Here is a 138,476-nt window from a genome sequence, read left to right as displayed (position 1 = left end):
TTACAGTACCTCGTCTTGTGAAGATGAAGCAAATTATTATGTGTACAGGGCTTGGAGCTATGCCTAGCATCTTGGAACTCAAAGATGTCCATTTGTAGTGTTATTGGTAACTATTAGTTCTAATGTATCTTTCTCAGCTCAGGGTGGAGGTCTGTCTTGTTCATCTCAGTATCACTGCTGCTTATCAAAAGTGCACAGAAGGCACGCTGTAGACGTCAAACAAGTGATGCAAAGATGAATGAAATGATGAAGTGAAGTCAGTGATTCGCCCAGCTAACATTTATCGAGCCCCTACTTCGTGCCAGGTTCCATTCAGGATGCTGAGAATAGAGATGAACAAGGCAGAATTTATCCCTGACTTCATGGAACTTGGGCTTAAAGAGGGAAGACAATATATTAGAAGGAGATAATATCAGAAGAAGATAATGTCAGATATTGTGAAGGAAATAAAAACAAGGTCAGTCCACGAGAAGAGGAATGGCTGTTACTTTAGCTTGGGTGGTCAAGGGCAAGCATCTCTGCGGAGATAACCTTAATGACTTTGGAGCCGGGCCCAACGACTGGAGGTGGCGGCCTAAGGGGACGGGCGGGTGGGCGGTGAGCACGCCTGCGGCAGCGGGCACCTAGGAGAGTAGCGGCCTCTGGGCGAGGCCTCGCCCGGAGCCCTGCACACCTGCCGCCACACCTGCCGCGGAGCCCGAGGCTCCGCCTCTCCTCCTGGCCGGAGTGGGCGGGGCTAGAGATGGGGCGGGACCGGAGGCCGAACGCGCGCAACCCAGAGCCCGCCCCCGGAGCGGGGCGGGGCGGGCGGAGGGAGGGGGGGGGCGTCTTCCCACCCGCCGTCGCCAAGGTGATGATGACGTCACCCAGGCCGCCGGGTTCGGGGCGTTCAGGCGGCCGCCGCCGTTGCCCGGAAACGCCGGGCAGGCGCGCAGCCAGAGGCCGGCTCCTCGCGGCAGACGCTGGACGCCAGGACGCGCCGTCCCGGCCGGCCCTCGCTCGGAGCCTCCCTCCGGGATTCCTGGCGGGTGCGGGTTCCGGTCCTCACCCAAGTCGCGGCCCCACCCGGGGTCGACCTGCGGGGCAGGGCGCCTCCTCCCTTCTCGTCACTGCCCTTCGCTGCCAGCACCCTGCCTTGGGCCACCTCATTCCCCCCTTTCCCGAGCCACTGCCGTAGTCTGCCAAGCGGTCTTCCTTGCTTCCCCCTGTCTGTCCTAACAATCTGTCATCCACCCGGCAGCCAAAATCTTGAGAGTTTACCAGATAGAGTCGCTTTCCTGTAAATACCCTCCAGTGGCTTCCCAGCTCATTCAGTCTTAAATCCAAGTCTTCTCTGCCTTTAGGACCAAAATGACTGTCTCTCTGTCTTCCTGTCCCAACTCCTTTACCCCCACTCTCCTCCTTACCCACAGCTCCCTAGTTACATGGGCCTTCTGGACCTTCACAGAATCCTTACAGAACGGATTCCTGCCTCAGGGCCTTTGCACTTGCTGCACCCTCTGCCTTGAAGTCTCTTCTTTCAGCTCTTTAGTGGCTGGGCTCCTTCTCACTCAGATCGCATTCAGATGTTTCTCCAGAAAGGCCTTCTTGATCTATCCCTCTCCTGCCCATTGCCCCTGCCCCGCCATCTAAAGAGGTCTTCCAAAAAGTTATCATGCTATTTTATGAAGACCTGTCGATATGAAATTATCTTGCTCACGTATTTGCTTACTGGCAGTGTTCTCAACACTATTCCTGCATAGCAAATCACCTCAACCTTAGTGGTTTAAACAACCATTTTGTAATACTCATGAATCGGACAGAACACAGTGCGGATGGCTTGTCTCTGTACCGTGACGTATGGGGCCTCAGTTGAGAAGACTCGAAGGCTGGGGTAATTTAATAGCGAGTGCCTGGAAACATCTGGAAACTCATCCACTCGTGTCTGGCCGTTGACGCTGGCCATCGGCTGGGATGTCAGCCGGAACACATATGCACGGCCTCTCCATGTGGCCTGGGCTTCCTCCTGGCATGGCAGTCTCGGGGTAATTGGACTTTCTACATTTCATCTCAAGGCTCCAGAGGCACGCTTCCCAACTCAACAAGGCAGAAGCTGCATCACCTTGTGTGACCCAGCTTTGCAAATCACACGAAATCAACTCTGCTACGTTTTGTTGGTTACAAATGAGTCTCAAGTCTGCTTAGACTGAATGCAAGGGGTATTAGATACCGCCTTTTAATGAGGAAGAGGCAAAGTTCTAGAAGAACTTGTGGCCATTTTTGGAAGGTGCTATTTCCACATGGAGTTTTCCCCCACTGGAATGTCATCTCCATGACAAACCACTTCTCATTTATTGTTGCAACCCCTGTGCCTGCCAGAATTGTACAAAAGCACTTCGTAGCTCCCCGATCCATGTTCCAGAGTGAATACATGAAGGTTTATCTTTCAAGGAGTCATTGGAGCCCAGATCCTCTTCCTGAAAGTGTATTTCCTGACCCAGCCCTTCATTTTGGCCTGGTCTGCTGTGGAGGAAGCCCACAGCAGTTTGCACTGGAAGATGGGAGTCAAGTACAGTTGTTTGTTTCTTTGTGTGTGTGGGGGGGGGCGGGTTATTGGAGATTGAGGAAGCCACATGAAGTTCTAGAAATGTTCTCCTGGAGAAGGTGTTGAAACCTCAATCTGATTTTTCTCACTGTAAACTCTGGAAATGCCCAGGTGAGGACTGCAGTTTGTCCTCTGGGCCACAGGGAGCAGGAAAGTGACCCAATGGAAATAGAGCTTTGGAGAGGTGCCTGGGGCAACAGAGAGGGGGCTGGAACACCTCCTAGGAGCGACTGCAGAGATCTGGGCCAGAGGTGACACTGAAGCCACCCACAAGCCTCTTATGGTATGCACATTTTCCCTGCTTTGTTATTGGTGAAGGACTTTCCTTCTGATCTTCCTGCAGTCCTGAGGCACGAACGGTTTCTCCTCTTTGTTTTCTTCTTTTACATGAGAATCAGCCCAGGCTTCTCCCTGCCCCACCCCCAAACATCAATCTGCTGGCTTCCCGGATCTCTCTTCTCCCGCCCTGCCATCTCCACTGTGGCTAAGACTTGGATGTCCTACTGCGGGAATAGCCAGCCCGGTGTCCTACCCAACTCCGCTGCCACCTCCAAACCCGAGTCCTCGAATCCAGCCCTGCCGTGGACTCCTCACCAGATCTCCCATAAAATTCACATTCCTTAAGGTCATTCAAGGCTCTTCGTGTACAGCTGCTACCTGTGTTTATACCCTTTCTCCATCCACTCCCCCACTGATATTCTATCCAGGCTGTGTCACACAGCCCTGGTTTGGCCAGAGGCAGCTTACCCAGTGCACACAGCAGGCAGGGGGTCTGGGGCCCACAATAACTTTTAGGGACCCGTGAAAATGTTTTCACTTCTAAAATCAGATGGGAAACAAAGGACCGTTTTTTTTCTCTTTTGTTTATTTTTATTTTATTTTCTAATGTTCTAATGTTCTTTTTTTTTTTTTTTTTTAGATTTTTTTTTTCCAACGTTTATTTATTTTGGGGACAGAGAGAGACAGAGCATGAACGGATGAACGGGGGAGGGGCAGAGAGAGAGGGAGACACAGAATCGGAAACAGGCTCCAGGCTCTGAGCCATCAGCCCAGAGCCTGACGCGGGGCTCGAACTCCCGGATCGCGAGATCGTGACCTGGCTGAAGTCGGACGCTTAACCGACTACGCCACCCAGGCGCCCCCTAATGTTCTTCTTTTTGAGAGAGACAATGCGAGTGGGTTAGGGGCAGAGAGAGGGAGACACAGAATCCTTAGCAGGCTCCAGGCTCTGAGCTGTCAGCACAGAGCGCGATGCGGGGGGGGGGGGGGGGGGGGGGGTGGCGGTTGGCTGGAACCCACAAACGGTGACATATGACCTGAGCCCAAGTCGGATGCTTAACCGACTGAGCCACCGAGGCGCCCCAGGGTAAAAAGGAATTTTTAAGTGGAAGAAATGATCTCAATACTTAACATCACCGGATTCGTCTTTATACCACCACGGTTGTAAAATCTATTTTTAAATACTTATTTTATGGAGGAAGACTCAGCTCTGAGGCCACCTCTTCAAGGAAGGAAAAGCCATCAAGAGTGTCCCTCTTTGACCTCTCAACCTTATGCAGTTTTGTAGCTTGGAAAACCCGAGTGTAGCCTTTTGGTTTAGTGCATCTGTCTTCCGTTGGCACCTGCAAGTCAATCGCCACCCCACCCCCGTCCTCCCCTCCTTGGTACCTGCTCCCCGCCTGTAGCGGACCTGACTCAGAGGCTCAGACTGGGAGCCCCCGGGAGTGGCGATCGGGGCTGGGCTCCGCGTCCGGGGGAGGGCGCGCGCGGGTGCCGGGCTGCCGGCCGCGGGGACGGGGGCGGGGACTCGGCCACACGCCCCTGCCAGCCCCGCCCGTCCCTGATCGGAAGAAGGAAGCTGCCTCCGCGGTTCCCTCTCTTCTTCCCCAAAAGCTCGGCGCTCCTCGTTCCGTCGCGCCCCCTTCCTCCCGCCCTCGCGCCTCCCCCGTTAGATTTCGTACGAAAAAGTGCTGCGGAGAATTCCCAGAAGGTCCCGGATGTGAAGTCACCGGCGTGAGGTCACCGAGCCCGGTTCCAGGAATCAGAAGCTTGGGGGCTGGGGCGGGAAGGAAGCGCAGAAAACCCGGGAGCGAGCGGAGCCGGGGGCGCCGTGGGCGGGGCGCCTGGCTCGGCGGGTCCCACGCCGGCCTGCAGCCGACCCCCGGGGAGGTGCCCCGGGAAAGAGTGCTTCGCTGCTCCCACGGGCGTAGGAATGCCGGCTAGACAGCAGTATCCCGGGGTGGCAAGCAAGAGCAGAAAGGCTGATACTGCTTGAGAGCAGAGCGGGTGGGGGAACAGGAGCGATACCCGCTGTTGGAGGAGGGGGCGGGGGAGGTGGGGTGTAGGTGGGGGGCGGGGCGCACGGGCACCGGCCGGGCCTTCCCGGTTGGGGAGCAACTCGACTAGATGAGCCGAACTTTATTTATTTTTTTATTTTTGTTTTTTTCAATATATGAAATGCATTGTCAAATGGGTCTCCAACGAGCAGAATTTTAAAGGGAGCAACCTTTAACGTAAGAATGGCACACGTAGGGATTGACTTGTCCTGCGGACTTGCATGCAGAGATAAATTCTGAAGGCGGCTTTGGCTGCACGGCTTGCTGAGAGACCCGACGCGCCTGGGAGAGTCAGGCGTACCCGCAACCTACAAGCTTGAAGTTCCCGTTTACCAGGGCGGGGGAGCCTGGGAGGAGCCAGGCTTTCGGTGAGCCTGGGGAGGGATCAATAGCCTGAGCTGCTTGTGTGGGTCAGGAGTTCAGGGATGATAGAACTCCCAGAAGTTACTTGGAATCTGTAGCAGAGATGTTTCCAGAGGGAAACAGCTGGAGCACTTGGAGGGAGAGATTTGAGGAGGGTTTAACAAAAGGGCCCTTTACAGGAGGGTAACAGAGTCAGGGGAAACCACCAGGACAAAGTACGAGACCCCTGGACGGGTACAATGGGGACTTGACCATCCGTAGGTATGAGGGAGAAATGGGGAGGGTTGCCGGTACCTGGAGACAGAGTTCAATGGAGGGGACAGTATCCAGACGTATGTGATTTCCTCCAAGGAAGGGGATTTATTTTGGGGATACTCGTTTGGAGGCTGCACCCTGCCAGGAGTGGAGAACTGCGGCGGAGGAGCGTAGGTAGTCCCTGGCAACGCTACACGGAAAACATACATCCTGACCTCACTCTCCTCCCTCTGAACTCATGTCTGCGTTGGCCAGTGGTCAAACCCCATGGAAAGCCAGACAGTTCATTCCCCGGGCGCAGAGCTGGGAGGAGAAGGGCGGAGAGAGGGTCTGGGGCAGCAAATGGGAAGCACAGAACCCGGCCCTGGGGTCCATGGTGAGCACCGCTGGGCAAGGCCATGGCTGGAGAAGGGGCTGCTTAGGGACAAAGGTTGCTGCCCCTGAGCCTTCTGACATGTACAGATTGAGAGAGAAAATAGAACAGGAAAGGGCCCTCCAAAGCTACATTGATTGAGACAGGGGAACCAAGAAGGCCATGCTCCTGGCCAAGTGACACCAGTGTGTCACCAGAAAGAGGAAGGGAGAGAGTCCAGGAGCTGGGACATGCTCCCCATGGGTCAAGTAGAATGAGGGGGTATATATGTGTGGGATGTGTGTGTGTGTGTGTGTGTGTGTGTGTGTGTGAATAATGTACACAGACTGCTTCTGAGAAAGACAAAAAGCCCTGTTAATAGTGCCTCTAGTAGAGACCCAAGGTAGGCAGAGACAATGAGGCCCAGCTTTTTATTTTCTTCCATTTTGGATATTTTTAACAAAGTACATGCATGGCTTCTATCAAAGGGAAGAAAATACAATTTTATTTTATGTTTTTAAAGAATCCCTCATGGCAGGAGAGAGATAATTTTACAGAAAGAGCAGATCCACAGTTTTCCAATAAACTGGAAGATAGTCTTGGGGTAGCCTTGGGATTTGAAGAGAACTGACCTGGCGTCTGGGAGGGTGTTATTGGAAGGATCCCCTCCCTGTCGGTCCAGCCACCACCTTTGGGAGCAGTGACCTCGGAAATGTGTTTGAACTGTGTTCTGTTTGTGCTGTCGTCCCCTCAGTTACTTGCCCTAACCCCGCTCTGCACAATCCAAGACTTCAGGAGAACTTAATCCTTCCCGTTCTAGTGTCTTTTTAATAATTGTACATGTCATGCTTTAAGTATTTTCAATCTTGTATGTTAAAAATAAACGAATAAATAAATAAATCCCCTGCCTTGGAAGGAACCACACGAGCTTGGATGTTGTCATCTTGGAACTGAGTGATGCCTCATCATTCTCTCTCTGCTGAAGCTGGGCTTGGATAAGGTAGTTCTTCCCGGCACAGCACAGAATCCTTGGGATTAGAAGCATCCCCTGCCCCCCCCAGCCCCAGTTCAGAATCAGCTCCGAGTGGATATTACTTCAGGATTGGGCACTGATTCTGAATCCCATCGCAGATCCTGAGGACAGGGACCCAGTTAAGGGTCCCAGTGGAACCAGCCCTGAAGAGCCTCAGGCCAACTTCAGGAAGCTTCTCCTAGCACTTGGAGGGGTGTCTATGGGAGGGGTGACTAGAATAGTGCCTGGCACATAGTTTGGTAAACAGCATGCATGACTGCCCAAATGGACTTTTCCACAGCTCTACCTACAAGAAGACTCCCCTGCCCATCGCTCACTACAATCTCTGTTATCTCAGAACATGGTTCCCGGTGTCGGCAGCCTCCAGTCAAGGTTGCTGCCCGACGTGTGCCCATCTCTTCCCAGCTTCGTGCGCAGTGCCAGTAGCTTGAAATCAGCCGTGGTGGGAGAATTTACACCATGAACGTTGGCAAACACTGCAAATCATGGTTCCTCCCCACCCCCAACTGATTGTCAAACATTAACCGGCACACTACTGCCTCCGGTCTCGTCTCTGCCACTTACCAGCTCTATGACTCAGACAAGTCACATAATCACTCTGAGCTTCAGTTTGCCACAGTGTGGAGATCCCATGGTATCTACCTAAGGAATCGTCTGGAGGATTAAATGCGATTATAATTCTGTAACGTGTTTAGCGCAATATTTGGCTTCTAGTAAAATACGCAGTACGCTTTAGTATAGTTCCAGTGTTCTATTGCTGCATAACAAACCACCCGCAAAATGTAGCGGCTTCATACACATTTATTTTGCTCATGAATCTGTAATATGGCCAGAACTTAGTAAAGATCACCCCTAACTGGAGAAGCGTAAAGGCTGGGATCATCAGAAGCCATGTTCACTCAGACACCTGCCATTTAAGCTGGCTGCCAGGGCCCTTAGCTGTGGCTCTTGATCAGAACACCCACGAATGACTTCTCCACGTAATCCAGGCTTCCTCACGGACCAGACGGTGGCTGGGTTTCGAGGGTGAATGTCCCAGGAAACAACCAGGGAGCAGCTCTATCACTTTTTCTAACTTAACCTTGGAAATCACCCAGTATCACTTCTTCCACATTGTATTCATGAGAAGCAAGTCACTAAGGCTGGCCCATATTTAAGGGGAGAGGAATGAGATTCCTCCTTTTGATAAGAAGAGCGTGAAAGAATTTATGGGCATGTTTTTACACCATCACGACTGTTACTATTGTGGCCCTTAGGATACTCTAGTTTCTTGTAAGTGAATTATCCCACTTCTTAGCCTATGAGCTCTCTGCAGGAGGACAGGGATCCTTTGCATTCATTAAGATCCCTCTCCCTCACTGCTCTCCAAGTGAACCTAGGGCCCTGTTGGCTGCAGAGTTCAGTGAATGTTATAGAAGTGAATTTCTTCTTACAGGAGCTGGCCCTGGACATTTGTACTTCACTGGATGACACCCTGTTGGTCCCATAGAAAACGAGGTGAGGGACTGGGCAGGGCACAGCCAGGAGGCCAGGACCACGACCCCAACAGCCTCTACTCATCCTGGGGCTGTGGATGACCATGAGGGTAAGTTCATGGCCTAAACAAACTCCCTTACAAGCCTGCCCTGAAGATGGGTTGGCAAATCACTGTCTGGGAGTCAGATCATGGGTTCATGATATAATTTCTGTCTTGGCCTTAGATGTCCCAGTCTGTCAGATGGAAATAGGAAAAGGTCTGTGGGCTGGGCATTTGGAATAGATGATCATATTATTTATAACGTTGGGCTAGAATCCAATTTCTTCTTCTGGAAATGGTTGACAAGGTTGCAAGCCTCTCTAAGAAAAAAAAAAAAAAGCCGAGAGAAATCTCTTCCCTTGTGCTAGGGACATGAATCCCATCTCATAGTGTCTTTGAAATCCACAAAGCTGGGATCCCAGAGAGAAGTAAGTGTGTGTGTGTGTGTGTGTGTGTGTGTGTGTGTGATATTTGGGGAGGACTTTTTCAGGAAAGACCCAGGAAAGAGAGACTCAGACGAACCTCCATTTCAACGGTGGGGGCAGACAACAAGCTGGGAGGGGACGTGGAGGTGCAGACCGGCCAGCCCCAGCCCCTCAGCTGCCCTTTCCCTTATCCCTCGAGGTCCCTGTGTGCCACGTCTGGGTCAGGAGTTCTGGTCAGACCTTCCAAGACAACCCCTAAGGACATCGGGGCCTCTTACTGGGACTGCCTCCAACACAGGGAATTGGGCTGCCTGTGACCATAGAATGACCGACTCTAGGCTCATCAGGTGCCCCAGCTCAGTCACTTGTAAAAGCAGCAGAGTCGTCTGGAGAAGACTTTCCTAAAGTGGGGTTCATGAATCTCATAGCCAGCAGGGATGATATTTCAGAGGGAAAAAAAAAAAAACTGCCTTGGGCCCATTTCCCCCAGAAGCAGACCCTGAGACAAAGATTTGAGTAGAAGTTTTTCACTTGGGAATGATCCCAGTGATCCTAGTGGAGAGGTGGAGAGAAGGGGAGGTGGGGAGGGGGAAGGAAACCGACACGGGGTGTGTTGATGAGTGTTTGCCCCGGCGGGCAAGTGTGGCTCAGTCCCCCTGGGGCCTCTGGGATGTTGTGTGCAAAAAACACGCCCCAGAGAGCCTCACCGTGGCCCGCTCTGCTTAAGGGCTGCATCTGGGGCACTGGCTCCCTGGCACCACCAGCCTACCCTGTGTGCCACTGTGTGCCAGCTGAGCGTGGTCCTGCGGCCGGAGAAACGCCCCAGGTTGACCATCAAGACACAAGCGGGGCATGGCAGGATCTGCCAGACACAGAAGCAATTCTGTTTATGTACATTTCATAAGGTACATAATGATTTCCATAGAGATCCATTACCTTGTGATCATTATCATGGTTTTGTAGGTACACTTGTGCCTCCAGAACTTAGTTGGCCAGTTCAGCTCAGCTCGTGTGTGGCAGAGAGAGGGGGCCATTAACTGTAGTTCAACTTGCTAAGATATTTTCAACTGCTCTCGTGTTATTGTTTCCATCTCCCCTATTTCCATTTTATTGTCACTATCGTGGGGTAGTGTGGCCCCCAGTCATAAAGATGGATCCATAGTTCAAAAGAGGTTCATTAAAGCAAAGTTGTGGTACTGAAAATGGTTACAAACATGCTACAATATAAAATGTGAGCATATATACCAGGGTAGGTGAGTGTGTAGAAGGAGATGATTTTACACAAGTAGAAAAAAAAAAAAGAGTGAATCAGAAAGACCGACGTGGGAATGGAGATCTGAAAATAGAATTTTGTTAGCTGATAATGCATTTCCTCCGGTCCCGGAGGCATCGTCTATTATGAAACTTTGTCAAATACTGGCCTGAGGCCCACTGAGACTTTTGCATCATCTTCACATCAGGCCCTGTAAGCTAGTTAGAAAACCAATCAAGCCTTTCCAGAATATGGGTAGAATAATCATGTGTGCGTGATAATTATGCATTTTGTCACCGAGGACAGAGAAAAGATCAAAACCAGAGAAGCGGGGCGCCTGGGTGGCGCAGTCGGTTAAGCGTCCGACTTCAGCCAGGTCACCATCTCGCGGTCCGTGAGTTCGAGCCCCGCGTCGGGCTCTGGGCTGATGGCTCAGAGCCTGGAGCCTGTTTCCGATTCTGTGTCTCCCTCTCTCTCTGCCCCTCCCCCATTCATGCTCTGTCTCTCTCTGTCCCAAAAAATAAATAAACGTTGAAAAAAAAATTAAAAAAAAAAAACAGAGAAGCACCGTTAAAGTTGTGTAATTTGCAGTGAAAACCAACACAATTCAAACCACGGCTTGCAAATGGAGTCATAGGCTACTGGGGGAAAGCAGAGCAAGCTCTTGGCAAAATTACTTGATCAAACAACACTTCCGGATGTCACATAAAATTATCAATAGCGCATAGTGTGAGAGAGCAATTTCTGTCCTGAGTGAGTGCTAGCAGACAATGGGCTTTATTGTTGACTGAAACCACTTGTGGTAAGGCTTGTTCATTGTTGATCCAGAATGTATTCCACCCCTACTTTCTTGATAGCAGATTCCTGACTTTGGTCCATGCACCAACGTCTCCAATCTCCAGCAATTAATTACAAGTAGTCTCACTCACTCACGGGCAGCCCATTTCCCACTTTCCCAGTCTCCCCAGCTGCTATAAGGGACCATGAAACACTGTCCTGGCCAGTGAAATATAATGGAAAGTGTGGTGAGGCTACATCTATGAAAGTTTTGTTTTGTTTGTTTGTTTTTGTTTGTTTGTTTTGAGGGTGAAGGGGCATTGAGAGAAGGAGAAAGAATCCCAAGCAGGCTCCATGCTGTTAACACAGAGCCCAACTCAGGACTCAGTCTCAGGAACCGTGAGAGCATGACCTGAGCCAAAATCAAGAGTAGGATGCTTAACCGACTGAGCCACCCTGGGGGCTGCAAAGGTTGTTTTGTTTTGTTTTGTTTTTTGTTTTTTAATAAAATGGGCATACGTGCTGGTACCCCTCTTCTCCCTCTTCCCAACTTTTTTTTTTTTTTGTTTATTCATTTTTGAGAGAGAGAGAGAGAGAGAGAGAGAGAGAGAGAGAATGAGCAGGGGAGGGGGAGAAAGAGAATACCAAGCAGGCTCTGTGCTGTCCATGCAGAGCCAGATGTGGGGCTCAATCTCATGGTTGGGTTCATGAGATCATGACCTGAGCCGAGATTCAGAGTCGAAATCCAGAGTGCCAGGTTTAACCGACTGAGCCGCCCAGGGGCCGCCCCCCCTTCCCAACTTAACCATGGTCATGATGCCTGGTGCTGGGGCAGCCATCTTGCACATATGAAGCACCCAGCACAAGGTAAAGGCTGAGAGAATTCTAGAGACATCAGCACTGACATTATTGAACGTCAGTGACTGCCTCCTTCCAGCCTTCTTGTAAACTCCTCTATGTTCAAAGCCATTGTGGCTTGGATTCTCTAGTCCTGGCCATTGAAGGCATTTCCGGTGGGTGTACCACTGAGGTGTGAGCTCTCCACAGAGTTTCAGAAAACACGTGAGGGAAACGTGTACCTGATGACTTTTTGCGCGATTTACCACAAAATCCCTTCGCCAGGTGAGCTGAATGCGCTTCTGGTTTCCAGGTGGGCTCAGCTTCCCCAGCAGGAAAAGGAGAGGCTAGAGAATGAGATCAAGGCATTGGGTCCCCTGGTTCCCTGCCTGCCTGTGAGTCTCCGGGCCTTAGATGTGCTCTTAGCCTGGGGGTGGGCCAGTTCTCTCAGTTCTCTCCTTCCTGGTGACCATCCCCCTTTCCCTTCGGGCCCCTGGGTGGTAACAGCTGCTCCCACCTGATTGCAACATCCCCTGAGGTGCTCCTACACCTACCTGTTGGTAAACAGTCCTTGTAAACAAGCTTTCCTAAAATCATCCTACTCCAGCCGTGCCTTTATCTGTCGGTAGGCCGGCTGATCTACCGGCATCAATCCACAGATTTGAAAGAAAACACGCGCACACGCGCGCACGCGCACACGCACACAACTTGAATCAGATCACCGGCCACAGACCACCGCATTCACAAAGGCCAGCTGTCGGGCAACAGGCTGGCTCCTGACCTCGGTATGTGTGAAAACAAGTAGCCGGAAGAGTCCAGGCACTCAATTCACGGCCTCTCTGACCGTGTCTCTTAAAATACTGCGCAGAGAAATGGGCGGCAAGTAAAAGACAGCGTCGGACAAAGTGTGCCGGCTTGTTGGGGAAAGATAGCCACGTGAGGTGCTGAAATAGGAGGGAACATACAGCATCGCTTTGTGGCACGGGCGGTTCCTGGCTGTCCGTGGCTAGCTCACGCAGCGACTCAGCCGCCTGTTCAGTATCTTGATTACCCTGAACCTTTGGCTTCAGGGCGAGACTACAACCATTTTTCATGTTGAGGATAAGATATCAAGAATTTGAAGACAGAACTGTGGTGCCAAGGCTCAGCCTTTGAGAATATGACCCTTTCCCTACATTTGAAGATTTTCCTTCTCTTGGCAGAGAAATAAATCAATAGAAAGGCAACCACTAGACAAATTAGAAACAGACTATAAACTTTCAAATCATCAGACGAAAGTACAAACGCATGGGCGCACACACATGCATATCAAAGAAAACAGAAAAACACATAGTAAAACAAAAAACAGAGGAAGCATTAAAGTAGAAAACATAACAGCGATAAGATGATAGAATTAAGACTAATATGTCAGTTACATCAACAGATGTAAATAGGATAAACCCATCCTTATAATAGGAAAAAGATTCTCACATCGAATCATAGAACAATCTCCCAATGTATGTTGTACAGAAGAGAGGCATCTGTACCAAAGTAACTTAGAAAACTTAAAAATGTAATATAAATTAAGTTATACAGGAAAATACTGAGCTGAGGCTTCAATGACCATCAGTCAGGGTTAAATTAAAAATGAAAACGTTAAATGAGACAAAAGGAGAGAGAGCAGTATCTAACATTAAGAGTCTAGTTTTTAGAATTCCCCATGTATCGAATAGCGTAGCGTCAAAATCAAGAATGAGATATGACAGTTAAGACTAACAATACACAGATAATGCAGGTATAAACTGAATGAAGCACAAGAAGACATTTTAATCGACCCCATCAGCTCATGAACTATCAAGAAAACAAATGGTGAGAAGGAATGTGGAGAATCTGAATAGTAATTAAACATGATTGAATTTGAGAGGCAAAAAAACCCTTAAAATCCTTGCAAATGCAAATCAGCTATATCTCATATGAATCATTCATCATATCCAAGTAAGTTGATCCTAGTAATGCAAATAGTTCAATAATATTAGGGAATCTGTAATGAAATAGACCATATTAATAGATCACAGGAGAACTATGTAATAATTCAATAGATGCCAAAAAGACATTTGACAGATATTCCACATCTATCCTTGCTTAAAACAAACAAAACCATAACTGACCAGTAAAATTACGTATAAACGGCATGACTGAAAATCACAGGGGCACCTGGGTGGCTCAGTCGGTTAAGCGTCAGACTTTGACTCAGGTAGTGATCTCACCGTTGGTGAGTTCAAGCCCCCCGTCGGGCTCTGTGCTGACAGCTCGGAGCCTGGAGCCTGCTTTGGATTCTGTGTCTCCCTCTCTCTCTGCTCCTTCCAGGCTCTCACACTGTCTCTGTCTCTCAAAAATAAATAAACATTAAAACATTTTTAAAAATAAATAGATAAATTCCAAATGGATAAAGGATTTATATCTTTAAGCTAGACCATAAAACTCTAGAGGAAAGAACAGGTGAATTTATAATATTAGGACAGGAAACACAATAGGATCCCTAATGTAAGTACTTAAGAAATTTGACTTTATAAAAATGTTACACTTCTCTATGGTAAAACATACTATAATCCAAGGTAGAAAACAAAGCAGGAATGAGTACATCACGAGTGACAGGCAAAAGGGCCCATCCCCTTAATCCTCAAAGACTTAACCGTATACGAAATACGTGATGAATATAAACCAGCAGTTTGGAGAGAAACACAAGTGGCTTATAAAAGTCTCAACTTCACTCATAACTAGAGAAATGCTAATTAAAACAGTAAGGCATCTTCTTTGTTTTCCCTATCAGATTGGCAGAGATCACTAAGTTTGATCACGCCCAGTGCCAGAGAGAGTGTTGGGAAACACGCTCACTCGGATACCCTTGAGAGTGAAATTGGGGCAACTTTGGGGGAGGGTGATTTGGTAATATCTGTCAAAATCCTTTGCCCCAGAATTCAGCCGCTCAGATTTTTTTTTTTTCAAAATGTTTTTCATATTTATTTATTTATTTTGAGGAGAGAGAGCATGAGCAGGGGAGGGGCAGAGAGAGGGAGAGAGAGAGGATCCCACGCGGGCTCTTGCGTGGAGCCCTACATAGGGCTCGATCCCACCAACCCAACTGACTGAGCCACCTGGGTGCCCCTCAACTGCTCAGGTTTTCAATCCGCAGATTTCCATTCAGAAACCTTCCAGTTTGGACAAACAAGTGCTCAAGACCTTACTTGCAAACCTTTCTTGGGTTTGCTTCCCAAGGCCTCAGCACAGTGGGTCCCAAATCCACTTTGTGCATCAGAATCCACTGGAGGGCTTGTGGGAGACAGGTTGCTGGGCCCCACTGCTATAGTTCCTGACCTAGCGGGTCTGGGGAGAACCCAAGAATCTGCATTTCTAACAAGTTTTGGGTGATGCTGATGCTGCTGGTCTGGGGGCCACCACCCCTTTAGCTTGTTGTGGGGACTCGGGTGGGTAGAGGGATGGGGACCTGGGGGGGGTGAGTTCCTTTGAGGGAAGGAGGATGAAGCAAGGTGGAGAAGAGCAGGACTCCCCAACCCAGGACTGCGTAGAGGAGGAAGTGATGGAGTGAGCTGCCCAGAGAGGGACGTTTGAGCCACCTAAGGAGATAGGACTTTAGTCCTTGTTCCCTGCCTCACAAAGACTTCTCCCATACCCCGCCCCAACTCAGCTATTCTCCATAAATCCATAGGGTAAGGAGCATGTTAGCTGTGAGCAGACAACAAGGATTGCGAATCAGAGAGCCAGGCCGCCCTGGACAGGGAAAGGCACCCCCATTCCTCACACAAGCCTTGGAGGTGGTGACGTTGGGGTGGCACACTGGAGGGTATCCCAGCCGAGGGAGGGAGGTAGAAAGTGCTCCTGGGGACTCAGCTGCTTTGATTTGATTTTGAAAAATAACATCTTTTCCAAATATGGTGCTGGGAAAACTGGATATTCACATGCAAAAGGGTGACATTAGACTCGGACCTCACACCATATATAAAAACTAACTCTAAGCGGATCAAAGCCCTAAACACAAGACCGAATACTATAAAACTCTTAGAAGCCAAACGACACGAAGCTCCTTGCACCTGAGAATCAAGGTAGAGGAAAATTCTTACCCGTCTAAGAAATCTAAACAGCTGAACCTGACCTGGGAGCCCCAGGTATCCCTCACTGGTCAGGAGGCAGACTGACTTCCTGGTGGAAGGCTGAGAACAAGGGCATCCTTTTCACAATCGTTGCACCCCACACCCTGCTTTTATCAAGATAAAACAGTGAAGTGAACAAATCTGAAGTGTAGAAGTTGAGTTTTTACATATGTATGCACCTGTCCAACCAGGGGCCAGATCAGGATACAGAACATCTCCAGCATCCTAGATGCCTCTCTCTTTTTTTTCAAAGTTTATTTATTTTAAAGAGAGAGAGAGAGAGCGAGAGAGCGAGACAGCATGAGCGCAAGTAGGGGAGGGGCAGAGAGAGAGACGGAGAGACAGAATCCCAAGCAGGCTCTGCACTGTCAGTATGGAGCCCGACGTGGGGCTTGAACCCATGAACTGTGAGATCGTGACCTGAGCCGAAGTCGACACTTAACCAACCGACTGAGCCAACCGACTGCGCCCCCGCAGAAGCCTCCCTTATGGCCCTTCCCCATCAATACCCTCTAAGGTAATGTTCTCTATCCCTGTTTAGTTCTACTGCTTAAACGTCATAGAAATAAATGGAATTATAGTTTTTGCTCTTTTGTGCTTGGCTTCTTTCAGTCAATATAATATTTGAAAGACCCACCCTGTCATCTCATGGGGTGAGCGTTTGTTCTTTTTCATTGCTGTGTAACATTCCATTGCAAGATAAATCACAGTTTGTTTCCATTCATCCATTGGACACCTGGGTTTGTTTCCAGTTCTAGGTTGTTGGGGATAAAGTTGCTGTACAATTTTTGTAAGCGTCTTTTGGTGGACATAAGCACTTTGTTTCCCTCCTGGGTATACACTGAGAAATGGAGTTGGAGGATTGTAGACCTTACCTATGCTCAGCCGATTTTCCTGCCTCAAGAGAGTTTCCAAAGTGATTGCATAAATTCACCCTCCCACCCCAAATGCATGATAGGTCTGCCTCATTCATGACGGATCTTGGCATTATTCTTTTTTTAATTTTTCTGATGGGACCATTCCTTTATAACTTTGAAAAATATTTATTTAAAACTAGTAATAATTGTTTTATTTACCTAAAATGGGTGGTCCAGGGATGCTGCATGTTTGAGAAAATTTTTGGACTCAATTGTTAAGTATTCAGAAATTCCCCGAGGATGTGTGGGTGTGTTTCTGCCTATGTATGTGCCACAGTCACAGACGATTTGCTCCAGACCCCACCCTCCTTGCCTTGGAACAGACCCTGCACTTCCCCGTGAACAGGAAGAGCTTAGTTGGGATCCCAGAGGGAGATGTTTCCCATCACCAACAACATCTGGGGAACATCTGGAGAGCCCATCCCAGGACAGGGAGACACTTTGCTGGAGAAAACACATCACTTATTGGATTATTTTTGTTTTCCTATATTTTCTCTTATTCTCTTCCTTTCCTCCCCCCCCCCCCCAAGCCCCATTACCCACTGGGTCCCCTGCTCTAAGTCTCCACTCCAGCCCTTGCCAACTCCCTGCCCTGGCCTCTGTCTCATCTGGTTTCCCCAATACACAGCCCAGCAGGATGCAAACCTGGGCAGCCTGAGAGACCCCCTATTAACTCCAGTGTTCAATCCTGCCCAGTTGATCAGCAGGCAGCGTCTTCTAGAAAATTAACTCAAGGAATGTTGAAGCTGGTGCAGTTCTCTGGTCCAATGCCTCCATTTTACAAGTTGGAAGACTGAAGTTAAGAGAGAGAGGGAGAGAGAGAGAGAAAGAGAGAGAGAGAGAACTAGAACTCCACTCCACTGTAGGTCATCATAGAAACCCCCTTTTCTCCTGGGGACCTGACCAAGGGAAGGGATTAGAGGCAGGAAGGAGGCGGCAATGGAAAAAAGGATTCTTTGGAACCAAAAAGGTCTGCAACCAGCAGCCACAGGGAGGACAGGGCTGACTGTCTGAGGGGGTGGTGGTGGGTGGGTGGCCACCTGCCATCATACCCTAAGGGCTGAGTCACCTCTAACAACTGACACCCAGCTCTGTAGCCTTTAAACTCCCTCCTGAGCTGTCTCAGCCACACCCATGGCTTCCTTACACTGCTGTATGCTCATGACCCTTCTGTCTCCACTTCCAGCCCAGCACTCCCCTAGAGCGCCAAGTGCACGTTTCCTAGGTAAACTTAATTTATTCAGCTGGTTCTTACCGAGCACTGAGGAGAGTGAGACACAGCCCCTGCCCTCCCACGACTCCTAGAAAACACAAGGAAACCCACAAGTAAAACACAACTGAGTGCAAGGTAAAGGGCAGGCTGGAGAGGAGCATCTTTGGAAGTCTGAATCAGGATGAGGAGGACACAGACCAAAAACTGATCACTGACAACCTGGGCTGGAGTGATTATCGAGAGTGTGGGTGGGAGCGCAGGGATAAGGCTGGGAGAAACTTAACGAGACTTAGGACAGAATACCTCCTGTGTAAATTAAAACTACACGCATCCGTACCAATATTAGGTGTAGAATGTGTAAAAGGCCACGTACACAGATTAGAGATGCTGAAATGGAGGAGCAGGGAAGGGAGTGGGGGGGTGGGACCATGAAGAGAGAGAGGCCAGGCTGCAAAGGTGGGCACGGGCCAGGTTATCTGGCCTTTGTAGGCCCCACAGAGTTGCGACTTCATCTTGAGGACACTGGGAAGCCACTGGAAGCTTGGTGCCAGCGGTCCAGATACCTAGCGCACACAGGCACACACTCAATGCATGCAGGAAGGACGAGGGCTGTAGGAAGCTTCCTTCAACCTGCTTTCCTCCCAGTTTTCTTCCCTGGAAAGGTACTGGGCAGGTAGACCCCTTCTGGCCCACTCTACATAAGCACCTGTGGCTCAAGAAGGGCCTTCGCCATCATCTCCACCCCAGAGCCGTCCAGGCAGGAGAGGTCACCCCCACCCCCCACCTGGAGGAAGGTAGAAAGGAATCCCGAGGGTTGGGCTAGTCATAGACAGCATTCATCTAGGACAGTCGGAGAAAAACCCAGAATGCAGCGGGAGCGGGACTGCAAAGGGGGAGGGTCAAGCTCCCACGAAGGCTCCCTGGAGGAGGCAGTGCAAGCCGAGACCTTAAAGGCGATGAGATTCCGGTAAGCGGCGGCGAGAAGGCAGAAAGGCATTCCAGGCGGGAGGAGCGCCCTGCAGCAAAGGTGTGAAGGTAGAAACGCTCAAGGGACACGGGTGGTGGGTAAGGTTTGATCTGAGGTTGGGAGGAAGGGTAGAAGATGGTCTCCCGGCCAGGACTCGCTGCGGGGGCATGCACACACTTTTCCCTGTGCAGTGATACAGGGAGAGTTGGCCCCTAGTCAGGGAAGGCCTTGGCGGGAGCAGAGAAGGCAGTGGGCCATGTTAAGTGGCTAGGGTCTGGCTCAGAAGAAATTCTTTTTTTTTTTTTTTTTAGGGAGGGATGGGATTGCGGGGCGCGGGGTGGGGGGCGAGGGAAGTTGTATCCAGGACCCCCCCCCCCCCCCCCCCCCCCCCCCCCCCCGGCTCAGTACTTCTGCAGGGTCTCTGGCCCCGGGGCCGAGGTGAAGGTCACGCCCACCGATTACCTCCTCCCCTCCCCCTCCCCCTCCCGGCCCAGGTTGGTCTCCAGTCACAGTTTACTTTTCCGGCGCATCTGGGGGGGGGGGGTGGTAAGGAGGGGGGCAGAGGAAGGACGTTTAGATTGGACGACAGCAACTGGCTCGGGCAGGGTTGGGGTCTAGGCCTGGAAGGAGGCCTCGGCTCCGCCGCCGTCGCCGGGCGGCCTCCCGGACGCTCCGCGCCGCTCCGGGCCTCAGTCTACCCATCCGCGAACGGGGGCCGCGTGGCGAGGTGGGGATCCTCGCGACCCGGCTCCGCCGGCCGGGCGCGTCGGCGACTTCGGGAAGCCGCGGGAGGGGGACGGGCGAGGGCGGCGGAGGGCCGCGGGCGCGGGGCGGTCGCGGCGGCCGCGCGGGGTCAGAGTCCGCAGGGAGGCCCCGCGGCCGCCGCGCCGGGCTCCGGGCGGGGGGGAGGCGGCGCCTCCGGGGCGGGGCTGCCGGGCGGCCTGGCGGGAGGCCGGGCGTGCGTCAGCGCTGCGAGCCCCGGAGTTTTCCACTGACGAGGAGGGCGGAGCGGCGGGCGGGGCCGGGCGCAGCCAGTCTCCCGCCGCCGCCACCGCCGCCGGACGCTCAGAGAGAGGGGCGGCTGGGCCGACTGCGGCTCGGCGGAGCGCGCACGGGGTCGCGGCACCGGGGGCGTCCCCGGCCGGGACGCGGGTCGCATCGGTGCCCTTGGCGAGCGTGCGGATCGCAGGTGAGCACCGAGCAGCTGCGGGCCCGGCTGTCCGGGACGTCGGGGAGGGGGCGTCCCGCGCGGGGCGGGGAGGGGGGGGCTGCGCCCCTCCGGTCCCTGCCACTTGTCCCCCCGCCTCCCCGAGCGGGCACCGGGGCGGGGGGACGGCCCGGCCCGGCCCCTGACTGCGCGCCCGGCCGGCGTCCGGGGCGAGGAGGCGGGGAGGCGAGAGTGGCAGGTTTTCCGCTCCCCTCCCCCGCGCCACCGAGGGTACCCCGAGAAGTCTCGGCGCCCCGAGCTCAGTGCGGGTGACGGCCGAGCCCAGGTTGGCCCGGGCGGCTGGGTGACGGGGTGCGCTCGTCCACGGGAGAGTTTCCTTTTGACCCAGTTGCCTGAGAACTTTTCAGAAGTTCCTCGCGTGGCCGGAGCAGGTGACATTTGTCGCCTTCCTCCTCGGGCTCCCCCCGGGGGCGGGCGCCAGGGCTGCGGCGCGTGCCGTGCCCGGCGCCCCCGGCCAGCAGGGGTCAGGGAGGGAGTGGAGGGAAGAGCCAGAAGGAGTGAGGCTCCGTGAGTCACGGACCCCGGAGGGTGGGAGGGCGGAGGGAGGGAGGGAGGGAGGGAGGAGGGATTGTGTCGTGCGCTCACCTGTTTGTCAGTCACCGTCACACGCGGAGGCCACCGCTGTGAGTCACGGGCGCAGCCCCGCCGGACACCCGCGGGCACACGTAGGCTCTCTCCCACGCACTTCTCGGCTCCCCTGCACGTACTTCCCCCAGGTCCTCAGTTTCCCCTCCCGGGGGGCCCCTCCGCAGGCACGCACCTCTGGATGCCCTGGCCACAGCAGCCGGCACACACTTAGGCACTCCTGCTCCCTGGCACAATCACACTCGTAGCCCCCACTCCTGACACCGGAGGGACCCTCCCCAGCTCCGCGGCCCGCGGCCCACCCCACACCTCCACGCCGATGGCTCACAGCCCTCTGGATGGGGCCTCTGCCGCTGGCCCCCCATCCTTGACATCACTGCCCTCTTCCACCTCCACATCCAGAGGTTACCGAGTCTATTCCCCTTTCTCCTGTGCCCTCCCTGTCCTGTCATCTCTCACCTAGCCCTGGCACCGGCCCAGCAGGTCACACCCCCTCCAGTCGGCGACTGAGCCATCTTTTTAAAATGCAAATCTGGTATATTGTCAACTCCCTCCTTAAACCCTGCTGAGGCTTCCAGTGCCCTGGGGCTAAAGCCTGTCCCGGCAGCCGGGGCTCCAGAAACCTGTCGCTGGATGCCCCCCCCCCCCGCTGTGCCCCCCTCTGGAGCTCTTTCTACTTCCTTTCCTCCCAGAGACTGTTTTTACCCTCAGCTTTGCCCCTCCTGCCCCACATGCCTCAGACCTGCGTTCCCAGCGCTCACCACCATTCTGTAACTACACACTCCTTGCCACTAAATTCAAAAGCTGGGAGAGTGCAGCCAGTGTAGGTCTTGCTGTCCCTGTGTGCCCGAGTGCCTGACACTGCGCCTGGCATCTTATAGGAGCTCAATAAATGTTTGTTGAATGAATGAATGAATGAATGAATGAATGAAGGAGAACGAAGGAGGCCCTGCTCAGGTGTCAGGTACAATTTCCCTTCTGCAGGAGCAGTTGCCTTCTGTAGCCAGCAAACATTTGGCACCTACCCAGTGCCAGGCTCTGGAGGCCAAGGCTGAGGAACCATGCCCTCCCCCCCCCCCCCCCCCCCCCGCCCGGATCACTTTCAGAGGGATGGTGGGGGAGGGGTGTGCTAAGGCTTCCCTTCTGCCCTCTTTGTGCTGCCCAGGTTGTTTTCCTAGCCAATCCCAGTGAGGGCCAGAGGGACTCAGGGGTGCCCTCCCCCTTGTCCCAGGAAGTGGCTCCTGAGAGTCTGGGGTCGTGTGCCCCCAGGTGTTGGGGGTACTGGCCTGACCAAGGCCTGGGGCTCTGAGGTTAAACGACATAATTCTTCAGATTCCCAGAGGAGGATAGGGCCAGCCCAAGGTGCCCTCTCCCCAGTAGCAGCTGTGGTCGGGGGTTGGGGCACTGGGACTAACGAGTGGCACAGAGAAGTTGATGAGACTTCCCAGAGGCCCTGAGATATCCCCCTGACCCCCAACGAGCCTTTGTTTGCCTGGTACCCAGGCTGAGGTGGCCTTCCCTGGGTTCACATAGTGTGGCCTGAATGTGGAGATAGTTGTGGGTAGTAGAGTGGGGAAGTCTCACCCCTTCGTCCTGAGCTGTCAACTCCTGTGTGTGGTGACAGGAGGGTGGCCTGATTCTCAGGGCCCAGGCAGATCCCGGAAGAAGCCTGGCTGTCTTTGATTCAGAGCCTGCCTCTGGGGCTCCTGGGGGTGTGGTATTTCTGTCTGAGCCAGCTCCTGGGAATCGCTTCTCCTTCCCCCGGGACCCTAGGATGGGGGCTGTGTTCACCCTGGGAACAGTGCCATGGTTGGGATCTTGATTCCTGGGTGGCTACTGAGGGCCCCTCCCCCCTCCTCTGACTCACTGTCTGACACTTTTCTTGGACTCTTTCACTATCTTTCATTCCTTTCTCTGACTTGGCCTGTCCTTGTCTCTGGCTGTCTTTTTGTCTCATCCCTTGCCTCTGGATTCCCAGGTGGGACAGGGAGGCACTGAGATCCAAGGGCCGTCCCCTCTCCCTCCACCCCAGGGGAGCGTCAGGGACTTTGCCGGTGTGCAGATCTTGGGGGGGGGGGAGGGTCACCCCTAGAATGGACAGTGTGGCGGGAGCTTATCTGTGTCCCTGTTTCCCTGTCTGCAGCCTTGGAGCCTCTAACCCCCTCACCTTGAGTTCCCATTCTGTAGACAAGCCTGAGGCAGAACCAGGGTGTCAGGCTTAAACCTGCTTCCTTGATATCTATTTGTTTACTTCTGGGGAACAGGGAGCCTCCTGAGATGTCTGTGTTGGCACCTGTCTGCAGCCAATACTTCTTAACTCCCAGAACCACTCCCTTCTGTGGCTCAAACCCTCCGGTGCAGGCTGGGGAGTGGGCATGGCACCCCCCGCCCCCCTCCCCGCCCCGACTGACTGTGACAGGACCAGGAGATCACTCTGAGCAGTCACCCCTCAGAGGTCCACCTCTGCTAGAGGTGCCTTCTCTATGCCAGGCTGTTCTAGGCATGGGCACAGTAATGGCCAGGCAGAGAGGCCGTCAGCCTCGTGTGAGGGAGGGGCAGTGAGACCGTGAGAGAAGGGCCCGAATAGGGGAATCCCAGGGCCCGTGGGAGCCCAGAGAGGCATATAGTCAGGAGTGAGGGGTGGAGGTTTCAGGGAGGCCCTCTTGGAAATGACTATTAAAGGAGAGCGAGGCTGGGTTCCAGCTTGTGCAAAGGCCAGGAGGCGGGCAGGTCATGGCAATTAGGGAAACTGCAAGTTCAGCTGGAATATAGTGAGGGGAGGGTGGGGAAGCAGGAGCCAAGCCTGCCTCAGCCTCTCGTGGAATTCTAGGCTTGATCCTAAGGGCCAGCTTTCCTCAGCATGGGGGTGGCAGGGAGCCATGTGGTTTAGGAAGACCACTCTGGCTGCAGGGGGGTGACAGGAGCAGAGGCAGGGGACATTGGGCAGTAGCAGTGGGGACAGAGGCATAAGGGTAATAAACTTTTAAAGGTGAAGGAGACATACATAAAATGCATAAAGCCTATGAATCCCACGTGTACAGTTAGGTGAATTTTTAGTTTTAGACATTCATGGGACCCCCAGCTAGGTCAGCACAGAATGTTTCGAGAGGATTCCACCCCCCTCCCCCCGGTGAGATTTCTGCTATCTCTCGACCCCCCCCCCCCCCGTTCTGACTTGTATCATCACTGATTGGGTTTGCCTTTCCTTGAACTTGATTCCCGTGTATTCTTGTGTCTGGCTCCTTTCATCCCACATGACATCATTGAGATTCACATGTGTGTATCGAGGAGCTCGTTTTTCTCACAGTTCGGAATGACATATCCACTAAGCACTTACTGCCGGTCTAAGAACTTGGCATGCATGGATTCAAGTAAACCTCCCAACCCTAGGAGGTTTGAAGGCCAAGAACCGGAGAAACGGAGAGCCTAAGGACCTTGACTGGGGTCACGCGATCAAGCAATAGCCAAGCCAGGGTTCAAATGCAGGCAGTCTGGTTCCGGAGCCAAGGTGCTTAACACTCTGCTGATGGCCCCCACAGTGCTGTGTCTGTGCCTAGCCTTGCGTGCGCGAAGTGAGCTAGCGTGCACTTGGAGGACTGGGTGCCTGGATGTGGCCGGAGGGAGCGGGAGGAAGGAGCGGAGTGAGGATGGCTGCAGGTTTCTGGCTTGAGTAACTGGGTGGGTGGCGGTGCCGTTACTAAGATAGGGAACACAGGAAGAGGAACAGATGGCATGGGGGGTGGGGAACAGAGACAAGGGGTTCGATTTGGGGCCTATGGAATTCTATGTTTCTAAGGGACAGCCAGGCACAGATAAAAAGCGGGCATTCGGTTTTGGCGGGGGTGGGCCTGGGGCTTGGGCATGGGATTAGGCATTCGGCACCCTGTGGACAGCATCTGGGGTTTGGGAAAGGATGGGGTCTCCCAGCGGGGCCGGTAGGGGCAGGCTGTGTGGGTATGCTCTGTCTGTGTGTGTTTCTGTGTGTGTCTGTGGGCTGCACGTGTATGTATGTGTGTGCCTGGCTCCAGGTCATGAGTTTCCCCATCTCCTGGGAGAGCCTGCAGGTCAGCTGGGAGCTGCGTTGTTTTTGTTTGTGGTTTTGCGGGGAGGGGGGGGGGCGCCTGGCCTGAGAAACTCCCCGCTGAGAAGCCCCCGGAAGCACCTGTGCGTTCTCTTCCCCTGGCCCAGTGTGAACGAAAGGTTAGCAAGGAGGGGGGTTTCTCTTGCTTGTCTCATGCCTGCGGGGAGAGGCTGTCCCGGGGACGAATTTTATCCGGTAAGTCAGCCGACCGCGGACCCCCTAGGTCTGGGATCCAGACACTTTGTGGTAGGCTCGCCAAAAGGGGACAGGGGCCTTTCGAAAGGACACCTGAGTAGGGGAGATCGGCAGCCTTCTGGTTGGTTTTTCCTGTTCTCATTTCCTGTGATGGCAGTGGGGGAGGGGCTCCCCAGCACTGGGGCCTCTGCATCGTTTCCCCTTCCTCCTGGTGACCTCCTGGGGCCCAGGCCTGAGCACTGTAGGACACAGACAAGGTACAAGGTAGCCCAGCCCTCAGGACTGAGTCCTTTGGGGACTGCCAAGGGTGGCCGAGGCATTTAGGGGAAGGAGCCCCAAGTCCAGTCCCCTTACCCGAGGCCAGCCAGGCTGTGGGAGGCTCTGTGGTTGAGACCCTCCAAAGGGGAAGACACAGTAAGCTCTGTGTCCTGACGTGGCCCATGTCACCAAGCTACAAACAGGAGAGAGTGGAACATCTTGACCGGTCAGTTTCACTAAGAGTTGTGTGTGTGGTTGGTTGGTGGGTTGGTTTGTTTGTTTGTTTTAGGGGGAAACAAACAATCTCCATAGGAAGTTAAGTCAAACAAACGGGGTTAGATATTGGAGGAGAGACACCATGTAGATGGGTTTTTAAAACCAAAACAGGAGTTGTTAGAGAAGCACGAAGCACGGCCAGGCCTGGAGGCAGGGGACTTCGGTGGGGCGGGGGTTTCTGAGGGAAAGTCTGAGCGGCTCTGTCACAGGAGAGGAGGGGCTCTGGAAAGTCCTGTGTCTGGGAATCGGGGCCAGTGTCAAAGCCAGCCTGTTTCCGGGAGTGCCCTGGTCAACCTGGCCCCGGAGAGGGAGAGGGAGAGGGAGTCTGTGTGTGTGTGCAGGGTGGTGTGTCGGTGGGTGTGCTGGGGCAGCCGGTGGTGGAGGAGGAGGAGGAGGAGGAGGAAGCAAAGCCACCATACAGGGCTGCGCGGGCTGTGGCAGACGGCCTCACACACACAAAGGCACACAGATGCGAGCCGTGTGTATCAGCCAGCCAGTGAGTCAGCCCCCAGGATTCCTGTCGGGGAATGAGCGAGGCCGGGCTGAGGGCTGCCGGTCCATCTGTCGGTCTGGTGTATGCATGTGTGTAGGTGGGTCGTGGGAGGTAGCGGGGAAGGTGCCTGGTGGTGTCCTGGGAAGGCGTTTGGGCAGCGGTGGTGGGAGTCTGCAAGTGCCAGGAGGAGGCCTTGGCCCTCAGCGCCTGCGCTGGCGGAAGGAAGCCTCCTGGAGCCGGGCCCCCCGGGCCCCCCCCCCCCCCCCCCCCCCCGCACACAGAGTCGAGGGGGCGGCCCGGGACACCTGGGAGGGCAGGGGGAGCGGGGGATCGAGGCCGGGCGCCCCACCGCCTGCCCTCAGGCCTGCCGCTGAGAGCGCTCTCCTTTCCGTTCCAGGCCGTCCGTGCCCAAAGCCCAGAGTACCCCCGGCGCCACCATGACTGGGCCGCTGAAGAGGAAGTTTGACCAGCTGGATGAGGACTCCTCCTCGCTCTGCTCCTCCTCCTCCTCCTTGTCCTCTGGCCGCCGTTCTGGCTCCCGCTCCCCGAGCTCTTCCGTCTCCCTGGCCTGGGACTCAGATGAGGAGGGCCCCTGGGATCAGACAGCCTTGCCTGACCGTGACTTCTGTGGCCCCCGGAGTTTCACCCGTGAGTCTTGCCCCGCCCCCCTCCCGGGAACCACCACACCCCTTCATCCTTCCTGAAGATGAAATTGGGAGGCCCACCTTGTCCCCCGACAGAGCCATTCTGGCCCCCGGAGGTCACGTCCCCGCGGCTTTGGCTCCCCACCTTGTCCACTTCCCATAATACAGTGGTTACTCAGGAATGCCCTCTGTCCAGAGGCACCGGGCCCGGCTAGATTCACCTTTGACCTTGGGACTCCCTGCTTAGAAGTCCTGCCGGGCAGGACGGAGCTGCTCACTGTGGCCCTCGGGCCCTCCGGCTGCAGCTCCTCCCTTCTGTTCCAGTTTCGTTTCTCCAGCTTGCACACCCTGTCCTACCTACGGAACCACCGGAGTCCCACGCCCCACACTTCTGCACCGCGGGGCCTGTCAGGCCGGTCCCTCTCCTGTCAGAATGCTGTTTGGCTTTGCCTGAACATAGTGGAAAGGTTTCTTTCCCCCAGTTATTTTTCAAGCTGGCATAATTTTGATTTCGAACTGACAAAGACAGCCCTAAAGTAGTATTCCTCAACCTTGTTTTCCATTATTATTGCCCCCAACCCTAAGGAGCCTTTTTAGACATATTTTTCTTTCTTTTTAAATTTCTTTTTGTTTTGTATATATTTTTTTTCATTTTATTTATTTATTTTATTTATTTATGTTTTTTCAGCGTTTATTTATTTTTGGGACAGAGAGAGACAGAGCATGAACGGGGGAGGGGCAGAGAGAGAGGGAGACACAGAATCGGAAACAGGCTCCAGGCTCCGAGCATCAGCCCAGAGCCTGACGCGGGGCTCGAACTCACGGACCGCGAGATCGTGACCTGGCTGAAGTCGGACGTTTAACCGACTGCGCCACCCAGGCACCCCTTATTTATTTTTTTAGAGAGAGAGAGAGAGAGCAGGGGAGAGGGACAGAGGGGGAGAGAGAGAACCTGAAGCAGGCTCCACGTTCCGCGAGGAGCCCGACGCGGAGCTCGATCTCATGACCATGAGATCATGACCTGAGCTGAAATCAAGAGTCAGACACTCAACCCACTGAGCCACCCAGGCACCCCGAGACATAGTTTTCCTAATTATGACATTCCTGCCATGACATTTTAATACCTCAGATATGGTGTCTTTGTTTATGTACTTGTTGTACATCTTTATATTATACTAGAAAAAGAGTATGATTTGTAGCACATAGAATCTAACAGTATGTTGACTAAACTCCTGTAGGTTTATTCTGGAAATACAAGAATGGCTTAATATTATAAATATCATAAAATATAAAATACTATAAAATCCGATTTTATACTTTTATAGTTTACTATAAAATATAGGAGCCACTGTAGATGTTGAAGGACATTTGATAAAAATGTCATGTTCCTTCTGGATAAGACCCTTGATAAAGTAGCAATAAATGGATGCTACCTTACATGATTAAAAAATATGTGTCTCGACCCAAAAAGCTGGCATTCTGATTAATGAGGAAATATTAGAAGCAGTCCAACTAAAGAAAGAGATGGGGACCCTGTCACCACTGGTAGTTAGCATTGTTCAGTAAGTACTCGCCAGTTAGCAGAGAGGATGAGAATTCTATATGTTGGATTGAGACAGACAAAATAACATACTGCGTGGAAATACATGAAATTGCCAGTATTCAACTGCTTTATGGTTCTGCCTATGGTTCAGCCTAATAAAAAGGAACGGTATACCAATATGTGTACAGAAGATACCAAATACATAGCTTACTACCCAGTATACAATCCATAATTTAGAAAGGTAATCCCAAATAATAGCCTAAATGTGTTCCAAAATGCAGAAGCTATAAAGGAAAAGATCAATATATTTTTAATTATGTAGCCTTAGAAGTTATTTTATAAAATGCCTTGGACAAAAATAAAAGACTAAAGGGGCGCGAGGGTGGCTCAGTCGGTCAAGCATCCCACTGCAGCTCAGGTCGTGATTCCCGGAGTCCGGCTCTGCGCTGATAGCTCAGAGCCTGGAGCTTGCTTCGGATTGTGTCGCCCTCTCTCTCTCTGTCTCTCTGCCCCTCCCCCGCTCATGCTCTGTTTCCCTCCGTCTCTCAAAATGAGTAAACATTTTATTTAAAAAATAAATAAATGAATAAATGAATAAATAAATATTAAAAGACTAAAATATTTGCACAGATAGGCTAGATGATTACTGTCTCTAATGTCATATATAAAGAGCTCCTGCAAATCAATACAAAACTACAGAAAACTGCATAAGGAACCTATAAATGGCTAATAAAGATGGGAAAGATGCTTAATGTCACCAAATGCTCTCATTTGGACTGGTAAATAACAGTAAGCCCATGGTGACCTAGGAGTGGCGTTCAAATGTACCAGCTCTCATCCCAGCCAGGCTGGCTCCATTTCTCCAGATCCGTTCGGATCCATTGCTTTCTTTGGGCTAGGAGATCGGAGGGGGAGTGTGAGGAGAGGCAGCTCGCCATCTTCCTGGAGGTTAAGCCGTCCCTCACGGAGAACTAATGCCCTGCCCCTTCCCTCCCTGCCTTCCCAGCCCTGTCCATCCTGAAGAGGGCGCCCCGGAAGCGCCCAGGCCGCGTTGCCTTCGATGGCATCACCGTCTTCTACTTTCCTCGGTGTCAGGGCTTCACCAGCGTGCCCAGCCGCGGTGGCTGCACTCTGGGTATGGCCCCCCGCCACAGCGCCTGCCGCCGCTTCTCCTTGGCCGAGTTTGCACAGGAGCAAGCCCGGGCTCGGCGGGAGAAGCTGCGCCTGCGCTTGAAGGAGGAGAAGCTAGAAGCCCTGGGATGGAAGGTAGGGAGACCCGCTGCCCCGCGCCAGCGCCTGGGCCAGCTTCTCAAGTCCTGGCCGTGAGGGGGCGGAGCCTCCGGGGTGGGAGCCCGGGTGCTCATTACGTATTTGGGGAAAGAGGCCCCTGGGGCCAGTGTTGCTCGGCCAGGGCCTGTCGCCTGCATTATCTGCAGAGTGGGGTGTGGGAGGGCCTGTTTGCTGCAGGGGTTGGGGGCACGGCGCCGGGAGCTGTCTGGGGGCGGGGGGTGCCAGGAGCATTGCAGGGAGGGCGGGAATCTGGAGTTGATGTGACCCTGGGGGTCACTGTGTCTGGCTGGTTGATGGTTGGGTGGGTTTGTCCATGGACTGGGGAATGACAGGAACGGGAAATCTCTGCAAATGCCCCGAAGGCAGTGTTCTTGGCCTCCCAGCTCACTGTGGTATCTATGGTGCCCGACCCAGAGCGCTTGTCGGGTGACCGATGGCCGTGGGTGGGGGCAGAGACCCCTTCTTCTGTCTCTCACATCCCTCCTCTCTCCCATTGGATACAGCTCACGGAGGCTGGCGTACCCGAGACGGAGGCCGGCCTGCCACTCACAGTGGACGCGATCGATGATGCCTCCGTGGAGGAGGACTTGGCTGTGGCCGTGGCCGGTGGCCGGTTGGAGGAAATGACCTTCCTACAGCCCTATCCGGCCCGGCGCCGGCGGGCTCTGCTGCGGGCTGCCGGAGTGCGGAGGATCGATCGCGAGGAGAAGCGGGAGCTGCAGGCCGTGCGCCAGTCCCGCGAGGACTGTGGCTGTCGCTGTGACCGGGTCTGTGACCCCGAGACCTGCAGCTGCAGCCTGGCGGGCATCAAGTGCCAGGTGTGGGCCGGGGAGGGAGGCCCGAGCGCGGGGGGTTGTCTGGGCTCGGCGGGACCCTCTCTCACGCTCTGCTCTCTCTGCAGATGGACCACACCGCGTTCCCCTGCGGCTGCTGCCGGGAGGGCTGTGCGAACCCCAAGGGCCGCGTGGAATTTAATCAGGCGCGGGTGCAGACCCATTTCATCCACACGCTCACCCGCCTGCAGCTGGAGCAGGGGGCCGAGAGCCTGGGGGAGCTGGAGGCTCCCGCTCAGGGCGGCCCGGCCGGCCCCGGTGAGCAGGCGCTGGCTCCCACTTTCCCGCCGGCCAAGCCCCCCGCGAGCAGCGAGCTGGGAGACGACAGCTGTAGCAGTGACATGACCGACTCCTCCACAGCTTCAGGCACGAGCGAGGCCCCCAGCGGCCCCACCCGCCCAGCCCTGCCCGGCCCCGGCTTCCAGCCTGACATGGATGATGACAGCCTGGCCCGGGTCCTGAGTTTCAGTGACTCGGACCTGGGAGGGGAGGAGGAGGAGGAGGAGGAAGGGGGAGTGGGGACCCTCGACAACCTCAGCTGCTTCCACCCAGCTGACATCTTTGGGACTGGTGACCCCGGTGGCCCAGCCAGCTGGACCCACGGCTATTCCAGCTCCAGCCTCACGTCAGGCATCCTGGATGAAAATGCCAACCTGGATGCCAGCTTCTTCCTAAACGGTGGCCTTGAAGGGTTGGGAGAAGGCAGCCTCCCGGGCACCTCGGTGCCGCCCGGCTCGGACGCTGGCCAGAGCAACTCCGTGGACCTCAGCTTGTCTTCCTGCGACTCCTTCGAGCTGCTCCAGGCCTTGCCAGACTACAGTCTGGGGCCTCACTACACCTCCCGGAAGGTGTCCGACAGCCTGGACAACCTCGAGGCACCCTACTTCCCCTTGCCTGCCTTCTCTCCGCCTGGGGACGCGGGCTCTTGCTTCCTGGAGTCCGTCATGGGCTTGCCTGACTCAGCCGCCGAGGCCCTGGCTCCCTTCATAGACAGCCAGTTGCTTGAGGACACCGCCCCGGCGTCTCTGGTGGAGCCTGTGCCCGTGTAAGGCCCCGGGGCACCTTGTCACGGCCCCAAGAGCCCTGTTGCTGCTTTGTTGTAATTTGGGGGCTCCCTGAGGCCTGTAGGTAAGGGTCTCCCGTTGGCCGGCTCGCCCGTGCGGGCACTCCTGATTTTTGTGCAACACTCTGGATTGATTTATTTATTTTTGTAAGTTTCTGTGCCGAAGAGAGGGCGGGGAGGGGGCCTTCCCTTTCCGCCACCCTGCTCCCCCGCCCCCCAAGCCCACACAGTCTCTCCTTCCACTTCCACGGTGTGCGTGCCAGGGACAGGAGGACGTAAGCCTTCCCTGGAGCTTCGCAGACCCCGTTTCGGTCTCAGATGATGTTCCTTAGCCCGAAGACAGCAAGACAGGGCAGCAATCAGCCACTTCTTACGGCTTCTCCTGCCATCCTGAGCCCCAGACCCATGGGTGGCTGCGTTCTCTGGACTGTAAAGACTATAATTTATTTCCATAATTTATTTGGAGACTAGGAGGTGTCGGCCTCTCCCCCCCGGCTGGCGGGCAATGCTGGGGTTGGGGTGGGACACAGACCCCCGTGAGTCCCTTTTGCCTTGTAGTCCTATATCCCTGCCCTTCCTGGGCTTTGGTATAAACCAGGTGTGGATTTGGGCCCTGTGGTCTGCTGTGGCAGCTGCCTGGCCCCGGGTGGCTGAGGACAGCGTCCAGGCAGGGGGCTGGGTGGGGCTGACCAACCGTGACCAAAACCTGCCCCACACGGCCTCCTCTTTTTCCTGTCCTCTGCCATATCTTCCTCCTCCCCAAAGGTCACAGCCTTCATTCTGGGCCCATCAGTGTAGAAGGGAAGCAGGAAGCCCCAGTGAGGGCAGGGGGCTAGCCTCAGGGCCCGCAGCACGCCCCTGACCACTATCTCAGGGCTTTCTGGGCACGCATGCCAGCCTGGGCCGCCTGCCCATGCCCTGAGGCCACCTGGCTGGGGTGAGGGGCGGCTCCTTGTGGCTTTTATGCCGTTCGTTTGCTGATGTTAAGTTTTGCATCCTAATTTCTATATCGTCCCTGAGTGTTAGAGCTATATAATTTATTCATCTTTCTCCATGTCTGTGCCAAGAAGCCCAGGCTGTGGGCCTGCCTTCTTGCCTAGGAGGCCTTACCAGCCCGCGTCCTTGTGGGAACACCTTGTACCTGAGCTTACAGGTACCAATAAAGAGGCTCTATTTTTAACACCGGTGGTTTGCGTTTGTGGGACCTGGAGATGGGGATGGGGGGGGGGGGTCTACCCTCAGGAGGTGCTGGGGAGGGAGGGGGAGGCGGGCCCTGCAGGGCAGCGTGGACACCGAGCCTCTGCTGGGGTAGGGGTGGAGACACCACATAGTGGGCCTCCTTCCGCGCAGGCCAGTCATGGCCAAGTGGGAGGCTGGCCAGGCAGGCCTTTGTGTAAACCCGTCTCTCCCCAGCGGTCACCTGGGGTGGTGGGAGCAGCAGGGCAGTCTTCTGAGACAGGGCCATCTGCCCGGGGTTTTTCCCACTCGGTCACGCGGAGCTGGGGCCTGGCTTCGAGGGTGAAGCACCCCCCCACACCCTCCCCCTTTAGGGGCAGACAGTGGGATGTAGCTGGTAGAGGCCTCCTGTGGGGCCCAGCGGCTGGGGTCCCTGGGGACTTGAGCCCCGGAAGCTGCGGGACCTCCTGGGACTTCCTCCTCCTGCACCAGCCCGACCCGTCTGACCTGTCCCCAGCAGGCGGTCTGACCTGTCCCCGGCCTAGGCCAGAGGAGCAGGCCTCGCCCTGCCCTGGGGAGTCCCAAGTGTGGGGCCTGAGGAGGAGCAAGGTCGACCTCCCCCTTAGGAATAATGGCTTATACGAGAGCTGGGAGGGAGGAGGACCAAACAAGGACAGATTTGGGTCTCCCTTTTCTCGCTCTAATCGTCTGCCTTTCGGCCTGGGCTGGGCTCCCCTTTATTTCATCTCTGTGGCTTATGGGGTAAGAGCATGGACCCTGAGTGCCAGGTTCAAATCCCAGCTCTGCTATTACCTAGCAAGGTGACCTATGCAAATCACTTCCTTTCTACGACTGCAGTGTCTTGCTGTCCCCAGTGCTGTGCAAATAATAACACTACTTGCCTCATAAAAGCTTTTCCAGTTCACGCATACACAGCACTTAGGAGAGTGCCAGGAGGGTGCAAGCCTTGTGTGCATGTTTGTGACTTCCGTTCTGTTTTCGTATTGCTGCCTCTATGTTTTACCCCTCTCTCTCTCTCTCTTTTTTTTTTTTTTGCCAGTTCTGTCACTCTTTGGGTATCTGTCTCTTGCCTCTGGACATGCATGGATGTGACCGTGTGGCCATATTGTCAGTGGCCGTGAGAGGACCCAGAGCTTGGAGCCTGGCCCGTGGTGCGCAGCTGTTCCTGTAACCAGCGTAGCCAGGGACAGCCGGGACTTAGGCTCCTCGGGGTGGAGTATCCCCACACGGTCAGCGATGCTGCCTCCCCTCTCACTGGTCCCTGGGAGCCCTTTTGCAGAGATTGTGTCAGCATGGATGCTTCAAAATCTGGGTCTCTCCAAGGGCTCTGAGGCCCTGCTCTGACGAGCCTGGGGTCCAGGTGGCAGGCTCCTGCAGCCCCCCCCCCGTCCCTGGCTGGAACCCCCACAGGTTCCTGCCCCATGGATACGGCCCATGGCTGGACTGGACCTGCCCACCTCCCCTCTAGGGCAACAGGATCACTTCCTGGCTTTCTCTTCTTTTCTTTCTTTCTTTCTTTTTTCTTTCTTTCTTTCTTTTTTCTTTCTTTCTTTCTTTCTTTCTTTTTAGGTAAATGAAGACAACTTAGGTTTTACAGCAACAAAAATGTGATTAATATACAATCCATGACAGCATCATTCTCCAGACGGGCAAACCTGTCTCTCAACAACCCACCCCCAAGAAACCGGATTATAACGCAGATGCCAGGAAAAGGGACTGGTTTCCCAAAGGAAGGATGCTAAGTAACCTGGGGAAAGCGTTCCAGGTCATTGACTCAGACCAAGAGGCCGTGCACCCGATCAGCAGGATGTTATAGAAGCAAGGTTCTGCTGTCACGAAGGATAACTGTCTGTTCTACAAGGGACCCCTACCGGTTCAGTTTCCAAGCTGAACGACAACTCATAAAAACTGTACCACAGCCGCGTCCTCGCACTCACGCTAAGTGCGTATTTCACTTTACATCAATTGTATCCACGTGCTTAAAAGTTAGAACCATTGTAACAGCACTCATGAGTTCACCAGTTCATCGTGTTTTCCTCTCATAGAGAATATATAATATGGAGGAATGATGTTTTAACACATAGTTATTCAACTTCAGCTGTCTGCTGTATATCATTGGCAGGGATTTGTATCATGGTTTGGGAACACAGATCTAGTCTAATTTCCTGCCACGGAGGGGAACACGGAGGCCCAAAGAGTAGAAACTCTTGGGAAGGTCACACTCCGGGCTTCCAGTTCAGAGGTCCTTCCCCTGAGGCCTGACTGGCCCATTCTTGCCGTCATGAAACACAGAAGAGAGGTGTTGGGAGCTCCAGCCAAAAGTGACCGCTGTCACCCTCTTGCCAGGTACAAGTAATACAAGTCATCTAACTAGAGACACTGCTTTTGTCCCCAGAGGTGGCGAACGGGTTTCTGGAGGATTAAGTTTGTTGGTCAGTGTCTTTTACAAAATCTTAAGTGAGAACTATTTTTTCCTGGGCTGTATTTCCCCGTACCAGGCATGGGGAATCACGTTTGTCCCAAACCAGAGAGGACCAGCCGAGGCCAGCCGAGGACTTGACGAGGAATCAGAATGTACGGACAGAGTGAGCCAATGAGCCTCAGAACCTGCAGGATGATGGCGTCCCTCGCACAGAACCTCAGCTACGGGGCCTTCTGAGCTGGCTCTCCTATCTGTGCCACTTCCGGGAAGGGTGTGCGGGCAGCAGGACAGGGGCGAGCAGTCACTTCTTGAGCTCGGGGGCTCTGGGGACCAGACGGGAGAGGGGAGGCACTGACCTAACCATATTAAAATCGCTGTGGGGATTTTTAAAAAAATCACCTCTTTGCTCCCTCACAGAGTCTGGAATAAAAACGGAGCCCAACAGAAGGTGCCCAATGAGCCTGGCATAAACTAGCTTGGTTGATGCCCTTTTTTCCTCTGAGCAAAACTGCTTCTTGTGCCTGAAAAACACAAAGCTTTGGGATGCCCCTTACATCAGACGAGGCACCATCCAAAGAAACCACACACCATACAGACACGGGAAGAATATGTCATTTTCGAATCTCCTCTCACTGACCCACTTCCGACCTCTACTTCTGTAGAAGTGAAATGTCTGTAGGTTGATGGCTTCTCCCCGCCCTGGCTCCCACTGACCACAGCTAGGGCCTCAGAGACCCTTGGGCCTTTTCCAAAATTTCTTCTCTGATTTGGGGGTAGTTAGGATGCTCTCTGAGGACCTGGGAACAGAGGGAGAAAGGGTGTGCGGCATCAGGCAGGGCCCTGTCACCAAGCCCCTTCACCCCTCCTCCTGGTGCCTCCCAGCCGCTGATGGTGGCTTACCGTGTGACAGACTTCAATGGCCTCCACAAATCTCTTATCCTTCAAGTAGTTGAAAGCGAGTTTGAAGCCTGTCCAGGGGCAGAGGAAACACACACGGTGGCACCTTGACCACCCAAGAGCCAGGGTGGTGGTCCTCCCGCCCAGCTTCCTCCTCACCCACATGGGCCCTGGCTGGTGGCCTTACCCACGGCCGGGCTGGCGTGATGACTGTACTTCCAGGCCAGCTCGTAGTTGGCGGCTGCGTCTTTGTAGGCCTGCTCCTTCTCCATGATGAAGCCCATGTACTCATAGGCCCTGAAGCAGGACTGCAGGGAAAGCCACACCCGATCCCAGCACAGGGTGGAACCAGCGGTGGGGGGAGGGGACACGGGGCGCGGGGCGGGGCAAGGGAGGGTGGGGAGCCGCATTAATGCCGACCTCTCACCGACTCCAGCAGCACCCCCCACCTTTGCTGGGGAGGGGTCACCTGTGCGCCCCTTCTAGGATACCCCTATGCTTGCATGGCCCCTTTCTCCACAGCGCTCTGCGCTGACCTGCAGGCCCCTGGACCTCATGAACCCTTCCCATCTCTCTTCACCATCCCGCATTCCCCTCTCCCGGCTCCCCGACTCTGCGCGCCTCCTCTCGCCTCGCCCCGGCCCTTGCATCTCCTCTGCCCCCACGCCCCGCGCGCCCCTCCCGGCCGCCTGGACGGGGCGTCCCCGCTTTCCCGACGGCAGCGCGCCCCCCCTGCCTTGTTGTATTGCACGCAGCGCCGCAGCAGCTCCGAGGCCAGGTCGAACTTGCCGCCCTGGCAGTAAATGTCAGCCAGTAGGAGCCAGCTCTTCTCCAGGTCCTCGGCCTCGTCCGGCGTCCACGGGGCCTTGGCCAGACGCTTCAGCTGCGTGCGGGCCTTGGGGACCTGCTTCAGCAGCGCGTGGGCCTGCGCCGTGGCCAGCAGGGCGGGGACGCTGTCCTTCTGCACACGGGTGGGAAGCGGGCGTCGGCGCGCTGGGCCCCCCCCCCCAGCCGGGCCCCCCGCGGCCCACCCAGCGAGCCGGCCCACCTCGGCCTGTGCCATCGCGATGAAGGTGCCCAGCGCCGCCTCCACGTTGGCCTTGTCCCTGGTGGCCAGCAGGCAGAGGCTCTCCAGCAGCCGCAGCTGGGTCTGGCCCCAGTCCGAGCGCGGGTAGAAATCACGCAGCAGCTTCTCGGCGGTGCGCACGGCGTGCTGCTCGAGGGCCTTCCTGTCGGAGGAGCTGCGGGCGTCCGACGTGAGAGTGGCAGGCTGGCAGGCCGCCTGCGGGCCCACGGCCCACGGGCCCTCATGTGGTCTCTACCCCGCCACGTGGCTATCCCCGCTTTTCCCAAGGGCCCGGCCCCTGCACCCCCCCTCCCCCCCCCCCCCTCCACCACGCCCGGAGGTCAGCGGGGCCCCTACTTGCTATCGGCCACCAGGTTCTTGAAAACCTCTCCGCCCACGACCTCGTTGTCCGGGTTCAGGCAGATCTGCACCATGTAGTAGGTGGCACTCTGGCCCCAAGTGCTGTCCTTGCGCGCCTTGTTTAGGAACTTCAGTGCTTTGTTGGGCTGCCCTATGCGCCTGTAGTGGAAATGAGACACAGATACCAAGAACCAGAGAGGGAAACTGAGGTCCGGGGAGTGCAGGGACACACGGGCGCCACTCCCGGAGTCTGCACGGAGCGGGGCTGGGTGGCCGGTCTCCCAAACGCCTGCCCCGCAAGTCAGTGGAATTTCTGCTTCCCCAGTGCTGAGCGGAAGCCCAGCTTGCCTGCCAGGAAGGGCCCCCTGCAGGGAACTGCCCCGAAGACGAAGACACCCCACTCCCCAGCTCACCAGCAGTAGATGCCTCTGCAGTAGTTGAAACCTGGCTCCAAAGGAACACGGCTGGACATCCTCTTGACCAACTCAAAGAAGACAGGGGCATCCTCAAGTCTGCCGCTTCTCCATAGCAGGTCAATTAGTTTATTCCATGCCAGAAAGTTGTCTACAATAGGAGAGAAGATGCCAGGCTGTGAAAACCAACGGCCAAGGCCGATTGGGCGCTGTGGCCTGGCATGGAGAAGTGAGGGGCCCAGCAGACACTGCCTATTTGGGCTGAGCGGGGACTTCCCAGCAGCTTCAGTGTCTCCCCTGGTCTCCAAAGCTGAGCAAAGGATAATCATCACACTGAAAAGTAGCAGCTAGAGCTTACACAGTACGTTAAGCATTAAGGGCTTTACCCACACACACCGAGGTAGCTATTTTTCCCTTTCCACTGAGACACAAAAGTTTTCGGCCAAAAGTCACACAGCTGGTAAGTGGAAGACCGTGAGTTAGACGTAGGCAGCCTGGCTCCAGGACCCCGCGCTCCTAAGGGCCGCAGTCTGCTGGGCCTCGGAGCAGAGTTGGCTGTGGGCCCGCAGGGGCTGTCGTCTGAGCCTCAGGTGTGGCGGGAATGTAGCTACCTAACAGGGAGGGTTTCTAGCCACCTCCAGGTGGCTGTCACCTCAGAAGGGGGCTATGTCCAGTCCAGTGGCCGTGATTTGGAGACAGACAGGCTGTCCTGGGTCCAGGGCCAAGCACTGCCCTGCCTGAGACCAGGAACTGGCCCCTCGGACTCGGGAAGGGCCAGCACGTTCCATCGGTGCTTTATCAGTTTCCTGTCTCTCTGGGAACAATCAGAGAGGAAGGGGCTTCCTCTGCCCAGTCAGGAAGGAGGGGAGGCGGCCCACCCTTGTGGGGGAGAGCAGCCCTTGCTTGGTGGGAACTGACGCAGGCCATCTCAGTGGGCAGTCTTGATGTGGGCAGTTCGCTACCTGGTGCTTTCTCCAGGACTTGGTGGTAGAGATTGACGGCAGCTTCGTATTTCTGTTTTCGAAACATCAGGTCAGCCATCATCTGTCAGAAAACACACAATGCTCCGGGACTCCTGACGGTTCGCCGGGCTGTGGTGGGGAGGCTGGGTGGGCGTGGGGGTAAGCAGAGAGGGTGGACAAGGACGTCCAAGGTCGCCTCTCTGGGCCCTGGGAGGAGCGGCCACAGGAGGAGCCCAGAAGACAGGGCCTGCTTGGGGTGGGAGGAGTGCGGGGGTGAGGTCACAGGTGGGAAGGTAAGCCCAGGGGTAGACACCAGTGGGTCCCTTTGACAGCCAGCAGAGCCGGACCCTCCACCCGTGTCCGAGAACTGCCAGCTACAGGCAGCGGAGGCAGAATGAGGTCTCCCCGCTCCTGTGGGGCGGCCCTGGCGGTGGTCTGGGTGTTAGGGAGAGAAGTCAGACTGGAGAGGCCTTTCCCACGTACTTCTTTAAACCCAGGAACCTGTCCACCCTTGCCTTCACCCACTGTGGGTGTGGTTTCCCCTGGAGCCCGTCAGCCTCCCCGCCTCCCCTTGGATTGGCCCCGGGAGGCTGATGTTGCCCCGGCTGCCTGCCGGCCGGCCCACCCCTACCACGTGAAGGGCATCAGGCCCAGTGCTCAGTCCCCTCTGCCTGGTGGCCCCTGGGGGTGGGTCAGCCAAGCATCGGAGTTATGGGGCCGGGAGGCAGCCCTCGCGCGGTGGCGGGGACCCTGGGGAGGGCCGGGGGGAGGTCCTGTGGCCCCATACCACTGAGGCCATCTCGTGGCTCTTCTCCGTCTGCAGGAGATCGGCACAGTGCTGCTCACACAAGTCCAGGTGGCCCTGCAGCAGGTAGAGGCGGGCCAGCTCCAGCAACACCTGGGACGAGGCCGGATGTGATCAACCAGGGAGCATCATGGGAAAACTCGGGCTGGTGTCTCACTCTCGCCTAGTCCATTTTTATTCGTTCCGCCTTCAACATATGTCCCCGGCTCCCCCTTCTCCCCCAATCATACCACGTGTTTTACCAACCAACCTCTGAAACTGGGGGCCTGGGCAACTCGTCCTCCTCCTTTGGCTTGGACCTAGCCCCCTCTGGGCAGCCCTCTGTGGTAGCCTCTGGGCCAGGCACCCGTCCTCTGAGTTCCCGCAGTGTGCAGACCCACATGCAGGCAATGGAACTAAAAATGTGCTCATCCGTCCCTCTGCCTGAGGCAGTCTGTGGGCAGGGACCCTGTCTTGCCCCCCGCGGCCCCCCGGGCCTAGCACCGTGCCTGGCGCGTATGATACGTCTCTTAAATGAGTGCGTGCTGAACGAATGAATGGCTGTCACTAAGCTCTTCATCGGTTCTCCTAGTGTGGACTCCAGCCACCACTGCCTCATCTGGGCCACGCCCCCCTCACGACTCTAAACCTCCTTGGAGGCTTAGTCTGGCTTCGTGCCCAAAGACCCCTGGCAGCCACGGCTGTCACTGTGCCCCCGCCTTCAAGGGGGACCTGAAAATGCCAGACTAACATGACTTTTGGGAGCATCTTCCCCGCTCTACCCCGCACAAGGAGCTGTCCGAAGTGAGGCCTCCCAGTCTTGGTCCAAGGGCTGATGGCTGAGGGCCCTGGGGTCAGCCAGAGCAGGCTCCCCACACCAGGGGTCCCGGGCCCCTTGACCTGCAGCTCCTCAGGGAGGCACAGGGAAGGACCCGGCGGCCTCTGCCCCTAGTCAGGGGACTCCGCAAGGCAGCAGGGCCCAAGAGAAGGAGCAGCCTCTGGCTTTGAGGACCCCACCTTATTGTCATCAGGCGAGTAGAAGAGGGCATCCTTGTAAGACCGTACTGCCTCGGCAAACTCCTTCTCTGCCAGGTGGTGCTCCCCAAACTGGACACAGATGGAGGCTGCCAGCTGTTTCTGGGCGGGGATCATTTCTGGTTGCTCCGGTGCAACACGCTTCAGGATCTGAGACTGGAGGTCCATGGCCTTGGGAAACCAGTAAACTCGGGATCAGAGTCCCGGGGCCTGATGTGCCAGATCTCAGGCCAATTCACAGAAAGAATCCCTACTCTCGTTTCTGTGTCAGCAGATGATCAGAAAGGGCATCTCAAGTGCCCTTGAGCAAACCTGGGTCACTCTGGGCAGGCAAGACCCCTGGCTGAGTACTCAGGAGGCAAGCTGGCTCTGCCCCTGGGGCAAGATGGGAAGCAAAGGCACTCAAACAAAACACTCTGTTGTGCCTGTACTTGTTGACCTGTTTCCATCACGCCTTGATACATACCGTGTCTAATTTGCTCTGGCCCTCCTACGGGCTAGAAGAAGCACACAGTAGGTGCGCAGGGCAGGCTGCGTTTTGATGGATGCATTTGCTCTGAATGCCGCCCTGCTGGGAACTTGGGGCAGCCTCCACAAATATCCACAACATAAAATGATCAAGTGGGTAACCAGGGAGCATCGGGACAAGAAGAATTGGTGATGCCGGGGTTAAGTCTTGGGAAGTGGGCACAAATCAGCACTCGGCTTTCTAAGGGCCAAACGGGAGTGGGAATCCAGAGGGAAACAAGGGAATAAATCGTCTCAAGCCGTCAGAGTGGGCTTTCCTGGTACAAGTGCAGAAGGCATCTCAGGAACAAGCAGCCAGCCACACCCTTGCGGAGAAAGATCGAGGGAGGTGGGATAGGAACGGCCAGGAACTGTCCCACTGGGGCAGCCCAGGGGAGAAAAGAGCTTAGGTTGGGACAGGCCAGACCTGGTTCAAATGTCAGCTCCCCCATTTACTGGCAGTCTGACTTCGGGCACATTTCTTAACCTCTTGGAGCCATAGCTGTGAAATAGGAATGTCACAGTGCGTATCTCAAAGGGCTACTGTGAGAATTAATAAGAAAGCAAAAAGCCCAGTACAGAACCCACCATAGAGCATTCAGTGCCCGGGAGCTGCTCGCATTGTCCATTATTATCCCACGGGCATCCCTGCCGACTCCCTGCTTTCTTCGACCCAGCCCAGCCGGGCTTGGGGCACTCCGGGGCACCATCAACAAAGAGCACAGGTGGGGGAATAAATGGAAGGCCGAGGTCAGAGGTGTGACCCAGGTCCTCTTTTGAGTGCCAGCCCTGGAGCCTTCCAGACCTGCAGTCCTATCCTTCCTTTTATAGCTCCCACCAGGAAATGGCCAATAAAGAGCTTGAGTCTATTGTCTAATGTCGATTACCTTGTTCAAAGTTCCCATCACGTCTTCTTTTTTATGACTCTTGTAAACCTTTGCCAGCAAAAGCAAGCACTTGACGTTGTTCATCATGGATGGGAGGTCTTTGGCTGCAAAGAGTAGAAACTACTCCGATTTGAGTAGAAACTCAAATCAGTGTTCTCTGGTGCCTGGGAAGCCAGGGATGGGGGAGGTAGGGGACTGGGCTCAGGACCCCAGCTAGCGCCCATCCCCATTCCGCAGGAAGAGACTGCAGGGCGGGGGCAGTAGGCTAGGGAAGTGACTTCGAAGGGGGCCTCACCAAAGTCGTGTTCCAGTGACTGTTTCAAAACTTTTTCTGCTTTGCTGAACTTCTTTAACTTCAGGAGCAGTTCAGCGAGATCACAGCACAGAAAGTCCTGTCCATTGATCTTCTGCGCAGCCTCATAATAATTAATTGCCTTTGGGCAAACAGGAAATATTGGCCTCGGGGTCTGGTTCTACCTTGAGTGCCTCAAACCGTGTTCTCCTCGGCGGCCACCACACCTGTGTGTCCCTCCAGAACACAGAAGCCTGCGATGAGAAGGCCCTCCCAGCTGGCAGAGGGCTCAGGCTCGGCGTGTGTGTGTGTGTGTGTGTGTGTGTGTGTGTGTGTGGATAGCTTCTGAATTCTCCTCTAGCCAGCCCCCCTCCCCCACCCACTTCAACAGGGAGCTACGGTGGGAACGCAGCCACTCCCTTCCCATCCAGAAACTTCCACTCATGCACCCCCCTCCCTCTTCCCTGTTGGGCTGGCCCACACCTCTCCCCACCCCAGCCTAGCCTGACCTTGGTGTACTGGTGGGTCTTCACATAGGCTTGCCCGATCCTGCTGACCAGCGATGCATCATGTGGGTTCTTTCTATAGGCCTCGTCATAAGCCTCCAGGGCCTTCTCAGGCTGGTGGGGAAAGCGTCCAAAGGTCTCGGTCTCTCTTCTCTCCCACTGGAGACGTGAGATTGGGGGGCCACTTGGCAAGGCCACGAGGCTTTCACTCACCTCTTGAATGTTCATGAAAGCATCCCCCAGTAGCAGGCTGGTGTGGGGGCCAGGCAGTTGTTCACAGAGCTCCCTGCAAAAGTAACCAAAGACTTAGCTTGAACCTATGCACTCTTTGTGTTTCTGAATTCATCTCCAACTCTTCTTTCCCATTCATTCATTCATTCGTTCACCTAATACTTACTGAAAGCCCACTGTGCACGAGGCACTGTGCTAGCTACCTTAGTCCAAGCTCTGCTTATCTGTTATCTGGACCATGCCAGAACATCTACCCTTTCTTCTGGCCTCCAGTCCTAACCCTCTAGGCCCCTCTGCATAAGCAGGCATCCTGCTCTTTCTAAAACTCTGGTGTGGCCGCGTCACCCCACCCCACTGTTTATTAGTGTCCCACGGCTCTTGGCTTTGCCTCCCCCCACCCCCGCCCCCCAGCGCTGCCTCCCACCTGGATTGCCTAGATAGGGTTCTGCTTGAGGGAGGGGCTGGGAAGGTCAAATCATAAAGACAGCTCTCCACCTTCCTGCACCTCACCTTGGCCACATCGAGTCACTGGACATTTCTTCAAGGACAGGCAGAGTCAGGGGCCAGGGCAAAAGTGCATACCCGTGGTGCCCACCAGAATGTGGGCCATTCGGGGGAGGCCAAGCAGGATGGATTCAGTTCTGTATCTTCAGAACTCGGCAGTGAGCCGGCCTGGCTAAGCTATCACGCTCAAATGCGGACGCATGGGAAATTCTGTACTTGCACTGCATCTAACACACTTGGACGGTGCAGACTGGAGACCCAGGTTGAGGAAACACAACCTGGAGAAGCCACTCCCTAAAACACCACCGGGAAGGAGGCTGTCAGGGCGCTGCCTGGGGCTTACCGGTAGCAGCCGATGTAGAGGCCGATGTCTTTGCGGGTCTGCAGGTAGATGTTGGCCATCTTCTCCTTGGCTTCCACGTAGAAGGGCTGCTTGGGTGCGATGTTCCTCAGCATGCTCAGGGCCACGTCCACGTTCCCACTGCTCAGGGCCAGGTCCACGTTGGCAATGGCGATGCGGAGCTCCTCCGGTGTGCCGCTGAACTCGTTGATGGCGTCCTGCATGACCTTGGTGGCCTCATGCTAGAGCATGGGAACCCAACAGACCTCCGTTAGCTGTCACCCACCACGGGTGACCTGAAAACACTTGAAATCTCTTGGAGGCGACCTAAAGGGATCCCTCTTCCCACTCCTGCCCCCAGAGAGAAATGAAATATGGAGACAGCCAGGAGCAGCCTTGCTCCACGGAAGGGGAGGGGAGGATGGCTCACATCCACCTGCAGAGAGGCTCCAGTGGCAGAAAGAAGAGAGATCCCTTCAGTGTCCACCACCACTCTTCCTGGGGGCAGGGGAAAGGTGCCCGGCTAGCTGGGGGTACAGAAACCCTCGACTGTTCCTTAGCACCTCTACATCTGTTGGCAATTCCTTCTTGTGGGAGACCGATGGATGCATCTCCTTGTACTTTCCTGCTTTCGGTCAAAAGTATTTTAATGTTATCGTATTTGGCACGTTAGCGGTCTGTTTGAATGATTTCCTCATTATATTCATGCCCTTGGTTATTTTAACAAAGTTGCTTTCTTTCCCCATTTTGGTACTTTCGGACTGGGATTCAGCCTTACCAGACATTTCTTCCTCAATCTCTGCTTTCTTTTTGCTGGGTTGGTATATTTGTATCATCTTTTTCCTCTCATCCTGGGCCCTTTGGTGTTTGAAGTATAGAGAGTAAGGGTTCTCTCTGTTGCTAGTTTGAACCACTCTGATGCCTCTTTTATTTAAGAGGTACATTTATTTCATTTACAATTTTGTTACCACAGATACGTTCTTGGGTTTTCTGGCAACAGAAAACTTTCTGTTTTCATTTTTTGAAAAATATTTATTTTTTGAGAGAGAGAGAGAGAGAGAGAGAGAGAGAGAGACAGCATGAGCAGGGGAGGGGCAGAGAGAGAGGGAGACACAGAATCCCAAGCAGGCCCCAGGCTCCGAGCTGTCCGCACAGAGCCCGACGCAAGGCTCAAACTCACAAACTCGAAGATCATGACCTGAGCTGAAGTTGGATGCTTAACCGACTGAGCCCCCCAGGCGCCCATTTTCATTTTCACATGCTGTTGTGTTTGGCTTTACTTCTGCCTTTATGACCTGCTTGATCCTTTCTTTTCTTCTTAACTCTTGATTAATGTGGTGGAGATCGCCTCTTAAATTCTACCAAGAGTCATCTTTCTATTAAGAAATGTCTTGTGTACATTTTTTCCCCACATTCTATAAAGTGGAAACAATTAGCATGCTTATAATAATGCCACCTTCTCCCTGAATTTTTTTATAGGATGTTATTGTTATTTTGATTTTAATAACTTTTATGTTAAGAACTTAGCAATTATACTGGCTTTGGGTCAAGCCCAAAGGTATAGAGAGGTATATGGGGAGAGGTATAGAGAGTGGGAGGACAGGGGATCCGAAGTGAGCTCTGTGCTGACAGCAGAGAACCAGAGGTGGGGCTCGAACTCGCGAACCGTGAGATCACGACCTGAGCTGAAGTTGGACGCTCAACTGACTGAGCCACCCAGGCGCCCCCAGTGACCGTTAATCCTTGGTTCCCATGACTCCATTAGGATATTAGTATTAGGATTTTTTAAATATTTATTTACTTATTTATTTATCTGTTTATTTATTTATTTAAAAGTAATTTCCACACCCAACGTGGGGCTCTCCCCTGATCCATTTCTTCTCTCTTCTGCAGGAACGTTTATTTTGCCTCGGTTGGATATCTGTGGTCTCTCTCTTTCTTACCCGTCATCCCCTCACATCACTTCAATGATTTTCTCACCCCTTTCCTGCATCAGAGAGCTTCAGCAAGGGTTCAGCCACTTTCTGTTTTGTCTCGTGGGACTACAATTTTCTAATAGCATCACTGTTTTCTATGCGTACTTGCTTTAATTCTGCCAGCTGAACACCTCTGGGGATCTCTGGTACTCTGCTTTGAGCTGGTTTTACAAGATTCCATGTTTCCATTTTCATCGAATATAGACAAGTTCTCTTAGAAGTATTTCTTCTTAGGGATGCCTGGGTGGCTCAGCTGGTTGAGTGTCCGACTCTTGATTTCAGCTCAGGTCATGATCTCAGGGTTGGTGAGTTCGAGCCCCATGGTGGGCTCAGTGCTGGCAGTGTGGAGCCTGCTTGGGGTTCTCTCTCTCTCCCTCTCTCTTCCTCTCTCTCCACCCGTCCCCTGCTCACATGCTCTCTTTCACACTTGATCTTAGCCAAAAGGCCAAGAAGCGATCACATGCTCTCTTTCAAAATAAATAAACTTTAAAAAAAGTATCTCTTCCATTTTTTATAGAACTCTTTCTCCCCAAGTGTAATCTTCACTTGTCTTTTGCTTGTGATTTTGTTTCCTCTCCCCTCTTTCCTCCCTTTCTTCCTTCCCTCCCACCCTTTCGTCTTTCCTTCCCTTCTTCTCCTCCCTCCCTCACCTCTGTCCTTCCCTGTAATCACCATATTGGACCCCTTCCTCAAATGGGACCGGTCCCCCCTAACCTGGCCCTTTGCCCAGGAACTAGGCTGGGGACGGACAGGGTCTAGCACAGCTGCCCTAGGCTCACATTTCCCCTGAGCTTTCTGTGGGTCTTCCTTTTGGGGGTGGGTTTAATGAGAAGCTGGGGTCAGGACAGAACCCCTGGCTCACTGTGAAGGCCCCAGTCTGCAGACCTGTCATCTTAGCAAAGCACGCTGCAGAACTCTTTTTCGGGTTATTTCCCTCCTTACTTTCCTCGGGCCACGTCTCCTAGAAAGGAGCCCGGACAGAGAGAAGCAAGGAGGCATCTGAGCAGGGAGTTCTTGCTCAGTGGCCCTGCCCTTCCACGGGCTGGACCCGAGTCCCTCTAGGAATGCCCCTGCTTCTCCCCGCTTGAGCACATCTCCAGTCCAGAAGGTTTCAAGCAAAGGCAGGAACCTCGGGCCCCGCCTCACTGCACCCTGCTTTCTCTCTCGCCCACCGATGGTAAGTTCCAAAAGGACCTTGCTAGCTTCTCTCCTCTATCCCCAGCTGCCAGATGGTGCCTGGCAGCTAGCTGGCCCTCAATCAATAGCTGAATCGACTGACTGAATCGACTGTGCTGGGATGTGGCCTTTCCCTAGGTTTGTCCTAGGTGGAGATTCCTTCTCTACTTTTAATTCCTGTGCTCCTTTGGGCAGATTTAAAGGAGGAAAGGACAACAAACAAGCTTCCACATCCCCACCTCTACCCAGAAGGCGGTTTTCTTTTTTAATGTTTATTTTTGAGAGACAGAGAGAGAGAGTGAGGGAGACAGAGCGTGCGTGGGGGGAGGGGAGAGAGAGAGGGAGACACAGAATCTGAGCCGTCAGCACAGAGCCCTACACGGGGCTCGAACTCACGAACTGTGAGATCACGACCTGAGCGGAGGTCAGAGGCCCAACCGACTGAGCCAACCAGGCGCCCCCCAGAAGGCAGTTTTTAACTTTAAGGAGAAAAGGGCCTCGCGAGCTGTTCCTTCTCTATGGCAGCCAGATGCCCCCCGTACTGCCAGATTAGAGATGCTCCTGGAACTCTGCCGACCCTCTCCGCTGAGCAGGTGAGTGAGTGAGGACAGCGAGGCCGTGGGAGCCTGTGGAGCCAGCTCTACCCCCCGCCCCCCACCCCGTGTTCCCCGCTGCTCCTTCACACCAGCGTAGGACGCTCAGGTGCTTCCTGTCTTTGCCAAGCCAGACCTGCCAAGGCCCCAGGGCTGCCTCATACAGTTGAGCAAATTATATACCACAAAACTCCCAAGGGGACACAGTTCGTAAAGACCGTGGTGTGATTATGGCGTCTACCGGGGCTGTGCCTTACCCAATGTGCACAACCACCGGTGGCTGTCCTGATGGGCCTGTGTGCTCTAACTCTGTGAGATCCTCACGGGGACAGTGAGGCAGGCAGGCAGGGGACAGATCAGGCGGGGCTCAGTAGGCTTTGGACGTTATCTAGAGGGCACCGGGAGCCATCGAGGCCTTTGGGCGGGGGTAAGGTACGCTCCCAAATGAATAAAGGCTCGAATGATAGAACGAATAAACATCAGCCAGAACCAAAGAGCCTGGTTCCCAGGCGTACCCCGGACCTCCAACATGCCCCAGTCCCCAGGGACGAGAGCGTGGTGTTTCTTACCAGCTCCCCATTCATGCGGAGGGCGTCTGCCAGTTCCAGTAAGAGGGACGCCCGCTCGCTGGGCTGCATGGAGGGCCCGCGGAGTTTCTTGCCTTCTTCCGTCTTCCGAGGTGGTAATTTTATGATCATCTTCAGCGTCCTTATGGCTTCTGGATAGTCCCCACACTTGTTGAGGGCCCTGGCCTTGACCAAGTGGTAGAGGGGGTGGTTTCGCACCTAGAGGAGCAGAGTGGAGTGTGGGGCCCCGCTTCACGGCTGCTGCTCAAGGCACCCGGACTGGAGAAGGCCGCGGAAGCCCACCGAGCCTGCCCTGGCCTTTGGCCCGCAGAAGGGTCTGAGGGATGCCGGGAGCTCCTGGGGCCTCTCCCAGGGCAAGTGGGGGCTGTTGGCCAGCTGGGCTTGGGGAGGCGGGGGCGGGGCGACTGGGCACAGAGGACCCCCACCTGGAAGTTGTGACTGACGCCCAGCTCTAAGCAGTGGGAGCACATGGCAAAATTGCCCTGCGCCAGGTAGACGTGGGACATGAGGAGGTGGGCGTCCACGGAGGTGGGGTCCAGCTCCAGGCAACGCTGCAGGGTGCTCTGGGCATTCTCTAACTCTCCTAGAAGCGATAAACAGACCTCTACATCCAGGGGTCCCCGGGGGACTCCCAGGACCCAGTATGTAGAGGCAGAATGAATTTTGTGTGTTCCGTTACCCAGAAATACCCGAGTTGGCCATTTCACCCAGTTCTGTTCTGTTTCACTCAGAGGTCTCTTCTTGAAATTACAACCACCCAGACGAAAGCCTGGAAACTCAGACTGTGGGGCAACCCTCGAGGAGATGGCTAAGGCATGTCACTGCTCTGTCCAGAAGCTCCGGGGGACGCTTAAGTCTCGAGTCCCACACCTCAGAGCAGAACGGAACCTAACAATAACAGCAACTGTAATAGCCCCGTCTTACGAAGCACTTGCTTTATGCAAAGCGCTTTTGGAAAGTCGGGGTTACTATGTGCCCAGCCCTGCAAGATGGGCGGTGTTGTCTGTGTCTTTTTGATGTAGGACTGGAACCCAGTTACATAAGTAACTCAGCTTACGAGGGACAAAGTCAGCATTTAGACCCAGGGCCATCGGCTCCTGAGGCTGAGCTCTGCCTGCCTTGGCGCTCAGGGGCTGAGGGCTCTCCCTGCAGCCAGACTGGCCCACAGCCGGCAGCAGTGCAAGCCCAGGGGTGGGGTGCAGTGAGCTGGTAGGAGGGTCCCCCTCTCTCTCCATCCAGGTCCCTCAACAGCTCCCGCTCAGGACCCATAACCTGGCGGGGAGGGGAGCAGCTGCTTCTGGGTCCCACACTCCCTGCTCCTTCCATGTGCGCTGCTGCAGAAACGCAAAGATGTCACTATGGCAACCTAAGCAGCTGGAGACCTTGCTTTGGCCCTCAACTTGCTTGTTGCCAGCTGCCCGCACCCCTGGGGGAGTGCTCCTGCCCTTGCCTCGTACCCGGGAGCCCCTGAAGCTTGTGGGTAAACCTGGAAACCCAGATGACAACGGGGAGGCCCACGGATGAAGACAGGGTCGGGGGAGGGGCCGTCTCTGCACGGTGTGACCCACGCCAGGCCGTGCCAGAAGCCAGACACATGCCATGGCATTTGGGATCCTTCGGAAGCCCCCAGCGCACCAGAGATCAGCCTGCCTTCCAGGCAGACTGGGGTGCAAGGCCACAGGTGGAGAGTCCTCAGAGGGGACAGCAAGGTTCCCCCGGACGCGTCTCCCCTTTCCCTCTCTCTCCAGGACCTGGGTCTCGAGACAGGAGAAGCTGGAAGGACATTGCTCTGGCCACCCTGAGGCTCTGAGAGCCGAATGCTACAGGGCCCCACCTCCCCGTGATGCCCTCCTGCCCACCTTTTAATAACTGCGACCCTGCCAGTTCCCATCCCCTCCCCCGCTTTGGTTTCCTCCACAGAATTCCTGTGTCCTAACAAACAAGGCCGCGTGCTTCTCTGTTCCGCGTAGCGTCTATTTCCCCTTACTAGAATGCAGACCTCATGAGGGCATTTCTGCCTATCCTGAGGACCAGTGCATCCTGTGCGGAACTGAAGTTCAGCCACTTCAGCCGCGGTACCCCCGCGCAGAGCGAGGAAGCCGCCAGTAGCAGGGGGGCGGGTGGGAGGGACCCCTGCTGGTGAGGGAAGTCAGGCCGGTTTCTGGGGAGTGGAGGCCAGGGAGGTGGCCGGGCCTGGTGAGGGGGTGTGTGTGTGTGTCTGTGTAAACTGCCTGAGGCAGGGGGCTGCGACCCCCGGGGCGGTGGCTGAACGGGTGAGCAGACGCGGGCTCACCTGAGAGGTACTTGACCTGAGCCATCACATACAGGGGGTCGATCAGAGCTGGCGCCGCTTTGACGACAGGATTCAGGATCACAGCGACTTGTTTGAGAAGTGGAGACACGATCTGGCCCGGCGACCGGGGCTGTAGGAACACGGGGCCTGGCTGGACGGTTTGCCCCATTCCAGAGAGACTCCTAAAGCTCTCAGGAAACACTCTCTCAGTGAAGGAATTTTACTTTCTTCCTCGTGTTTCTTATCCAGTCCGTGCCATCTAGTGCTACCACGTAAGCTGCAGAGAATGGGGACTTTGTTTTGCTGACGGTTGTGTCCCCAGTACCTACCACGGCGTCCGGCACACGGTGGTGCACTTAATAGATATTTGTGGAATGACTCATTACGTGGCACTGGGGGGGGACATTACGATAGCAAGATAAGATCCTTGCCCACGGAGAATCTTGACTGGCTGGGCAAATAGGCAAACAAGTAAAGCAGGCAAAGAAGGAAAGACTAACAGACTTCTTAGAAGACTTGTGGGGGAAAAGGGAGCTGGTTATTGTCTAGGATAAAGGCAGAGGTGTGGAGCAGTGCCCTGTTCCCGCGAGTGTGGTCTGTGGGCCAGCAGCAGCGGGATCCCCCTGGGGGCTGTGCTGACAGCTCAGAGCCCGGAGCCTGCTTCAGATTCTGTGTGTGTGTGTGTGTGTGTGTGTGTGTGTGTCTCTCTCTCTCTCTCTCTCTGCTCCTCCCCTGCACATGCTCTGTCTCTCTCAGTCTCTCGAAAATAATTAAACATTAAAAAAAAAATTGAAAAGCAATGGGTCCCCGAACTTCAGGGGCTCAGAGCCGCCTGCTGATGGGGCCAGACGAGGTCTTTGCCCCCGTCCAGGCCTATGCTCCAGACCCCCGCCGTGCAGATGGGACTTCCTCTAACCTGCTTGGGGCAGAAGAACAAGTACTCCCTGGCGATGCAGACCAGGAAGGGGGGGTCCAGCTTTTCAAAGTACTCGGAGCCCAGGGGGAGGCCCTGCATGCCGGCGAAGTGCAGCCCCGCAGCCTCCTTCAGGAGCCGGGTGGCCTCCTGCTCCCCCTTGTGCTTCCTGGACGCCAGAAGGGCCTGGAGGAAAACCAGCACCTGGGGGAGGCAAGCCCAGGTCTCGGCACCAACGCCAGCCGGGCCGTGGGGAGGCGAGCGCAAAGCAGGAGTCCGGGCCGTGTTGGCTGCTGGGTGCCGGAAACTGGGGCGAGGGGAGGGCCGGGGACACAAGCCTGGAGCGGCCCGCGTCCCCAGGGAGCTCTGACCTCAGACTTCCCGAGACACTGCTGCACCTCCTTCATAAATTCCAACTGCTGTTCAGCCTCCTCCAGGTGGCCGTCCAAGATCTGGCACCAGATGATCCCTGGGAACGGGGCAGAACAAGCGTGAGGAGCCAGCTCGGACACGGAGCCAGCAGGCCCGCGGGCCAAGAGCAGGGATGAGACAGCGGAAGGACGGGCGGCTGTGCAGGGGGCCCTTCCCCACATCTCCGCAAACGTAAAGAGGGATGCTCGCTCCTGGTAAAGAATTCGAGGCACGAGGCAGGCAGGGAAGCATATCCCTAGCTCGTGCTCTGCCTTTAACCATGCACCGTGGCTGGGACATTTTATTTAACCACTGCCCCGTTGAAGGACACCTCATTTCGCATCTAGTTTGCTTTCGATGCTTAAATGCTCCAGTGCCACGGTAAACATATTTCCGCGTTCTGATTCCTGCAGTCGAGTTGATTGGTCAAAGGGCGTGTATATCTAAAATGTTGATAGATAAGGCCAACTTGTCCTCTGGAGATGTTTGAATTAGTGTTACTGCCAAGAATTTGAAAGTAGCCTTTCCCCACAACCTCGACGACGTGCTTCACTCTTTGCCAGTGAAAACGTGAAAAACAACTCGTTTTAGTTCCTTTTTTTTTTTACTAAGAGGGGAAAGGAGCATTTTTCCATACATTTAATGCCCCTTTCCTTTCTCCTGTGAATCTCCTGTACCTAGCTTTAGCCTGATTCTTTTTTTTTTTTTTTAATTTTTATTAATTTCTGAGAGACAGAGACAGAGCATGAGCGGGGGAGGGAAGAAGGAGAGAGAGAGAAGGAGACACAGGTTCTGAAGCAGGCTCCAGGCTCTGAGCTGTCAGCACAGAGCCCGATGCGGGGCTCGAACCCACGAACCGTGAGATCATGACCGAGCCAAAGTCAGACGCTTAACCGGCTGAGCCACCCAGGCGCCCCTAGCCTGATTTTATTTTAGGGCGATTTGTTTTCTCTTCATAAATATTAAGATTATTAACCCTTTATAGCAAACCTTTTCTACCAGTTTGCCATTCACCTTTTAACTATTTTTCACTGTCTTTTGCCATCCATTAGTTTTAAAGTTTTACATAGATCAGTAAAATATTTTCTTTTAGGGCTTCTGAGTTTCCTCCAGGGAACCCAAGTCCAACTGAACTTTTATGTTTAAATGTTTAATTCATCTGGAGCTTTTAAATTAAAAAAACATTTTTTAAAACAATTTTTACCCCTGATGTGGGGCTTGAACTCACGACCTCAAGATTAATAGTCACATGCTTTACCAACTGAGCCAGCCAGGCGCCCCTGAAGTTTATTTCTGAATATGGCGTGAGCTGGGAACTTCCCTTTACGTTTTTCATACTGGATGGCCAGATGTCCAACCATGAATTGTTGAAACCTACCGCCATATTGGTTTGAAATATCACTTTATTTGTAAGACCTGTTTCTGTTCTGTTTATCACCTTGTTTACTCCAGCATTGACTTGGAGCTGACTTACCTACTGGCGTTCTGTAATGTGTTTTGAGTTTGGGAAGACAAATCCTTCTACTCCTACTACTATAAAAGAGGAATCTCTTTCATAGATATTTCTTGGTCATTTTGGTGTATTTATTCCTGACTGTCTTCCTAATGAACATCTTGGTTTTTCACTTATATGCATCCCGCTGTTTGGCTCATCTATGGAGTTAATTTACTTTGCAATCGTATTTGTAATTTTCAGTAACTTTTTCGTTCTGTACAATCTTTGCCATAGTAGCCTCTTCTTTACTTATTGACTGACATTGTAGCCTCTGAAAACCCTGGTGTTTTAGTGGGGGGTGGTGAAGTCTTTTCTGTATCTGGCTTTAAACTTGGCTCCTCAGAGGGCCTTGGCTTTGCATGGTCCACTTGGCCCCTTTCAAACTGTTAGCAGATTTACAAACGGACTAGACTGATGAGTATTAGCAGCTGAGGCAGATTTCCCAAATTGTTAAGGTCACTGTTTTTCTGGGCACTGGACTTCCCTTCTGGCTGACTGGCGAGGGGGCTCCCCTCAATGAGGAAGTGGGGAAGGACTGAGCTGGGTGGGGGCTGTCCTAGGGGGTGTGGCCTGTGTGTGGAGCAAGTCTTTTTGTCCTTCATGTCCCTGGTGGTGGTGGGAAACAGGGCTCTGCTCTGCTCCCTCCTGCCCCACAGCCTTGAAAGGTCTCCTTGATTCCATTCTCTGGTCCCCCTGTCATCTCGCTGACTGCCCCGTGGCTTGTGTAGCTCCCAGCCTCCAGCGACCAGGAGCTTGCTTTTTTTTTTTTTTTTTTTTGCTCTTTTTTTAATGTTTATTTTTTATTTTGAGAAAGAGAGCGTGAGAAAGAGAGGCGAGAGAGGGAGAGAGAGAATGCCCAGCAGGCGCTGGGAGCGCAGAGCCCGACGCGGGGCTCAGTCTCACAAAGTGTGAGATCATGACCTGAGCCGAAACCAAGAGTCAGACACTCAACCGACTGAGTCACCCAGGCGCCCCTTGTTATTTGTCAACTTTTGTTTTTCTTGGAGCTCTTTGGGAGAAAACGGGTCTACTCGTTTCTTTAGCTGCCCCGTCTGTGTACCATGTTGGCATACGGCTTTCCAGAGTGGCTTGTCATTTCCTTACTTTTGATGCTATCTGTTTTATATCCTCTAGAAATGTGACGTTCTCAAAGTTTCTGGTCCACCAAAGGCAGCTTTCTCTGTTTCCAGGCCTGCGTTATCTTTTCAAAACGTCTTCCAGGATTTTATGGGTTTGGAAGTGGAGGAAGATGCATGGGCTCACGAGTCAGCTGACGTGGTGAACAACCTCTCAGATAACCGTGCTGTGCTGGCAAAGAGCCTGGACCATAGAGAGAAGTGGCTGGACCCAAAAGACACGGCTCCTGAGAGCTGGGGCAAGGAGCCAGCCTGCCTTGAGCCTGGGACCATACAGTTTCCTCAACCGAAATTAAATTGCTGGTTCAGAGTTCACCAGACGCCGTAGATTTGAAGGCTTAAAAACAAAATGTGTGAAATGAAAATTGGGGTCTGGGAAATTTACTGACGTTTCTCTAGAGCGGGGTGGGCGGGCCTCTGGACAGACAGGGAAGTAAAACTCTCAAAACTATTGCTCTGGTGGCCTTTCAGCTCAGGGCCTGCAGAGGGAGAGTCTAGGGGCTTTGGGTTGGGGTGCTCCCGGACTGGGACCCTCTCCACCACTGGCCTTGCCGGGCCTGAGAAGAGGCAGGGCCCCCGAGCGGGAGGGGCAGGGTGCTGGTCCTCCAGGGGGTCACAGTGTGGACATCGGAGGTCTGATGCAGATCCGAGTGGCTGCGGCCACACTCCGACAGTTCCTGTGTCTCTTATATCTATGCTTGCTGATTCATGGGGTGCCTGGGTGACTCAGTTGGTTGAGTGCCTAACTCTTGATTTCGGCCCAGGTCATGACCCCAGGGTTGTGGGATCGAGCCCCGTATGTGGAGCCTGCTTGAGATTCCCTCACTCCCTCTGCCCCTCCCCCACTCACACACACACACACACACACACACACACACACACACTCTCTCTCTCTCTCTCTCTCTCTCTCTCTCAAACAAACAGACACCAATTCATGGAAAGGCACCCCATCATACAATGTACTCCAAAACTCACACACCCTCTAGGGAAGATGCTTCCCAGCGCCTCTCTTCTGGACCCACGGAGGCTACCTTGCGACCTGCCTTCCCACACCCCCCACCCCCTCCCTTGCCCGGACCGCATAGACCTGTCAAGGCAGCCACACTGCTCTCGTCCAATTTCATGGCCTCCGAGTACCACAGAGATGCCTCCTTCACTTGGTCCTGTAGGATGAAGAGATAGCCCAGCTCTGTGGCCACGTGGGCGTAGGCGGCTGTGGCCACGAATGTGCGCTCAATGAAGCCACACACCAGCTGCAGAATCGCCTGGTGCCTTCCACACTGCAAGGAACGGACACGTGGGAATAGGGAGACCCGTCAGTCCAGCCCGTCAGAAGTGGCCGTGTCAGGCTGTCAGAAGCAAGGCCGTGTCAGAAGTGGGGGACACGTTTGGCAGTCCCGTTTCAGGTGCTTGGGAGAGACTAAGAGGGGCCCATGACCCATATAGCCGGGGCTGTGCACTTGTCCAGCTTCCAAAGCCTCACACTGGCCACATCTGTGGAATTTGCCTCCAGGCACAGGTCCCTCCAAAGGGCCCACCTCCTGTCTGAGTTGCCAAGAAGCTTTTCAAAAACTGAAGGGGGGGCAGAGTTCTTTGCGCCCTGTTGGTGGGACGTGGCCCCGAGGGCAGCCATGTTCCCGGCCGTGTGTAGAGAACGAGCACAGAGAAGCAGACACAGGTGTGTGTCCCTGAGGGAGGGATGGTGTCCCAGTGGCATTCAACTGCACGGTTCTGGTTCCTGAGGCCCCACAGCCACCCCAGATTTTGCAGCAACTCCTTCTAGTCAATCTGCTTTGGGGCTGAAGGGTCTGACAGAGACAGACTGTTTGGCGACCTGGTCTGTTTGCACCTGCCTGATGGCAGAGGGGGTGCGGGCAGGCCTGACTTTCCAGGTCACTTCCACAGAGAGACAATATGGCAGTTGGGTGCCCTGGCACCCCGAGCTAGAGGCAGGCATAGCTCTGCCGTGTAACAGCCACAACACTGCTCTCTTCCCCCAAATAAGGAGCCTCCTACTCTAAAAGCGCTGTCAGACCCAATGGCTCTGATCTTTACAGCGTCCCTGAGCGACATCTGGGCCAAGGAAACGGAGTGTATGAGACACAGGTGTTGTTCAGAGGCGGGTAGGGGCCGCTAGGTATGGGCCATCGGCCTGAGAGGCCAAGTTGGAGCCAAAGAGGGGAGGGCAGGGTCCCCGGGGGGCTCCCAGGGGGGCCATAGGACTCCCCTTAGGAACACCCGGCCAGAAGCACGATTTCAGAAACCTGGAAAAGAGCCTTCTTACCAGCCTGCTAACCACAAGGATTTTTTTAAGATGGAGGTTTGGATTTTGGGGCTCTCTTGTCTCCAGTGCCTTAATCAGGTTTCTAACATGATTGGCAGCCTGTGGGGACAAAACAGACAACGTCAGAGGCAACATATAAAGTGGAAGCTGGGCAGAGGTTCACAACCCCGCCGTCCCTTAGCACCCCCTGGGAGATCTTAAAACACCCATGCCCAGAGGCCAGCCCCAGAGATTTGGGTTCAACTGGACTGGGGTGGGCCCAGGCACCAGTATGATTTCAAAGCCCCGTAGTGGAACTTTCAGGAGCTTATGCACCCAAGAGCTGGCAGTGCCCCTTTGTTCATGGATTTGCGAAGAGAAGTTGCCCTTTCGGACCCACCCGGCCAGAGCCAGAAGCCAGCTGTCATGGTGCCCACACAGCGGCTGACCAGGCCGGCGGCACATCACCTGGGCTGGCCCAAGAGCAGATGGTCATGGCGAGTCCCTGGCCTCGAGCCTCTGCTCCATGGTGACATGAGTCACCACACTGGTGCCCCTTGTCATGCCAGTGAATCCTCTCAAAGGCCCTGGAAGTCAATAGAGCTGTCTGAATTGTCCAGTCCAGCAGACAGAGGGTCAGAAAGGTTAGGTAATTTGCTTGAGGTCACTCAGCCAACCGGGTGACTGACTCCAAAGCCTCTGTCCTTTCTGGTTGACTCCTCTGTCCATTCCCTACCGAGGAGTGAGGAGCGGGGAGTTCTTAGTTCCCGGTTGCAAAGAAGTGCCAGGAGTGAAACCCGGGATGGGGCAGGTCTACTCTGCTCAGTCAGTGCAGAGCAAGCTTAGCACTGAGCAGCCTGGGCCAGGGAGAGGTGGGGGGTGAAGGAGGGGCATTCAGACAACTCTGCCCTTAGAATTAACCCTCAGGCCCCGGGAAGGCCTGCCCAAGGCTCCTGGGTTGCATAAAGTTGAAGACAGGCCCATCTGTTCTCTGGTTCCTACCCAGCGATGGTGCTGGGGACTCTTTTGAGGGTTCCTTCTAAACATGGACTGTACCCTCTGTCTCACCCCACCGCACAAAACCCACAATCTCAGAGCTGCGCATAAGGAACCGGAAGCTTCTTCTTCCTATCATGACCCCTTAGCGACTCCTGATTTGCCACGCTTTTCACAGAAGCAGTGTATTTACTCAAAAGGCAATGTTATGGGTTGAGAATGCAAACTCTTCTTAAAGATAAAAACCTATCCTGGTATTGAGGTTTTCATGAAGAACTGTTTCTGTGTTTGGGGGCTGTTTTGGGTTTCTGTGGAACACTACAGGGCTTAGGAGCAAGTTTGGGGCTAGGCTCTACCTGGCCAATACCTGCTTTTTCTGCAGACCTACATCATTGGAAACGCCTAATAGAGTATATGTGGGGTTTCCTTTATTCACAGAACTATGTGTTCGACAAGACATCTATCTGCTAAAACTCTGCGAAAGACCCAACAAATTTAAAAAATCTTAGGTAGTGGAGTACCCCAACAATCTGTACAATTCTAGGGTGTGCTGGTTTAGGGGTGAATATGATTTGGACTCATTCACATTCAGAGGCTGTTTGAAATTGAGAACGAGGCAGATGTATCTACTCTGACCCCAAACGTGGCCCTAAGGTACAAAAATTGGATCCCAAAGACTACAGGTGGGGAATTTTTGAGGTACGTCCATATTCAAGTGGAGATCAAAGATGCCCAACAGAAAGAACTCTGGGTTATTTTGAAGATTAGATTTGGACTTAGGGGGAACTATGGTGATTGGCAGTGGAAGGAATCACATGTGAAAATCCTTACATAAACATTTATTGACTTAAAAAAAATTTTTTTTTAAATGGCATTTTGTGACATCAGGCACTGTTCCAAGCTCTCCCGTTTGTCATCCCGTTTAATCCTTATAACAACCTCACAAAGTGGTGGGAATTTTCTCCACTTTATGAGTGAGGATCCCAAGGCTTATCCAGGTGAACCCGAACCACAGTCAACTTCACTGCCGACCCAAAGAGCAAACCAGAGGACTTCCCCTTGACAGGGAGTAGGAGGGAGGGAGGGAGGGAAGGAGCTGAGATCCAGGGAGCACCCTCCAAGACCCTGGGGATGAGGGCACTAAGAGGGCTTCCTCTCAGGCTGTGCGTGTTTCAAGGTCTGACTCCTGAGTCTTGAAAGAACTTACTATGGTTATGTTTCCTTCTCTTACAAGTTCATGCACAGCTAGGATTTGGCAGGCGTCAATATTGCTTTCATCTTTTTCTAGGATTCTGAAATAGGAAGAGGAACCCCATGAATCGAGAGTATTCACAGGCAAGGCCAGGGTGATGTGGCAGCCACTTCTGATTGTCTTGTATTATCCATTCTACCCTTCTCCTTCTAATAACAGAACTCCCAGGGCAGCACCTGGGTGGCTCAGTAGGTGAAGTGTCTGACTCTTGATTTCAGCTCAGGTCTTTTTTTTTTTTTTTTTTTTTTTTTAAATAGGCTCCACCCCCAGCGTGGAGGGAGACCAGGGCTTGAACTCACGATCCTGAGATCACGATCTGAGCTAACGCTCTGGAAAACAGTGTGCAGGTGCCTCAAAAAATTCAAAATAGATCTACCCCATGGCCCAGCAATAGCACTGCTAGGAATTTACCCAAGGGATACGGGAGTGCTGAGGCACAGGGTCACTTGTACCCCAATGTTTATAGCAGCACTTTCAACAAGAGCCAAATGATGGAAAGAGCCTAAATGTTCATCAACTGACGAATGGATAAAGAAGATGTGGTTTATATATACAATGGAATACTACTTGGCAATGAGAAAGAATGAAATCTGCCAATTGCAGCAACGTGGATGGAACTGGAGGGTATTATGCTGATAAGTCAGTCAGAGAAGGACAGATATCATGTTTACACTCATATGTGGATCTTGAGAAACTTAACAGAAGACCATGGGGGAAGGGAAGGGGAAAAAAAAACCAGACAGGGAGGGAGGCAAACCACAAGAGACTCTTAAATACAGAGAACAAACTGAGGGTGGATGGCAGGGGGGAGAGGAGAGAGTGGGTGATGCACATTGAGGAGGGCACTTGTTGGGATGAGCACTGGGTGTTGTTTGTAAGCCAATTTGACGATAAATTATATTCATAAAAAAAAAAGATCTGAGCTGAGATCAAGAGTCAGATGCTTAACCAGTGAGCCACCCAGGTGTCACTTCAGCTCAGGTCTTGAGCTCAGGGCTGTGAGTTCAAGCCCTGTGTTGGGCTCCGTGCTTGGTGAAGAGCCTACTTAAAACAAACAAACAAACAAACAAACAAACAAACAAAATAGAACGCCCCACTTGGCTGGGCACTTGCTACCCAGAATAAACACTACATCTCCTAGCCTCCCCCTGCAGCTTAGGTGTGGCCCTGTGACTAAGTTCTGGCCAACAGGATGTGAATGCAAGTGTCCCATGTGACGTCCAGCTGTATCCTCACAGCATATGCCTTCCATTTCTTCTCTTTCCTCCTTCCTACTGGCTGACATGTGGGCCATGTGAGCCGCATCTTAGATAGAGTGGCAAGAAAGAAGGGGCATGGGACCCTCCAGAGTAGTGTTGCTGTCCCTGTCCTGGGCAACCACCTGAACTTTTACCTGACAGAGGAATAACCTTTCACGTTATTTAAGTCATGTGTCTGGGGTGTCTTTGTGACAGAGGCCATTCATATTGCAGCGAACACAGGCGTGATTATCGTACCATGGTCCTGGGGTGGCGGAGAGGTGCCTGGGGGCAATCCGTGGCTGTCAGATGGAAAGGGAACCTCGCTTTCCATCATGTGTTTCATTGTGAACATGCGGTTTCTGGTCATACGTACTGTGGGGTTTTCGATGTTCTGTTTCTTTATAGGAAATTTCATATATTTTTCAGCCTGCTCAGGGATGGCCTTCTGCTTAATAGAGGGTTACTTTAGGGGCGCCTGGGTGGTTAAGTGTCCAACTTCAGCTCAGGTCATGATCTCACAGGTTGTGAGTTCGAGCCCCGCGTTGGGCTCTGTGCTGACAGCTCAGAGCCTGGGACCTGCTTCCGATTCTGTGTCTCCCTCTCTCTCTGCCCCTCCCCCACTCACACACACACACACACACACACACACACACACACTCTCTCTCTCTCTCTCTCTCTCTCTCTCTCTCAAATAAACATTAGAAAAAAGAGTGTTACTCTAATGAACACACAAAATTCTAACATGATTAGTTAGGCACAGTTAACATTCAAACAGTTCTAACCATTCATGGTGATTCTGAAGGTACTCACCAAAAACATTTGGATATTTAAAAAAAACTTAAAATTAAAAAAAAATTATTTATTTAGAAAATTTTTTTTAATGTTTATTTATTTTTGACAGAGAGAGACAGAGAATGAGCAGGGGAGGAACAGAGAGAGAGGGAGACACAGAACCCGAAGCGGGCTCCAGGCTCTGACCTCTAAGCACAGAGCCTGATGTGGGGCTTGAACCCACGAGCCGTGAGATCATGACCTGAACCCAAGTCAGTTGCCTAACCGACTGAGCCACCCAGGCTCTCCTAAAAAATTTTGTTTTAAAGAGAGAGAGAGAACCAACAGGGGAAGGGCAGAGGGAGAGGGAGAGAGGGAGAGAGAGAGAGAGAGAATCCCAAGCAAGCTCAGTGCTCAGCACAAAGCTGGTCTCGATCCCATGACCCTGAGATCGTGACCTGAGCTGAGATCAAGAGTCAGATGCTCAACCACCTGAGCCATCCAGATGTCTCCCCCCAAAAAAACTTTTAAATAACTTATGCACTAAAGAAGAATCAGAGTGGATATTAGAAAATTCTTAGAGCCAAAATGATCCTGAAAATATATGCATCCAAATGTGTAGATACTACTAAAAATGGTGCCTTGGGGGACATCCACAGACTTACACACTGATATTCTAAAAGAAGATTGAGAATGGATCAGACAGGCATCCACCTCAAGAGCTGAACAGCCCTTGATCCAACAAGAGCAGAACAGCCCCAAAGGAAGAAGTCACTGGAAATCATAAAGAGCAGACATTAATGAAGTAGAAAACAGAGATGCAGTAGAGACCATTAACAAAACTCAAAGCTGCATCTTTAGAAAGACCAATAAGGGGGCTCCTGGGCGACTCAGTCGGTTACGCGTCTGATCTTGGCTCAAGTCATGAACTCATGGTTCTTGAGTTCGAGCCCCACATCGGGAGCCTGAGGCCTGCTTCAGATTCTGTGTCTCCCCCCGCCCCGTGTCTCTCTCTCTTTCTCCGTGTCTCCCTCTCTCCCTGTCTCCCCTGCTCCTGCTCTGTCTCTCTTAAAAATAAGCATTAAAAAAAAAGTTTTTGAAAAGACTAATAAAAGAAATAACTTATTCTAATGTTGACGAAGGAAAACAAGAGGACAGGGAAAAATAAATAATATTAGGGATGGAAAGAGAAACACACGTAGAGGGGGGCAGAGATTTAAAAAAAAAAAACAAAAGCAATGGGGGCTAGGCGCCCGGCTGGCTCAGTGTGAAAAGCAGGAGACTCTTGATCTTGGGGTGGTGAGTTCAAGCCCCACGCTGGGCGTAGAGATTACTTAAACCAACAAACAAACTTAAAAAGATAAGTTCTGGGAGCACCACTACCTGGGAAAACCTCCAGGAGGGCAGGCATCGGGTGTGGGGCTCAGCCCTTTGGCACTGAACACCGGGGCAGGGGGGCTGGGCAAGGGAGGTGGTGGCTTTCGGCCAGGTGTCCCCAGGTATCCCGCTGGCCGAAGGCCAGGCCTCCAGAGCAAGCTCTTGAGCTAGCTCCCGCCAAGGACACTGGCCAGGTATCAGCCAGGCCCACACAGGCACCGCACGTGGGGGCCCCCGCGGGCCGAGCTGGCAGGAATCCCGTTCATTTGTGACCGGCCGCCTCTCTCGGAGACGCAGATATCAGTGAAGATCATCAGAGACATTACCGTCCGTCCACAGCGGGGCAAGGGGTCTGCTTGCGATTTGTTTTGTTCTTGAACTGTGTGGGGTGTATTACTACCACAATTCAGTAACGCTTCACAGTGATAACTTGTGATCGCTCGGAGAAAAAAAAGAAATTAGCCTGCGACTCTCTTTGGGGGAGAACATTTAGAGTTACTTAATAGAAATAGTTGAGGCGCTAAGAGTTTAAAGAGAGAGGCTTCAGTTTATCTAGAAAATCCCATCCTCAGAAAACCTTCCATCAGACAACCCTTCCCCTGAAGTGGTCTTGTTTTCTATCGACGAGGACAGCGGTCCCAGGTCACCCTGACGAGGTGCCTGGCTTCCACGTGGCCCAGGGACTCCCTAGAGCTGGCCGTCTGGCTGACGTGCCCAGCCTCAGCTAAGTCACCGGGGACCTCTCCCCCTGAAGCTTTTATCACAGTATATCATACCCGTAGTTGAAAACAATTAAATAGTGCAGCGGTCCCTTTACTCCCCCCTGCCCTCCTCTCCTTAGAGACAACTGCTTGTCGTCCCATAACCTGGCTGCTTTGGGTTCTTTGGGTCGTTCCCTCCAGCGCCCTCCTACACGATCAGCTCGTGCCTCTAGATAATGCCCAATTCTCTGTGTGTCCATCAGACCGCGTCCTCCCTGCCCTCCCCGTGTGATCGCATCACCATTCATACCTCCGCAGTCAACAATAGTCACTTTTTTGTCTTGTTCCGTCAAATACATGGCGTCTCCTATCTCCCCAGCTCGTACGATGGGACCCTATCAGCGCCCTCGGCTGGCAAAGAAAGGAAGCGACCCCCGCCCCTCACCTGTGTCCTGTTTCTACCGCCTGCTCCCAGTCCTGCCGAGCCAAGAACAGCCGCATCTTTAGGACGAGGGCGGGCAGGAAGCTCCCCGAGGTGCCGGTGATCTGGTTCACCACCTCCAGGGCCTCCGAGTAGTTCTGCTGCAGCATGAAGTATGTCGCCTGTTGAAAGCCCAAGAGAGGAGTCTCCATCGGTGCCCACGAAGGGAGGGGGCGGTGTCAGTGTCTCTGCCAGGACAGGAGCAGAGCCTGACACGTGGGCACTGTAGGCCCCCTCGAAGCCCCTGGGGAAGCAGTCAGCGCTCAGAGCGACAAATCAGGGTCCACAGCAATCTTGGGCTCCTGGACAGGCAAGGCAGGGGCTCCAGGGAGACGGGTGAGCCCCGAGCAGGCGTGGGATCCAGCAGGGCCACGCGAGGGGACCCGCTGGAGGGAGGCCCGGGGGTGCCGGGCACTTCTGAGTTCCACCAACGGCCCACTCGTTTCCCATTCGCTTTCTTTTCTAAATATATATTTTTTTAATGTTTATTTTTGAGAGAGAGAGAGGGTGTGAAGTGAGGGAGGGCCAGAGAGAGGGGGACAGAGGATCTGCACTGACAGCGGAGGGCCCCGTGCGGGGCTCAGAGTCACGAACTGCAAGATCATGACCTGAGCCGAAGTCAGATGCTGAACCCCGTTCGCTTTCTTCAAGCTTATTGCTGAAAACCGCTCAAAAAAACCGCTCACCCAGGCCCAGGGGCGGCTAGTGCTTGCAGGTAACCCCCTTAAAAAGCATCTTGTTTTTCTCTGTCAGGGCCCCCTGGGCCAGAGTTTGGCTTCTGCAGGCCAGTGTCAGCCACCAGGTTCTCCTGAGTGAGGCACGACATGTGCCTGAGGGGCAGAGGGCACTGCTCCCAAAGGACTTGAAACTGGGCTCTGAGGGGAGCTTTTGTTAGACCTTCGGCAACCCGCCCTTCCACGACTTATTAAGAACAAGAGGAGGACTGTTCTAGATGAAGGTTTATGCATACATGTGCTCACTGCAGCCCTCTTTCTTTCTTTTTAATGTTTATTTATTTTTGAGAGAGAGAGAGAGAGAGAGAGAGAGAGAGAGAGAGAGTGAGTCAGGGAGGAGCAGAGAGAGAGAGAGACACCGAATCCGAAGCAGGCTCCAGGTTCTGGGCTGTCAGCACAGAGCCCAACGCGGGGCTCGAACCCATGAACCGTGAGATCCTGAGTCAGACGCTTAACCGACTGAGCCACCCAGGGACCCCACTGCAGCACTCTAAGTATAAACTGTAGACGATCTCAGGGTCCAAACAACAGGAGATTGGGGTGACAAATTATATTGGGCCTAGGCGACAGGGGACTGGCTTGATGGAGATGTTCAAGGTGACATTTACATATGGTGGAATCTTACGTGAAGAAAAGGGAACCAAATGACAGGATGCCCTGTGATTACAGCTGTATTAAACATATTAAAGATGTCAATATTAAACATACCAAACAACGCTATCTCCTGCCCTGCGGAGGTGCTCAGTGGGAACCCTTTCAGGACCAGGAGAGCTGGCAGCTGACAGCTGACCCCTGTGGGGTCATCCGTGGCTAAAGGAAGCGGCCTCGTGCCAGGTCACACCCGTCCCCAGGGGGCAGCCCCCATCCAGCACGTGGTCAGGGAGGGGCCGCCCCAGCCCTAGAACCCCGACTCGGCTGAGGCCTGCGCCGAGTCATGATGCCACTTCTGTCACCCAACCCTGCTCCTGTCCCTTTCCCCACAGGTGCTGGTCCCAAGGGCGCCCCCCGATAAACCTCCAGCTCCAGGATCACCTTGGATCCTGCTTCCCAGAAAGCCCGGCGAGGGCACATGCGGAGCCGCGTGCCTAGAAGAAAGACTGGGAGACGCTGCCCTAAAATGGCCGCGTGAGTTGTCTGGAGCAGGGGGGCTGAGGATGTCGTTTTCATTCATCTTTTGACTTTAGTAGCCTTCTGTTTTGTTTTGTTTTTAAATGAGGACACGTTCACTTTTCTAAGATATATACAAAGAGAAGGGAATAAGAGGCTAGTTTTTCTTTCATAGGCTGATTCCTTGAGGGTCACATAAGAAAAAAGGAACTTCACTTAAGTGGAGATCAGAAAACATAAAACTTGCAACGCACCTCCCTCCTCTTATGGCCCACTGAATTTAACAGGTGAGAAAGGAGAGGCAGAGACAAAAGGACAGACCCTGAGAAGACCCCCCCCCCCTGCCCCACCCATGCAGAACAAGACGGGAACCCACACCGAGCCGAAAGGACTGTGAGAACCGAGTGGGCCCTGGGCTGCCGTGTGACCCTGACTGTCTCTGGGCCCCTGCTCCTCATCGGCCAGGAGAGGGCCTGGAGACAGAGCGTCTGGCCCGAAGTCCCCTGGTGGATCTTTGGCTCCAATGGCCCAGGCAGAGACAACCCCCCGCCCCGCCTCCGTCCCCCGCTGCCCACCTTTCCCATCAGCCCCAGCACATCTTTGGCGTCCTGCATTCCTTGTTCCAGGTACTTGATGGATTTCTTCACGATGTGGGGCTTGTCTGAGGTGAGGTCCACCCAGCCTCTGAGCACATAACCCTGGGATCAGAACAAGACAGAAGATGAAGTCCTTGGCCGCGCAGAGCCTCTTGTCCGACCCCTGTCACTCTCCACCCCCAGGCCCTGCCAGGCACACCTACTTGCAGACTCCAGGGCGGCCCTGCTCTCTCTCACTGTCAGGACTTCACTCTGATTGCTCCTTCCCAGCCCAGCCCTCCTGACCAAAGCCCCCTCACCCAGTCAACTACCACTGGTCTCTAAAGCTCAGCCTGGGAGGGCCCTCCTGTCAGAAGCCTTCCGTGACCTTCCAGGCTGGGCTTGGGCCCTTCCCTGGACCCCTGTGGCTCTGCTACCCCTACTGACACACTCCCACCCGTCTTGTCATTGGCTGTCTACTCAACACTGGGATCAGGGGGCCACCACTCCAGCCCTCTCCATGTCCTAGCCCAGCGCAGGGCCCGGCCTGCATGGAGGCAGGAACGAGCAGGGGCCATTGTGAGCTTGGGGGCCTTGCCAGTTCTGCTCCAGCCTTCACCCAGTCACTGCTGGATAGGCAGCCGGGCCTGGGAGGTGAGGTCCGAGGTGTAGTCGGACCACATTGCCCTGAAGCATCCCTCTGCCCTGGACCAGGGTTTCTCACTCTTTACCGTTACTCTCCTCCTAAGGAGCCTTTCCAGACATTTTCCCGAATCGTTTCCCCTCCCTCCAAGACATTTTAATATCACAGATATACTATCTGTTTATGTAGTGTGTAAATCTGTGTTTTATACTTTTTGGTTTTTTTGCCCCCACCCCTCCGTGTGTTATATAGTAAGATTTTTTTCACCCCCTCCTCCGGGAACCAATTTTCACCCCTTTGGGGGAGGGGGTGACATCACCCCTGCCGCGGTGGTGACTAGGCTGAGCCTAGATTGAGGCTTCAAACTCTACCATTAGTACAGATGCCCCACGTGTGAGATCCACAGCATGTGAGATCCAATATGCGATCCACGGTATGGGCCGCTGCTGACGGCCAGCAGACCCCTGCAAGAAGGCAAGGTAGGCCCACGGTGGAGACCGCTCATCTAGTTTGCCAAAAGAACCAGGAAATCTGGCCTTTTAGGTAAAAACCTTTTGGTTTCTCAGTGTCAGCAACTCATCCGAGATTTTAAAAACATACAGCCCCGGCTACGGAACACCTGTCTGCAGATTAGACTCCGGACACGTGCCAGCGTGTACTCGGCTGAACCCTGAGACAACGTGGGCGGGGGCCCCTGTGAGACCCAGGGTCTCGTCCGTGCTCACGTGCGGCCCTCTCCCAGTCCCCGGGGTGCCCCGGGGGGAGTAACGGTCACCCCAGGCTGATGTGTTTGGATGAGGCTTTCTGCAGCTGCTGCCCTCATGATGCCCGAGGCAGGTACCTCTCTGGGGCTGCTGGAAACTTTCAGCGTGCGGTCGATGTACTCCTTGGCCTTGTCACGGTGGCCCACGAGCCAGAGGAAGAGGCCGGCATAGTACAGGGCAGTTCCGCCGGCTGTCTTGCGGATTTCCTTCAGGCTGTTCTCGAGCTCCTGAACGGCTTCTCGGTCTGTGAATCCGAGAGGAGGGGGAGGGCAAGGCAGAGTGAGCAGGGCGGCCTGGCCCCGCAGGAGGCACTGAGGGCTCGGGGACCTCTCTGGCCGCTCTGAGCCTCCTCTAACACGCGGGAGACTCCAAGGAGCCCGGGCGCTGGAAACCCCAGGAGCCGCCCACGCCCGCACTTGGCTTTGCTGGCTGAGATGTATCTTTTCTCCTCTGTGCCTGGCAGCTTGCTGAGCAGACAGACCAAATCGAATCGCCTACCTCAGGCCCACAGTCCATCCTGGGAGGGGACATCGTGGTTCGTAGCGTCTTGGAATCTTTCCCTGCCTCTAGAGTGGTGGACATTAGGGGTGGGACTATTTACACCAACTCGATTCGCCCTCATCAAGATCTTGGCGAAGGAAAGAGGGTGTCTCCCCAACTCTTGGGAGCTGGAAGGAGGACCCCTCCCGCTGTCACCCTCTCTGCGCATGGCTCCCACTCAGTCGGGCCTGGGCACGGGTCTTCCTTGAGGCCCCTGGGGGAGGGAATGGAAGCCCCTCCTCACTGGCCAACAGCATGTGCTGTCATCGGGGCACGTATCTCCCGCGGCGGCCCTTGGGGGCTGTATCTCAGGAGCGGGGCGGTCTCTGCCCCGCTGGGCACGGCCGCACTCACCGACAGCTGCACAGCACTTGTGAGCATAAATGAGGGCCATGATGGAGCACAGGGACACGTCTGGGTGGTTCCGGATGCTCTCCAGGTTGCTGATGGCATCCTGGATGCGCTCTGCAAAGAAGAGCCCACGTGGTTACGTTCCGGGGCTCCAGGCCCAGAGGGCAGGACGCTCTGCGGCAGACACGTGGGAACCCGTCGCGGAGCTGACCCGAGACTTGGCACCACCTGGCTCCAGCCAGAATCATTGGGCTAACTGGTCCCAAACGTCCCCAGTGGCCCAAGTTCCCTGAAGGGGCTGTTGGTACCAGGGTCCAGGCTGCAAGGGGCGGCTGGAGGGCTTGGAGCTCAGATGTACCTGTGAGTCCTCGCAGGCTGGGACTTCGGGCTGGGGGCCATTTCTGAAGAAAGGCCTCAGGGCATTCCCAGCCAGCTGCCCAAGAGCCACAAATCACATGTATCCCCCTGCGCCCAAACTAGATACGGATCACACAGCCATCTGCGGATTAACCTGGGAGTCTAGCCGCTGAACGTAAGACCTCTTCCGTGGGAAGGTGACTGGGGTGGAGGCAGGCATCCAGGCGGAGCCAGAGCGACAGTGCTGGGCTGGTGCCTGAGGTCGGGAGGCCGACACTGCCCAGTTCTTACCTTCTCTGAGGATCCCATAGGTTTTAAAGAACTGCAGTACGGGGTCGTTGCTGAATTTGTCCAGGCCCAAGGTCGCAGCTTGCTGCACGTGGTGGAAATACCGTTCCTGGCTGTAGTAAATGATCCCAGCCTGTGGGGAGGAAGTCACGGCTGCAGCAGCCCCAGTCCCTTCTCCGTCTCGGTTCTGACCCACTTTCTCCCCCGCTCCCTGCTCCTCCTCTGTTCCGGAAAAGGAAGAGAGAAAGGACGTTCAGGCCTCACTCTGTTCTTCCCCAGCCCCAAGAGCAACTCCATGCCATTCCCTAGGAAGGAGTCTGGAGGTGTTTGTGAATTATCCACAGATTATGGGTCAACGTGATGGAGAATTCAACTGAGGCTTTGTCTCAGGAAGGGAATAAGGGGAAAGAGAGAGGACAAATGATAAGAATGGTGACGCCACTCGTGAGAGTTGCAAGTTATTGTGGGTTAATCGCCTGTTGGGAACTGTATCTAGGGCTTTCCATCCATTATCCTATGCATTATTGTCTCCATAGCCTTCACAGTTAAAGAAGCTAAAGCCCATGCACAGTGTGGCTTCACAAAGGTCATGCAGTAAGACGGGCTGAGATGTCAAAGTGAAGTCTCACTTCCCCTAAAGGTTGTGGGTACGGGGGTTGGGGAGAGATGTGGTTGGGTTGTAAACAGCCTCGTGGGCCATTTGAAAGAGCTCAGACATCATCCTCAGGGTAATAGGAAGCAGCTAGAATGGGTTTAAGCGGGAGGAGGGATGTGTTCATATGTGTGTGTGTGGGGGGGGTGTGTGCGTGCGGATGGATGAGCAATGGCTCTGGTGCAGGGACTGCTCGTGAAGAGAGGTGAAGCAGAGAACTATGTGGGGTGGGGCTGGGGGTGGGGGTGGGGGGACTGTTCCAGGTGCCTGGGGAGGGACGGTGGTGATTCTGGACTAGGAGATAAAAAGCAGTGGGTGAGGTCAGGAGACATGTAGGAGCTGACATTTCCTGCTGATTAGAAAGGACCTGAGATGGGTTACAGTTAAGGCTCCAGGATCAAACAGCGGTGCCATAACTGAGATGGGGGACGCAGAAGAGGCAGAGGCAGGGGAGAGGGAGATGATGGCAAGATGACAGAGACGGGTTCGGGATACTTTGGTTTGGGGGAACTCGAGGACAGGATTGGGTGGGGATACCGATTTGGGGCTTAGGGTGCACAGAGAACACCAGAGAAAAAAAGATGCGCTCGCCAGGAACAGTGAGGCCAGAGGGGGCCAGGCCCTTCGTTAGCGGCCGGCGCGGGGAGCGAAAGGCGGGTAAAAGGCGCAGCAGGAAGGGTCGGAGAGGTGGCAGGAGAGCAGCCGGGCGCGAGGGTCTCGGGGCCAGAGGCGGAGAGTCCCGAAGGGCAAGGCTGGGCAGCGCTCGGGCCACGCACCATAAGGGAGGAGTCGCTGGTGCTCATCTCCGGCGCTCGCGGCTCCGAGCCCGGCTCAGGGGGCGTAGCGCTGAGCCGGATTCTGGAGTCAGGGTCCTGGGCACGCCTCTCGCGGCCGGAAGTTGGAAGAGTGCGTCCCTGGAAACGCAGGGGGCGGGCCGGTTGCCTAGGGCGTCAGAATCTAGGGTGGGAGGGGCAGGCGCCCACGTGACAAGGCGCGGGCAATCGAGCGCCGAGACGGCCGGTGCGCGCTGGTGGCGCCGGGCCGGGCCGGGCCGGGCCGCTGGGTGGGCGCCGCCGCCGGGCCGCCGCCATGGGCCTGGGCGCCAGCGCCGAGCAGCCCGCGGGCGGTGCCGAGGGCTTCCACCTGCACGGGGTGAGTCGCCCCCGCGGCGCCGGTGACCTTGGCTGGGCGCCCGCACGGAAGCGACGGGACGCTTATCGGCGGCCCGAGGTCGGCAGCGGCGGGGTCTCGGCCCCCGAGGGGCCGCCGGGTGGTGTCGGTGGGGGCGGGGGCGGGATGTGCCTCCTTCCCGGTGGGAGCCTCCTCCGGGAGGCGGCGCCGCGGCCCTCCGGCCCCCGGCCTGTCTGCGGCCGCGGTCGGCCCGGCGCCGGCCCCGGCCCCGAGTGCCAGCCAAGCAGGAAGCGGGAGCGTTTCCTGGTCCCGGAGTGGCACTTCGCCCGGATGAAGATTGCACCAGGTTCAGCCGGGAGGCACTTGTGCACTTAGGTCCTATTTGCGGTCGCCTCCGGGCTGGGCCTGGGGAGAGAGCCAGCGACACTGAGACGCTAGCTCGCCGCGCTCGGGTCCAGGGAGTCGGGGTGGCCGAGAGGACGCCGACTGCCAGGGAGCCGGCCGGCCCGCGCGCCGCCGTCATGGGGTCGACAGGCCTCGGGCCGGGGGCTCGAAGGGCAGCGCGAACCAGCCAGGGAGAGCGGGAGCGGGAGAGCCAGGAGAATGGCGCAGAGGGCACGGGGAGAGCGCTGGCAGCAGGGGAGGGACCTCGGGTGAAACCCGCGGAGAGGCGAGACCGAGAAAGTCGTCTTGGTGCTGCGACCAGGAGGTCTGGACTGGCAGTTCTGGGCAAAGTGAAGACGGAGTGGGGTTCCTCGAGTCTGAAGAGGAGGAGAGGGGCCAGCAGCCAGATGGAGAGTTGGGGTGACAATGTGTACCCCGGAGAAGGAGGGCTGGGACAGGAGGGTCTCTGACCCCAGAGCGCAGTGGGTAAGGACCCTGTGTTTTCCCTTGGGCACCGTGGATAGATGCTGGGCTGAGTGTAGGCAGGGCGTGTCTGTATCGTGGCGGGAGGCTCTGTTAACAACCGCAAGAGGGGAGGGCTAGAGGAGGGTTTTCCTAAAAGGAAAGCCAGGCGGGCTTCAGGATTCTGCCTGGGTGATGGGCTTTCCCTGGTTGGCATCACGGTGAGGCCCCCGACAGAAAAGGTGGACGTTGGGATGCATCCAGGAGAGTTTTGCAACAGGTTGATGGAAAGGGAAGGAACTGAGGATTTGGCAAGAGGGAGGGGTGGGGCGATGGGGGCAGTGAAGACAGGAGGGGCCTGCTGGAGAGGGCAGAGTGGAGAGGACTGGAGGCCTTCCATTCCCCCGAACGGACATTTGTAAGCACCTGCTCTGGCAAGCGGAGTTCGGGGTGCCAGAGATAAAGCAGGGGACAGAACAGACGTTGTCCCTGTTCTCATGGAGCCTACGTTTGGTTGCTGGCCCTGAGAGGAGGCAGGCACAGACGAAATAGATCTCGCTGCTGGGGTGGAGGATAAAGCCGAGGAAGTGACAGATGGGTCAGGACAGGCCTCTCATCAAAGCACCTCGGAAGGAAGGAGTGGGCAGTACGGACACTTGGGGGAAGAAAGAGCCTTCTGGGCAGAGGGAGGCCCTGAGGTGGGCTGGGCTTGTTGTGTTGAGCAAGTGCATGGATGGGGCGGCCCCTGTAAGGAGGGCAGCGGTAAAGGACGAGGCCGGATTATATTGGGCCTGGCATGCTGTCCTGAAGGTCGAGGATTTTATTCTGCCCTGTGGAGCCATCGGGATGTTTTACGTGGAGGTGCGACATTTCCTGCTAACCTCTTTTTTCTAATGTTTATTTATTTGTGAGAGAGAGAGAGAGAGAGAGAGAGAGGGAGGGAGGGAGAGAGAGAGGGAGACAGAGGATCCGAAGTGGGCTCTGATCCCTACGCGGGGCTCGAACTCACAAACCGTGAGATCACGACCTGAGCCACAGTCAGATGCTTAACCGACTGGACCACCCAGGCGCCCTTTACTAACGTCTCTTTAAAAATGGAGGACGCGTGTGCCGTCCTCTGTCAATATTGGCGTTCTCATCATGTGCCAGCGCGTTGGAGAAGACCCTGCCCTCGGCGAGCTTAGAGCCACGGAGGGTTCCCAGGCACTGGTTGTTACAGGGTGGTGGAACAGAGCTGGCTCTGGGTTGCATTTCCTGGGGCTTCCCCTCTTCTGTAAGTCGGTATGAGTTTAAGGGTTAAATGCAAGGTAGGGCAGGTGTCACAGTCCCCTGGCACGGAGCCTGTCCTCAGCAAGGGTAAGCTGCCGTCACCGTCGCCGTTAATTACATTAGGTCCCCTGCTGGGGGACACAGTGGAAAGTGTTACAAAAGCACACCCGGTGGGGCTGTGGGGTGGGGGTGATGAGAGCCCCCCCTCCCCCCCAGGGAGAGTGGGACTGAGGGCAGCGCTTGCTGCTGGAGTGGGGGTGCTGCGGCAGCGGCATAGATTATTAGTCCCGTAGAGCCACAGTGGGTGATGGCGGAGCCCAGGGCGAAGGCAGTGGAGTACAGCCAGAGGACAAGGTCACAGCCGAGGCTGAGTAGAGGTGCAGGAGGCAGCTGGGAGAGGGGCCAGCTGGGATTGGAGTCGGTTCCTGAGCTCACTGTCATGGGAAACCATGGCAGCTTTGGGAGGTGGTGAGCAGGGGCCCAGCTGGTGGTGTCACAGCCAGGAGGGGTTCCTAATTCCAGGGCCGAATTAGCTTTGATCCAGAGGCTCAGTGTGAGCTCTCCTTCAGCTGGGGGGATCCAAGACTCTAGGGGCTGGTGGGTAGTCGAAGCCACAGGGCCTTTCCATTGTGGAGGCCACAGGAGCCCAGTGTCCTCTGGGCTGATGCCTGACCAGCAGGACATCAAGTGCTCACAGCCAAAGGCCTGAGGGCGTGGGTGGGGGGGGGCACCGCAGGGTCCAGCCCCGGGTATAAAGCCTGCATTGTTTGCGCAAGGCTCTGTAAATGGGGCCTTTGAGATGGATTTCTACCCCAGCTGGGAGGCCTGGTTGTTGTGTGTTTGGAGCCAGCAGTGAGTTCCGGGAGGACAGGGCAGGGGGCCCCCCTGGGCTAGGAGTGGCTCCTGGGGGACCTGTGTACCGCGCAGTGGGGACTAGGCTGTGAGGCCGGGACCCGGCTCTGCTCACTGGGCGCCCTGCTCGGGCTCTGCTCACTGGGCGCCCTGCTCGGGCTCTGCTCACTGGGCGCCCTGCTCGGGCTCTGCTCACTGGGCGCCCTGCTCGGGCTCTGCTCACTGGGCGCCCTGCTCGGGCTCTGCTCACTGGGCGCCCTGCTCGGGCTCTGCTCACTGGGCGCCCTGCTCGGGCTCTGCTCACTGGGCGCCCTGCTCGGGCTCTGCTCACTGGGCGCCCTGCTCGGGCTCTGCTCACTGGGCGCCCTGCTCGGGCTCTGCTCACTGGGCGCCCTGCTCGGGCTCATCCCTTGGGGCAGTCCCTCCGGTCTGCTTTCCTCAGCCACACTCCTCAGCCGCTGCCACGCCTCCCCAGCTGGTCTTGAGTCCGTCACCACAGGGTCCGGAGCCCTCTGGGATCTGGCCACAGGCTGCCTTCCCCCTCTTTCTGAGCACAACCCTGGTTCCGTCCTGGGACCCTCCCTTCCTGTCCACATCTAAACCTTTCCGGTAAACTCTTCGGCTTCCCTGTCTCCTAAGCCTCCCCACAGGCCTGTGCCACCCTGTGTCTCTGTGGCCTTCTAGAAGCCCCCAGGGCTGCCCTGAGCTCTCCTAGGAGGCCTGTCCGGAAGCATGCTGTGCGGATCATGATCAGACAAGAGCCATTTCCTGTAGAGGAAAATTTGTGCCCCGGAAGGCGGCAAGAGAGGATTGAGTTACCTCGACCGTGCCCATGTGTGGCCTGCCTGGAACAGTTCGTGCAGTGCACGTGTCCCTGCTGGGACGCAGGGATCCGTGATGCGTGGCCTCTGAAATTGGGGGCTGGGGCTTTCTGGGAGAGGCACGGCGTTGGGGTGGTGACGGTGGCCTCTGCTGTGGGACAGGTACAGGAGAACTCCCCAGCCCAGCAGGCAGGCCTGGAGCCCTACTTTGACTTCATCATCACCATCGGGCACTCAAGGCTGGTGAGGCTCCACCATACGACGTCTGTCTGCCTTGCTTGTGTGTGTGTGTGTGTGTGTGTGTGTGTGTGTGTGTGTGTGTCTCCTGTCCCACGGCAGGCCCCATCCTGCTCTGCCTCCCTTTTCTTCTGGAGGGAGGCCCAACCCATCTCTCCTTCTCCAGGCCTCTACTTAGCCTCACTGGGGCTCTCCCAGGGCTCTGCTCCTAAGCTTTCCGGGAGGAGGCGAGGGGGCTCTTGGAGCTGCCTTTCGGGGCCTGAGAGGTGCGAAGGCTCTGGCCGAGGGGCGCCTCGTAGAGGGGCAGTCCTGCCACGCTCTGGACCACTTTGTTGTGTTCCCCAGGGGCTGAGGGAGGCAGGTTTAGTGGTGCCTGGGGGCACCCTGTGGGGGCTGCAGGGGTCGCGGGCCCAGAGCCCACCGGGGCCGCTGGCCGCCCAGGCCCTTCCTCATCTCAGACCCAGACCGGTCCGAGGGGCCCCGACCCGGGAGTGGGGGTGGGGGGTGGGGCCCCGGCGTCAGCCCCACTGCCCCTGCAGAACAAGGAGAACGACACGCTCAAGGCCCTGCTGAAGGCCAACGTGGAGAAGCCCGTGAAGCTGGAGGTGTTCAATATGAAGACCATGAAGGTGCGCGAGGTGGAGGTGGTGCCCAGCAACATGTGGGGCGGCCAGGGCCTGCTGGGAGCCAGCGTGCGCTTCTGCAGCTTCCGCAGGGCCAGCGAGCACGTGTGGCATGTGCTGGTGAGTGGGCCCAGGGTGGGCGTGCGGGGGAGGTGGTGCCCGCGCGCAGGGGGAGTTGGAGGCGGGGGGGGGGGGGGGGGGGGGAGGGGGGGGAGGGGGAAGGGGAGGGGGTGGGGGTGGGGCAACCGGGAGAGGCCAGCGGCCAGTGCTTCTCTGTTAGAGGAGTCCCGGAGGTCAGCTTCCCGTCACCCCGCTTGTGAGCCAAAACCTTGGTTTCTTGTTTTGAGAGGCGGGGTACCTTCTCCTGGAGGGGTGGTCGTGCTGCCAGAAGGCGGCCGCCCTTCACAGCGTCTCTTCCGGTCCACTCCGTGGTCTGCCGGGATCTCGTCTTTGCTGGCAGGTCCCCTGCTTTAGGCCCCCTCGGGCCTTGGCTTGCTGCCTGGGGGGCTGGGTCTTGACGAATCGCAGCGACTGAGCTGTCACAGGTGTTGCTGTTAAGGTCTGTTCGCAGACACACACGTGCGTTCCCTGGTGGTGCCCACGTCCTTGAAGGAGTCCTGCAGCTTGGTGGGCGGAGGGCTTCCTGAGCTGGCAGTGGACTGATCCGATTTGTGGCCTCCACTGTCGCTTACTGGCTTCTCGCGGGAGGCTTCTCCGTCTTTCAGCCTCCCTCGTTGGTCCAGGAGCGCAGTGGGGGTGACGATGCGGTAATCCCTTTGCACTTACCCCGGGGGGCGACTGGGAGATTGGGAATAGTAGAGTTCCCACCCCCCACCCCCCCAGGGAGAAAACAATCCTCGGACCCAGTCCTGCTCACTGCCTCCGCCTCAGCCCCTCGGCAGGGGTCTCCAGCCGCAGGCCCGCAGCAGGAACCACACAGTTTTTCATTCTTCGTGTGTGTTCTATTTTTAATCTTCTCGGCAACCCTGAGGTTGCCCGTGGGGAAGTACTGTGTATCCTACTTTTAACTGTGGGGAAACTGATGCTAAGGGGTTAATAAGTATTTGTCCACAGTCGCTGGCTCGGGGTTGGTGGAGTCAGGAGTTAATAACCCAGGTCAAGATCGCAGAGCTCAGGGCCGTGAGCGGCGCCTCGGTGCTGCCCTCTGCTGGACAGCCTGCGGAAATTAGGGGGTGGAGTAGGAGGGTCTGGGCTTGAGGTCCTGCAGGGCCTGGGGACAGAGGACAGAAGTCCCACTGAGTACCTGGAGAGGCAGGCCCCTCCATCCTCCCCGCCCCCAGCTCCAGGAGCAAGACGGGCAGTTGGTGCTTCTTTCCGCAGGAAGTGGAACCCTCTTCACCCGCCTCCCTTGCCGGCCTGCGCCCCTACACAGACTATGTGGTTGGCTCAGACCAGATCCTCCAGGAGGTGAGCAGGATTTGGCTTGCCCTCCCCGGGTCCCTGAAGGCTGTCGCCGCCGGTGTGGAGATGGGTGCTGGCCGCGGGGTGGGCCTCGTTTTGTTGGGGCCTCCGATCCCTGTGCCGGGAGCAGGGCTCAGGCGCTGGCTTTGTCGTAGTCCGAGGACTTCTTTACACTCATCGAGTCCCACGAGGGGAAGCCCTTGAAGCTGATGGTTTACAACTGCGAGTCGGACTCCTGCCGGGAGGTGACTGTAACTCCCAACGCAGCCTGGGGTGGAGAGGGCAGGTACTTGCTCAGTGGGAGGGCTGCGGGGCGGGACCTGGCCGCTGGCCGAGGACCAGAATCGCACAGGGCGGGTGTGGAGGCTGGGCTCTGGGTGCAGAGATGCTGAGGATGAACACGGGGCCGGGAGGCGCCCTTTTCGCTCTTCCCCTGCCAGTCGTGGGTGGGGTTGGCGGATCTAGGACCGACTAGGGGACCACCCCTCGGATTGACTGTTTCTGGACTTTGGCAGTCTGGGGTGTGGCATCGGCTACGGGTATCTGCACCGGATCCCAACCCAGCCCTCCAGCCACCACAAGAAGCCACCTGGTGCCCCGCCGCCTGGACCCACCCCCCAGGACTCTCCTGCCCCTCCTCGCCCAGAGACCGGCTCCAGGCAGGGTGACTACATGGAGGTGCGTGGGGGGCATCTGCCAGTGGGGGGACCTTCCTGTGGGCAGAGGGGCCTGCCACCTGGGAAAAGAGGGCTCTGGCATCGCCGGGGGCCCGTTTGTGGAGCTCTGGGGAGGACCTTTTGCTTCTGGGACCTAGTGGGAGCGGACGGTCTCGTCCTGGGACAGTGAAGCCCACTTGGGTTCTCCTGCCACTTGGGTCTGGAGGTGAGAGTAATGGCAAGGCACTAGTTGTCATTTTCATTTGAAACTGAGGCTCGGAGGTGGGCATAGCCTCGTCCTGTGCCTCGGTGAGTCTGGTAACGTCGGGTCAGAGGCCGGGCTCGCGGAACCCGGGCTGGGCGGGTGTCTGGCCGAGTCCGTAGGAGAGCGCCGGACCTGCCTTCTCGGCTGTTGGAAGAGGCACCTGAGTGCCTCTGGGGCACCGGGCTGGTGCCTGGGGTCTTTACTGGTGGGAGGGGCATGCAAGGATCGCTCCCCAGGCACGCTGGAGGTCAGGGAGGGCCTTCTCTTCTGGCGGGTCATGGGAGGGGCCGGGTGGACACGAGGGGCTCCTCCTGTCAGCGCTGCGGGAGAGGCCACACCAGGCCCCTCGTGCCCAACTTCAGATCACCTGGACGGGGAGGGGGCAGGTCATCGAGGCTGTCTGCGCCTTCAGGCGGAGGAGCGCTGATCCCCTGGCAAGCGTGGGCCGGGGGTTACGGTGGACTGTGTGACCTGAAATGCCCCTGCCCTGTTCCCTCCTCGTCCCTGGCCCCCGCAGGCCCTGCTGCAGGCACCCGGCTCCTCCTTGGAGGAACAGCTTTCTGAGCCTGGGAGTCCCAGCCGTGGTGCTCCAGACCTTGGGGAACTTGCACGTCCCATGGAGACTCCTCTTCAGCCTCCACCTCCGGTCCAGCGAGTCATGGACCCAGGTAGCGAGCGGGTCCCGGACGGCAGGCTCGGGGGCCTGCCACCCCTCGGTGCTGGAGTGGGCGTCGGGTTTAGGGCGAGGCTTTCGCCCAAGTGCCAAAACCTTCCCCGGACCTGTCGTCCTGTGGCATATACATCCTATGTCGTGTATGTGAGGATGGTTGCAGGTGAGCCAGTGCCGCGTGCAGATGGGGGGACGGCAGAAGGGAAGTGGCCTGCTCAAGGTCACGCGGCACTCTGGGGACAGAGCAGGCAGGGTCTGGGCTCCCTGCCACAGTGCTATTCCCCTGAGGCCCAAACGCGGACTCTTTTCTTTGCTCGGCGGTAGGCAGTGGGGACCGCTTGGGGGTTGGGTGGGGGCGCCCCCACGGGCTGAGGACATTGCAGGTTTAGGCCGGGCCGGGTGCCCCAGGGTACTGGCCTTCTGGTGGTCGGGGCTTTGTGCTGGGAAAGACTCGCGCCCCTTCCTCTAGGCTTCCTGGACGTGTCGGGTATCTCCCTGTTGGACAGCAGCAACGCCAGCGTGTGGCCCAGCCTGCCGTCTCCCACGGAGCCGACCCCCACAGCCGTGACAGCCGCAGGGCCCGAGGACGTCTGCTCCAGCAGCGGTTCTCACGAGCGGGCTGGTGAGTGGCCGACGCCCGCGGAAGCTTTCTGGGAAGGACCCTGGGCTGTTGGGAAGGCTGCCCCGAGTTTCTCAGCTGGGAGGGAGGCTGGCTTTGGGGTGAGACAGAGCCTCGTCAAGGCATTTGTACACCAGAGCCCCCCTTCCCCATCACCGCCTGGGCTGGGGGTTGGGGGTCAGAGGAGCGGCTGGCCCCGGGTCCCGCAGGCCCCCTGAGCCCCACCCTGTGTGTTTCAGGTGAGGCCACGTGGTCGGGGTCAGAGTTTGAGGTCTCCTTCCCGGACAGCCCAGGCCCCCAGGCCCAGCCAGACCACCTGCCTCAGCTAACCCTTCCCGACAGCCTCACCTTTACGGCCTCACCGGAAGACGGGCTGTCTGCTGAGCTGCTCGAAGCACAGGCCGAGGAGGAGCCGGCGAGCACAGAGAGCCCGGACTCAGAGGCGGAGGCTGAGGGGGCGGCCGGCCAGGCCCGGCTCTCTACCCCAGAAATAACGCCCTAGGCTGGGACGAGGCCCGGTGGCATTTCACGAGGCCTCGGTGTGGGGCAGCAGCTTGGGCCGTGCCGCGCGGCCCAGCCTCCGGCCCGGTGTGTCCAGCTTCCTAGGCTGCAGCCCCCAGTGACGTGCAAGGGACTTCGGCAGGCAAGGGCTCTTGTGTCCGCTCGGACCCTACCGGTCTCGAAGAGATGACGTGTCGGCCTTAATTCTGCCCGACGGTCCCGGCTTCGGGGAATCGGGCCCTTGGGAGTCTCAAACGAGTCCATTTGGGGCGGTGGGAGGCTGGGAGCGGCACCCAGGTTAAGTTGTGCAGGAGCTGGGGTGGGAGAGGAAAGGACTCTGCTGCTTGGGTGGGACAAAGCGAGTGGGTAGTAAGGGGAGGCCTTGGGCCTTGGCATCTTTAGGCCACGCACCCTTAGGTCCGGCGCTTCTCCTGCTCTGGTCGCTATGGCTGTCCGGGAGGCCACGGCATCCAGGCGGGGCCAGGGGCGCAGATGGGAGTGAAGGAGGAAGGGACGGGTGTGGAGTGTTTGCCTGGCACTTCGTGGGGCTGGCCTTGACTCGGCCCGCACAGCTCAGCTGGCCCTGCGTGTACCAGAAGGCAGCTCCGTGCCTTGGGGACCCCTGGAGCCGCAATCACGGTCTCTTCGGTCGCGTGCCCTCCTCTCCATGCTACACTGCACAGGCGGTTCAGGCTGACATACGCCAGTCCCAGCTGGAGGAGAGAAGCAGTGAACGTGTCCACCTCTCCTGGGAGAGGAGGGGTGGAGACTCTAGGCCCTGCATCAGAGACTCCCTTGATCTTGGATCATGACGTTTCTTCTTCCCCAGGGCCGACGCCCCTCAGACCCAGTGGTGCCTCCTGTCAGCTCCCAAACTTCTACGACCATCTCTTCTAAATACACAAGGCTTTGTCAGCCCCAGCGGTGAATAAAAATGACAAATTTAAGGTCACCATCCTAAGCAGACTCTTTCAACGCGGGTCCTGACCGGACCTCTTTAGATACTGCTCCCGCTCCACGGGGGGGGGGGGGGGGGGGCGCTCCGTTCTTCCCCACAGTTCGGGAGGAGGCTGCTCCCTCCACCTCCAGGTGCCCTGAGAGGCTAACACGAGGCCAGGTTTTCCGCTCTACTTGGCTCCTGCAGGCAGGGGAGGGCTCCATCCAGGAAGGGCCCCCTCCCCTCCACGGAAGTGCTTCCCGACTTGGCTTCAGTCCCTCCCCTTCCTGCGTGCTGATTGCCACTTGGGCTGCCTCTGGCCTTGTCTTCTAGCTGCCACCCAGCGGGAGGTGCCACCTTTGCTGCTTGATGTGTAACGTCTGCACTTAACGGGGCCCAGATTTCTGTTAGGCCCAAGGCCCACGGGACGGGGACTCTGCTCTGGGTGGCACAGGTCAAGTATACGGAGGGAGGGCCCCCGGTTAGCGAACACTTCAACTTCCTGGCACTGTGACAGCACTGAAAGCAAGCCCTTGTCAAACCTACCGGAGCAGCCGATACGCTGCAGCCAACAGAGACACCAGCGCCGGGGCTTGGTTCTTGGATGGTCTGGGAGCCCAGCGTCTGTCCGCCTGCGGGAATCCGGGCAGCGGAACAGCATCACCACGGGACCGTTCTGAGAGCAGCTTCCCTGAACTGCAGCCTGGGAGTCTGGCCCAAAGTGCCCTTCCCTTCAGAGCTGTGGCTCTTCCCTCCCTTTTACGCGCTCCCCTCCTTAAACTGGGTGATAAAATGGGCGTTGATGCTGATTATTGTCAGGATAAACACTAAACATGGAACCAGAAGTTTCTCTGTAATCTGCTATGAAGGAAAGTGACAGGTGAAAGAAATAAATGTGTACTACACTTTAAATATTTTAACTAAAGCCTTTATTCTATACAACCGTGAAATACAGATTTTTACCCTTTTGGCATTGCAGGCTGTCAAATTTTCTGGAAACTATTACTGGTTTGACTGGAAGGAAAAAAAGAAGTAGAAGCATGCCGAGGGTCAGATGGATGACAGGAAGGGAGTGCAGCCGCCCCTCACGCCTCGGCACACAGGGCAAAGCGGCCCGGCAAAACCCGTTCTGTGGCCCAAGGCCCCCTCCCGCAGACACAGCTGAGGGCTGGTAAATGAGCTGTGGGGATTTTTGGTGGTTGTGTTTCTGTCATTAATTCACAACTATTGCTAAAAAACGTGCACCGAAAGTGCACCGTTGTATCCAACAGATAGAAAGGACTTTAAAAAAAGAAGCCGGTGGCTCCGTGCGTGAGGGGGAAAGACTCCTTGGGAACGTGGCACCTCTTTGCTGACTTCTTCAAAGTGCTGGAGGCAGTGACCTGTCCACTTTCCAAAGGAGCCTGACCGGCGGTGAGGGAGCCCTGTCTCTCCAGTCGTGCAGGCAAGGGAATCTCAAATGGTCAGGTCTGGCCCCGGGCCTGTCAGCTGCCTCCAGCCGAGCCTGGGGAGAGGCCAGGGAGGAAGAAAGACCTTCCCCGCCCTGCCCGGCCCCTGCTGCCGTGGGCACTGACCGCACGCGAGAGGGGGAGGCGACCGGGCCCGGATCAGCTGCCCTCCGAAGGCACTTGTGCTTCTGGCTTCATACAGGAGGCTTGTCTTAAGTAGTTTTACGGGGCGGACCATTGTTCTGTGCTGAATACGAACGACCCAAAGGATTTCTTCTCGCCAAAAGTTGAAGTGTTTATCCCCAATAAGTTACATTCTGTACAAGACTCAAAGGATTCTAGGAAAGCTTTAGATCGTTAGAAAGAACAGTGAAGAGAACTCTGGGTGCAGGCACCACACCGCCGCCCTGCCTGTGAAACTCCGGAGGAACGGGTATGTGTACTCCCAGGACAGAGTATCCAGTCAGCTCACCGGGACACCAGGCGTTTTAGGTCGCGTGTAAATGAAGCTACCGTTCCATCACGGTCTTGGGCCTTGATGGCATCACACTGTTCACCCAGAGCGAGAGCCTGTGGCGTCGCCTGGCTTTTGCCCATAAACAAAACCGGGCACCGTGAGGAGGAGTGAAAGAGCCGCACCTCCCTGTGGCCCACGGCACCGCGGGGCACCGCGGGGCGCGCTCCAGTCTGGCGGTCCGAGGGCTGCGGTCCGGCACCCGGAATCTCTACAGGTCTTCCTAAAAGAACGCATCTGAGATGCAGGGTTAAAACGAGCCCAAGAAGGAGAATTTATTTTGAAGTGGGCTGGCTCCTGAATTGTACAACAGCAAATTCCTATTAAAAATAACTGTCATAAGTGTGAGAACATTTGTTGTGTTTGTTTTTAATGACCAACTCGGAAAAAGCCTTCAAAGGTGCTGCGTGGATGGAATGTACTCTCTTAGAAAAGCTACAGAGCGTGTGGGTTTGAAGTTGAAACACAGTGACAGAGGTGGCTCTACCGATGTGTCTCTAACAAGTGCTAACAGACAAAGGTAAGGTCCTTTGAAACAAAAGGAGGAAGCCGAGTCTGTGCTGGCCTGTCGTCCGTTCTCTGTACATCTTGCAAGACACAGTCCTCTTCGGGGGCGGGGGGGGGGGGGGTTGTCCTGCTCTCGCTCTCTGCCTCCCTGGGGACAGCTTAATCTACACATGGAGACTGGTTTCTATATTACATCTCGATTAGTCGCTTCAACTGAAAGAGAATCTCGGTCCATACCAAATCGGCCGCTAGAAGTCTTGCTCCCATTGGGGCTCGGCGGGCTTCCTAGGACTACTCTCGGGGCCACGGAGGAAGGTCGATAAATGCATACCCAGGAGCGCCTGCCCGCCCTTCACGTAGACTTCTGGCGGTAATGGAGGGTGAGGTCGCCCCCGCTCTTCCAGATGAAGTGCTTCACCGTCCGGAGGTCCATGTTTGGATCCAAAACCTGAACGGCAAAAACACAGGTCATAAAAAATGTCAGAGCCTCTACTGCGTGATACCTAAGACCTTTATTGTGAACTCAGACTCTCAGCAGGCGACCCAGCTCGTCCCCACCTGCCGGCCTGCTCGTGCTGACACAGCCGCCGTGACGCGGACACAAACCGGGGCCCCGAGAGACGTGCAGCTCGTGTGGCTGGGCCAGAAATCCCAACTCCAGCCGTTCCCCTGAGGAAATGCCTCGAGTGCACCTTTACTTCAAACAGCTCCCCCGGGGCGCCACCCACCTCCGCTGCACGTCTCCACCCAGCACAGCAGGTGCTGCTCTGCGCACCGAGGCCAGCGGCTGTCCTTCTCTGGTCGGGGAAAGAAACAGGCACCGGCACATTCACATTTACCGTCTCTGTGTCCTTTTCCGGAGAACCTCCCAGGGGTAAATGGGAGCTTCAGGGTGGGCTGAAGAGCCCCTTCAGAAGGGGCCTCACCAGTAGGTGGGAGAGACCCAGCACTCCCTCCTCAGAGTCTCCTTAAAAGCAGAAGCACCCCCAAAGGCCACAGACGTGGGAAGCGTAATCACACGACACCTGGCTTTCTGAACATCAGCACTAGAGAGAATGGGGCCGCGGTCCTCGAGTGCACTTACCTGGTCCTGGCACAAAAGTTCGATTTTCTCCTCTGCCAACACAGCAATATCCTCCTCTTTTTCCTGTTCCCCTGGCTTTTCGTTGTTAGAAGAGCTAGTGGTTTGCGACTCATTATCCAAGTTGATGATTTTCTCGTAAACGTGTTCCATTACCTTCCGGACTTGGAGCATGTCACTGGCAGAGAGTCTGTCTCTGCAAAAAAAAAAAAAAAAAAAAAAAAAAAAAAAAAAAAAAAAAAAAAGCAAGGGCAGAGTGTGACGTCAGCCAATCGCCGGACGTTGTCTTACATGCTCTTTGGTGTCCCCATTTGGTAAAGATAAAGCAAACCGCAGAAGCATAAACCAATAAATGTTTTCAGTCACTGCCTTCATCTATTTTAGAATTGCCAACATATTCTCTATAGTGTCCTCCTGAGACACAGATAGCGGGTAACTGAGATTAAATGCACGTTAAGACTTACACATACATAAAGAACAGCCTTCCGGGTTTTATTCCCTTAAAGACTTTCCTAGCACAGCAGCAGACTGAATGCTCCTGGGAGGGAAGGCAGCCCCCGGTGATCACCCACAAGCCCAACAGCCAGCCGGGTATCTCCAGATGGACGTCCTGCAGGAACCTCAAACTCTCCGTGTCCAAAACTACATTCATCAGCTTCCTCACTCCCAAACCTATTTCTGTATCACTGACGTCAGGTTGCCAACCCAAGCAGCTCAGGCTCAAACTCTGAAAGCCATCTTGAACGTCAGTCATTACAAGCGGAATCTAGGACTCGCTTTAACATAATCCGGGGTGTGTGTGTGTGTGTGTGTGGGGGGGGGGGGGGGGGAGGCAGAGAAGGAGGAAAATGTTCAGACATGTGTCAATAACCCTGAAGCTGTTTGACAGGGTAACGGGTTTCATTCTAATCTCCTTTTCGTTATGTCTGGAAATTTCCCTAACAAAAGGTTTTTAAGTCTTGTTGAATACCTCTCTTTTGAAACTCTATCCATCCTTACATGTCCAGCTCAAATTCCATGTCCTTCAAGAAGCCTTTCCAGAAAGCTCCAGCCCCAAATCCATTTCTTCCTCTCTCCTCATTCCCCAAGTATCTGTGAAAGCAGTCTTTATATACAAACTGTGTCCTAAACTATGCTGTGGCAAGAAACAAAATCCAAGTCTTACTTTTTTGAACTTCTGTGGCCTACCACATAGGTACTTGGTAAAGGGTAAATTGTGTAAACTTTCAGTATTATGAAACTAGCTTTAGATCTACGACATGTCTCCTTTGCCATAAAAGCAATCATAAAGAATAAAAAAATCTCTGGCAATTGATTAGATCCGGCATCACATGACACTACATTTACTTACTTTTTTAAGGTTTTTGCTCCCGAAGATGCGTGAGGTTGGAGGTAGAAAGGAATTTTGTTGAATTTGGGCATATTTTTCTGAAATATTAAAAGCAAAAAAGGCATAATCATTTCTATTAGCTGATGAGTGAAAATGAATAAAAAACATGATTTACCAGTTAATAGTTATTTTACAATTCAAATGAACTTCCTATGAAATTTATAGTAAGCTATCCAATCACCTAAGCCTAGTGAAAATGTATCCAGAAAAGTCTCGCGTTCAGTTTCATAATAAAACGTATACAAGATAAATGATACGTCAGTGGCAGTGTGAAACTGCAGTATGGCTCTTCCCAAATAACAATTCAAGGTATTAAAGGGAAACAAATATTACTTGCTATTTAAAGCAAAATCTCAATTCCACATTGAAACATTGGGGCTGATACTTAAGGGCCCAAACAGAAAATTCAGTGTCTGGAGAGAAACCCACAGCATCTACTTCTGAGCAAAACCACACACTCTAGGCTGGTGAGGCCCATCATCTAGCTGGAAAGGTCACTGAGGTCCTCCAACTTTCTCTCCCTCTCACATCAGGTCTGAGGTTTTAATCAAGAGTGGAAACTTCAGCCAAACGCCTAGGTGTCTACCATGAAGTAAACCACATACTCAGATGAAGGATAAAATTAACTGGTCATCTTTTCTCTGGGTATCACTCCCCTTCAAGCCTCCATGTCATATCCTGTCTGGGTGTCTCCTCTCGGGAATAAGCCACAGGCTGAACGTCAGCAATGCATCCCAGGTGAGTTTCATACTCAAAGAAAGTAGTGCTTATGGGGAGCTCGGACTCAGAGCTAAGAGCACAGAATACCCATCAGGTGTCACACTGGCTTTAGGTTCTTGGAGGTATATCTGGACAGAAAACACATTTTCTGGAGGTTCTAGAGATTCAATCTCTTTTCATAAGGCTTTAGGAATATATAAAACAGATCAACAGCACATAAGAGAGTCTAGAAACAGACCCATGTGCATATAGAAATTTAGTACCTGATAAAGACAGCATTTCCAATTACTAAGAAAAGGATAGGTTATTCAAAAAAATTGTTTTGGCACACTGGCTATCTGTTTGGAGGGAGTTAGCATCCTACCTCACACTAAACAGCACACATTCTCATAAATTACAGATCTAGACACAAACAATGATCACAGACGTACTAGAGAATAGCCAAGCAAGATGTGACACTCAGAGCCATGAAGATCAATCTGATTACATAAAAATTCAAACTTTTTGCCTGGTAAAAGACACCAAACACGAAAAAGTAATACTTCAACTGAGAGGCACAGATAATAGTCAAAGGGTGACTGTTCAATATGAAGAAGTCCTACAAATCAGGAAGACACACAAACTCCCCAACAGAAAAAGGAGTGAAGGATACAGAGGCAATTCACAGGAGAAGCACAAACAGCCAACACGAAAAGATGCCTAGCCTCAGTACAGATGGAAACAAACAAACCAACCCACATTAAAGACCGACAAAGCAAAGACCGACAGTGTCGGTCAGTGTGGAAAAATGGGCACTCATGCACTGTTGGAGCCTCTGTGGGGGCAAATGGGCTGTATCGTAAAATTTAAAACACGCAGACCCTTGGATCCAGCAATCCCACTTCTAGGAATTTACCCTAAAAAGTATACAAAGATACACGTACAAGGATGTTGACGGAAGCATTGTTTGTGATAGAGAACACTGGAAACAACCTTAACGTCCCTCAATCGGGGACCAGATAATTATGACACATTTATACAAAGACATACTATGTAATCATTAAAAAGGAATGACCCATATGACGTACAGACATGAAAAACCATCCAACACATATTTTTAAGCAAAAAATAAAACCAAACCAAGTTGCAGAACAGAATGTATAAGATTTTGTGCAAAATAATGAACTGTGTGTGTGTGTGTCTGTATCTACACACACACAGAGGCACCTAAACACACACCTGGATAGTACCTGCTTGTGTACACACGGAAAAAAGTGCTGAAGGTTGTGCATTAAACTATGAAAAGTTATCGCTCTAGGGAGAAGGACAGGAGTGGATGGAAGAAAGGGAGGACAGGGAAAGAGGTGGGCGTTTCCCTTTATTCGTTTGTTTTCTTTTTTTTTTTTTTAAATTTTTTTTTTTTTTTTCAACGTTTATTTATTTTTGGGACAGAGAGAGACAGAGCATGAACGGGGGAGGGGCAGAGAGAGAGGGAGACACAGAATCAGAAACAGGCTCCAGGCTCTGAGCAGTCAGCACAGAGCCCGATGCGGGGCTCGAACTCACGGACCGCGAGATCGTGACCTGGCTGAAGTCGGACGCTTAACCGACTGCGCCACCCAGGCGCCCCTCGTTTGTTTTCTTTAATAAGCACATGACATGTTTATAACTCAATCCAACAGAGATATAAACTGACACGACTCATTACCAACTTCTTCCGCAGCCCTGGAGCTGCAGGGAAGCAGAGGGGGATTCCACTTGGAGCCTAGTTTTGACTCAAGTTTAGGACGGCACGGTCTAAAGCTGTTCTCATGCCTTCGTGATCTGGAAAGGACAAAAGGGCGAAGCAGGAGCGAAGGACACTTACATCCACAGTGATGTCAATGACCCATTGTGGCACTGTCTCATTAAGAAGCATCGACTCAGTCTCACCCCCGGAGTCTCGGCAGAGCAGCCTAAACATAACCCGTCAGGTAGTAAGTGACACAAGCAGCACAAATGACAGCCCCCCGTCAGCAAACATTAGAGGGAGGGACCCTACGGAGCTCATTCCGGGCAACCCCCCCTTGACGGCAGCCAGGCGGCCTGACTCAGTCCGCCGGGAGGGAGAGCAGGGCCCCAGACCTCGAGGCCAGGCGCACACTAGCGCCGCTCCTCTGAGTCGTCGGGTGATGACAGGAACCCTGGGTGGAGGCAGAACAGCCCGGAAAGCTCTTGTGCCGGGGCTCCCGTGCAAGGCACAGGTCCCCCCCCCCCCCCCCCCCCCGCGCCTGATGGGGGGGCGGGGCGGTTTTGGTAATGACCCTCGGAGGATTCTGAGCTCAAGGGCAACAGAAGCGTTCCTCTCACTTTTGGCCCAGAGGAGACTCCAGTGAGCTCCCCCGTGGCTACAGCAGGGCCTCGCTGGCAACCTGAGGGGAAGCTACTCCAGCTTCCCCGCGGGGCCTCACGAGGGGCTGACCGCCTTGCACCTCAGGCCGGGGCACCACCGAGCACGACGGTTCTCAGGAGCAGCCCAGACGGTCCTGCAGGGCCCAGCCCGAGGGAAGTGCCCTGCTCTGGTGCTCTGAGCAGGGACACCTGGGGATTCCTGACCCCCCAGTCACGCTGGCTTAGGTGAGAGAGAGGGAGAGCTTCCTGCAGAAACCACCAGAGAAGCTGCCTGAAAGCAAGGTCCCGACCTTACTTTCACACGAGACGCTCAGCTCTCAGAATGGGGCCAACTGGCATCAGACACTGAATTATCGCACGGAGATGGAAAAGCTTCCGAATCACACCCATAAAAGTTAGTAATGAACAACTTATGTTTGGACGTGCCTGGCTGGCTCCGTCAGTAAAGCAAGCGACTCTTGATCTCGGGGTTGTGAGGCTGAGCCCCATGTTGGAGTGATCACTTTAAAAATAAAATCTTTAAAAATAATTAATCAATTGGCTAAAAAAAGTAAAATCTTAAAAAAAACCAAACCCCAGTTTATCATGTTTGAGTCCGTATCTCTTAGCAAATGGGATGCTCTCTTCGGCAGGGTCTCCGACCTTCCTTACCCATACCTGAACAGTGTGCGTCCCCCAGCTTCACCAAAGATCACAGGAGTGTGGGGGGGGACTTGAAAATATCCATTTCCCTTCTGCACTCGGTTCTCCTGCTCCCCATTTACTAGGAAAAGATGCACATGGTGTCAGTATCCAGAGCTAGTGCTCAAATGTAACATTTTGTTTCTACAGGCTTCAAACCGCCAAGCTTTTAAAGTTCAAAGTCTGAGAAGTCAGCCAGTCAGATAAAGGGACAAAACCAATCAAAGTTAAATTTCCACAAAGAATAAGGACGGCAACTTGGGGTGTACCTCATGGGAAATGACTGTATACTTTTAGGGAATTTTAATCGAAGACATTAACATCTGAGATTTGAAATAAAGAGCGAACCATCTACTTCAGCCACAGGGAAGTCTAGGTCAGCCTGTTTACAAACGGCGGTCCGCTGTTGTGCACGTGGGTAGAACACCAAGATCAGGAAAATTTCTGCGGCCAGGAAGAAATTTATGTTTTGACGGCCGCCATAGCCGATGGCAGAGGTATCAGCGAAAAGTAAAACCCCCAAAGCGGCCCGAATCTCCTTCTTGTTATTCCCTGCAGATTTCATTTCCCTGCTTTCTTCGTAACCTTCTGACGAAGTGCGGTTGAGCCCCACTCCAGTGCCACCTTGTTCACAGAGACACCTCTGGGGAATCTGGAAGCCACGTCACCCTCTGACCCTAAGCACTTTCAGACCCTCTCCCACAGCACCCGGCACCTCCCTGCGATCTCGTAATGCTCTCTCTGCTCCATCCAAGGAGCTTTCTGCCCTGCCGGAACGTCAGGCCCGAAAGGATGCGGTCCGTGCCCATTTATCTCTATCAACCCTGCCAGCAGCTCACGACAGGCCTCTGGACGCCTGAGCTGCTCACCGAGGGGCATCTACACGACTCTGGAGAGCCCACGGTGCTGGTGCCGATCACCACACGGGTGGAGCAAGCAGCGGTCTGGCTGCACGGTGGGTGGGCCCCGCCCCCCGCCCTTACTACGGCAGTTTGAGTTGAGGATGACCCGGATTCCTGCGACTCTTTCCTTACTCCCGCAGCCAAAGCCTGGACGCCAGTGGTGCAGACTGTCCTACCAGTTTTTGATCTTGATCGTCTACTTGGGCCTCTAGGGCATTCTAACTGTCAGCCTGCAGGTGGAGAGGGACGGGCATGGCTGGGAATGACATGCCCACAGCTACACAGCTGATAAATGCCAGAGCCCACACTGAGACCTGGCTTTTTCCACCCTCTGCTGAAGATCCTTCCGTCGAGTTTCTCTGGCTCAGAGCCCCCTGTACGATTCTGATGGGGAGGGGCGTGCACCAGATGACACAGAACAAAGGCCACCACGGGTGGGGTCGGTGCCCTCTGCGACAGGGATATCAGAAGACTGGCTTGCAGAGAAGCATGCACAAGAGACCTTGCGCACAAGAGATTTAAACTGATTATGGATGAATCAGCCAGAACAAAAGCTCTGGCAGGAGGTCCTGGTCATTACTGGCCACCAGAATTCAGAATCTTCAGAGAATTCAGAGAATATTCAACAGAGTGAGCCCTCGGCAGGTAGGACTCAAGGATTCTTCAACTGGCTAATAGGTGACATATGAGCTGTGAAATTGTTTTCTTTTTTTTTTCTCTTCATTCAATCAAACTGAACCGAAATTAAACTCGAAACATGTTCTGCTCTACTGCCCAGAGAAAGTTATTGCCACTGTCTGAGGCACACATAACTTTTCAATGTCCTCAGTGACATTAATTCTTTACAAATACCCATTCGCTTATCCTGACACTTCTGGGTTGAAATCTGATTCTTTGAAACGTTTGGAGCCAAAATCAGGTAGATCATCAGACTAGGTAATCCCTGTGTTTCAGGCTGGCATGAATTATGACCAGGTAAGGACAGAAATGGCTTCCTGACGCAGCTAAGTAGCTAGCTCTGGAGGTGAGTCCAGCAGGACCACAGATGCTCTGAGGAACAGTCTTCTTTGGAAGAAGACTGCTAAGCCGCTTGCTTTTAAGGAGAAGGTCATTTGGATATATAGGGTTTTTTTTACCTATCTTGAGCAGCTTCACGGAAAGTGCTCTTGGAATCTCAAGTCAAGACCGGACGTTCTTTGATACGTGGAAGGGTGATAAATTGGGCACATCACAAGTATTTATTTTGTCACGATTTAGCAAATGCTTCCAAACATTTCTTAAACATCCTTAGAATAACAAACACTCCAAGCATCTTAAACTTCCGAGTAATTTTAAGTCAATTATTTGGATATAAAAACACGAACCATGGTTTACTTCATTTTCTTCTTCATCCATTGGATTCACATGTGTTCTAGGCCAATATTCTAGGAGTGCCTGCAGTAAAAGTCCTCCTAAGTTCACTGCAAAAGAGTTAAAATGAAAAGACATGGAAAAGAGAGTTATTAGTTTTCACCTAAAAACAGAGGGAAAGAAATAAAAATTGTTTCCACATATTCGGATGTTACACTCGTAACCCGATGCCAATGATGTTTAAAAGACTTTAAAGATTTTGCCAAGTCTATTAAAATTTATCTTAGAATGTTTCAGCAGTGATAATACGGAGCAATCAACTGGTTGTTCTGATAATATGGAGCTATATGGTTGTTCAGATATAACCATTCTTTTTTTTTTTTTAATGTTTATTTTTGAGAGAGAGAAAGAGCAGGTGAGCAGGGGAGGGGCAGAGGAAGGGAGACAGACAATCCCCAGCAGATGCCGTGTTGTCAGAGCAGAGCCCAACGTAGGGCGTGAACCTATGAACAGTGAGATCATGACCTGAGCTGGAGTAGAACACTTAACCAACTGAACCACCTAGGTGCCCCAAATAGGACCATTTTAAAAAAATGAACAAAAACAGAGGCCTGGGTGGCTCAGCTGGTTAAGCATCTGACTCTTGATTTTGGCTCAGGTCATGATTTCACATGATTTCTCTCTGCTGACACTGGGGAGCCTGCTTGGGATTCTCTCTCTCTCCCCATCCCCCGCTCACACTGTCTCTGTCTCTGAAAATAAATAAATAACTTAAAAAAAATGAAAAATGAACAAAAATGGGAATTACATTCTTTAAAGAACTATTTCCATGTGGAGCCACTAAAACTATATTTATGTACATCAGGTATGTCTACATACTACCTTCTCAGGAGAATAGCAACCAAAGATGTAACCAACAAAATATAATAGACTTTTATACGTTTCTTCTCACAATACACAAGAATTAACTCAAAATAGATTAAAGATTTGACTGTCAGAACCATGAAACTCCTAGAAGAAGGGGTGCCTGGGTGGCTCAGTCCGTCAAGCGTCCAACTTCGGCTCAGCTCATGATCTCGTGGTTTGTGAGCTCGAGCCCCACGTCGGGCTCTGTGCTGAGAGCTCAGAGCCTGGAACCTGCTTCGGATTCTGTGTCTCCCTCTCTCTCTGTTCCTCCCCTGCTCGCGCTCTGTCTCTTTCTCTCTCAAGATTAAATAAAAATTTTAAAAACTAAGGAAAAAAAAAAAAAAAAAGCCTAGAAGAAAACATAGGCAGCAAGGTCCTGGAGCTTGGTGACGATTTTTTGGATCTGACACCAAAAGCAAAAACAACAAAAGCAAAAGTGAGCTAGTGGGACTACATCAGGCTAACAAGCTCCGCACAGCAAAGGAAACCATCAACAAAATGAAAAGGCAGCCTACGGCATAGGAGAAATCTCTACAAATCATAGATCTGATAAGGGGTTAATACCCAAAATATACAAGGAATTCATACAACTCAACGGCAAAAACAAAAATGGAAAACAAGCAATCCAATTAAAAAATGGGCAGAAAGGGGCTCCCGGCTGGTTCAGTTGGTGGAGCATGTGACTCCGTTCTCAGGGATTGTGAGTTCAAGCCCCACACTGGGTACAGAGATTACTTAAGAATAAAATCTTAAAAAAAAAAAAAATGGACAGAAGATCTGAATAGACATTTTCCCAAAGAAGACATACAGATGGCCAACAAGTACATGAAAAAAAATGCTCAACATCACTAATCATTGGGGAAATGCAAATCAAAAGCACAACCTCACACACATTAGAATGGCTAGTACCAAAAAGATACAAGGTTAAGTGTTCATGAAAACGTGCGTAAAGGGAACCCTCTTACACTGTTGGTGGGAACGTAAACTGGCGCAGTCACTGTGCAAAACAGTATGCAGTCTCCTCGAGAAATTAAAAATAGTAAATGCCGTATTATCTCGCAATTCCACTTCTGGGTATTTACCCAAAGAAAATGAAAAAAACCAACTCAAAAAGATATACACACCCTTATGTTCACTGCAGCAGTATTTACAGTAGCCAAGATATGGAAACCAAGTGTTCATCGATAGATGAACGGATAAAGAAAAAATGTGGTACGTAGGTACAACGGAATGTTATTCAGCCACAAGAAAGAACACAATCCTGCCATCTGTGATAATTCAGTTGGACCTTGAGGGCTATGTGGAGTAAGACAGAGAAAGAAAATACCAGATGATCTCACATATATGTCGAATCTTAACAAGAAACAAAAGACAAAATAGACTGGTGGTCGCCAGAGGGCAGGGAGCAGTGACGTGAAGAGGATATCAAAAGGTACAAACTTCCAGTTATCACGTAAGTAAGTCACGGCGACTACTATTGTTGTGCACATTTGAAAGCTGCTAACAGGGCAGATCTTAGACGTTCTCATCATAAGCAACAACAGCAACAACAAAAATGTGTAACTATGTACTGTGGTAATGGATATTAACTAGATTTATGATCATTTTGCAATATATACAAATCTTGAATCAGGTTGGACACCTGAAACTAATATAATGTCACATGTCAATTATACCTCAATTAAAAACAGACAAACAAAACCAAGGAAGACACCAGAACTGTTTCCCAGCTTTACTTTTCCTACCCTAACAGATTTCCAGAAAGGATTAGGGGTAGAGAGTGTGCTGTGTGTTTAATTGTTAAAGGGAAACCACAGACTGCGAGAAAAACCCAGGCCCCCAAAACATTTATTTATCTTAAAACCAATTTATTCAAAGTTACTTATTTATTTATTTTGAGAGAGAAAGAGAGCCTGAGCTGGGGAGGGGGGAGAGAGGGAGGGAGAAGAGAATCCCAAGCAGGCTCCGTGCTGTCAGCGTGGGGCCCAACACAGGACTCAAACTCACCCACCATGAGATCACGACCTGAGCCAAAATCAAGAGTCGGACACTTAACCGACTGAGCCACTCAGGCGCCCCAAGACCCCCAAAACATTTAAAATGGTATAGTATTTTCAAATTCCAGGAGGGAATATATGTATTTCTTGAAAAGTGATTTAAAAATGCCCAAATATTGTTAAAAAAAAAAGGGAGCACATAGCAAAGCAAAGCAAAGCAAACCAAACACAAACAAAAAAACCTAACCCAGCACAGATCCACCTTCTCTTTCGAAAGGAGGGAGGGAAGGACACTTAAACGCACGTTTTGGATCTGACCCGTCAGGGCTGCTGAAGCCAGCGTCTTTTGCAGAAACCCAAGCAGCAAAACAATCACTCTCATCCAAAGTAATAGTCAACATCTGTCAAAATAAAAACACTGTTAGCAGCATTCCATTTCAACACATTCTCCAAATATGCCCCTATGTATCTGTACTAAGTGCTAAGCCACAGATTCAGGACCAAAATGTGTTTCATGGGATTCACTGGAACTACAGTTTAATTTCCTGGGATACCAAAAGGCACTTTTTAACTGCATTTGGCAAGTATTAACATGAAAAACTTACTGCGTTCATACTTAAACATAGGACTCCGTACTTAATAATACTTAATTTTGAGCTACATAAGAAACTTTCAACTATCCCAAACTGTACGAATATCAGTTGCAAACTCACCCCTGTTTTTAAGTCTACTGAGAACCAATTTGGCACATACACCATCTTAAATCTTTTCTTAATTTCATCCTCAAAATCCACTTTGCCCAGATCTTCAACTTTACATGCCTATACAGCAAAAAGAAAGTATGGGAATTATCAACATAAGTGGTGAACTGATTTGATTCCGACTTAGGTACTCAAAATTTTACACATATTCACATCTGTCTCAATAAAATGGAGTCAAAGAAACATTTCAACAAGGACGTGGCCAAATAGTTGCAGGTAGATGCTTTAAGACAAAAATATCTGCTATTACACTTTTAAGTTAAAAGAAAAAAAAAAACCCAAAACCCAAAACGTTCTCTTTTTGGAATTGTCATGTTGGTCATACTGATAAAACACATCATCACACTGACCTGGAAGCAATGTTAAATGAGGCACAGACAATCTTCCAGGAACAAAGAACAGTTACTAAACACCCTAGGAGACACGGGCAGCTGCTGTGAAGACGAGAGCTACCCTACAGGCAGCCCGGTAAGGTTTCTCTTTCTTGACCCTTCCGATCTCTCCTTCACTGCCCTCGAGTGCTCCCCAGAGGCGTGTCCTGACCTCCGCGGGAGCCCTGGGGCATTTCCCATCACAGCTCACCTCCATTCCGATCCGTGTCGCGGAATACTCCCTCCACCACCTTGTCACATCAACGTGGCTCTTTCCTGAGGGTCAGCTGTCTTCTCGAAGGCTGACTCTGCTGCCTCTCCTCTATCCCGTGCCTCCCCGATGGCACATGGAGACCACTTATTCCCTCGCCTCCATGTAGAGATGCCTATTTCTCTGAGGCTGCAGGATACTCTACCCCGTTCCCTCATTCCACCGGGCAACCTCTGTGGCCGCTCTCCCTGAGTAGAGGCTGGGGATCCTGCTAACATCCTACAGTGCACAGGACAGATCCCACTCCACCCTGCCTCCCTCGACAAAGACTTATTTGGCCCAAAATGTCAATAGTGTCAAGGATCAGGAACTGTGATGTATTCTTGTTAAGGCAAGGCAGCATATAGCAGAAAGGTTCCATTCAAATTTTAGGTGCTTAAAAAGATGAACTATGGCCTTATCTATTATTTGTATTAAAAAGTACCCCCAAATAAGGTATTAATGCAATCAAATCTTAACTTACACACTATCTTGGTTACTATGTATATTTTTTACAATAAACAATACAGGTGATACATGATCCAATAACTTACGTTTTATATAAAAAGATACTCACCTTCAATACATCCCAATATGCCACATTATTATTGGTATCTTTGGTTAATATATGTCTCTTATCATTAAGAATGTGACACTGAATAATACTAGCACCCCCTAAAGGAAAAAAGAAACCCACACGATTAGCAAAACAATTCTCTATTTAAATTCACAGTATGGCAATAATCACTAATTGGCATGTAACAACATAAATCATAACATCCATTAGAAAGAAGGCGAGTCAAAAGATACATAGATATTAATATATATACATATAATTATATCTAAGGCAATTTAAGGCCAAAGAAAAACTGTCTCATCTTAAAAACAGATTATAGCTTTAAAAACTCCCTACTTCGAGGGGCTTCTAGTGGAAAATTGTTAAGGGCAAACAGTTTTACCCAGTGGGAAAAGTTCACAATTATTATTATTATTGTTATTTTTTAATATAATTTATTGTCAAATTGGTTTCCCTACAACACCCAGTGCTCATCCCAACAGGTGCCCTCCTTGATACCCATCACCCACCCTCCCCTCCTTCCCACCCCCCATCAACCCTCAGTTTGTTCTCAGTTTTTAAGAGTCTCTTATGCTTTGGCTCTCTCCCACTCTAACCTCTTTTTTTTCCCTCCCCCTCCCCCATGGGTTTCTGTTAAGTTTCTCAGGATCCACATAAGAGTGAAACCATATGGTATCTGTCTTTCTCTGTATGGCTTATTTCACTTAGCATCACACTCTCCAGTTCCATCCACGTTGCTACAAAGGGCCATATTTCGTTCTTTCTCATTGCCCTGTATAATCCATTGTGTATATAAACCACAATTTCTTTATCCATTCATCAGTTGATGGACATTTAGGCTCTTTCCATCATTTGGCTACTGTTGAAAGGGCTGCTATAAATACCCACTGGGAAAAGTTCAATCGGTGACAGAAAATCTCTGAATCAGTCCCATGGCTAACTTTTGCTTCCTGTCTTCCTTCTCTCTCTGATGCCACCTGCACGGACATCGAACTGCAGACGAAGACACCAGTAAGTACCTTGACCCCACACTCCAGCATTCAAGACAGAGTTGCCGCTTCCAGAGGCAGCACAGAGAATACAAGGATCAGACCTGACTCTTTCTGCCTTGTGCCAAGAGACAACATTCAACTCTCTAGATTTTGCAAAGTGGTTTGGCTTTTCCAACACCATCATTATTCTGATGCTAGGCAAAAAGACTGTACCTCAAGAAAGCCCACTTTTTAAAGTCACTAAATCGCATCTAAAAAAAAAAAAAACAACCTATTTTTGAGGAGAGAGAGAGAGAGAGAGAGAGAGAGAGAGAGAGAGAAAATGAGTGGGGAGGGGGACAGAATATCTGAAGCGGGTTCTGCGCTGACCACAGAGAGCCTGATGTGGGGCTTGAACTCACGGCCTGAGCCGAAGTCAGACATTTAACCGACTGAGCCACCCAGGCACCCTAACACTAAGTAGCATTTAAAAAATATATTTCTTCTATTAAAAATAAACCTATATACTGTGTCTCTTGTTGACAGGAGAATTACATTTAAAGGAAAGCCATCTCCTTTTTGTCTATCTCTTAGTAACTATAATTAACCTTAGTAAAAAGTATCGTACCTTCCACCTTCCCTACTCACCTTTAATAACCTGGTCAGGCTGCGTACAAAGTGGTGTTATAGGATTTGTACAGTCATTGTCATAATCTCCGGAGGCTCTGAAATTATGAATTCCCTTCAAGGTCTAAAGGAACAAAATTCATTTTTTAATCATTTTACGCTTTATAATTTGCCAATCCGTTTCAAGTGGCAAGAAAAACAAAGAACAAGAAAAAACAAAACAGTAAAATCAACCACAAAATATTTAGCGACAAAGTACAATTACCTACCACGATTAAAAAAAAAAAAAAAAGTATTAAGAAGGGAATGTCAACATTATCTTTTTGGAGAGAAAAATAAGCAATCTTCCAGGTAAAGCTATTGTTGATTTCAAATTGGGACAATGAAATTTAGACAAGATATATAACATTTTTTACCATACCAAGAAAGCCCACTTGACTGGCATATCAACAAATAAATGTAAACACACTCTCTTTTGTTATCCACACATAATCTGATAAGCAAGAAAACTTAAATGTTCTTTAAATAACACTTAAGGATTAGTAGTATTTTTGATGACTTCTCTATGCGTATCCTCTAATTCTATCCCTGTTCTACAAACCATGAGGGAAAAGGAAATGAATTTGAAAGCACCATTTTCTAATTCTCTTATGCTTAGAAAAACAGAATCCTAGCCAAGTGTCCCTGCCGTGTTGGTACAGGGATTCCCTGCTTTCCAAAAATAAAGCGTTCATATGAAACTTCCATTAGCCGAAACTGTAAAGACAAGGAAGCAATCGCCATTTCATAAAAGCAACAATCCTCTTCCGATTTCTTTTGGTTACAGAAACTGGGTAACACAGGAATTTGCAGAAGTGAAGTAGTATAAAGCAAACTTCTGGACAGTGGGGGAAACCTGTACCCAGGCTGCCTTCAAATGCAGTTCTGTGAGGTCAGAAGCTATACTGATATTTTTTGGTTTTACCGGGCAACGGTGCCTATTCTAAGCACAACAAATGTCCATCTTGGCTCCTGACAAAGAAGTCGGAAGCTTCATATTGACTTTTACCTTAATTTTAGTACAATCCTTAGGATGATTCACAGAGGCTTTCATGTCTTTGCCACTGTTCAAAAGCATGCTGGGCTTTTTCATCTTGAGCATTTGCTACTGGTATCCGGCAGGTCTGTGATAACAAACCACATGTTTGCACACCTTTGCCAGGTGTATGGAAGCTCACTTACCCATTTATTTACTGTAGACTTAGTCGTCGCGACCCAGATTGCGGGAGGGGGATCAGCTGACCTATCAAGCTCCATCTGAAAACAAAGCACAGAAACATTGCTTTCTTGAGTGCTGATTCTCCTGAGTCGCTGGGACTAGCTATGTATTATTAAATATCGACTCCTGCTGACGGTACCCTGGCATGCGTTAAAAAGCTAGGGGGCATGGGGCGCCTGGGTGGCTCAGTCCGTCAAGTGTCTGACCTCGGCTCAGGTCGTGAGCTTATGGTTTGTGGGTTCAAACCTTGTGTTGGGCTCTGTGCTGACAGCTCGGAGCCTGGAGCCTGCTCCAAATTCTGTGTCTCCCTCTCTCTCTGTCCTTCCCCCCACTCGTGCTCTCTCTCGCTCTCAAAAATAAATAATAAACATTGAGGAGAAAAAAAAAAAGCTAGGGATGCACAGGGGCACCTGGGTGGCTCAGTTGGTTGAGTGTCTGACTTGATTTCAGCTCAGGTCGTGGTCCCAGGCTCATGGGAATGAGCCTCGCAGAAGGCTCTGTGCTGAGTGTGGAGCCTGCTTGGGATTCTCTATCTCCCTCTGCCCCTCTCCCCTGCTTGCTCTCAAATAAAAATTTTTTAAAAAGAGGGAGAAAAGCTAGGGATGCACAGAATAACGAGGCAGTCTCTTTGCTAAAGGAAGCGTGGCCTCATAAAAGTATAATAGGGGTGACTTCTCATCAAAAACAGTGGCTTAAAGTCTGTGTGATTTTAAATTAATTAATTAATCAGGGGATCCAAACAGGTACAGTCAAAAGGATGACTTACATAATTTTTGGTTTTGCTCTTTTGTTTTTCTGTTCTTTTTTAAGTTTATTTTATTTTTTGAGAGCATGCACGTGTGTGCACACAAGGCGGAGGGGAGGGGCAGAGAAAAGGAGAGACAGAATCCCAAGCAGGTTCCATGCCATCAGTGCAGAGCCTGATGCAGGGCTCAAACTCATGAACCATGAGATCGTGACCTGACCCGAGATCAAGAGTTGGATGCTTAACCGACCTGGCGCCCCTATTCTTTCTTAATGATAAAGAAATAGATCTTTCTCTATGAAGATGTTTGTACTAAGAAAACATCCTGAGAATACAGCAAAAGTGAAAAGTATGCAAGTAAGTCCCCCCCCCACCTAAGAATAGTACACCTGTGAATAGCTTACTGCGTCTTCTGTATTTTTAAAATAGCACACGTATAGAAACACATCCCTGCACCCATGTACATAGTCTGCACACAAAATCACTGTGTAGTCAGTCAACCACTATTCTTCCCGTGCCAGGAAACGGAAGGTTGGGAGCTGTGGGACAGGCTGGACTCCTCGCAAGAAGGAATCCCCTCAGTTCAGAGTGACGTTTCTTGTAACACACAGTTATGTGGGCACTAAGTCCTTTTAGGCTTTCCTCTCCCCTGGCACTGCAAAACGCCGCGTTTCTCCTCCCTGCCGTCTGCCCCCAGGAGCCTGCTTCCTGCACACAGGCTCTGACTGCAGCAACTCCCTTGCTTCTCTAGGATTACTGGGTGTGTCCCTGGGGGGCACCACCTCTTCTGAAGAGCTGTACTCGGCCAGTATGTGTGCGCTCATAGGCCACGAGCATCCCCTCAACCGTCTCATTTGACCTCCATTCCTTTGCTTCAGCTCTTCCTCTTCTACTGTGGTCTGGGTGTCAGATGTCGCTCAGTTTTGTGGGTATCTGCAGTTCTGTCTCTTGCTTTCCTGATTGTTTTTGGACGATTGTTGTGAAAAGGAAGTCGTGCTGCCTTTATGCCTCCATTTTAAACGTGGAGTTCTCTTCAGTACGGTTTTAACGTGCGACGCTGAGATGATCAGTGAGGCCGAACGCGCGGTCATGTGATGACAGGCCATTCTGCAGTCCAGGCTTCACTTTTAGCAGGTGTCAGTATGGACGGCTTCCCAAGTACTCTTTCACCAACACGCCGGACGCTGGTCAGCAATTGGGACTACTGTGAGGTAGAAACGTCAGGTTTGGAGTATGAACCGGCTCGTTCTCTTCTTCCGAAGCGTTCTTCCACATCCTCCCTCTGAGGCACTGGTCTTTCTGCTTTGCTGTCTGCTCGCGGATACCTGAACTTGTCACATTCCTCCACTTAGGACAGGTTAGGAAAGCCGGGGGAGCTCAGGAGCAACGTGGGGCAATCGCACTAGGATTCGCCAGTGGGAGAGCTACGTGCCACGAACGTACCCGAAAAGTCACAATTTCTTCTACAGATGACTAATAAAACTTAAAATATCTTTTTTTCACCACCCCACAGCTGTGTGAGTTGTGTTCTAATACAGATTTTGCCGGATTTGGCCAGCACGTGTAACAATCTTAGGCACAAAACTAAAACACAGGACATACCTTGAGAACTGGTGCTTTTTCTTCACAAATTAGTACCCGAATGTCAGGGTTTCTTAAGTCTGTACAGTAAATCTTCCTGTCCCTTCCACCAGAATACACGTGTGTGAAGGCGTCATTGACCTGCAGAGCCCAAACGCCTTCATCATGGACTCGGTACGTCGCTATACATCTCTGTTGGCCAAGGGACCAAAGGCGAATTGTCCCATCAGAACTGCCCGAAAGGCACTGAAAACAGAGAAAGTTAACGTTAGAAAAAGTTCCGGCCAAAAGGTTCCTGCTTTCCTGTGTTCTGTAGCCGGTGTCTGTCCTTGTTGACTCTACACTGTCAAACGCACATGTCTGACAACCTGTATTTCTGCCTCTGATAAAGACTTCTGATAAGCACGCACCATAGGCTCACATGACCGAAGGCAACAGTACCTGCTCAAGCAGGGGGAAAAAACTGCCTTTGTCCTCTCTTGCCTGGCCACATGCAGGATTAGCATCCCCTGGGAAGTTGTTAAAAATGCAGATTCCTGGGTCCGATTCCAGACTTAATGTGGCAGAAACTGTGGTGGTTTCTGTGGTGGTAAGTTACAATCCATGTTTTGATGGGCTCTCCAGGTCATTCTGGTACTCTAAGGTTGACAAGCTTTGCACTAGGCCAGCAAGCCTATTAGAGCTAGGGGTCACACTCCGTCTCATCCTCCTGCTCATGGCAATGGATTCCTGATGGCCTGCCAGGTCTCTGAGATTCTACTAATAGGAGTCAGAAGCAAATCCTAGTCCCAGGCTTACCACTCACTCTCTGTGACCTTGGGTACTTCCCATCTGAGCCTCAAGTTCAATGTCTATTAATATAAAATGGGGACCTCCAGCACTCAGAGTTAACATTAGCAATTCTGACGCTTTCTAAAGGTTCCGGAGCATCAACTGCGTAGAAGTTGCTGGCACACAAATTAGGGCCGAGCACGCTGTGAGTCCGACAGAAGGAGGCTGAATCAGCCACATGCCTGGTGTTCGCTACCAGTTCCCATGGTGACTTGCCAAAGAGAATAAACCTTACTCCTCTGAGGGAACAAATGGCCTCGAGGAGAAGCAAGGGCTGGTGCTGGCGTATGAAATCAAGTAGGCAAAAAAGCTTAGAGATTTGGGAAGTGTCCGAATAGATGAGGCCTTCAGGAATGTTAAAGATATACCGGTGTGCCCCGTGACTGGAAGGACCCTTTAGAACTCTGGACAAGGTTAACTAAATGAACACGTACCAGGAGACTCCCCCATAAGTGGCCGGGAGCATCCGTGTTTGAATCACCTGTTCCAACTGGTCTACAAGGCAACCGAGAGACCAGCCAACAAAGAAACTGCCCCAGCTAAGTTACAAGCAGACCTCCAACGTGCGCGCGGGAGGACCGACACAATCTAATGGAGGAAGGGCAAGGAAGGGCTCGTCTTCCACGAAGAGACGCTACTCTGAGGTGGTGAAGCTGTCAGTACAGCTCTGATCCCTCAGATCCTAGGCCGTGTACCTACAGAGAGGAAGTCTGACAACTTGAGGAGGAGAAACTCCACCCTAAGGTGATGGGCTGGAAGTCCTCAGAGCCTGGGTAACTTGCAGTTACTCCCAAACCCAAAGTGTAGAGCTGAAAGCCGATGAGGGAACACAGAGCTGTATCAACCCTGATACGGAAGACAAAATAATCTCTGATGGTACCTGTATTCTAAGACTGCTAAAAAGCAGGCCCCCAAGTAGACAACGATTGCTTTTAAAGTATAATGTTGGTGAACTTCCTTGTAGTGGTCGGTAGTGTGGTTGAAGGATGTGCCTATTTTATAGGACTTCTAGTGCCTGACAGCTTGCAGGAGCTAGAGTCGCGCACCAAACTATCTCCACCCTTCCGGCAGATACACGTGAAGACCCTGTCATTAGGAGGTAGCTCTTGGGACTAGGACAGGAGGCCCTGGATGGTTCTGCTACATCAGACTTAGGGGCACAGAGTCTACAGCCCTGATCAGGGGGGGTCTGTGCTCCTGAACGAGAAAGTAGAGGGGCCGGTGTACCAAAGCCAGGCTGCTGTTGACCAACACGAGTGTTTCTGGGATGGTCGCTCATACATAACTCAACTCCCAATAGCAGCCACGTGGGCATGCTAAGCTGGCAAGGAATAGCCTGAGGCTTAAAGACCCCTGGACCCATAAGATAAGGTTATGCAGTACTTAGGTTACCAGGAAAACCCTCTGAGGGACACATAAGGATGTCACTGACTCAAACTAAGATGGCAGATGGTCCCAGCTCCTCGAGCAATTGCCTGAGCAAGTACAAGGGATGAGATGTCCAGTGGCTCGGCCCAGTAATGTTGGCACCGATCAAAACAAGCTCAGTGGCAACAGACCTCAAACAGTAAGATTTGCTAAACAATAACAACAACAAAGGAAGAGGATGTCCACAGGATTCACAGGCCTATTACACACACACACACACGCACACACATTATTTTTTAATGCTTATTATTTTTGAGAGAGAGGCAGAAAGAGGGAGACAGAGAATCTGAAGCCGACTGCACTGTCAGGGCTGGGCCCAGTGTGGGGCTAGAACCCACGAACTACAAGATCATGACTCAAGCTGAACCACTGAGCCACGCAGGTGACCCTTATACGTTATCTTATCACTAGTCCTGACTTACAATGACACCGGAGATCCTGTGTTAGAAGCTTACAGGGCAACTCCGCAGGATACAGTACATACCCTGGTCCGGTAATTGTTAACTATTTCTCTCATATATTACAAGAGTTTGAGAATCAGTATGCCAAGGTTTCTTTTTCCTTCCTCTCTTTTACCCAAATAGTTAGCACTGCTGTTATGTTGATCAGATTCCCAAATGTTAATATGTTGTATTGGTGGTTAAATTTACATTTAGCCTCCAGCTGCCAGTAAGGACAATGGATGGAGGAGGAAAGGGAGAAGAGTCTCTGCCTGATTAAGCACCCCAGGGCTGACGGCAGCCTTTCAAGCGGTCTGCGCGTACAGTCCGTGGAGCTGACTTCACAGAAATGCGTCTGTAACCACGTGTGCTAAATTGCCTTAAGTAAAAGCACACTCCTATCTGTACACACAGGAGACAAAGCAAGGAGTATAGGAGCAAGAGGAGCTTTAGAAAATCTGCCCAGCCCACAGCCCCCTTCTGAAAACTGTCTTATCCACATCCCCTGTTTCGGGGCAGTTGCACAAAGACCACGTGACCCAGTCAAATCCCGAACAAAGCCAACAGAACAAGGCAGGGTCAGCCATCCCACGTGGAGCTCAGTAGCTACACTGCAAAAACAGCGAGGAGCGGACTGAACCGGGCTTCTCAGACTCCCATGAAAACAGGGCTGCAAAGGAACTCAAGAGCTCTAGAAAATGCCACAGCTTACAGACAAGAATATACTTACTACTTCTAACTTTACCGACATTATGATCCCCACGTTGCAGATGAGCAAACCAAGGACTAGGAAAGTGAAGTCCTCTCCTCGAGGCCACACAGTAAGTACATGAACACTGGGATGTAGCTCTAAAGACCTCCGTGGGCATCGTCTAACTTCTCTTTGCCTGGTTCTGAAGGATGATTTCCTCTCACCTCCGGAGACAAAGGCTCCTCTAATTCACATGGGAGGCAACTTGCATGACGTAATTCCCACAGGAGTGACAGACTGATGGCACTTCTCACTGTGCCACCTCCCCACTCTGCTTTTCCTAACCCACTCGCAATCAATTCCAGCTAGCTCCGGGCTCCTCCCTGGCCCGTGAGCAAACATGGCTGGGGAGACGGGGGCACGGGGCAGAAGTAGGCCCTAACTGCAAACGGTGCTCGGTTTTTGTTTTTATTACCTACATTGATGGAAGATCATTTTCCCACTGCTACAGAACAAACTGAATTGTGATTTATAATCCACAAATTATGTACCCAACAAAGTACTAGGGTACCAGTACGTGTTCAAACATTACCAAAATGTTTGTAAGTATTATGTCAGATGTCTAAACTTACAGACTGTATCTACAGAGTCAAATGACAGGATTTGGCCCAAAGTCAGACCCACTGTTAGGAAATTTTCACTAGCAGAAAGCATTCAATACCAAAACTTCCTTCTGCTTTACACAAAGTAACATTTTATTTTTTTTTTTCTTCAATGTTTTTTTTATTTATTTTTGGGACAGAGAGAGACAGAGCATGAACGGGGGAGGGGCAGAGAGAGAGGGAGACACAGAATCGGAAACAGGCTCCAGGCTCTGAGCCATCAGCCCAGAGCCTGACGCGGGGCTCGAACTCACGGACCGCGAGATCGTGACCTGGCTGAAGTCGGACGCTTAACCGACTGCGCCACCCAGGCGCCCCAAAGTAACATTTTAAATTATCTTATCCTAAGGGCGCCTGGGTGGCTCAGTTGGTTAAGTGTCCGACTTGGGCTCGGGTCATGATCTCCTGGTTCGTGGGTTCAGGCCCCGCATCGGGCTCTGTGCTGACAGCTCGGAGCCTGGAGCCTGCTTCGGATTCTGTGTCTCCCTCTCTCTCTACCCCTCGCCCGCTCACACTCTGTGTCTCTCTCTCAAAAATAAACATTAAAAAATAAATAAAAAATAAATTATTTTATCCTATACCCATCGTAACTGCATATAGTCATTGGCATTAGAGTTATTCTGAGGGAACCTCTTGTTTGGTCTCTATTTAAGTGAGGCAAACAGAATTAATTTCAAAATGTGGATTACTATTAGGTGCAACTGGGGTATTTTAAGGATTGGAAAGTAGACCACTCTTCAGAAGTTTCTGGTGCATGAAATTTGAGACAAGGTCACTAGGTAAACATCCACGTGCAAGTACGTACCTGTGTACCATCCCTGTTCAACAGCAGTGCTTTGACATTGTCTGTGTGCCCTTTGAGCTTCATTAGTTTCGCACATGTTCTTGGATCCCACACCCTTAAAACCTGTGTATTTTAACAAAATGTTACATAAACTGAACACACACCTGAACAAATTTCAATAATAAATGACCGAGAGGTCAAATGACAACCATTACACTGTGAAGGAAACACTGTTTTGCCAACGGGCACCGACTGAGGCTCCCGATCTTTTCAAGTAGGAGGAACCCCTTCTAATGTCAAAACGTGAATAGGCCTCCCCCACCCATTCAGCCCACCCCCGTCACCACAAATGACAGTAATTATATAGTTATATTCTTATTTGTTCAAATAAAACCTTTCCCTTTACAAAATCTCTGTCTGTGTATTTAGTAATTATACGGATCGAATTATTCTGGTGTCTCTGTTTTCCGGTGTTAAAATATACCCGTTAGCTCCCCCTTACCTTCTCAGTGGACCCTGATACAATGATTGTTCCCAGTTGATTCATTGCCAAGCTATAAATGGAATCTTTGTTCCCACTTAAAGAAGAGGCTATTAAGGATAAACAAAGCTAAATGTTAACAAAATCATCATCTGTTCAGCAGTTAGCCAGCAAAAATTTAAGTTTAATTATTTGGCTTAGAAAATCTTTGTGAGTGTTCTAAGGAAAAGAAATCTTGCTATGAGGGAGATCATTCTAAACAACAATACTGTTTTCAAAATTTACATCTTGTCTAGATTTGAGACACAAAAGTGCTCAATAAATATTTGCTAAATTGAACTGCACTGCCATTTAAAAACTATCCACATAAGTAATGTATTTTCAAAGATATACTCGTGCCAATAAATATGAACAACATATCCAAACTCACCGTTTTCAAGGAAACACAAGCCAAAACAAAAAATATTATTTTCACCTATCAAATCAGATTTTCAATGAGGCAATAATTAATTCTCAAAAAACAGTACAATGGTACTCTCATACATTACTCGTGGGATAAGTACAACTTGTTTGGTACAACTCTTGGAAGGATATTAGGCAATGTTTAGTGAGAATCATGTTCATGCTCTACAATTCAGAACTCAGTTTCAATGAATTGAAGGAAGCTACATATAAACTGTCTATACAGTATCATCCTAATTTTCAATAAAGAACAAATATAAGCAAAAATACTGAGAAGTTACGAGTAAAGGAGTTAATATACGTATTTAGAAAAGTAACAGGTTATGTAGTAAGTGCTCAGTAACTGTTAGCTATTAGTACTTCTATAATCATAAATCAGCTTGTGTGATATCCTCTCTAAACGATTCTAAGCAAGATGTATCTGTTGCAGAATCTGTAACCCTAAGCCCGGTTTCTGACCTGGGGACAATCCTGCCTTCTTCTGCTTTGTTCCCTCTTGTTAGTGTTTCTTTGGGGCAGGCCCTACATCTAGAGAGCTAAATAATGTGTCATGACAGCCCCCAGCAGAGATCAGCTGCTGGAACACTACAGGAATGCCCTGGTGAAAAATCAAGGAGATCAAGGGGCGAGTAGTGTTTAGAGCTCTGCATACTTCCTAGGGAAAAGGGTGGGAACAATATTCAAGAAATTATAAACATCAGTCTCCCAACCTGCCCTTCCTGGCACATCCCAGATTATATTAGGCCTGTTTTAGCTATGTCAATGTGAGTATTCCACAGTCATGAAAAGCTGGACCTGTATGTAGAGATCTACTAGATAGTTCAGGCCTATATCCTGAACACAGACCTGCCAGGCCAGCCTTAGCCACAAATGTGCTCCTAAAAGCCCTCTGACACCTGGCCTAGAGGACGCTAGTGGGCTGGCTCAAGTGTGAGGCTCAGTGTCAAATTTAGACTCCTATGGGTCTGACCTGGTAATCTCAGATCTCTTAGCTGATGAGGCATCTGTGCAATTAACGTGTTGTGAATGTTTCTGAATTGCCTCTGGAGGCACCCTAGCCTCTCCTGATCTCTTCTGAAATTGGCTGGATTCTTTAGGGTGGCTCTGAAAGGGTCCTGCAAAATCAGTGCAGGGAGCCTTTTCTTTGTGTATTTTCCATGTTGGCCATTAACTCAAGGGCTCATAGTAACACTTTTAAGAGTCAGAAACTGCCTGCGTTGTCAAGCAATCACCACCTCCATCAACAGTGTCTGCTGAGATTGTGACCCTGGACCAGGCAATGCTACGGGAGGTACAAAGTGGTAATAAGACAGACTCTTTTGCCCTGCAGGAACTTACACTTTAGCTAGGGAGCTAAGACATGCACATGTACAAAAATAGCCAGGTTACACCTGGGGAAGTTACCATTTTTAGACTGCAGTGAGGAACTAGCTCCTTGTTGTTCAATCATACTCTTGGGGGCTAGAACGCTGTAGGTAGAAGCACTCTCAAAATATGAACCACTGTCTCGATGCAAACCTATCAAAGATGTTTCATCACCCATTCTTTACTTATGTCAACTTGAATCACTTCCAAAGAAATTTTTTTCAAACACCTTACTTGTGACAGTGTTGTTTGAGGCAGTCAATGCTGTTAAGGTATTCACATCCCAAAGGAATATCTGTCTGTCCAACCCAGCTGAAGCTACCAGTTCTTTATCCTTGGCATAGGCTAAGGCCTTTACATAATCCTGTAACAGAACACACACACGATGATCTACTAGATCGGTAAGAACAGGAGTCACAGAAAGTACTGAGATCTCAACGTTACACTAAAGATGCTGAAAATTATGTTTGCCGTTTTACCTTATGTGTCCTTAGTGTTGACATGCAAAATCCCTTATGTGCATTCCACACTTTCACTGTTGTGTCAGAAGAAGCAGATATTACTAGAAGAGGCAAAGAATAAACGAACCCCTTAGTAAGACTTTCCATCATTTTAAGGACTCATAACAACGTAACATGCTTTTAAACTGACATTCATAGACACACACATATACTTGAATATTTACAGTATTTGTAACATTAATTCCAGTATCTGTTAATGTTCACACACACACACATCTAAAAGCTCTTCCTAGAACCTATTTTCGAAACATGTTTTTAAATATGCAGGGCAAAGCTTTTTAATGTTCCAGTTGAAGGCACAACTAATTTGATTGAAAAAAATTTTTCTAACATAGACTGCAAAACTAAGAAATGAATCTTACCATAATAAGAACAAAAAGAGACATTAATAAGGCTAACAGAAGACTACATACTGTATGAATCTGTTTACATATATATAGCTTGAATGTAGGCAAAACTGATTTATAGTGTTTAGCAGACAGGAGAGCAGTTATCTTGGGGCATGAGGGAGTGACTGAAAGGGTCCAAGGGGGATTTTGGTAATCTGTACCTAGACACGGGTATTCACCTTATGAAATTTTACTGAGCTGTATTCTCAAGGTGTGTGCTTTTCTGCATGTATGTCAGACTTCAATTAAAAAGGCACATGAAAAATAAAAAACATACCAAGTTGAGTGAAAAACTCCCAGAAACCAAATAATCTAAAGAAGTACTTACATGTTTTCCCATTACAACAAAGCACAATGTCGTTTACCCAATCGGTATGGTGTTCCATAGATGCTATATATGGATCTTGCTAAAATAAAAAGAAAAATTGTGAGAACGTCACTAGTTTACATTAGAGGACAAAATATATATTATGAATTACAGATATGTTTGCATTCTTCAATTAATGTGACCCGTTACTCTCGGGTCGTAAAACTGACAACTGAATTCAGAGTACAATTTCATCAAACAGTTGATGCTTCTGTATTACAGATGTGAATAGAAGTTTTGTTTCAGGAGTTTTATTACTGACGAAAGCCTGGGTTCCTAGGGCAAATGCTTACTTTTTACGCCTCGAGTGAGTGAAGGCAACAAGATCTGGGCTAGGCACCGCACGTGACACAGAGCGCTGCAGGCAGGGGTTTCCTAGGACAGGACGTGAGCAGATCTGCAGGCTGGCGGCGTCTGAATCAGTGGTGGTGAAGGCTCACCACAGACACAGATATGAAAATGAGGCTGATGAAAGCGGAGAGGAGCCCAGCCTAACATCCTACTGCTATTTTGACTTTCTGAATTAATGTCTTCCTCATGGTATCTACAGTCCTTCAGAAGGCTATAAGAGTACTCCCCATGCTACCGTATCAATTCAGTAACTTGAGATTCTTCCACTCCTCTCTCTTGGCTTAATTACCAGGAGTTAAAGAACAGTATTTCATTACAAGCTACACCCAACACTTCAAGGGGGAAGAGAACAGTTCTCTACAAGTCTATCTGACAAGTGATGCTACTCAGTCTCGTGGTAAAATGAAGACCGGAAAAAAGATGTCTAAGGGCAGGATGGGTAGGTTTTCTAGATTCTTTCAGGCTTATACTTTTTTTTTTTTTTAATATGAAATTTATTGTCAAATTGGCTTCCATACAACACCCAGGGCTCATCCCAACAGGTGCCCTCCTCAGTACCCATCACCCACCCTCCCCTCCCCTCCCCTCCCTCCCACCCCCCATCAACCCTCAGTTCTCAGTTTTTAAGAGTCTCTTATGTTTTGGCTCCCTCCCCCTCTGTTTTTTTTCCTTCCCCTCCCCCCATGGTCTTCTGTTAAGTTTCTCAGGATCCACATAAGAGTGAAAACATATGGTATCTGTCTTTCTCTCTCTGACTTAATTCACTTAGCATAACACTCTCCAGTTCCATCCACGTTGCTACAAAAGGCCATATTTCATTCTTTCTCATTGGCAAGTAGTATTCCATTATGTATATAAACCACATCTTCTTTATCCATTCGTCAGTTGATGGACATTTAGGCTCTTTCCATCATTTGGCTATTGTTGAAAGTGCTGCTATAAACATTGGGGTACAAGTGCCCCCATGCCTCAGCACTCCTGTATCTCTTGGGTAAATTCCTAGCAGTGCTATTGCTGGGTCATAGGGTAGATCTATTTTTAATTTTTTGAGGAACCTCCACACTGTTTTCCAGAGCAGCTGCACCAGTTTGCATTCCCACTAATGATGCAAGAGGGTTCTGGTTTCTCCACATCCTCGCCAGCATCTATAGTCTCCTGATTTGTTCATTTTAGCCACTCTGGCGTGAGGCGGTATCTAAGTGTGGTTCTGATTTATATTTCCCTGATGAGGAGCGACGTTGAGCATTTTTCATGTGCCTGTTGGCCATCCAGATGTCTTCTTTAGAGAAGTGTCTATTCATGTTTTCTGCCCATTTCTTCACTGGATTATTTGTTTTTCAGGTGTGGAGTTTGGTGAGCTCTTTATAGATTTTTGGATACTAGCCCTTTGTCCTATATGTCATTTGCAAATATCTTTTCCCAACCCGTCGGTTGCCTTTTAGTTTTGTTGATTGTTTCCTTGGCAGTGCAGAAGCTTTTTATCTTCATGAGGTCCCAATAGTTCATTTTTGCTTTTAATTCCCTTGCCTTTGGGGATGTGTCAAGTAAGAAATTGCTGCGGTTGAGGTCAGAGAGGTTTTTTCCTGCTTTCTCCTCTAGGATTTTGATGGTTTCCTGTCTCACATTCAGGTCCTTTATCCATTTTGAGTTTATTTTTGTGATGTAAGAAAGTGGTCCTTTATCCATTTTGAGTTTATTTTGTGATGTAAGAAAGTGGTCTAGTTTCATCCTTCTGCATGTTGCTGTCCAGTTCTCCCAGCACCATTTGTTAAAGAGACTGTCTTTTTTCCACTGGATATTCTTTCTTGCTTTGTCAAAGATTAGTTGGCCATACATTTGTGGGTCTAGTTCTGGGGTTTCTATTCTATTCCATTGGTCTATGTGTCTGTTTTCGTGCCAATACCATGCTGTCTTGATGATTACAGCTTCGTAGTAGAGGCTAAAGTCTGGGATTGTGATGCCTCCTGCTTTGGTCTTCTTCTTCAAAATTACTTTGGCTATTCGGGGTCTTTTGTGGTTCCACACAAATTTTAGGATTGCTTGTTCTAGCTTCGAGAAGAATGCTGGTGCAATTTTGATTGGGATTGCATTGAACGTGTAGATAGCTTTGGGTAGTATTGACATTTTAACAATATTTATTCTTCCAGGCTTAAACTCTTGTGAGTGGGGGCGCCTGGGTGGCGCAGTCGGTTAAGCGTCCGACTTCAGCCAGGTCACGATCTTGCGGTCCGTGAGTTCGAGCCCCGCGTCAGGCTCTGGGCTGATGGCTCAGAGCCTGGAGCCTGTTTCCGATTCTGTGTCTCTCTCTCTCTCTGCCCCTCCCCCATTCATGCTCTGTCTCTCTCTGTCCCAAAAATAAATAAACGTTGAAAAATAAATAAATAAAAAAAAAAACAAAAAAACAAAACAAAACAAAAAAAAAAAACAAAAAACTCTTGTGAGTGTTTTCCGTAATTTGCCTGAAATACTGTAAGTTCCCAGAATGGTGACATTCCAATTCAAATAAATGTGAGTTCCAAAAAGCATTTCAAAGTCCTATTTTCTTAGTTTCTATGTTTCTGACACCGGGCCACCACTGTTTCCGTTGGTCACAAAATTCAAAACCCACAGGACCAAAGTCCACTTAAAGAAACATTATCCAGCAACCGTGCAAAGCAGTGGCTCTTTTTCAGACTGCACATCAGATGTGCAAAGCTTGCTAGAGAGACACGGACTTTTAAAACCACAAGGTCAAGCATCAGGGTTCTGAAGTTAAACTGTGCTCTAATTCTCTGTCACCTACTAGCTATTTAAGCATGGGCTTCTCTGAGCCTATCTTCCCAGCGATGAAAATGAATCATAACAGCTGCCCTGAAGGTTGATGTGAGAGTTAAAACCACACTGGATAGGAAAGTGCTAAGACTGTCTGGTACATGGCTAGGGGCTCTAAATGCTCCTTCTCTTTCCCTGAATCTTCCTTTCTATGTCATTGACAATACATGCATTCAAACAAAATACAGGAACAGTTCCTTTCCATCTGACTGGGGATTTGTCTTTACATAGATTTAAGTCCTGTTCCCTGTTTAAGAAAACAGACCTTCAATCTCCCGAAGAAGTGGAACATGTTGTCTTTATACTTTTATATCAACTTTCTATTAACTAATGAGGCCTATTGATTTTTTTTTGGTACCCTACTCACTTTTAAATAAAGAAACCAAATGTTTGTTCAAGATTAATTATAAATGTAAAAGCATATTCGGCCTTTTTTTTTTTTTTAAAGCACTGACAAGGGTTGCCAAGAAGCTTTTGGGAAACATACTTAGAACAGAAAAATAAATTGTTGAGAGTAATCCTCCTACCAGACCAACCTCTCTGTTCTTTTGTAGGAGAGAGCTCTTATCACACGCCTAGTTTATGGAGTCCCTACCTTAGCTAAAACACTTTTGAATACTCTCCTACGGGTGTTTTCTCAGAGGCTTACAGAATTCTGGTTGCAGTGTACCAAATACCTCACTGCTCAGAGATTAAGTCTGAAACTGTGAAAGGTGCCACTTGGACAGACTACAATTTACTGAGTAAATGTGAAATGTGAAACTCAATCCCTGCCTTACCTTGTGCTGATTGACACTCCATATTCTTATGATGGAGTCTCGACCGGCCGTGAAAAGTCTGTTCAGTGCTGGATCCAGCTGCAGGGCATTGACTCCATTTCGATTGTACTTCTCTACTTCATCTCGAATGACATAGGAAACCTGAGAAATACGTCCAAATTTGCTTTTTATAAAGTTGTAAGACATGCGATAATATGTAGCCTACTAGTGGCCAATCTGAAATTCAAAATCCCTTGTTTTCCAATATAAAACTTATTTTTCAACCCGCCGAGACGCTGAGGAGTGGAGAAGAATGACACCAATAACAGCCGAGTCCAGGATAAGCACGAATGAAGCTAACTTCCCGCAACTTCCTAACCAGACTCTTCCCCAGTCTTGTCTCTCGAATCCACTTTCTACAAAGCAGTTGAAAATTGGAACGTGTCTCACCGCTGCTCAAAAACCTCTTCAGGTGCTCACCCTCCTAGACCCGTCATTTGACCCGAACTCCTCTACTGGTCTCCAGTGCCTTCTGCATCTCTCCTGCCACCCATCTTTGCACACTCTGCTCGTGGTTCTTACACACCGTGCCTCCAGACCATCGGTGCCCTGGCCCCTCTGTGTGGAAGCTCCCCTTCCTACTCTGCCGCAGTCTTTACACGTGTTTAGATGACGCTTCCTCAAAAGGCCTCGTCTGACCTGCCAAACAAAGTGAGGTTTTGTGTTCCTGTAATACACTAACCCCTTCCTTCACAGAGTACCTTGCCTTACTTCGCCGCCGTCGGTAACCTGTCTGATCACTATGAAAACCCAGGAGAATCAACCAAAAGCAATTACAACTAAGAAAAAGGCAGCCAAAAGCAAAATGTTTCTAATCTAATGAAATAACCAGTGAAGACAAAATTGGGGGGGTGAGGTACTTACAATAGGAACAAGAATGAATACCCAGAAATATATTTTGCAAGGGAGACACATAATCGGCAGGACAAGGTATGTAAAAGAACGACTTGAATAAAGGAGACATGCCGTACAGGAAGATTCAAAATTAATAATTCTTGCCTAAATTTGTGAATTTAGCCCAACTTTGGTCAGAATCCTGTCAGATTTCTTCCTAGAAGACAAAGTACATACAGTATACTGTCTCTGAGGGAATACCCAGTCATTTTTAAAAATGAAAAGATATTCCTTAGAGATCTTAAGAGGTATTATTGTAAAGGTACTAGAATTACAATGAAGTACCACCACAGGAATATAGAAAAAAGGATCACTAGAATGAAACATTTGGAAACATATTTTCCTGTTATAAATTTTTAATTTTTGATATAAACATAGTATGTCAAATGAATGAGGGCATGATAAGTCATTTAATAAATTATCTAGGAGCATCTAATGATTCCACCGGGAATAATTATATCCTTTCTCCAAATCTGAAACCAAAATGAATTTTTATATGAACTAAAGATTGAAAATTTAACAATTTAATCATAAAAATACTTTTTAAAAAGACAGGCAAATATTTATAATCTCTAGACAGAGAAGGCTCTGCTAACATGAAAAGCAACAGGGTAATCTTTTCAAAGAAAAAGGCCAACGCGGCTATGACCAAACACAAGTCTATACCTTGCGCGTGTACACAACTGTTCACAACAGCACTATTCACAACAGCCAAAAAGTGGAAACAACTCAAATGTCCACCAACTGACGGATGGACAGACAAAATGTGGTATATCTGTGCAACGGAATATTATTCAGCCATAAAAAGCAGGGAAGTATTGACATAGCTTATGACACAGCCAGAATCTTAAAAACATTATTAGGCTAAGTTAAAGAGACCAGTTACAAAAGGCCACCTATTTTATTCTATTTATATGAAACATCCAGACAGGTAAATCAATCTACAGAGAAAGAAAGCAGATGAGGGTTGCCGGGGGCTTAGAGGAGAGGAAAATGGGGGTGACTACTAACAGGTATGATGTTTCTTTCCGGGGTGATAAAATGTTCTGAACTAGGTGATCAATGCACAATGTTGGGAGTTTACTAAAAAGCACTAAATTGTATACTTCAGCAGGGTGAACTTGTAAATTTTATCTCAATACAGCTGTTATTTAGGGAAAAAAAACCCTGAATGTCAAAAAATAATATGAGTAAGGTTAAAAGGCAAACATCTAACTGGGAGAATAATGAAACAGATATGAAAGACAAAAGTTCACTCTTGAGAACATACTAAGCATCCTTACAAAACAGTAAGAAAAAGTCAAACTCCTTAACAGAAAGAGGAACAAAGATCACAAAGGGGAAATTTTTAAAAAAGAAAAGAAAATGGCCAGCAAACGCATAAATAAAGTCACAAAACAGGCCAGGGTTGTATGCACAAAGACAACAAGACTGTTGTTTTTGGCCTAGTCTTTTGGGTACAAGTAATTGTAATAGAAATTTGCAAATGAGCTTAAATTGAAAAAAAAAAAGAAAGAGAGAGAGAGAGATAATTTAACATAGAGATACAAGGATATCTATCAGAGCCCAAGGGCAAGAAATATATATAGTCGTGACTCATAAGAGACATTTTAAAATAAAATCATGGCACTTCTCTGTTGAAGCCTTCCAAAGATTTTTTTCACTGCATTGAAAGTCCAAATTCCTCACGTGCTTTGGATCTATCCTGTGCCTTCACACTCACCTCTAACTCCCCCCAGCGTCTTTCATGAGAGTCGCCCCAAAGTCCTTTCTGTTCCTCCGATACAACAAACTCTTTCACTGTTGACTGTGCCAAGAAGATCCCCTGAGTCTACAACACCCACAGGAATACCCTCCCCCTGGCTTCTATCTGCTTTTATCTTGTCTGGCTCACCCTGGCCCTTCGTGTCTTAGCAGAAAGGTCACCTCTTCCGAAAGGCATCCCCTGATCTCCTTCGTCACTTACCCTACTTATTTCTCCCGTGGTTCTTACCACACTCCATATTTCCCTTTTTTTCCTTTTATCATTAAGTTTCCTATGCTTTGAGAAAGCCCTTTCAATCTAGAAACTTGTGGCACTTCAGCTCTGAGAAACTTTCTTGTATCAAATCATTAATAATGATCTTTGCTTCCTTTGCTCCTTCTTAAATTCCCATCAATCAGATGTTGGAACTTTCTTTTTTTTAATTTTTAAAAAATGTCTGTTTTTGAGAGAGAGAGAGAGAGAGAGAGAGAGAGAGAGAGAGAGAGAGAACGCAAGCACAGGAGTGGAGGAGGGGCAGAGACAGAGACACAGAATCCAAAGCAGGCTCCAGGCTCCGAGCTGTCAGCACAGAGCCCGACGCGGGGCTCGAACCCACAAACTGCGAGATCATGCCCTGAACTGAAGTTGGACGCTTAACCTACTGAGCCACCCAGGCTCCCCAGATGTTGGAACTTTCAAACTGATCCTTCATCTTTTATTCTATATTATTGATCTTTGCCCTTTTGTTTCCTTTTGTAATACCTCCTTTACTATTTTTTAACTGCTATTATTTTTTTTAATAAATTTCAGTATGATGGACAAAACAGAGGTGGTATCTTCGAAAAGGAAATGACTTGGTAAATTATGGCACATCCGTCCCAGGTGGTCATTAAAGAATCAACATGAACTATACACACTGAAATGCTCCAAGACCTATTACAGTAAAACCTTGTTGTTAAAGAAAAAAAATATTGGCCGTAGAGATCAGGAAAACAGGATTCAGGTCTTTTAACAAACACGGATGAAGCATCCACCGGTGGCCAGGCTCGATTCTAAATGCTGAGCATCTTGTGAGCAAGCACAGAAGTCCGCTTGGAGCTTTCATTCTAGTGGGGGCTGGAGCTAGAGAATATAAGTCACAGCAAGTTAAGTGACATTGGCTGCCCTCCCCCTGCAGGATACAGGCAAGCTGTGTAGGCAGATGAGATGGAAGTAAAAGAAGGAGAAAAGCAGAAGGTACTGGAGACAGGAGCAATGAATGAGTGAACAACGTCCTGGAAAAACTCATTGAGACAGAGTCAAGAGTACAAGCAAAGGCAGAGAAGAGGAAGACTCATATCTTTAAAAAAAAAAAAAAAAAAAGGCAAGGCAAGGAGCAGAGGGCACCGTAAGAACTCTGCAAGGAATGGGAAGATAGACCTTCGGTAGGAACTATGCATTTTGGAAGAGACATGTAAAGGGACTGACAGGAAGAAGACTAGGGCAGTGCCCTAGCAGGAAGTACCCAGCCAGACTGCACTGTAAGTATTTGTAGCTGGCTCAATAAGTAAGCACTGTTTGATTAACTTGTCTAGCAATTATGTGGGACCCAAAACAAAGAAATCAGAGTGGGGACGATCCACTAAACTTCATGTGGTAATACCCCTAGAGTATTTGGTAATGTGCCAGAGGGCAGAGGAAACACTACCCTTGATTATTTTATTTCAAGATAATCAGATTAGTTTTCTATCTCTGAGATATACATTACTACACATTTAGTGGTTTCAAACAATTCCCATTTATTATTTCACAGTTCTGAAGGTCAGAAGTCCAGGATGAGCTTGGGTAGGTCCTCCGCTTAGGGTCTCTCACAAGGTCTAAACTGATTGGTCAAAATTTGATTGGTCTGTTCTTTCTCCGAGGCTCTAGGACAGTTGGCTTCTAAGCTAATTCAAGTTGCAGGCCTGCAGGCCGTTTCCTTGCTGGCGGTCAGCCAGGGGTCCATCCTTGCTCCTAGAGGCTGCCTGCAATCCTTCTCAAACTTTCTACGTGCCCTCTCCTGCAAAAGAGGGACTCTCTCGTGCCTCAAATCTGACTTCTGCGTCCAGTGGGAGAACATTCTGTTTTTAAGGGATCATATAATTAAATTGGGCCCGCTGGGATAATCCAGGATAATCCCCCCTTTAAGGTCTGTAACCTTAATTACATCTGCAAAGTCCTTTTTATCATGCAACATAACATATTCACAAATTCCAGGGATTAGGGCATGGGCATTTGCTGGGGGAGGGGGGATTCTGCCTATCACAGTAACAATTTTTTATATGAAAACAAATATAGATGTATCATGTAATAAGTACAAAATTCACAATCTTTTTAAGAAAAGAAGGGGTACTTGCCGGCATTTCAGGCTCACAATGGAGGCACTCTGAGCTATTACCCTGCACCCCGCCCCCCCCCCCACAGTGTGCATTGACTCACCTCCAGCTGGATGTCTAACAGGCATCTTAATCGTGCCACTGCCCAAACCACGCTCCTAACAGTCCTCTCCAAACTAGTTTTTCCCAGTCTTCCTCACTGAGAGGCGTTAACGGCAACTCCATTCTTCCAGTCGCTCGGGCCAAAAACCTTGGTGCCATGGTTAATTCAATTTGTCTCATCTCACATCCTGTCAGCAAGTCTAGTCTTGCAAAATTTAACTACTTCTCACCACCCCGTGTGGAGCCACTATCACATAGCATCTGGATTTCTTTTTGTTTTCCTGTTCATTTATTCATTCTGAGGGAGAGAGAATCCCAAGCAGGCTCTGCGCTGTGTGCCAGTGCTCCCCCCTCCCCGATGCGGGGCTCGACCCAGCGAACCCGTGAGATCACAACTGGAGCCCAAATCAAGAGCTGGACGTTCAAGTTTAACCGACTGAGCCACCCAGTCCCTACCCACCCCCACCCGGGTTTCTTGAACAGCTCTTGGTCCCCCTGCTCTGCCCCTGCTCTAAACATAGCCGCCAGGCTGGTCCTGTTAAAACACAGATATATCATGTATATTCCTCGACTCCAAATTCGCCAGGGCTTCCCAGCTCGCTCAGTGTAAAAAGCCAAAGCCCTCGCTATGACCCGCAGCGCTCCTAAAAGATCTGGCCTGCAACGACCTCTCTGATCTCATCGCCTGCTCCTCTTCCCTCACTCATTCCATGCCAGCCACGAAGGCATCTTGAGCACTCCACAAGCAGGCCAGGCACATTCCCACTCGGGACTTCTGCATTTGATGTTCTCACTGGAATGCTCTCCCAGATGGCAATCTCATTTCCTTCAGCTCCTTACTCAAAAGTCAGCCTCTCAGCAAGGCCTTCTCTGGCCACCACCACTAAAATTTCACTTCCCCCTCCGCTGCTCACCACTAACCATTTTTCACATCTGAAGCTTATTTTCCCCCACATTATCTTACGGAAATTTCAAACACATATAAAAATCGAGAGAATTACACAGCCAGTGTCTGTATACCCACATCTGTTCTACAATGAACACTGTTTATGTTTGCTTTATCTCATACCCATCCAACCATCTGATCTGCTATTTTCAATGCATTTCAAAATAAGTTGCACATCATCAACATCACTTCCCCCTAAGTACTTCAACGTGTATATCGCTGTCTAGACTCCATTATTTATTTATGGCTTTTTTTTAATGGTTCCTTTTTTAAGGTAAAATTTACATACAATGAAATGTAGAAATCTTAAGGGTACACAGATACTTCTGACAAACACATGTATCTGTATAATACAAACCCCTACGAAGACATACAGAACATCATTACCACCCTAGGAAGCTCCCTCCTCTGCTTCCCAACCTCTACGTGCCATTTCTAGGCAAACTAGAGCTCACTTTTTTTCACCATAGATTAGTTTTGTCTGTTCTAAAACAATCCGTAAGTGGAATCACACAGCTCTTTTGTGGAAGGATACTTCCAGCTATCCAGGTTAAATCAGGTCAAATTTGGCCAAGAAAAACTGGCCAAGTTTCAGTAATTCTCACATCTGTTTTCCCTGTTCAATCCTGTGGCTGCTTTCACAGCCACATATACAATGGCTGAGTTGAGTGGCTATGACACAGTAATGTGGCCTGCAAAGCCTAAAATACTTACCATCTGATCCCTTAGAGAAAAAGTTTATTGACCTCTGTTCCAATGGATGCCACAGTGGTACAATTTTTTTTTTTTTTTTTTTTTTTTTACTATCCATCCTGTATAAAAAGTAACTCATGTTGGACATCTGGCTAATTTGTAAGGGTCTTTCCTTGAGAAGACAGGATTTGGATTCACTGTACTTCTTTTAAAAAGTCTCAAAGATTAAACAACCAACCCAAAACTGGGACTCAGACTCAGAAGTAAGGACCCACACTACCTTTGAATAGGTCTGGAATAACTAAATATTTAGCAGAGAAAGAAGGTAAGTACTGATAGAAGAGAACTTTGTTGGTTGCCTCTCCATTCCCCATTTCTGCTCCTAATATTTTCCTTAAGGCAAGCAAATCCTAGAAGAAAATGTACAGGAGCTACTTAAGACACTGTAATCTTGGATACTGCGTGAAAGGACATGAGGCTTGGGATGGGACAGCCACCAAGTGGAAAGGCCAAAGCTGGGAGTCTGGGAATCGAAGAGAACTCCTAAGCAGCCCGATGGTAAAGTTTCTTAGGTTAGAGAGTCACAGTGAGCCTGCTGGTTCAAGATTTGCATGAAACTAGAACTACCTCTTGAGTTTTCATTTACATGAGCCAATACATATCTTTTATTATGGGAGCCGGATTAACTTGGATTTGGGGTCATTTCCAAGGAAAAGAGTCCTCCTGTTAATGGAAGGCCAAGTATTTATATGTTTGAACCATCACTGAGTACTATGGCATAGTCAGCATAGTTGTTTCTCCTAAACCAGTAGCAGTAGTGACAACCTCACCCCAAGAATTCTGAAGCAAGTGAGGAAAAAGGTCATTGTTGAAGGGAAGATGGAGAGGTGGGGGGGGGGGTAGAGAGAGAGAGTGCGCACGCATATGCGTGACAACCAAAAGACTCAGGTTTTGGAAAATCGTAACACCAAGGGACCACCAGGGAGTGAAATGACTTGCTTTGATACTTTACCAGGAAAAAAATCTGCATCATATATCTGAATTCACCAATTTGATAGTCTGATAATGTTTTTGCCAATCACACATCCACCCCTACCCCTCATACTCACTTTCAGGCTTTTTAGAAGTTGAAAATGGTAAGACGTGTTCATTCTTCATTATGTCTATAATTAATAAGCAGTATGTTTGGACCCCTCTCCACTGTCTATTTATCAGTATTATAAGTCTCAAGGTTCTTTTTGGCCTACAATTTAATCACGAAGCTCAGGGCTACTGCCTCTTGGTACAAGACACAGACAGCCAAGAGGCACAACATATTTATGTAGCCATATATATGTTTTCCAAAATGGAAAGATTTTATGAGAACAAAGAATGTTTTAAAAAGCTCAAAAATATAAAAGTTAATACATATTTTAAAATAAAAGATATCCCATTTCCTGCCTTACCCATAATCACATAATCTAAAACATAGAGATAATCACTGTTAATAGCTTTTCAGACTTTTGAAATACATTATTTCCTTGTGGAAATGGGACTATGTAATGTTGACTTTTTTTTTTTTACTTCTGGACACTTTTCCTTTTTAGTAATACAGACTGGACTTATCTTTTTAACAACCATAGATTAATCCACTACATACTGTACCTAAGTTACCTGCCAAGTGACTACTGATAGACATTTAGATTTTTTTCACAATGACAGCATTCCAAAAATAAACCCGCTAGCACAACCAGAGAAAGATATATGCATATGCGCTTCTGTTTTTTAAAAATATTTTTAATGTTCATTTTTGAGAGAGACAGACAGACAGACAGACAATGTGAGCAAGGGAGGGGCACAGAAAGAGGGAGACACAGAATCCAAAGCAGGCTCCAGGCTCACAGTTGTCAGCACAGAGCCCGATGTGGTGCTCAAACTCACAAACCACGAGATCATGACCTGAGCCGAATACACTTAACCGACTGAACCGACTTAACCGACTGAACCACCCAGGCACTCCTGTACTTTTGTAAAAACAGACGAGGAATTGCTGGGTCAATGGGAATGTGTATTTAAAATTTTGACAAACAGCAAGACACTAAACAAATATTATGACATTTAGAAAAAAAAATCACATAAGTTGGGTACACATGCACAAGGAGGTATAGAACATTGGTTTTTTTTTTTAATTTTTTTAATGTTTATTTATTTTTGAGACAGAGAGAGACAGAGCATGAGCAGGGGAGGGTCAGAGAGAGAGGGTGACACAGAATCTGAAGCAGGCTCCGGGCTCCGAGCTGTCAGCACAGAGCCCGACGCGGGGCTCGAACTCACGGACTGTGAGATCATGACCTGAGCTGAAGTCAGACGCTCAACTGACTGAGCCACCCGGGCGCCCCAGAATATTGGTCTTCAATCAGGGGCAATTTTGCCCTCCAGGGGACATTTGAAAGTATCTAGTCATTTTTGGTTGTTGAAACTGGGAAGATGGTAACATCTAGTAGACAGAAGCCAGGATAATGCAAAACAACTTACAGTGCATAGGATAACCCCCCCCCCCCCAATAAAGAATCATGCAGCCCAACATGCCAACAGCACACAGAGTAAAAAAACAAAACAAAACAAAACAAAACTGGTCTAGGATTATATATCACATGGTCCAAAGTAGCATTCTTTGAAGAGTAGAGGACAATTATCATCTTTACCTTTATATTGTTTTGTGGGGTTCTTTGGCAACAAACATGCACTAGTTAAAAAAAAAAAAAAAACACTTCCATAAATAAAAGTTCTCCCTCACGCTGAGATAAAATCAATCTCTGTAGCTTCTCACATTGGTTCTGTCTCTTGGGGACAAATTCTGAAAGCAGCTAATAAGATTCACGGAAGATTCTCTTCATCAGACTAATCTTAGCTCTGCTGAATGCTTTTCATAGGACATAGTTTTAGGTTACCTCACCAATCTGATGGCTAGACCTATCAAGAACAAGGTACTAAGTGCTGGTCCCCAAATTGTAGTTTTGTACTCTGATCGGCAAAGAATGGAATTATCTCCCTCGTTAAACAGGTGATGATTCATATTCAGCTTATTAAAACATTCAATTTTTCCATACACACTGTGGTGAATTTACATTTCCTCATCTTGCACTTTTATATTGCTTTTTAATTTTTTAAATGCTTATTTTTGAGAGAAAGACAGAGAGAGAGAGAGAGTGAGTGAGCAAGCAGGGGTGGGGGGGGCGCAGAAAATCCAAAACAGGCTCTGTGCTAACAGCAGAGAGCCTGATGGAGGGCTCAAATCCATGAACTGTAAGATCATGGCCTGAGCTGAAGTCAGACACTTAACTGACTGAGCCACCCAGGCACCCTTATATTGCTTTTTAAATTTAAATACAAGAAACTGAGGTGGCTGATTAACTCTCCTTTATTTACTACCTTACGGTGTACCACTCCAGTGTCTAGAATACAATTAAGACAAGTTTGAGTTGCATTTTAGTCAGGAGCAGTCATTCTCACCCACCTGGCTTGGATGCTGGGGTTATATAATCCCATTACTGGTGCACTTAAAAATCACCTAACAGGGTAAGCAATTGTAGATTCTAACTCAGGACACTGCATTGATCAATGAGATCAATAAAACAAGTAAACTGCCCAGAAGACTATGGCCTACAGCCAGTAAGGGTTACCTTACTGAAGATAAGGGTTTTTGTTTGTTTGTTTGTTTTTACCTATTACATACTCGATTTCAACCTGTAGATCTACATACGCAGTGTTCCATATTACTTATTCCTATACTGTCTCAATTCTTTGCACATCTTTGGGACTAAACTAAGTGCTCAGGAAATGTTTAATGAGTAAGTACACAAACCTTTACTCCTACATACAATCCACCTGCAGGCAAACACCTGTAATAGGGCTTTTACTCCTCGCACCGTTTAAAATAATAGGTAGCAATAACTCTTAAACGTACCCAAAATAAAAGTGGATTCACGAAGGCATAAAGCACACACCGAAGGGTTGAATAACTCTACGCTTGGAGAATAAATTACAGAAACAGGAAAGAAAGATTCGAGGATGATCAAGATGAAAAAAATTAATAAAAATGATCGTTTCCCCACTAACACTGGCACACTCCCACGTCGTTTCCACTTCACAAGGGACAAAGCTTCCGGGGGGGGGGGGAGGGTCGGGAAGGCAGGGGGCTCCCGAGCAGAATCCTCCGCAGAAACCCCACAGGACCTTGGGCGCCCCGCTGCCCCGCCACGCCCCCGCACAAGCCCACTCCGTGGCCGCCCGCCGGGGAATTGCCCGGAGGCCTCTGCTCAGACGCGGCTAGGGCAGAGCGCTTTGAAGAAAAGCAAGGGAAGGGGGAGGCAGGTGGGCGGGGAACGAGCCCATCCAGATCCCGCAAGCCCACAAGAGAGCTGCAGACCCACAACCCTGGGCTCCGAACAGCGCACCCGAGGGTCCTGAGACCGGGCCAGGCGGGCCCAGCCAGCCGCCCGCCGCCCCTTCCTCAAGCCGTTAACGCCGCGGCCCCACCCCTCGCCGCTGCCTGCGCCCCGTCCCGCTCGCCCCAAGACGCTACCCTGGCCGACCGCGGCCCGAGGCAGCTGCTCGTTGGAGGTGGGCCCGGGGCCGCAGGCCGCGTCCGGGAGGTCGAGGAGCGGGGCTCCCATACCTGCACTTTCCTCCGCCCTGCCGTGTTCTGCCGGTGATGGGCCGCCATCTTGCATGTTGACACTCCTACGTCACTTCCGGAAGTGTCTGGGACCGGGCGGATGTCCCGCCTCTTCCCCTTTAGCCAAGGGCAGGTGGTGGAGCCAAAGTTGGCCTGGCCTTGTGCTCACCTGATGCTGTTTGTCCGTGTGGCCGGCGGCTCTCTGGTGAGGTAGAAGCACCTAAAAACCGTTGTGTGGTGTAGTGGTGGCGGAAAGAGCGCCGCTTTCTGAGCCGAAGGAGCAGTCCGACTCCAGCTCCGTGGCCTTAAACCGTGGCTTGCGCTGCCCTCCGTTCGGGATGCCTCCTCCAGAGGTCCAAGCAGGCAAAACGAAAACGCTGAAAGAATTAATGCTGGACATGGGAGGCTTGGACAGACCTCTCCCCTCTCTGCCCCAGCTTTCCTAGGCCGCCAAAGGAACCTACCGATTTGCCACGAAGTACCTGAAATTGTAGAATTATTAAATTGGTTTCGAGGGAGGGGAGAAATAGAAGGTTCGGAAAGAAGTGGCCCGTATCTTCAGGAGGAGCAAAATTTCTATTTAAATAAGAGATAAAAGGGTGTTATAAGAAGGCGAACATTAAAATTGGTCCTGGAGATAACTTTTCTAAGTTAACAAATCCTGAAGGAGTTGAGGCTCACTCTTGTATCTGCTTCAAGGCATCTCTTACACTAGGACGGTTAGATCTGGATGAAAGTTTGCCTTGGGGACGCTTTCCTGACAGTAATTATAGGTGCTGAAGAGCGCCAGGCTCTTCCTTGTGAAAGTGAATTCTTTAGAACGGCACTGTCCCATACAGCATCCGCTAGCCACATGTGGCTACTGAGTACTTGAAATTAGCAACTTCAAACAGGTAGGCTGAAACTAAACTACCTGCCAGATTTCAAAGAAAGGAATAAAATATTTCATTAATAATCTTAATATAGATCTCACGTTGAAATGATGTCTTGGAAATACTGGTAAAATAAAATAGATTATTTCTTTTTTTTTAATTTTTTTAATGTTTGTTTATTTTTGAAAAAGAGAGAGAGAGAGAGAAAGTGCAAGCAGGGGAGGGGCAGAGAGAGGGGGAGACAGAATGCAAAGCAGGCTCCAGGCTCTGAGTTGTCAGCACAGAGCCCTATGCGGGGCTCAAACCTGCGAACCACGAGATCATGAACCACTAGATCATAACCTGAGCCGAAGTCAGATGCTTAACCGACTGAGCCACCCAGGCGCCCATAGGTTATTTCTTTTTACTTTGTATAATGTGGCTATTAGTATATTTGAAGTTACATACATATCTCACATATTTCTATTGCATAGTGCCAGTATAGAATGATGCTTTAGAAAGTTCTTGTCTAGACAAATGCCTTTTTAAGTTAATAAATGTGGATTAGAAGAGTAGAAACTGATATCAGGAAGCTTCTTAAAACTTGCAGTGGTAACGTGTGTTTTTTTTTTAAGTTTATTTATTTTGAGAGAGAGAGCATGAACAGGGGAGGAGTAGACAAAGGGAGAGAGAGAATCCCAGGCAGGCTCCACACTTTCAGTGCAGAGTCTGGCACGAGGCTCCAACTCATGAACCACGAGATCATGACCTTAGCCAAAACCAAGAGTCAGACCCTCAACGAACTGAACCACCCAGGCACCCCTAGCAGTGATAACTTGTAGATAAGTTACCATTACTGCATTTTATTATGACACGTTCACTCATTTATTAATGTGTTCATTCAATAAAATATTATTTAGCATCTGTTAACTGCCAGGCACTATGTTAGGTGCTGGGCATCTAGTGGTGAGTGCACATAATCATAGTACTTAGAACCCCAGGGTAGGGCAGGATTTAATTAAACACATAAGTGAATATGGAATAAGTACAATGCAGAAAAATGGTTATAAGACAGGAAAGAATCCTTGAGTCAGGATCTGAGGATAGAGTTAATTTGGCAAGGAGAGGAAACAGTGTGAGCAAAGGTCTTGTGGCAGGAGGGAGCATGGAACATTCCAAGAGTTGAGGACCAGTGCTCAGCGTGCAGAGAACAAGGAGAAAGACAGGCAGAGGCCATACCCAGAAAATGCCAGTTGTGTACCCATGAAGTGCCAGGCATTGTGCAGGCTTGTTGCTCTGCACAATATGGTGGTACCTGCCAGAAATGGTTTGTTAGATTGCAGCGGTCCTACTTTGGTCCTGAAGGACAGTGAAGTCATGATGTCCTTTTAGTGTGCAGAATGTCCAACAGTATTGGGGCACCTGGGTGGCTCAGTTGGATAAGCAGCCGACTCTTGGTTCCAGCTCAGGTCGTGATCTCACAGTTTGTAGATTCAAGCCCTGCATTGGGCTCTGTGCTGATACAGTGGATGGAGTCTGCCTTGGATTCTGTCTGTCTGTCTCCCTCTCTGTCCCTCCCTGCGTGCACTCTTTCTCTCTCTCAAAAATAAATAGAACAAACAGGAAGAAAAGTTAAAAAAAAAAAAAAAAGAAGAAGAAGAAGAAAAGAATATCCAGCAATACGTCTTGAAGTTCACTTTGCTTAAAAGGAGAGATGGCCTTGGGTAATAATAATTGATGGTGCAAGGCTAATTATTTGGCCAGTTGGTCAAGGACATTGGAAAGAGCAAGACTGGAGAACTGGTGACAAGGAAGATTTGGGATGGGATATGCCGATGGACCTGGCAAAATGAAACTTGTGCTCTGTGGGGGAAGCTCAGCCTCCCTTTCCAGGCTCAGCACTGGCTCAGTGGAATCATGAATGAAACAGAAAGGATAACAGGACTGGAGCTCTGCCTAGGACCACCACGCACTGTTGGGCGTTCAGGTTGCCAGCAACAATGACCAGTTCTGAGTTGGTGAGATAGCCCTTGCTCCGGGAGGATCAATCAACCATTTGGAGGCAAGTCGTTTCCTTTGGCCCTACCCAGTCATTGAGAGAGAGAGGAGTTATGTCCTCTCTGCAATATACCTACCCTACATTTCCATTTGTTTCCCTGCTTGCTGTGCTGGTGTAAACACCACCATCTGGGGATTGAATGAATGCTTTACATACAATCATTGTGTCTGATGCCATATAGCTTCTGACCAGGAAACTCACTCTGTAATGAAAGGAATAGCACACTGGGCTATTGCCCATAGAATTCATTGGTCTAATTGCACTGTCTGTCCCCAGGAAGCACATGTCTTACTGAAGATGTTAGTTATGGTGCTTTCTTGGAGATAGCCCTTTTTGCAGCATATGCTTTGAACTTAGTGTCCAATATTTGGTACTTTTCCTTCATGTTCTTGCTGTCTATTGCTGTATAACTATCCCAAAACGTAGTGGTTTAAAACAACTACAACATTTACTTTGCTTACAAATCCATAATTTATGCAGGGCTCGTGAGGACAGCTTATCTCTGTTTCACTTTCCACTTAATGCCAGCTGGGGCAGCCAAAAAGTTGGGGGCTGAAATCATCTAAAGCCTCCCTCTTTCACATGTCTGGGGACTGATGCTGAATCTATGGCCAGAACATCTACTCATGGCCTTTCCACAGTGCTGTTTGGTTCCTCACAACATAGTATCTGGGTTCCAAGGGCAAGCATCCCCAGAGAGAGAAATGTGGGTGGAAACTGTTATGTCTTTTCTAAACTAACAGTGGAAGTCCAATAACTTTTTTTTTTAATTTTTTTTCAACGTTTTTATTTATTTTGGGGACGGAGAGAGACAGAGCATGAACGGGGGAGGGGCAGAGAGAGAGGGAGACACAGAATCGGAAACAGGCTCCAGGCTCCGAGCCATCAGCCCAGAGCCCGACGCAGGGCTCGAACTCACGGACCGCGAGATCGTGACCTGGCTGAAGTGGGACGCTTAACCGACTGCGCCACCCAGGCGCCCCAGTCCAATAACTTTTTTAAAGTTTATTTTGAAACAGCAAGAATGAGGGAAGGGCAGAGAGAGAGGGAGAGAGAGAGAGAATCCCAAGCAGGCTCTGCACTGTTAGCACAGAGCCCCATATGGGGCTCCATCTCATGAACTGTGGGACCGTGACCTGAGCTGAAACCAAGAGTCGGACGCTTAACCCTCTGAGCCACCCAGGTGCCCTGTGGATATGTTTTAAAACTATCAGGCTTCCATAGGCAAAATTAATGGATTTAGGAACAAAGGGATGTTATGGAACTTAAATTTTTTTTGAACTTCCATTCTCTGAGATTCTGTTTGGAGGTTTTGCTGGTTTGAAGGGTTTGTTACCAAAGAAAGGAATTCTTCCAACAAAGGCTGAGCAATGGTTCCACTGATTTGGGGGTAAGACTGCCATCTAACCATGTTGCACGCCTTGTGTCACTGGAGAGGCAAGAGAAGGAAAAGGAGAAGAACAAGGTTATGGTATTAGCTGGAGTGAGTCACCCTGATCGTGGAGCAGATAGTTCTATCAGACACACAGATCCCTTAGCAATGAAGGTACTGGCTGAAAGTAAAGGGAACTCAGAATGGCTTGTGGAGAAAGGGAGTCACTAAGGTGGTGAAGTCCTCATGATCAGTGGAAGCAGTGAGAGCTGGCATCTATACTTGTATCTCCTTTCTTGAAGAGTATCATGTACACTTTTATGTGTTTTAATTTTTATTTTATTTCTTTGCCCTCTACTCCACTGTTATGTGTAGGGTGTGCTATTGTTGGTAAACTTCATTATTTATTTAGCCTACAAGTTACAAAGGAATGGATATCAACCAGAGGTTCTGGACTTAGACATGGACAGATGGATGTGGTAACTGATGAAACATTGGCTGACTTTCTCGGAGAGTTATAGAGTGAAGTGCGCCTTTGATTGTATGAAGGATATTTGCAACATTTTAAGTAGCACCTTTTTTGAAGTATAAGCATTGAAAGCAGCGGTTGTATCAGTGTTGGGCAGCCAAAGAGATGACTTTGAGTTAGACATTTGTGTGGTGTTATTTTCCGCCGTTTACCATTTGAGTTCTTTTTCTGTGTTTGGGGAATCCCCGCTGTGTTTCTTGGTGGTGATGAGCATTGCTTACAGAAAGTGAGAAAGACGGTTACTAGCTTTTTCTAGCCTTCTTAACAGTGAGAGTGTATGTATGTGACCTCGGCTTGGTCAATCAGATGACACCTTGACTTCAACTTTATGAGAAACTCTGAGCCAACACATTCACAAAAATGCTCCCAAATTCCTGATTTATAGAAACTGTGTGAGATAATGTTTCTTGTTTTAGGTACCTTCCTTGTGGGAGAATTTGTTATGCAGCAATAGATAGCTGATACATCCTCCCTTCTCCATAAGGAGGGGACGCGTCACAGTACCTACACAGCTGTGCAAAGATATTCTCATCATCGGTCTCCGCAATCACTATTTCATTCTTTGTCTTGTCTTGTGTAACTGCCAGGAGGCTTATCCTGGAAGAATTCCTTCATCAATCTCTTAGCATTTCTGGCATGGGCAGATTAGCAACTTTATTCAAAATGTAAGAAGGCTTGACAACTATTATATTGTTCTCAGATTTTGAGATCTCTGCCTAGGGTCCTAGGCAACATGAAAACTTTGCTATCCTGCAAGAAAAATCCTCACACATATTAAGTAAAAATGCAGTAAATGTAAAAAGTAAATTAGAGTTCTAGAAGGCTTCTACATCCAAATAGACCAGATATGGTGGTTGATGCTGCCAGTTACTTGAGCAAGTTAACTAACTTCTGTCTTCAGTTTCCATATCTGTAAAATAGAATAACAAGGGTATCTATCTCATATGGTTCTTATGAAGGTAAGTGAAATAATCTATGCTAACATATTACCTGGTATGTAGGGAATATTCAGTACATTTTAGGTATCATTTTTAATCATCACCTTGCTCACGAAACATTGCCAAAGTGCCGTATTTTCCGAGGGTAGATTGTCTCAGAAGTTTTATGTAATGTAGGCTCTATCACTTTTTAAAGTTTTCAAACCAACTCGAAATTTCATATCTTTTATTCTTGCCTCCTCTCTTGTTCTCAACAGACTGGAAAAAGATTTGTGAGATGATAAGGCGTTTTTAAAGCGTGAGCACCCTCATGCTTAAATCCCTGTTTTTTTTTGGTTCCATGATCAATCCATTTATTGAACAAAGTGAAGGTAAACAGATATGTCTTTGTACCATACCTCCAACTTGCCATCTTGCCATCACTAGGGGGAGACATGAATGTTGTCTTGTTTTTTGTTTTAATTATTTAAGAGGAATTACTATGTTTTTTTAATGTTTATTTATTTTTAATTTTTTAATGCTTATTTATTTTTGAGAGAGATAGACAGAATGCGAGCAGGGGAGGGCAGAGGGAGAGGGAGACACAGAATCCAAAGCAGGGTCCAGGCTCTGAGCTGTCAGCACAGAACCTGACACGGGGCTCGAACCCATGAACCGTAAGATCATGACCTGAGCTGAAGTCAGATGCTCAACCGACTGAGCCACCTAGGTGCCCCTATTTATTTATTTTTGAGAGAGAGAGAGAGAGAGAGAGAGACAGAGAAAATGAGCCAGGGAGGGGCTGAGAGAGAGGGAGAGAAAGAATCCCAAGCAGGCTCTGCACTGTCAGCACAGAGCCAGACGTGGGGCTTGAACCCATGAACTGTGTGATCATGACCTGAGCTGAAATCAAGAATCAGATGGTCAACTGACTGAAGCCCCCCAGGTGCCCCGAAGAATTAATATGTTTTTGAAAATTTGTTTACAAACACGAAACCATATAGAGCCTTGGTTTGCAACTACTACTGTCCTAATGCATTAATTTGGATATTTGAAAGATGAATTTTAAAAAGTATAAAATTTTCAGCCTCACATGGAAGTGTGAAATAAGCTTTTTAATGTAAGCCTGTCATGACATCAGTCAGAAATGTGGGGAAATTGAGAAACTGCATAAATTTTCCTGTAACTCTTTAATGATTCTCTACTAAGAAGAGTTTGATATATAACAGACATCATAACATCATAACTACATTATAATATCATAACATTATAACATCATAACTACATAAGTATGCATAAGTAATGCATTTTATATAATTTTTATATCAATTTTTATATCAATTTTATATAAGTAAATACAGAGACTCAGAATGCGTAAGATGTTTATATCAAAAATTGTGCTATGCCTTTTATGCCTTGTCAGTAACTCCTCAGGTTTAAATGCAGTCTTAGAAGGTATGATACTAAGTGACTCATCATTCAACAGTTCACTTATTTCTGAACACACTGGGAAAAAATAGCCTTTGGTTCTTTTTATTACTTTTTGTCTATATTTTCCACATGCCAATATTAGAAATATACACCAGTCTCTTGCGCTCCAAAAATGTTTCCACCTCCTTCCAACCTCCCACTGGAGGGCAGTAGAGAACCATCGAGACCATCACTGATTTTGGACCTCCCTGGCTCTAATGTGACAAATTAAATCTTAAAATGCCTAATACTTATTTCCTTCTGCTAAAATGTCATAATCAAAGTATCTTTTCAGGAAATCAATATGCTTCCATAAAAATGCCATAATTTATTGTAAAAATAAAAGAAAATAGAGCAAAAGTTTTGCATTTATAAGCATATACTAAGTGGAAAAAATTAAAACTACATCACAAATGTGCTTTGTTTGCGGTGGGATTTTGGTAGCTGACTGGCTGAAACTTCCCAAAATGCTAGTCCTAAAGAGTACATTGGATGTGAATCTTGCTCCACAAACTCTGCTATAGCACATTAGATTATTAAAATTATATCAACCGTAATTTTGAGCACCCAGCCAGCCAAAATGATGGCGAAGTCAACTTAAGTCATTTCTTAGACTCCCCTGGTCACCCTGATCCAAGTAAATCACTCATAGATTTCAGGAGTTATATATAGGGAGGCACAGTAGTCCCAGGCCACAGTGGTTAGGTCTGCGATGCCCAGTGCCCTTTGAAAGTAGCCAGACTTCTGGCTTTTTCCTGCACAGGAAATAGGATTTTTTTTGTTATAGCTGGAAATCCCGGTGCCTTGGTCCCTGTTTCCCTGAGATCACTAGCCATCATTGATCAGGTTCTGTCACTGTTAGGAGGAAAATTTTTCCTTTACCCTTCAAGGTTCTCTTGGCTGGCCTAAGAATTAAGTTGACATGAGGTAGAATCACAGGAAAAAAAATTCAATTTAATTACATACATAGGGGGACTCCATAAGAATATGAAACCCACAGGCAGTCAGGAAATTGAGGCTTATCCAGAGCTAAGGAGAAAGGGCTAGGGGTCTGGGACTTCAAAAGGAAGATAATTCCCAGGAAGACAAAAGAGATAAACGTTTGGTAAACAAATGTGGGTTGGGCCATCCAGAAACAATGGGACATAAAGAGGAGTTTTGTACTGTAGTTGTTTATGGTGATTGCTCCCTTCCTGGAGCAGGTCCTCTGTCTAAATTCTTTTAGGCCGTCAGTGGGAAGGTCAAAGTTTCTTCCTCAGCCTTTTGTTTCTTAAAAATAACCAGCCTAAAATAATCCACAAGCCAAAGAGAAACATTTTGGGGAGGCAAATTTTGCATCCTTTACAGTCAGTCACCAACCTGGACGCTTTCAACAGTGGTCGCAGGTCGTCACCCCTTGCAGAACCTTTCCTGATTTCATTGACTTCTCTGCCTTCCAAAGAGAGTGGATTTTTTCCCCCTACTCACCCTTTCCCACCTAGATTCATAGTTTTACCTCTTCAGTGATCCCCGGCTTTCACTAAAGGCAAAACCAGATGTAGTCTTTAGGCATAAGGCCTACTAAGCACTGGGGACTGGCAACCATCAGCAGAAGGTGGGGAAGGAAGGAAAATTGCAGCAAAACCAAAATACAGTCTAATGTCTTAACAAATTATCCCCACAGAAGCTGGAACTGAAGACCATTCTTTGCCTAGTAATCTCCCAATGGAAACCACAGGCATTCTTCATGCCTCTAAGCACCTTCCAACTGCATTCAAAATCAGGGCCGTGAGTCTGGAAATCTTTCTTTGCTAATTTGTTGTACATGAATGCCTGTAGAAGCCTTTGAATGGTAAATGCTGTGGGAGGGGCAGTTTCCATGGTGACTTTTCAGTGCACCCTTTTCCTTGCACTTCAATTAGATCTTCATTGCTGAGCTGCTGTGAATGAGAAGGTAAGGACTCGGTCACATCTGGAGGGCAGGAGGCTGCATCTAGATGAAGCCTTTCTAGATGCAGATACATTGTGAACCCGCTGAGTGGTACTATGCTTGCCTGGTCCCATCTCTACACGGTTGCCCCAGCCCCACTGTGGGAAAAGATGTTTGCAACACCCATGACAAAAGGTCAATTTCCTTAACACCCGAACAAGTTAATGTGAACAATACCAAAACAATAGGGAAAAATGGGCAAAGGACATAAATAGCTCCCAGAGAAAGAAAATTTATGGCTTACATTATATGAAAATATGCCAATCTAATTCATAATGAAAGAGATATGTACTTAATTAGATAAAGATTCCATTTTTTACCTACCACCCTGGAAAAGATCTTAAGGTTTGATAATGTGCTGTGTTCAGAGAATATGAAAAACCATCATTTTATACACTCTTAGTGGGTGGATAAATGGGTATAATTTCTTTGGAGAATGATTTAGTCCTTCTTCTAGAAAGACATCCTACAAGTGTAATTACATTTGACTTAAAACACAAGTAAAATCATATTTATCGGAGCCTTGTTGAAGCAAATGATGAATAGATTAAATGAGTTACTGATAAATCAGACAGTTACTCAGACAGAGACAAAAATAAAGTTAGGTTTTCCTCACACCCCATGAGTTGTGTGTTCAGCCTATTGGCTAAACACTGTTAAAGGATAATTCTCAAAAAAAAAAAAAAAAAAAAAGTAAAATCATGACTCTCATGCAGATATAAAATGAACACGTGTTCCAGATTTTATTTTGCTCATAACGAAGGAACTAGGCAGATGTCATAACTGGCTCAAAGGAGAAGTCAGAGAAGGACAAATTCATGTGGAGTAAAGGAGTGTTGAAATGAATGTGCAAAATGTGGGTTTTCCACAGGTGGGGGAGCTTGTCCCTGCACCTGCCAGCATTGATTTGCATGTGGGTAGACAGGAGTTACTTTGCATTGTTATCTGTGATTTACAGAGTTGTAAAATAGCTCTCAGAAACAGAATCAGTTAGGCTGCAGGGTGTGCTGTGGTGCAGTTTCCACGGTAGCTATTTTCTGTACGAGCTTTAAGTGACTTAAGTGATAAATGCGAGGAGTCTAATAGAGTGTAAAACACTGGAGGCCCAATTATATTCCAAAAAGGACGTTGAAGTATGGGCACATGTATATATGCACATACACATCGACTGTTCCTCTACGGAGACAGAAGAAATCGGTGATTGTGGCTGACACTCAGGAGAGGGATTGAAAGTTGGGAATGTGAAGCGAAAGAGGAATCTGTTTTTCACCGTCCACCTTTATATATTGCTTGATTTTTTTCCTTTACATTTGCCACGAGTATGTATTATTTTTCCAAGGCAATCTTTTGTAAACCTCCGTGTGACAAATAATAAAGCAATAACATGTATAAATCAAGCATCACAGGAAGTACGCGGAGAAATGCATAGAAATGTAATAGGGGAGGGGAGTCCTTAACGAACCTCTTTCGGGCTTTGATTGTTGATCAGACAAAAAATAGATAAAGCAATGAAAAGCAGCTTTCAGCACGGATTGCATATTAAGACCAATTAGGGAGCTTCTTTGGAAAAGCTGTTTTATTTCAAACCTATGCAGAAGCAGACAGACCGGCCTAATGAACCCAGGGGACCCAGCACCCACCTTTCACAGTTTTACCAATTCATGGCCAGCTAATTCTCCCTCCACTTTCCCTCTTTCCATACTATATTGAAGCAATCCCAGGAATCATATGCTTTCATATACAAACATTTTCTCTAGCAAGTATCTCTAAAATGTAAGGAATCTTGTAAAAAACATAGCCACAATACCATTATCACTTTTTTAAATAAAAAAATCACAAGCACAGTATTCTTATCACACCTGAAAAATAAACGGCAACTCTTTAACTTCATCAAAGATTCAGTGTTAAAATCTCTAATTGTTTTATGAATGTCATTAAAAAAAACCAGTTTTGTTTGAATTAGGACCTGAATAAGGTCCACACATTTTGATTAGTTGACGCATCTCTCAAGTCTTTTATTGTAATCTAAACATTATCTGGGGGGCTTCTAGAAACTGTTGTTGTCCAGGCTCCATCCTGACAGTGTTGAATTTTACCTGAGCCCAGTGCTGTGGAAAACAGTGACAGTCAAGGCACGCACACGCACAGAATCTCTTTTGTGTTCTGGAAAAGGCTTACTACAAAGAACCATCATTTCCCATATGACTTAGGTAAGTCTCATGCATGCTCCCTTGTTTACCTATTACAGGGCTAGGCACAGACCCTCTCAGTTCCCAGCCATGGCCTCATAGATGATTAGCTGACCCACTTGTTCCCGCTGACCAATCAGAACAAAATCCTTGTTAACCAAACTTTGGTAAAGAGTCTCTTCAAGTCTCTGAGCTTTGCCCCACCCCTAGCCTGAGCCAGCACATAACTCCTCCTTAATAGCCTCTCCTCAGGGTTTATATTCTCTGATCTACTGTCCCATTAGGTCACCCTTTCAACCCACTTCCCCACATCTAGTTCCTTCCAGTCTTGTTTATTCTTCTCCATAAAGGCAGAATTCTTCTTGCCTAACACTCGAGATCTTATGGTCAGAGCTTCTCCCTGCAGCACCAATCCCTCCCAGCTCCTTCTCATTAGTCCTTTCCAGGAGTCTCTCCTTACTAAATCTGGATTTGTTTTTTTATTTGACAATTCCCAGAAATTTTGATATATTTATCTCCCATTGATTATAATATGAAATGAGATTTGAGAACCACTGCTTAACAGATGTCAACCATGCAATTATGAGGATAATCTAATACATACATATCTGTGTTTGTGTTCCTCTAGAAAACAGGTTCTGAGGCGAGGTCTTGTGCAGATGGTTTATTTAGGAGGTAATCTCAGGAAGCACAAGAGAGAGAGCAGGATGGAGGAGAACCCCATCCAGGATGCACAACGAGCAGGTTTCACCTATGGGTAACTGAAACTTAGTTCCTTTGGGGGACTCTTGGAAGAACATGTAGAATGTATGTTAGATTTGACCTCTCCAGGGACAGCAAAGCTGGAGTATTTATCCGCTTTCTCCTGTCCTTCACTGGTTGAGCAGTTGTCTCTGAGGGTTTTAAGTCCCAAACTTTGCTGGGCACTTTCAAGCAGAGAAGCAGAAATGTATAGGTTTTTGAGGGGACCATCAGCACATTGTCCCCTGCAGCTGCAGGCAAAGTCCGAGGGGTAGGGAACTGGAATCAAGAGCGTGTGCTACTGTGTTGAACTTTACTTTTCACTTCTGGAGAGTGCCAATCGAATGGCAAAAGTTGGCCACAAAGGATTCCCTATAAATTCCCACAAACAAACATTTTAACTAAGATTTGTTGGATACTTACTCTGTGCTAAAGGATTTACATGGATTATCTTCGTTTAATTCTCAGGGCAACACCTGAAATAGGTATGATTATTATCTCAGTTTTACAAATGAAGAAATTGAGCCTCAGGTTAAATACTCTGCCCAAGGTCATACAACCAGGAAAGACAGAGCAGGGATTTAAATCCCAGCCTCCTGACTCCAGAAAACAGTGCTAACCGCTCCGCGGTATGCTTCCACATAGCCTTTAATCATAATGTGGGAAAACTACAGATTAATAATAACAATGCTATAACGATCCAACAATAAATACTCCTATCGTTTGGGGATTAAAAAAATTTCTCTATAGAGAAAATGAAAACGCCAATAAGAAAAACCCTATATGGCCAAATAGATGAGTTCTGGTTATAGCTGTGATGAAAAGGAATATCATTATAAGTAAGAGTGACATTATATGAATCAAGCATTCTGCTCAAAAGGTTAGGAAAAGAATAAATCAGCATTGGATAATGTAAGTAAGGAATTAATAAAAATAACAATAGAGAGGACTTCCAATTCAGCTCACGATGGAGTAACGGGAATTAGATGTACCCTCCTGCCTGGATAATCAAAAAGCAGACAGAACGTATGAAACAGGTTTTCAAGACGCTCCATCAGGCAACAAAGGACAGTGATCCCTGATGGGGAACGAGGTGAGCCCCACCTTGAGAGAGTTTCCAGGCCTTGGTGGAAGAAGGGGAACCCAGGCAGAGCCCAGCAGACTCCTTGAGGAGGAAGGAACTCGGAGTCTG

The 138,476-nt window shown here is 50.5% G+C and overlaps 4 protein-coding genes across 15 annotated transcripts; 2 read left to right on the top strand and 2 right to left on the bottom strand.

Moving 5' to 3' along the window:
* The first annotated feature begins 20,033 nt into the window (after positions 1 to 20,033).
* CSRNP1 (cysteine and serine rich nuclear protein 1) lies at positions 20,034 to 32,646 on the top strand. 5 transcript variants are annotated; one of them, XM_030329403.1, is made up of 5 exons: positions 20,034 to 20,164; positions 26,489 to 26,739; positions 29,285 to 29,544; positions 30,072 to 30,386; positions 30,470 to 32,646. In XM_030329403.1, exons 2-5 carry the CDS (start codon positions 26,529 to 26,531, stop codon positions 31,448 to 31,450), a joined length of 1,767 nt encoding a protein of 588 aa, XP_030185263.1. In that variant the 5' UTR covers positions 20,034 to 20,164; positions 26,489 to 26,528; the 3' UTR covers positions 31,451 to 32,646. The 5 variants fall into 5 exon arrangements, with proteins under 5 accessions (XP_030185263.1, XP_030185262.1, XP_030185259.1 ...); XM_030329402.1 differs by lacking the exon at positions 20,034 to 20,164 and adding an exon at positions 24,923 to 25,064; XM_030329399.1 differs by lacking the exon at positions 20,034 to 20,164 and adding an exon at positions 25,098 to 25,321.
* A 1,604-nt stretch (positions 32,647 to 34,250) lies between these two features.
* TTC21A (tetratricopeptide repeat domain 21A) lies at positions 34,251 to 70,514 on the bottom strand. 3 transcript variants are annotated; one of them, XM_030330348.1, is made up of 29 exons: positions 70,317 to 70,514; positions 68,892 to 69,021; positions 68,247 to 68,357; positions 67,430 to 67,596; positions 65,946 to 66,068; positions 63,494 to 63,651; positions 58,914 to 58,998; positions 56,732 to 56,830; positions 55,535 to 55,727; positions 51,777 to 51,874; positions 51,409 to 51,609; positions 50,493 to 50,622; positions 48,625 to 48,782; positions 48,182 to 48,397; positions 43,871 to 44,109; positions 43,006 to 43,078; positions 42,796 to 42,906; positions 42,290 to 42,428; positions 41,995 to 42,098; positions 40,583 to 40,771; positions 39,569 to 39,679; positions 38,782 to 38,863; positions 37,820 to 37,970; positions 37,404 to 37,565; positions 37,029 to 37,221; positions 36,717 to 36,941; positions 36,168 to 36,288; positions 35,984 to 36,051; positions 34,251 to 35,880 (listed from the first exon to the last, which is right to left on the bottom strand). In XM_030330348.1, the coding sequence occupies exons 1-29, from the start codon at positions 70,341 to 70,343 to the stop codon at positions 35,803 to 35,805; spliced, it is 3,942 nt and encodes a 1,313-aa protein (XP_030186208.1). In that variant the 5' UTR covers positions 70,344 to 70,514; the 3' UTR covers positions 34,251 to 35,802. The 3 variants fall into 3 exon arrangements, with proteins under 3 accessions (XP_030186208.1, XP_030186209.1, XP_030186210.1); XM_030330349.1 differs by having other exon boundaries at positions 39,569 to 39,643; XM_030330350.1 differs by lacking the exon at positions 51,409 to 51,609.
* An 85-nt stretch (positions 70,515 to 70,599) lies between these two features.
* On the top strand, positions 70,600 to 81,297 carry GORASP1 (golgi reassembly stacking protein 1). Of its 3 annotated transcripts, none has more exons than XM_030330356.1 (9): positions 70,600 to 70,692; positions 74,622 to 74,702; positions 75,236 to 75,439; positions 76,661 to 76,747; positions 76,897 to 77,027; positions 77,257 to 77,419; positions 78,180 to 78,330; positions 78,802 to 78,954; positions 79,191 to 81,297. In XM_030330356.1, exons 1-9 carry the CDS (start codon positions 70,630 to 70,632, stop codon positions 79,451 to 79,453), a joined length of 1,296 nt encoding a protein of 431 aa, XP_030186216.1. In that variant the 5' UTR covers positions 70,600 to 70,629; the 3' UTR covers positions 79,454 to 81,297. The 3 variants fall into 3 exon arrangements, with proteins under 3 accessions (XP_030186216.1, XP_030186217.1, XP_030186215.1); XM_030330357.1 differs by lacking the exon at positions 70,600 to 70,692 and adding an exon at positions 70,918 to 71,017; XM_030330355.2 differs by lacking the exon at positions 70,600 to 70,692 and adding an exon at positions 71,024 to 72,378.
* Positions 81,298 to 81,301: 4 nt separating this feature from the next.
* On the bottom strand, positions 81,302 to 125,268 carry WDR48 (WD repeat domain 48). 4 transcript variants are annotated; one of them, XM_030330354.1, is made up of 20 exons: positions 125,188 to 125,254; positions 113,759 to 113,899; positions 109,779 to 109,857; positions 109,020 to 109,102; positions 108,775 to 108,904; positions 108,580 to 108,693; positions 106,735 to 106,823; positions 106,254 to 106,355; positions 101,418 to 101,642; positions 99,034 to 99,108; positions 97,834 to 97,936; positions 96,215 to 96,312; positions 94,969 to 95,076; positions 94,560 to 94,656; positions 91,367 to 91,462; positions 89,077 to 89,182; positions 87,896 to 87,983; positions 85,291 to 85,367; positions 83,943 to 84,135; positions 81,302 to 83,306 (listed from the first exon to the last, which is right to left on the bottom strand). In XM_030330354.1, the coding sequence occupies exons 1-20, from the start codon at positions 125,233 to 125,235 to the stop codon at positions 83,211 to 83,213; spliced, it is 2,148 nt and encodes a 715-aa protein (XP_030186214.1). In that variant the 5' UTR covers positions 125,236 to 125,254; the 3' UTR covers positions 81,302 to 83,210. The 4 variants fall into 4 exon arrangements, with proteins under 4 accessions (XP_030186214.1, XP_030186212.1, XP_030186211.1 ...); XM_030330352.2 differs by lacking the exon at positions 108,580 to 108,693 and having other exon boundaries at positions 125,188 to 125,268; XM_030330351.1 differs by lacking the exon at positions 108,580 to 108,693 and having other exon boundaries at positions 94,503 to 94,656.
* Between the last annotated feature and the right edge of the window lie 13,208 nt (positions 125,269 to 138,476).

The sequence above is a fragment of the Lynx canadensis genome, chromosome C2 (assembly GCF_007474595.2).
Source record: "Lynx canadensis isolate LIC74 chromosome C2, mLynCan4.pri.v2, whole genome shotgun sequence".
Taxonomy (NCBI): Eukaryota; Metazoa; Chordata; class Mammalia; order Carnivora; family Felidae; genus Lynx; species Lynx canadensis.
This window is presented reverse-complemented; position numbering and strand designations above follow the sequence as displayed.

Coding starts and splice junctions, on each gene's coding strand:
- CSRNP1 (XM_030329399.1), top strand. CDS start 25,215: ATGGCAGTGGGGGAGGGGCTCCCCAGCACTGGGGCCTCTGCATCGTTT. Junction 25,322..26,488: donor CACTGTAGGACACAGACAAG/GTACAAGGTAGC, acceptor TTTCCGTTCCAG/GCCGTCCGTGCCCAAAGCCC. Junction 26,740..29,284: donor TGGCCCCCGGAGTTTCACCC/GTGAGTCTTGCC, acceptor CTGCCTTCCCAG/CCCTGTCCATCCTGAAGAGG.
- TTC21A (XM_030330348.1), bottom strand. CDS start 70,343: ATGAGCACCAGCGACTCCTCCCTTATG. Junction 42,907..43,005: donor CTTTCATGAACATTCAAGAG/GTGAGTGAAAGC, acceptor TTTCCCCACCAG/CCTGAGAAGGCCCTGGAGGC. Junction 36,052..36,167: donor TCACGCCAGCCCGGCCGTGG/GTAAGGCCACCA, acceptor GCCCCTGGACAG/GCTTCAAACTCGCTTTCAAC.
- GORASP1 (XM_030330355.2), top strand. CDS start 72,112: ATGGGTCAGGACAGGCCTCTCATCAAAGCACCTCGGAAGGAAGGAGTG. Junction 75,440..76,660: donor AGCACGTGTGGCATGTGCTG/GTGAGTGGGCCC, acceptor TTCTTTCCGCAG/GAAGTGGAACCCTCTTCACC. Junction 76,748..76,896: donor CAGACCAGATCCTCCAGGAG/GTGAGCAGGATT, acceptor GCTTTGTCGTAG/TCCGAGGACTTCTTTACACT.
- WDR48 (XM_030330354.1), bottom strand. CDS start 125,235: ATGGCGGCCCATCACCGGCAGAACACGGCAGGGCGGAGGAAAGTGCAG. Junction 99,109..101,417: donor AAAAAGCACCAGTTCTCAAG/GTATGTCCTGTG, acceptor CTTTGTTTTCAG/ATGGAGCTTGATAGGTCAGC. Junction 87,984..89,076: donor GGGGGACGCACACTGTTCAG/GTATGGGTAAGG, acceptor GGTTATGTTTAG/GCTGCTCTGCCGAGACTCCG.